General features: G+C 39.0%; 1 protein-coding gene across 4 annotated transcripts; it reads left to right on the forward strand.

The window, feature by feature from the left end:
- The first annotated feature begins 20746 nt into the window (after positions 1 to 20746).
- On the forward strand, positions 20747 to 89471 carry cdh10b (cadherin 10, type 2b (T2-cadherin)). Of its 4 annotated transcripts, none has more exons than XM_072667198.1 (13): positions 47343 to 47727; positions 48055 to 48107; positions 55178 to 55516; positions 68296 to 68590; positions 72534 to 72653; positions 74959 to 75126; positions 75830 to 76017; positions 76738 to 76991; positions 80034 to 80170; positions 82049 to 82167; positions 82354 to 82462; positions 83538 to 83789; positions 88297 to 89471. In XM_072667198.1, the coding sequence occupies exons 3-13, from the start codon at positions 55319 to 55321 to the stop codon at positions 88785 to 88787; spliced, it is 2331 nt and encodes a 776-aa protein (XP_072523299.1). In that variant the 5' UTR covers positions 47343 to 47727; positions 48055 to 48107; positions 55178 to 55318; the 3' UTR covers positions 88788 to 89471. The 4 variants fall into 4 exon arrangements, with proteins under 4 accessions (XP_072523302.1, XP_072523299.1, XP_072523301.1 ...); XM_072667199.1 differs by lacking the exon at positions 47343 to 47727 and adding an exon at positions 47871 to 47889; XM_072667200.1 differs by lacking the exon at positions 48055 to 48107.
- Positions 89472 to 144179: the final 54708 nt, after the last annotated feature.

Consider the following 144179-nt stretch of genomic DNA (forward strand, 5'->3'; position numbering starts at 1 on the left):
CAGAGAGACACTGACACTCTGAGAAGCTCTTTTTATACCCAATCATGTTGTCAATTGACCTAATTAGTGTTAATTGGTCTTCCAGCTGTTCGTTATATGCTCAGTTTCCTTTTTCCAGACACTTATTGCTACTTGTCCCAACTTTTTTGGGATTTGTTGATGCCATGAAATTTTGAATAAACATATTTCTCCTTTAAAATGTTACATTTACTCAGATTAAACTTTTGTTCTGTCATCTATGTTCTATTACGAATAAAATATTGACATTTGCCATCTCCACATCATTGCATTCAGTTTTTATTCACAATTTGTTTAGTGTCCCAACTTTTTTGGAATCCGGTTTGTAAAACAAAATGGTTTCCCTCTCTCCATAAAATATTTCCTTCCACACACAGACAAAAACGCTTGCATGAGCATGCTGAAATCTAAGCTATCTGCATGTACTGATTGTAGTTTTATGACTTGTGTAGTTCACTATAAAGGGAGTTAGAAGGTACTTGAGAATCAGACAGAAACATGCATGCGTTATGACGTCAGCATTTTCACACAGCTCCTTTTCCCCCCATTTTCTAAAATCTCCACCTTGGCCAGAAATTGCATTTTCATGTGGAAAGGGACAAAACTCAAAATATGTGGATATGTGTGGATGGGGCCTTAAACCTACAGTTTATTCCTCTGAGGTACCACCTGTATGTGTTGATTATGTGACTGCTTATAAAAGCAGGATGTGTTTCAAGTCTATAAAGCTACTCTATGTTATCTGCTCATTTTCAGCCATGCTTCACAACTCATTGGACAATGCTTCAAAGTGCAGATGGACCATGACCCAAAGAATACTGCAACCCTAGATTTTAAAGTCAACAAAGTAGAAAGGTCTGTACAGACCAGGTTGATCCCCCTGAGCTTAATTAAGCATGCATTCCTTACTGAAGGTAAAAAAAAAAACAATTTAATTTAATTCTGTAATGATTATATTAGTGTACCCATTAATTGTTTAGCCCCTAAAAATGTATATGGGCTTTGTACACAAACTAATAATTTCTACACTATTCATCTGATCTTGATGCAAGTACTTAACTATGTTGTCGTAGTTAGCTAAAAAAATAAAACTTTGTAGACACACAAATATTTATGAATATAAATATGTGGCTGTATGCTGTTGCTCCATTTCTGTCCCTTGCATTACAGTTAGTTGTCATTCTAAGTGTGTTTTTCCAGATCTCATTTGTATTTTAGAGTTGTTTTGTTGTTGTTTTGACTTTTCTGGCTTGGAATTATGGAATTGCTCTGATGGACCTGCCTACCAGTGTTCTGACCTTCGCTGCTCAAAATGACAATGATACTCAGATTAGCTCAAATAAACACACTCAGTGCTTGCATCCTGCTGCCTGTGCCTTCTGTTCATTACCACCACTACTGTTTACAGCGTTTAAAAATGGAAAATACAAAATAAATACACTAAATAATAATACAATAAATCCTGTCCAAAGATGACTGCTTATGGCACTGACTGTCACTAGAAGACATTTATTTTATTAATAATAGTCTCAAATATCCATGGGCTCTTTATTTAAATACTCTTGGGCTGCTTAAATTTCCATAATACCCCATGCTGTCAATGAATTCAGTAAGAACAGAGCACAAATACACACCTGTGACCACATGGAGAGAGTCACACACATGGGCCAGCATAAACTAGAAGAATTTTAGAAAATGGGAACATTGGCAAAAGCTAGACTGCTGGGCTTTCTTCAAAATGTTCCTGGAACTAGATGGTGTCTCTCTTTTCTGCTTTAAGACAGTGTATGTGTTCCTGAAGGCATGCCGTCTAAGTTATGTGAAGACTTTTGTTCAAGAATACTTTCAGAGGCCTTGCTAAAAAAATGGCTCATAAGTAACACTGACTGGGTTTTGCTTGATAAAGAAAAGCGAAATAAGTGGAAGGTAAAAATCTGAACTAAATGAAGGTCTATAGTATGAGTCGAATAATGTAACCTTGTATTAAAATGACTGATTTGCATTGCTGTATTTGCAAAGGATGAATTTATGTAGGAAAAGGTTATTAGATATTCTGACTGAATGCCCAGGCCTCAAGGAGAACTTCAGTGCTTGGGGAGTTTGGGTATTCAATGATTATTGATGTAGAAAAAATGTTCTCCTATGACAGTTTAAATTATTGGTGACAGAGGATGTAGATGGTTATAAGTCCTTCGAGTTCATTTAATTGAATTAGATACTGGGTTACACAATGAATTACATTTACATTTCATTTGCATACTTGTATAAAAGTCTCAATTTTTTACGTAGAGAAATGACACAAAATGATGAAATAAAACCAGAAACACATCAATAACATAAAATTCATATCAGAAAAGAGCATTTCCTTCATACAAATATGATACTGATTTAAATGTTTAGAAACCACACTTCCTACAGAAGCTCTCTGCTTGTTTGTTTCAACCTTTGTTTTACCTGCAGCATCAAAGTGACAACTTATATAAGAAAAGTGGTCAGCGCATTGGAGGTCAAAAACAAGCTGGACGTGTGTTCTGTAGTTCCTGTACTTAGGAGTAGGCTGGGATTCATTTCAGTTTTGGTGTTTTAGTTGTCAGTGGTTGCTATTGATGGAGTTAAATATCTTGTGGTCAATCAATGTGTAAGTGTAAGTGTGTGTGTATATATATATATATATATATATATATATATATATATATACACTTACACAATATAAACACACATATTTGTCTCTCTAGTGTATGTATTTGTCTAAGGAGCATACCTAATCTTGTAAAAAAAACAATGCTACACAGGTTTTTGAATTTTTAGCAGCATAATACAGTATCACTGTTTAGAAGGAACACTTTAGATAAGGGGTGGGCGATGTTCCTGCATTTTTTTTTTGCTTAACTTGCTTAAGAACATCCTCATTCAACTCATCTGTTGGTTGACAGGTTTTGTAACTAAACCATAACCAAAACCCCAAGCTTGAACCCAAACTCAATCCTAACCCACAGCCTGGTCCTAGCCTTTACTGTGGTCCACATTGTTGAGAATCAAGTCTGTGAACCATTTAATGTGCAGATAATGTATAAGAGGCTATAGCGTGCTATTCAAAAAAAGTGAGAAAAAAAAAACAGGCTGCTATCTGGTTGACAGTCAAGGCTGGCTCCACCACCCAGCATGCATCAATGAGTGAGGAATTTTGATTAAAAATACTGCTTGAGGGTGATGACAATGGACGAATGACAATGTTTTTCTTTTTTACATTTCAGAATGTCCTCACACTTGTTGCATTTGGCATGATTTGTCTTATTTCAGCAACATGATCTTAAAATCACACACACACACACACACACACACACACACACACACACACACACACACACATTTATATATTCATTGTGCATGGCTTCGTTTGGGATGATCCAGCACTCATGGTTAACACAATAGGCAGAGATGTGTTTGGTAGAGAACTGTTAGGTACATTGTTAAGAAGTAAGAAAACACCAGTGCAAGGAAATACATTTGTGTTTTTTTTTAATTAACAAGAAAACACAGAACAGGAGATATACAGGAGTTCCAGATGTTTTATTAGAAGAGAAAATGTACTAGTATGACCTTAGAGACTTCCCACTTGCATCTAATAAAAAAATAAAAAGCTCAGAAATATCAGGAACATTATAGCAGCAGTATTGTAGCAATAGTAATAGTAGCAGCAATATTAGCACATGTATTAATAGTAATAGTAGTAGCAGCAATAGTGGAAGCAATGGTGGTAGTAGCAGTAGCTGTAGTAGTAATATCAGTAGTAGGTGGAGTGGTAGTCATTTTTACTAAATTCTTAAAAATTAAAGTGCTTCAAAAGGTTTTTGAGTGAGGTCATGAACTCTCATGAGCTCTATTCATGTTTGTAAGTATTCATGTATTCATGTAGGTTCTTTAGACCTATAAAAGGTCCTTCACATTCACATACAGTGGGGAGAACAAGTATTTAATACACTGCTGGTTTTCCCACTTGCAAAGCATGTAGAAGACTGTAATTTTTATCATAGGTACTCTTCAACTGTGAGTGATGGAATCTAAAACAAAAATCCAGAAAAATACATTGTATGATTTTTAAATAATTAATTTCCATTTTATTGTGGGAAATAAGTATTTGATACACCAGAAAAAGAAACTTAATATTTGGTACAGAAACCTTTGTTTGCAATTACAGAGATGAGACGTTTCCTGTAGTTCTTGACAAGGTTTGCACACACTGCAGCAGGGATTTTGGCCCACTCCTCCATACAGATCTCCTCCAGAGCCTTCAGGTTTCGTGGCTGTCGCTGGGCCACACGGACTTTAAGCTCCCTCCAAAGATTTTCTATTGGATTCAGGTCTGGAGACTGGCTAGGCCACTCCAGGACCTTAAGATGTTTCCTACGGAGCCACTCTTTAGTTGCCCTGGCTGTGTGTTTTGGGTCGTTATCATGCTGGAAGACCCAGCCACGACCCATCTTCAGTGCTCTTACTGAGGGAAGGAGGTTGTTGGCCAAAATCTCACGATACATGGCCCCATCCATCCTTCCCACAATACGGTGCAGTCGTCCTGTCCCCTTTGCAGAAAAGCATCCCCAAAGAATGATGTTTCCACCGCCATGCTTCACGGTTGGGATGGTGTTCTTGGGGTTGTACTCATCATTCTTCTTCCTCCAAACATGACGAGTGGAGTTTAAACCAAAAAGTTCTATTTTTGTCTCATCAGACCACATGACCTTCTCCCATTCCTCCTCTGGATCATTCAGATGGTCATTTGCAAACTTCAGACGGGCTTTGACATGCGTTGGCTTGAGGAAGGGCACCTTGCGTGCACTGCAGGATTTTAATCCTTGACGGCGTAGAGTGTTACTGATTGTTTTCTTTGAGACTGTGGTCCCAGCTCTATTCAGGTCATTGACCAGGTCCTGCCGTGTAATTCTGGGCTCATTCCTCACCTTCCTCAAGATCATTGATGCTCCACGAGGTGAGATCTTGCATGGCGCCCCAGACCGAGGGAGATTATCCGTTATTTTGCATTTCTTCCATTTTTTAATAATTGCACCAACAGTTGTTGCCTTCTCACCAAGCTGCTTGCCTATTGTCCTGTAGCCCATCCCAGCCTACAATTTTATCCCTGATTTCCTTACAAAGCTCTCTGGTCTTGGGCATTGTGGAGATGCTGGAGTCTGACTGATTGAGTGTGTGGACAGGTGTCTTTTATACAGGTAACGAGTTCAAACAGGTGCAGTTAATACAGGTAATGAGTGGAGAACAGGAGGGCTTCTTAAAGAAGAAGTAACATGTCTGTGAGAGCCAAAATTCTTACTGGTTGATAGATGATCAAATACTTATTTCCCACAATAAAATGGAAATTAATTATTTAAAAATCATACAATGTATTTTTCTGGATTTTTGTTTTAGATTCCATCACTCACAGTTGAAGAGTACCTATGATAAAAATTACAGTCTTCTACATGCTTTGCAAGTGGGAAAACCTGAAAAATCAGCAGTGTATCAAATACTTGTTCTCCCCACTGTATCTGTATTACAAGCATGGTTCTTCAATCACATGTATTTTGTTAATCACTCTACATGGAAACCTTTCACACGTAATGCATTTTTTTTTTTACTCAATTTACGATCAATTCATTTTCACACAGTATGCAGTGTAGTATGATGCAACAGCAATATGTGTCTGTCCATAGGATTGTGAACTGTGCAGAGCATCTGTGCACACTTGAAATGCGGGAAATAAAAGAAGCAGTTGAACAGGGGCCTTCAAAAGAGAATGTGAAAGTTCAGTGGTGAAGAGACAGCATTGTTAATAAATTATTGGGCACATTTACTAACATTTTATGCTGTCGTAAATCTTATTTGGTGTTTAAAAATGACTGCAATTTAAAATGCAACAGCAATTCCGATGCCCATAATAAGATGACAGGGACAGCCTCTGCTCTTTTGTCTCATTGCTTATGCATTTCTCCGAATTTTCTCTCAAAACACTGTGTGGGGGGAATTATTATAATAACCCCATCTACTGAGCTTACTAGACTGATAGTAAATACTGAATGTACGCTGTTTAACTTCCATAAAAAGATTGTCTTATTTTTCAAGGCTATCACTACCGAGAGATGACGAAAAGAGAGAATTGCGAATTTAAAAGGAATGTAATAAACCCCAAAACTTAAAAATCAATATTTTTTTATATATTAGATTTAAACACATCAGGGAAAATTTTGTATCTAAGTGATGATTTGACATTCCTAAAGTTACTTGTTGCTACGTTACTTGGCAAAAACTTGCACCTTGAGTGGAAATAAACAAGGATTTTACAATATCACACAACTTCCAAATACACTGCAGACACACAACACTAACTCAAATTGCCAGTTTTGATTCTTTTAGGTGAAGGACTTGCATTCAGAAAGCATATGAGCCAAACAAAGCTTTCTGTTTACATCAGGAGTGGGGAACCTCCAGTCATGAAGGTCCAGATTCCTGCACAGTTTGGTGATTTTTCAGTCCACACCTGATTTGACTCATCGGCTAATTACCATGTTTAGCTAGTGTGCTAGAGCAGGAAAATCCCAAAACTGCACGAGACTCTGGCCCTCAATTCCCCACTCTGATTTACATGGACATTCTTAGTGAATAACGTAAAATTTGCAAGGCATCAGTAGAGGTTTGGTAATTAGTCCTGCTGTAACTGCGTTACAGTATCTAATCTCCCCACCAACATCCTCCAAGAGCTACTTCTACTCCAGCTTAAAAACACTTATTATGGAAAAAAAGAACACATGCATAGTTCCATAAAAAAAGCAATTGCTAGTTGCCCAACACTGGAAATTCGAACAGAATGTACAATAAAACCATTCACACATACTGATATCTCAGAGCATTATTACACAGGTCTCCCACGTTTTACATTTCTTAATGCATCTACACCATTAACTGTGTTGAGGACTCAGACCTAGACCGCCCACATATTAAATAAAAATTAAAGGGCTCTTTAATAATTATTTGATAAAACATTGGTTCTGTATAGAACCCAGAGAACTCTGAACCATGGTACTTTGCCAGGTTATAGACTCTTTGCATTAACATAAAAGCTACTGCAGATGAATGAACCCACTGTCAATACTATATAGAAGCCTTGTGCACATGAAATATATGTGGATGTCTCCATTCATTCAAGATTCATACAGATAAGTTTCATACAGGGTCTTAATTTCAAATGACACAGGTCTCACTCTGACAAGAGTCTAACTATGGATAATACATAATACATAAATACAATAAATAGACAGTACAGTGCTGGCACAACACTCTGCACTGAATATGTGTGGTGAGAACAAAGGAGCAGAGATAAGTCACATGCTGGCATATTAGATATTAGGCATTTCTCTTATAGCATATATGAACACCAGATATGGAGGTAGAAGAAAGCCTGTTCCACTTCATACAGAGACTCCTACCATCTTTATGAATATATATATATTTTTCATTTCTATCTCAGCCTCTATATTTTAGCCCTTTTAGAAAAAGGTCACCCCAATCATTGAATGCCTGAGAAGTGTGATTTTAGATGTCACTCACAAAGCCTAATCTGTCTCTGTGTAGCTGGACTTATCACATGAATTACCACTTGATATCTTGCCTTACCCTACTTGGCATATGAGTACTGAATAATGTCTCAATTGTGATTTTAAAAAGTCCTAAATAATAACATTATTTAAAGTTATGAAAGGTCAACAGTAAAGGTCAATACATTTAAGTCTAGATTATTCTGTTTTAAACTGCAGTAATTTTGTGTGTAATTGACAGATTCAGGGTGTTTCACCAAAGTAAAACAGCCAATGTCAAAAGAAAGTGAGAGCAATTTAAAATTACAAAATACTAATTAATTAATAATATTAACACATTGAGTGAAAGGGGCTGCATAATTTATTACATTTTATTAAGGGCAGTACTTAGAGACCACATAATAGGCAGGGGCCTGAAAACAGCACAGAGAAACCCAGTCTAGCACTCAAGCACAAACTCACTTCTCACCCACATACTGAAACTTATAGGCCTACAGTCATGAAAGAAAGTTAGGATACCCCATGTCTTTCCCTAATATATTTAAACATATTTATTTTTTAAAATTCATTCACACCCTATGCCCTAATAGCTGGTATTTCCCTCCTTGACTGAAACATCATCCGTTCTCCCTCTCCTCCATGCAGAATTCTTTCAGTTTTGTAATGTTTCAGTTTTAGTTTTTAGACAGATTGTCTTGACATATTTTTCCCAAGCCTACTTTCATACAATAAAGAATTCATAGTGGGCACCTATCATGAAAATCAAACATGTGTGATCTCCTTCTGATGGTAGATGCTGTAGTTTAACTTCAGCTGTGGCAAGAGTGATCTGTAGATCCCATAACTCTAGGATTGTTGGAGACTTTTTCATGCACTTTGTGGTCTGCTGTTGGACTGAACTTGTTAGGATGGCCTGACCTGATCATGTTGGCAGTTGCTGCACTTACATTATTTTGCAGACAGTGGAACAGTATGTCCTGAGATCTTTTTAAATCCCTTCCCAGACTCATGCATTTACCACTCACTTTACAGACCAAGAGCAAACCAACTGAAATGCCTGAGGTTTAAAAAAGAACAGGCTCCTCCCAAGTCCCCTAAATGATATTCTCCTAATAATGATCTCCCAATATTCCCCCATATATTGTGAGATAAGTGAAGATTAAATATATTAAAGAGAAAGGTTTTCATAACTTTTTCACATAAATACATTATTGTCCAGACAGGCTGTAGGTGTGTGTGGTTAGTATGGGTGGAGAACAGGACAGAACTAGGCTGAAAGAAACATGCCCTAATAAGAGACTCCAAGCAGAGTGGCCCCAGAGCAGAACACACTGATGTTAAGTCAAAATTACAGTATTTTAATAAACAAACAAAAAAATGTTGCAGCACCTCTTCCATATACTCCAATGTTGGAACACCCTTGTGATGATATATGTTTTATATATATATATATATATATATATATATATATATATATATATATATATATATATACATATAGCTAGCAATGATATTTGTTATATGTTTTATTGATTTAAGTAGATTAAGTAGCAATAAGTGAATAAATCAACAGCATGAAGCAAACATAAATATGGATAGCTACTGACTGTACTGCATTTTTTCTTTATTTGCTGAACTTGGCATATTTGCTGAATTTAGCAGGTTTGTTAACATTCGTTTCAGAGAGTCATTCATTAAATTCACAGGGCAATGCTAACCAGTGCAGCCGTCTGTTAGCTGCTGTAACAGAACTGACAGTTAGTGTTCTCCTCCGAGCACGTCTAGTAATGTTGCATTGGCAGCAGGTTCAAAAGAACTTGTCTGGCTTCATGTGACCTGGAAGAAGCATGTTAGCTATTATTCTGCCAAAGCAGATGGTATCATGTGATCAGGGGAGTCTTAGCTAGTGAGTGGGAATTAGATATGACTAAAAACTTGGGCTTTATGCAGTGCAAAATGTTTGCCTTTCCCACCCCATTCTGTCCATTTTAGGTTATGGGTTCGGGTTAGGTTAAGGTTTAGATTGAGTTTAGCCTACATTTAGGTTAGAATTAGGTTTAGGTGCAGTAGGTAAAGTTTAGATTTAGGTTTAGGTCTAGGTTCAGGTAACAAAATAACACTATGTGCTTTTTAACATTCTCTGTTTAGTTTGTTTGATTTCTGTGTGTCTGGGTTGCATCAGTAATTTGTAAATACGCACGACAGTCGAACAATATTTAATACACAATCCTAAAGCAGTCTTTTAGTCACTTAGGTATGATTTCCTCTTAACATCAGGCTGCCATGATTCTATTTATAACAGCAAATAAGGGGAAAACATCCAAGGGGGTCGATACTTTTCATCAGAACAGTATTTGTGCTTTCTTTAGAGGAAATGTACTTATTTGCACTTAGAAAATCCACAGTATGTCTAGATGACCATACATCAGAAAAGTACATAATCTTCAAAAATAAACCAATGGATAAAAGGCAATTTCAAAAAGGTGGAAAAAAACCTACATCACCTCACTTTCAGGTCATGATCTGAAATATTTCATCAAAAGTAGATCAAATTCATCTCCTATAGAAAGTTTCAAATCAATGCTGTGAGGTGTGTGTTCAGAGTTGATCTCCCCAGATATGCAGCAGTGATGGATGTGGGAATGAGTGAAAGACTGGCCTAAGGCTTCTTAAATTGGACTGGGAGAGATTTTCCACCAACACCTGCTCACAGCACACGGCACTATTAATGAAAGTCTTCTGCTCTAACTAGATTTTCTCTGACTCTATCAGCACAGTGTGACTGACCACAGACAGGACTGAACAGTAACTGGACAGTGATACATGTATCTTCAGTCATTCAAAATATCAGAACCAGCTGGATCCTTGCACATTGAATAAAATGTATTATACATTCAGTACGAATGCAGTGACGATTTTCAGTATTGCATGAGTGTATTGCGCCAGTGAACAGGACTTAACTGCCCCGTTTTGAGAAAAGAGGAGCACATTTCAAGTGTAAGCCAGTCCTTTTCATCTAGTGAATGAAATAACCACTGAGGCAAGACTGGGTGGGCTTAATGGCCTCCTACTGTTGTGTGTGGAGAACAGCACCAATCTGATTTTTAGCATTCGTTTCTACAGTCAATATATCATAAGACTGTTACTTTCATGAAATTTCTTTTGATTCTACAGTTTATAAGAGAACAGAGGGAGACCAAGGGATGCTTAAAATAAGGCAAAGCTTCTGCAATATCGCAGTGTGCCCCTACTCCATCAGACCTAATTAGACTCCTAATCAAATTCCACTTTAACACAGGAAGATGAGCTGACCAAGCCTTTGGCCTCAAACTGAAAGGCTTTCCTCAGTAATCTACACACATAACAATGAAGCAGGAGCTGGGAAGAAGGCTGACCCACAGCCTTGTGTATATAATTAAATCCACTAAACAAGCAGGAACTCCACTGCATCCTGAGCGCAGTACACAGTTTTAATGATGGAAGAGGAAGACACGGCACAGCCGAAAAAGAATGAAAGAATGAATACATTACAAAATCATTAGGAATTTCTGCCTTTGTAATTTGTCTCCTTTCAAAGCATCTACACACACAAAGCCGAAGGACCAGCAGGTGGCTAAGTCTTTGCGGTTTTCATGGAAATACTTCTATAATGAAGACCAATTAAAGTTTTGTAGGATAGGATTACAGCAGGGGTGGATGGGAGAGGCGTAGCGTTAGTCATGCATCATGGCACCTGCATAATTAGGTAACAGTCAGCTTAAGGGAAGACTAGATTGTGACTGAGGAATGAAGGGCTATCCTGACATTTTCAATGTGCTGAAACTCTTCAGGGACTCAGGTGTCAGACAGGTGGCTCCCTTAGGCACAGTCCCACAGGAGGAGAAATGCTACTTTCAGGTGCAAAACAATGGAGCAGTAGAGTCCTCTGCCACTGTCTCTCTTGTCATCGGGTAGATTAAACTCTTGTGCAGTAGGCAAGGCCTTAAGTGTCAAGGTGAATTGAGTTTAGCACCAGGTATTACCCTCAAAGTTAAATACTGCAGTTATTCTCACACTGCAGAAAAGTACTTTTATACAGTGTGTTCATAATCTATATGTAGAATAAACTTCTTGTTACTTGTTTCAAGAATTATTTTTTTTTACAAATAAGCAAATATATACAATATTATACAGCATATATACAGCAAATGCATACATATTCCAATGCATTAATAATTCCACTTGCCAGTATATAATTTTTAGTATGTGCTACTAAATGGGTTCTGGGTTCAAAGTTTAATTAATAAAGGCAATGGGTTAATATAGGGCCATTTCAATTCAAATAATTCTTTAAGCTACATTGTCTGGCATTCTTATCTTAAAGTAACAGTAGCACTTGTGAGAACTGTGCAATGCTGTGAGTCATATTTATATAAAATCCTGTAATATTTATCTACTGTCTAATGTACCATCTCATGCATGCTTCTTTCACATTCAGTGACGGTTCCATTTTGGTCAACAAAAAAGTGTCAAAGCGTGAATTACACTTTCTGACTGTAGGGGAAATTCTTGCATACTGCTGCTTTAAATGTTTGTTTTTTTCTTTACATTGGTGAAAACCTTCAATGCAGTAAATATGGTTGTACTGTATCTACAATTTTAAATCCAAACAGTCTGATTGACAGATAGCAGATTGACTGAATGATTCTTTTAACAGTAAAATGTCTCTTCATCTACTATCATGGCCTGCAAACAAGAAATAATGCTCTTTAGTAATTTGAAGAACAGGTTGGCTAGCCTAACTTCTCACAAGCTCATTAACAGTTGGTTTGAAAAATCTTTTGAATTTAGTGTTAACCAGGGGTTGAGCAATGCATGAGGAGGCTGAGAAAGACAAAATGCATGGCATTTGCCCTCATTCTGTTCTAAAAAAAAATGAATAACTATCAATGAACATCATTAATTGTAATTGTGCTTCTTTGGCTGGAACACATTCTCATATTTTAGAGATAATTAGCTGGTCATTGTATCACTATAATAAATCACAAACACTCGTTTCTTCTTCACAGCTGTTATCTGCAGTAAAAGCTTCATTAAAAACTGGCCTGAATCAATAAACTTTAAAGATGTCATATGATCTCATGGCACACTACAAAAACAAAGTGGTCTCTTTTGCATCATCTATTGATTTATCTTTCAGCCAGCTATGCAGAGATTATTTAGTCTGCATTCATTTCTTAAAAGGTTTAGATCATGAACAACTTTTTAGCACACTCTTTAAAACCTACTATTGCTCCGTCAATAGTGTTTTAATTCTTTAAATTTTTGTGAGGTCATGAAAATAAATGTACATATACTGTATCTACCAATCTGCCTACAGCAGTTTATAGCCCCGATCATTAATGTTGAAGATAAGTATTTTAGTCTAGAATAATGCATAATACAAGGCAGCCAATGAAAACATAGATTATGTTTATATGTAGGTCTTAAAGGCACAGTAATAAAAATGATCAATTCTGTTAGATCATTAGAGATCAAAAACCGCTATTATAAATGAATTGTGCCACAAATATCAAGCCATGAGGAGGGGGTAAATAAAAGCAAAGATAGAGAATTTACCCTTTTAAAATGTTACTCTGTACCATAACAAAATATCATCATAGAGTACTACAGGTAACCATAATGTGCAGATATGGCTGATAGAAATTGTGTGTGATTTGTACCTTGATTATTTATTAATAATGGGAGCTAGAAATGTAAGGTCAGTACAAAAACAAATGATTCTTTTTCTTCTCCTGACCTTGATTAATCAAGAAATATTAATCAAGATCATCTTTTTTTTTCTTTTTAAGGTGACCTTGATTGAGCAGTACTTAAAATGGCGATAGGGAGCCATACTGTGGTTGCACCCCTTGAACAACTTGAAGTCAAGAGCCTTGTTGAAGGCCACAGAGGCAGTATTCATTGCAAGAATGGTGACTTCAGAGCCAGCTACCCACTGCTCCTACCTCCTTTACCTTTATGCTGAATTAGCTCCATATTTTATCACAACACAAAAGAACCCAACGGTTTTAAATAGCTAATGCTTCTGTCTCCTACTGATAATACCTGTTTCCTATAGAGCTGAAAGGAACGAGAAGTGAATAAAAGGTCCATTGGTTACTGCTCCTAGCCAGTAAGAACCACCCAAAGGGATTCGCTGAATCTCACAAGATTTGACTTTTACAGAGATTTCAGTTAAAAAAACAAACCAACTAACTAACTAACAAAATCTGACAAGAACTAGAGGGTTAATGTGTGAAATAGAATTTTGAATGGAAGAAATAGAATTTTGAAAGAAGAATCGTTTTACAACATGATGAATTACTGGGTATAAAATAATCAAGAATGGTCATGTATTATGCTCTTTATATCATGGTTGTCATTCCAAAACCTTGTATCTCCATTTGACGTAAATGACCGTTGTCCTTTACATTGTTTCAAAGTTTCAGGATAAATGGATCAATAGAAATGCTCCAAAAAGTTTTTTGTTCTCCTTTTTACAGTAACTGTACGTTTTCTAATACTAAATAATAAAATAAATACTTTTTACAAGTCTTTTTAGAGTAACTTTGGAGATAAGAGATTTTCCCCAGTAAAATCCCCATTTTAGAGATAAGGTTTTGCTCCAGCAGAATATTATATTTAAGTTAGTAGTTAGGGATTAGCTTCATGAGGACAAAAGCTTGTTTGAATACGAGAATGTCAATTACATTTCAGGCACATTTACACCGATGTTATGTGATGTGAGAATAAATGTGATTTAATTTTATTTGATTTTGAGGTTTTTCCTTTGTTATAATAAAGTTATCCGATTATGGTACTTTCGTTGGATATAAAAATGTAACAGGTAATCAGTAATCTGTAAAGGAATAAATTTTAAAGTACCCTTGCCAGCCCTGATCATGTATTTGATTGCATCAGGCACATGTAGAAAACAGACTACTTTTTGGAAACTGGCAGAACAGCAATAATAGATAGTGAATTGGTCTGGCATTCTGAATCATCTGTATCAGATTCTACACTGAACACCCAATAAATCCAATAATGTGGCTTTTCATATGTGGCACAATGCAATGAATCATTATCAGCACAAGAACAGGTGCAAGGTTATGAAGCAATTTTTGATACAATTCAACAGCTTTGCCAGAGCGCAACTCTCAAGGCTCAAATGTGATCACTGTTTAGTAGAATTTAACAGATTTAGCATCCATTCAGTGGGTCTTTTTTGTCTTTGTACTTTCTTCTATTGCATTCGTACAAGCATAATCTATGTATCAATACATTTGGGGGAAGCTGAATCAAATCTTACCTACTTTCACTTTAAATCTTTCACTTAATCGCACACTCAGAGGACATCTGACGAGCTGCATTTTTACATTTCTACATAGCCTGTCCAGTACAGCTTCTGTTTGTGGTCATGACTCTTCATGTAACAATGCATAATTTTGTGTATGAGGTCCACATCTTATCACACTGAAAAACAAAACAATCTAAACCACATAATTTATTTGTGCAAAATAATGCAATCTCTTAAAAAAACTGAGATTCCTTTAAAAAAGCACTAAAACACATGAATAATTTTATAATAAGTTATACAAGTTTGGTGTTCATTGCTTTTGAGGCAGTTCTTCTCCATTACATGTAGAAAAATTAAAGATACCAGATAAATGGTTTACAGGCAATAAACCAATTGCTGGGCAATGAAATCTGATAACAGATGTAATCTGATATGTCACAGTATGCTGTTTGCACAACCCCTAATCAAGTAACTGTGAACATTATATCATGATCGTATTATTAGTGTGACTGTATGTAAACACATGCAGTGATTTAACATTTAAGCCAAAAGATTTCACATCTTTTGAGACAGGATTCAAGGTAACAACATGAGAGGCAAGTATGCATATGGTCATTATATTATCTTACAGCAGTATAAAACTCCAATCAGGGAGCGTGGCAGAAGCATCCATATTCTAAAATGAGTTTATACTCCTCACTAAAAGCCTCCATTGGTTGCTGACAGCTGCCATTAGAAATGTAGGATATAAAACTCTGATGCTGTCCCGATATATACATTAATAAATGCTGTTCTTGTACATTTTCATATTTATTTGGATCTGTTTGCATCTGAAGTCAACTATATCACTAGCAACATGAAAAAACAAACAAACCAAAAAACATGTCTTACATGTTTCATACTTACATCTTTAATAACGTAGGAGTTATTTGGTGTAGAGACCTGTGGTAAATTGTGTTTCCCTGCAGAGATTTGGGGTTCATCATAAAACAGAACTCACAACTCCACACTCATTGCTTTCAGAGTTTAGTAGTGAATCATTTGCCTATTATTTATCTCCTGTTCAATTTCCAAGATGCAAAAACCTTAATTGTGAACAGGAATGCGAAACCAAAAGCTTATACGGCTTGTAAATCAGTGCCTAGACCAATTACAAATCATGGTTATATTATATTTTCTAAATAGTCATATTTAGAAAATATAGTTCCAAAGAGTTCCTTAAAATGCTATATGTGCACACCATTTACATTTACAGAGTTGGGCCAATGCAGTGTTAGGAGTCTTGCCCAGGGACTCTTATTCATATTCAATACGGTCTCCATACGGTCACCCAGACTGGGAATCGAACCCTGGTCTCCCACATGGTGTAATAGCTCACTGGCAGCTAGTGGTTTTATCTGCTGCACCACACTAACCATACCATGCTAACCAATGCGAATGCATGCTATAATGATCTAAAAAACAATCTATATGACCAATAAAGATTATAGATGCTTAACTACACTCATCAATGTGCACGTGTGTGTAGGCATCTAAGGCATTGCGAAGGCCTCACTTTCTCACTGAGTCATCTTTAATACAGTCAACTAATATGCCTGAATCTACAATATTCATATAGATTTCTCTGTGCTGGAGCATACTGTATAAAACACAGCCTGTTCATAAAAGGTGTGATTACATTTACTGTTAGAAGTAACAACATTTGGCAGATATAGGCCAAGACCTGTTTTGTGGACTCCAACAAACTGTTTCAAATGTGTTACATGTGCACAAGTAAGCTAACTGTGACTCTAAAGAACTACTTTGTCATCTGAACGTGACTCAACATGCTTTAAAATCCAAATGATTTTCCTCTGGAAACTACATAAATTGTGCTGAGTTCAATTGGCACTTGGTTATTTGGTCCTTGTGCACATAAGGACCAAATGATGTCATCATAGCAAGTCAGTTCACAGGTTTACAGTAGCTATGGAAGAAAAGAAAATGTACGTTATATCCAGATATCCAGATGTGCACATTGCTACTTCCCATTTAATCAAATCCAAAGTGAACCAAAACTAATGCAGGAGAGCTGTTCTCTATCTTGATGCATTGCTCGGAGGCACTTCCTACATTATGGCAGCATCCAATCATAAGTGCTTTAGCTGGATGCAGGGTACTGCATTAATCCCTTTTAACATGATTAAGATCCCAGCAGAGTGAAGCACAAAAGCAAAAGTCAGATGTGATCAACTGCCAAATAACAATACAGAGCCAGAAATGTAAATAGTGGGTTGACTCTATATATTCTTCTTCTCAAGAAAACATCCAGAAATATTGACAGTTAAAAAAAAAAAGTAAGTTACATTTATTTGATTCTCGTTTGTCTGCCTGTCAGCCAAACATAGTGATTTATAATTTGACTCTTAGTGCTTTGTCTCTTTTCCACTGAGAATGGAGGCAGGCAGGCCAGGGAACATTTTTTTCATTACTTTAAAATCTGGATGAACACTCTTGACATCACCCCTCTCACAATAATAAATGCACTGCCACTTCTCCACCTCATAGAACTAGCAGAGATGCCACTTACACATGTTCCACTGCATGAAGCAGTTTTTCAATTTAAAACTGACAGAAAACAGGAGGTTTCATTTTCTCTGAAAAGCATCCATAATTGTAAGGATTGGTAGTGTTTCTTTAGTTCTAGAGTAATTGTATGACAATACTGACCAATAATATTGATCAACTGACAATACTGATCATAACTGTGGGGATTAGTAGTGTTTCTTTAGTTATGGAGTAATTGTATGACAATACTGACTGAACATGTTAAGTGACTATCCAGTGCTCTGCAAATGTTTGGCCATCCCGGTCCAATTATATTTTGATATTGTGAATAGTTAATTGAGTAGAACATGTAAAAACTCTAAAAAAAGCATTTTCAATATTTTTCTATTTTTTAATCAATATTATGAGTTTTGTTTGGTACAATTCTTGAGTTAAAACTAAAAAGGAACACCATGCAATAAAGTTTTACTTGGGGTCTGGGATCCCCAAGAGATTTGAATTCTACCAATAACTTTTACCAAGGTCTCAGACCTCAATTAAAGCTTTGGCTTTTTTACAATCATTGTTAAGATGGACCAAGTTACGCAAATTAAAGCTTTACCAATACTCTCCTCATATCCCAACAATGAGCAGCAAAGGGCTTCTCAAAGCAGCTGCTTAGCACTCTAACAATTATCATAACCCAAGCCCACCATGCAATCTGAATTCTTTTATTCTCAGGTTGCCGTTTCCTAAGTACGTAATGTAATTAAGAAATGGCAGTTAACACGAACAGTGGAGGTCACAAACCCTTGTTTGACAGCAAAAGATCCTCTGAAATATTTAGTAGAAACGGGAGTGGTGGTGCACTTTTCTACTGTGCAGCAACACCTGGACAAATATGTTAACAAACATCTACAAATCTACAAAATTTAAGACTTATGCGTTTTAGAAAGAAGTCATTTGCAGTTGAAGTTACAATAAAATAAAAATAAAATTGACCACAATGAGGTCACGTAAAGGTATGTTTGAAGATAAAAGGGTGCAGAATATCATGAAAAGAACACCTCTCCAACCCTGAAGCACAGCAAATTCTGAGAGCATCACACTGTCTGTAAAAAATAGCTGAAGGTAAAAAGAGGGTGGCTTCTACAGAAGAGAAACCCTTCTACAAGCACTTTAAATTCAGAATGGACTACCTTATGTGCAACCTGAATTTCTCTTAACATTTCCCATTCTAAACATCATCAAAAATCTGTGGCTAGCATATACAGAAAGGTAATCTTGCTTATTCAAGTCACCTTTATGCATTTTAGTAATACAGCTATCTTTTATTCTTTCTAACAGAAATTTTGCACAAATGTTTTATATACCACTGTTTCAGTCAACATATTATGGCCATAGGCTTTTATTTTGATACCTCACAGCACAGTGATATGACACATTTACACTGCACAATCATGGCTAAGAAAATCATCTTTCAGTGTGTATATTATACTGTACACACTGGATGAAAATGGCACAGATATGTGACTCTAGGCATATTTCTACATATTCTTTTGCCAGAGGAAAAAAAAAAAGCTCTTCAGACTTCCTTGATTTTAAAAACAGAGGATTACACAGCTGTGTCCACATAATCTCTACTTTGAAGCAGACACAATGGAGCCAATGCAAAAAAAATAAAATAAAAAATTGCCAGGCTGTGTGTTTATCGTTCACCGTGTCTCTGGTGTTCGTGTAAACCTTTCTCCATACTACACTAACCTGGCTTTTTCGCTTTGCAGAAGTTGCCATATCTTTAAAATGGACCATGAAAATAATGAGATTTCACCTTTTTTGCATTACAAGACCCAGGAAGGTAAATTACCACTTCCTCTTGTTAAAAAAAAAAGTGCAGTTAGGAAATCATAACTACAGGGAAATTGTTCATATTCTGTGTCTATTAGGCCTTGACTGCACTTGGGAAGTTATTAACAGAGAGCAGACCTTCATATTTGCCTAGAATGAAGAGGGGGGAAAAATGCATTTTCTATTCAAAGCTTTAATGTAAATCAGCCACATTCTCACAAATGATGAAGGAGAGTGCAAAGCTAAAATCTGCATCTCACTGCATGAAGAAAATGGCATTTGCAACTGGCTTTTCATAACTATATGTCAATGACATTAACAATCAGTGCAGTTTGTCTATTCTCAGTTTGTCTATTAGTCTGTTCTTTGTGTCTGAGTATTAGTAACAGTTTGACTGTAACTTCGCTAATGATCTTGTATAAAAGGAGTGATGAACGACGACCAGAAATGCCATTAGAGAATACGATACAATTATCAGTGTATGCATTTCACATCAGAATTTCTTGAATATTTCATCCACAAACATCATGTGGCATGTGGTAGCAGCACGTTTCACAGCAGTGTATGTAATTTGTATGAATCATTCCTCTCTCTAGTAAAGCTATACTTCTCTGATGTTTGCTGTTGTCTTGTCAGATTCTGAAGTGTGGGAAGGTTCACTGACATGGGAGTTGAGTAAAACTTCAATAATACACCATCCTACAATTGCTAAGAAGTTGTTAATTTATTTGTAAAATGTCCACAAACATTAAAAAAGATGAATCCTACTTTGGTTCCACAATATTTATCTAACACTTTCTTCAAGTTTAAAACCATTATTGGGACTCCCAGTAACTAGAATCAATTTTTGTTGCTTACACAAAACTCAATCACTGCATGTGCTTTCTAGTAATTTAGATGGGCACATGTGAATTTAAATAATGAAGCTGGAGAACCAAAGTAAATGCGTGTACATGATAATGATTCTGAGTATGATTCTGAGTATTATTAAGTTTGCTGTGAATGTGAGTTCTGTAGATGCTGTAGGAATTACATTTACAAGGTAGAAGATGCAATGCATGCTCACTTAGAGACACAGACCACTATCTTAGACCACTGCTGATTCTTATAGGTCAGTGATTCCCAGTCCTGGTTCAATAATTCCCAATGCCCTGTAAAATGAAATGTTCTCCTGCTCTAACGCCACTTAAACAGGCTTGTAAATGATACCTGATACTCTTAAAAATGGGTTTTTAGAGTTTGTTTTTTTAAATAAAAGTAATGGTGCAGTATTTAATTAGGTCCATAAGTATTTAAACAGTGACAGAGTTCTCTTGATTGTGCCGCTCTACATCACCTCAGTGGATTTGAAAAGAAGCAACCAAGATGTGACTGACGTGTGGACTAAAGTATTGCACTAACAGGCCCAAAAGTAATTAGACAAACTAAAAATCATTAATATGAGTCAGAAATCATGTCTGGAAGTCTGGAACCCCTGTGCATCTGAGCTTCCTCACTTGAGATGCTTTGCAATACCTTAACTACACCCGCCTTCAGCTGCTGTTTGTTTCTGTGTCTTTCTGCCTTCAGCTTTGTCTTCAGTAAATAAAAGCATGCTTAAAATGCTCATTCAATATTGTGGTGTTAAAAAGCTCTTGTATTCAACAAATTTCATTGATCTGTACATTCTTGCATATTGTTAGAAAACCCTCATGAGTGAACATTCAAACATCTAAATGTCTAAATATCACGTCAAATGTCTAAATGTCATGTTGTTAATAGACAAGAGTTAATTTTCTGCTGGGTCTGGAAGCCAAACAAGAGATGATGAATCACTGTGCAGATGGCCCAGGTCAGCAGGGCTCAGTCTCCTCAGGGCTAAGCAGCCCTCTCAGTGGCTTGGAAAACAGTGTCATTTGATCCCTCTCAGCTAACGACATGATGCCAAAGTAATTCAGTGAAGTTAATGTTGATGGCTTTGAACCATCCCAAAATGTGGGCAAGGGAGGAAGCATTTGGTGGTGTCCATGGGTTCCAGACATCAGACAGTCATTGACTCCTAAGGATCTGTATCCAAGCACTACATAAAAATAATCACTATTTTTATTATTATATTAGTTTGTCCAATTACCTTTGACCCTGTAAAAATGGAGGGACTTAGTAAATAATAGCTATTCGCGCATGTTTTTGTCAAAACCTCGTTGTGGGTTCCTCCTGACGAAAGATCTTGTAATTTGTGACCCCATGTCTCTGATCAGTTGTGTAGTGTGCAAACCATAAAAGATTCCCAATTACAAGACAACAGATTGTGAAATGTAAAGGGTACAGCGGTCTGACAACTCTAAAAGTCCTATAGCGTAAACCTGGCATAGCAGTTCTGAAGTGAACCTGAAATCTGCAGGAACTGTAGTTTTTATTTATTTATTTATTTATTTATCTATTTATTTTTGTGACGCTATAGGCGCAATTTGGAAACCACGACTGTCAAAGTTGGCTTTCCAGTCACAAAGATCACGCTTATCAACTGATGAATTGAATCCAGTGTGTTACATGAGAAGGAAGCTGAACTCTTTAGATGTAAGTACTGGCACCAAACATGCACCGAACACCAAGACCTCACACTTAAAGTGACTGGGCATATGATGCAAAGGTTTTGCATTGTGTGTCTGTCTCTTTGTGACAAATAAATTTATTGTATGACAAACGGTTATAAAATGATAAGCATAAAACCTTGTGTGCATTTTTCACTTTTTGACAATTTGGATCTGGCAGTCATTCTTTATAATGTGTTAAAATGTCATGATGTATGAACCAATAGAAATGTTCCAAACTTTTTTTCAAACTTTTTACATTGACTTTTATTAAAAAGTTAAGAAAAACTTTTTCCCCTTTCCTGTAAAGTTGCTCTAGTTGTACAAACATGTTTTTGTGTGACAGTAATTATATACGGCACTTAATTGTTTCTCTTAACATGCCAACAGTCGAGAAATGAGTCAGTTTGTGGATAAATTTCCCCTTTAGATGGTGATAATGTAGCCTTCTTACCTATCCAGACAGCTGTATACAACTGGATCCAGTGCTGTGCTACGTAATACTGCATTTCATGACAAATCATATAGCCAATGCTACGATTTTGTCTAGAGAATGCCCCTTTAGACTATAGACTCAGCAGCTACTACTGATCAACCACGACATTGAAAAAAGCCTACAGTAGACTGTTTGCAAAATGTTCCTTTTATTTAGACACGGATGAGTCACAGTAGTCTGTCATTTATTGTCCAAGTCAACAACTTAATACTGATGGGCACAAACAGATGCAAGAGCATCAGAAACAACAATCTCTCTCTCTCTCTCTCTCTCTCTCTCTCTCTCTCTCTCTCTCTCTCTCTCTGAATATCAAATATAGCAGAGGGAGAAATGGAGTCAAATTACTTGACCACACGACAACGCACACACACTATTGAATTTCCCATTTCCCCTATACCAGAAAACAGGGAATCAATCCTGGATAAATAATTCACCTCTAAACATGAGGTACCTAATTGTTTTCAGTCTGACTTTTGGTTTGGGTCCATGCATTGATGTTCCTCTGGTTTGATTCCGGCCTTAGTAGGACTACAGGCTCTGTAAACAAATGTGGTCTCTGGAGGTTTCCCACACTTTTACTGTCACCTGTCATTGCAGATGATTAAATTTCACCTAGAGCTATCAAAGAGCATCACTTATTGAATTTTACTAAATAATTCATCTTGTCATTTGAGAGCATATCGCAAAATGACTTTTATTACAGTGCCAGAGGTCATTTAAACCTCAAATAAATCACCAAGGCACGAACAATATGATTGTAATCAAATACGATAATAATGGGATTATTTGTCAATTAAGGCATCAGGAGTCATCCTTATTTTTGTCCTGTCAATCAGCCTAATAAATATCCACTATCACAGCTTCAGTTCTTCACTCAGCCTCGGCCTAGCTGTCAGTCATGTCAAGCAGAGGGCATTTGAAGGAGGACAGACTGCAAATGCCCCATAACATTTAGGGCTCTATATTAATCCCAAACTACTCATTCTATTCTGTAAATCCACAATACAACGATGGATAAAAAAGCATTTTATTATCTTGTCATTACGCTGTTTTTCAGGTAGTACTCCTGGACCATTGTGGACAAACACTAGTTGCAAATTGCAGGATATTTTCTTGGAAGGTGCTACACACATGACCAACATGTGCCCTTGCCAAGCAGATTTTCCCTAGTGAAAATGGCTAGGAGTGATGAAAGAGGGTGTAGCTTTGGTGAATTGGAAACAAATGAGCCTTCCTGGGGGGTAAGCATGGCTCTTGCGTGTCAGTCAGTGGCTCTAATCAAATCTAAGGCGCTGTTTAGAATGACTTTCACCCACGGTGGTGTGCAGTCAAATCAAATAAGCATGCTAGAGTGGATGTCAATTTTTTCTTTACACAAGCTACCGGCACAATTAGCACAACAGCGATTTCGCGAAACAAAGCTCTGCTCAAAGATTCTAAATATATACTCTTTAAAAAAGAGGGGCTGGGAGGAATCATGTGAAGATGGCTAGAAGATGGCTGCTTAGGTCAAATGTTTTTTCCTTTCAACTTTTTTCATCTGTGTCAGACATCATCCATGTACTTACAGGAAGAGGTGTGGGATTTTACACTGTTTTGTCAGAACACAAAGAAGCTGTGTCTCCATTAGCTGTTCACAGGGAACTTGCTAATTTGGCATTTAAAAAAGAGGGTATTAGAGGCACAGAGGCGTCGACTGTGGTTAGGATGTTGTGGCAGGGGGCTTCACGTAGGCCTAAATTGTAGGAACACAGCAATGTTTATGTGTAAGTGTGGGAGGGACTTCATTCATACATTGACATATATCCATTTACCAAGACATCTCCTTTCAGTTTTTATTTTCACAGCAATATAAAAAAAGACATAAGTCAGCTACCATAATGCATAATTTCACTACGATGCTTCATTCTACCTGGTCTATGTGACAGGCTATAACTTTGTGTGAATCTGATTATTCATTTGGCATTTCTGAATATATTTGATCCACTTGGTTTTTTGACTAAATTGCGAATTTTAACACTTTCTGAACACTGGTCTTTTTCCCCCCAAATTATTGCTGGGTGATTTCCCCCCCTTCTTTTCACTTTTTGTTATTCATATATTAATCCATTCATTATGAATCATAATGAATGGATTAATAAAAATGCCCAAACAAGGTTTTTGCATGACATTGATTTACTCCTTTTGTGTAATGTTAGTCTTTGTTTAACGTTATTTGTTTGTTTGTTTGTGCTGTGCGAGTCGACCTAAGGTAGATAGGTTCCTCGGACTGAGTCTTGGTTTCTCCCAAGGTTTCCTCCTCTTAGTATGAGGGAGTTTTTCCTTGCCACTGTCGCTACCAAAAGAGGTGTGGACCTGGATCTCTGTAAAGCGCTTTGTGACAACATTTGTTGTGAAAGGCGCTATATAAATACATTTTTAATTGAATTGAATTTTAGGCTGCAGTCAATTGTCATCTCCTGCTATCTTTTTCTTTCTTCTTTTCACTCTTAAGCAGTTTGACGAGTGCTGTGTAGATGCAGGTACATATAGACCAGTTATTGTGGAGAGATGAGGGATTTAAGGAGAAGGTTAAGATAGAGTATTTAAATCTGTTAACTTGTGTAAACATTTTTAGTATGCTGCTCCGGCTAACCTCAACACTCAAGAACCAGCTGAGCTCGATGGAAAAATGTTAAGAGCAGATGAAAATTGATGAGATAGAGAATTGAGGATGGGGAAAGAATGGCAAGATCATTGGTTTTCCCAATAAAGCAGAGGGCAAGTTTTAATGCTAAATGCTTAACTATAGCTTCAACTTAAGCAAACACACAGATCATATTGTTCTGTTTTGTCCATTATCCTGATGAAGAAGCAATTCTCTGGGCAGCATCAAAGAAATTTCCAGGACCTCTCTGCCGGGGTTGCCAGTAGATGGCAAAATTTCAGCAATAACAGTTCTAAATGCCTGCACCTGCTAAGGACTTAAAAGGATCAACAACAATTAGTAATCTGAAGAGATGGCAGGTTTTGCGATGTCTAAACCAGTCCTGTCTGTGAAGTAAACAAAGGTAGAACATCTTTCTCTCTGTTGGTAATACTACAGGTTACACTGACAATTTGCTCTGTTTCATATTCAGTTGTTTTATTCAGTTTTTTTTAAGATACCTGATGATGTTTCCTTCATAATTGAAGCAGTGTTTGTTTAGTTACGCTTACCTAAAAGTGTCTTTCACCAATAGGGATTTCTGATCTAGACTTGATTTAGTTTATCCTGACATTTGGGGACAGGGCTGGGGGTGGGCATGTTCATTCTTGTTAAAGTTACAAATGCTTGCACTTGAGGTTATGTGTCTGACCCTGTTGACAGGTTATATTATTGCAGCCATTTCATGTTTATGGGTTTTCAATGATGGATATAAACAATTCAGCTGGATTTATCACCTGGAAGATGAGGGGTTTAGGGCATGCTGTTACAAGGAAAATCATTTTAATCTTTCTTAAAGAAGACCGTTGCAAGCAACAAAGCATCCGTTGCTATGCTTCAGGACACTCACTTTTCAGAGGTGTAAAGCTTAAAAGTGACTGGGTAGTCCTTTGCACCTTGCAAATCTAATCTGAGAAAAAGTGGTTATTAATTAACCCCTTAACACCCCAAAGCTTTTTACACACTAAGGCACTAAGTACTAGTGTAATAGTGTAATTACTCAGTAACTACATGGACTAATGGACTAACTGGTCAGGCTATTCCTTGGTAATAGAAGTTTGTCATTTTTGTACTTTTGACCCATCAGGTACTGTGCGCAGATTGAGGTGTTTTTGCTCAACAACAGTGACGTTCCACTTTGAGAAATCTTTATCCTAAATGTACCTTCAGTGGGGTGCAAGAACTTACTTTGAACCATTAAATGATTTCTACAACAACAGTGAGATTACAATGACAAATTACAGGTATTTTCTTCATTTTTTTTAGACCTGTCATAAAATCCTTTAAAAAAAAAAAAAAAAAAAAAGAGCATATGTGTTTTATTAAAAATTCTTGATATACAGTTTATAATGTGCTGAATAGCCACATTGAGGCTGTATTTGCTTATTTTGCTTATCAAAGTTGCTGGTTTACATGCAAAATGCATGCTTTGGTTGACTCCTTGAATCCCTTCTTTAAAGCTATGGCTTTTCCAAATAGCCGCCTTACTCCCCTTGTTATTAATTAGTGTTATTCATTTTTATTTGAATTGTTTTGTGTTATTGATGTATATACACATAACCATGCCAACTCAAAGATCTATTTTAATGCTGAAGGGGTCTTTTTTCTTGTGATATGGTTCTTCTCCATGAGAACACAGACATTTTGGTACTGTACAGACACCTTTTTGCCAAGAGTTTAAAGCTAACTCATCTGAGCAGAAAAGAGAATAAATAGAAACATCTTGAATGCATATTTGATACCTATTTTAAAGACTGCACCCAGGGGCATCCTGTCAACACATTAGGTCACATGGGACAGGTACAGATTGGATGTCAACATCCCTTGGACGCCCTCCCATGCCTCCTTCCTGTCCCCCCGCTGTCCTGCAGTCTGGCTTTGTCAGAAGCAGATTGCACACTCTTTGGCATAAACAGGCACAGTGCTGAAAACCACTTTGTGCTCATAATGACTCCACAGGAAAGTATAACAAGGCATATTTCACAGGCTCAGTGCTTATGTGCAGGCCGTTATTTAGCTTAGTTAGGCTTGTCTGCATACAAAGAGACAAGGTAATGAGAAGCTGCAAATCTAGGGCCTAATTAATTACATGCCATAACTGTAAAATTTTGTGAGACAACAGACAGCCCAGCAATCAAAAAAGGTGTTGGATGAAAGATTTTTGTTGTATTATTTTATATCATCCTCTAGACAGAAAGGTTTGTAAATGGTTCTAGGCTTGGATACGTGGTTCTAGGTTTATTAATGTATGGATTTGGTTTTAGAACAGGGAACTCCAGATGGTTCAGATGGTTCATACAAAATACCGTTAAAAAGAGGTTTGTCAAGGCAGTTTTATATGAAACCATGACTCAAACTAACAGAACCATCACAATCTCTGAATGAGATTATCTATGATGGAAAGCATCTGATGGTTTCTTGAAAATGTCTTTTAAAAATGGTTCTACATAGCACCAAAAAGGGATTTCTCAGTATTATTTAGGAGCATTTTTGCTAAGGGTGTATGTCTCAGGAACCAAATGAACCAAAAGTGTTCATTGCAATTACACCAAAGACCCATTTTTGCCACATTGAGTTTTTAAACTGTAATCCATCTTTGCTTTCTTCCTTTTAAGTTCTAGGTAACTCCAAACTGTTGTAAGCTTCTCTTCTCTTGCATGACAGTAGATCAGTTCCAGCATGTTGATGAAGTCTGTGAAGTCTGTCCCCACGTCTTTTGAGCTACCAACCACACAGTATTGTCAAGTGTGTCAACTTGCATGCAAAAGAATATTAATACCTTCCATTCGCCTGACTGGTACTCAGCATTAGGAGAAGGTTATCGTTGCACACTCCTAGTACATCCAGTCATGGAGGGCAGAAGGTATAACTAGAGTTCAAGCCCCACATGAGCGGTGGATTTCACCTCTGCACTGGTAAGTCATGCTTTAATCACACGCAGCACTCAAAGGGAAGACAGTGCAAATGTTATATCTAACAGAAGAGCAGATACACATGTGCAACCTGTCAGTTATCTGCCAAAACCGTCATTTACTATTATAGACTGTTGTGATCATGTGATTGTGTCCTGTTTTCAGAGGCCTGAACACATGCTGGGACACGGAAGAAACAAAGAGAAATGATGTGTTGTTATACAGAGGTGAGGATGAAAAGAGAGTGTGGGGGGGAATAAAATGTAAATTTGACCTTTCTTTATTATTCTAATCCAATCTTAGGTCAGTGGTTTATCTCTTGTAACATTTATTTGCATTCAGTAATGACCTTACCCTCAAACACCAGGGGAATACTGATGGGGCTGAAACTTCAATAGCTGTCAGAGCCAATAAAATCTCTTACTTAAAATGGCAGTGTTCTACAGTAGGCTATGTGAGAGTTCTAATGAATACAAAATATCCATACTACAAATATATACAAAAAACCCTTAAATCACACATCTGATATGAAAGTGAAAAAAGACACTAAGAAATACACCCTCTGTGTTAATGCGTTCAGTTTTTCCAGAATTTGTCATAATGACAGTCATTAAGAACCTCATTTTTAAAAGCATCTGCTATGATTACCTATTACAGCATTATTATTGGACTCTATTGATTTACCGCCTCTATTATTCAGTCATATTTGTCTTCCACCTGGGTTCTGCATTGATGCAAAATGCTAATGTTTGTAATATCACTTTAAAAATTACATTTAGAAGCAATTAAGGACAGTGTTAAGGTTAGCAAGTGTTGGAAGCATTATGCATTGGACAGTGTGCGCGTCGTCCAAACTGAAATAAATTGGAAGTTAATTGAAGCATAGGGAAAGGCTGAATCTCATCTAATTTAGTCTCATTATCACCACTATCTAGGAGACCTTATCCACATTCTTTATGCAAATGGGACTTTAACTGTGATAAGTATTCATTAAGTGTCACCGATTTTTTTTTTTCTTTTTTTTGCGTAAACAACTGCAGGATGCCCTTTGGGACGGATTTTCATAGTCAATTCAAAAGTTGAACTAATCAGTGCAGTGGTCACTGTGGTCCTTTTGTTACTCCTCATCAATCATTTTTACTCACCCTCACCCAACTGTGCATTCCAAACTTGAGGTTTTCCACATCATGATGTTCGGTGTGACAGCCTCCATGAGTGAAGTGTCACCACATGACCATGTCACTTTTCTGGGTGGGTGGACTGTCACATTCCCACTCTGTCACATGAAAGCAATGGAGACTGACAGGCTCAATGAGGATAGATTTGTTTTTCTGTCCCCGCTGGATGATGATGAATGTCTGTCAATCTCCCACCCCCTGACTAGCATCACGTGGCTCTCCGGACTTCATCACTTGGGGTTGTGGAGGGGCGGACAGGGTTTCAGTGGGTTACACTAGGGGATGGGAGACCAGTGTAATAGCCTTTAGCCTTATAAATCAGTTTGCACCATAAATTCTGTTGTGAAAATGAGGTTTAGCAACTCAGGCCACAATGGGTGACTAAAAAGAAGCCAGGCACTGAGGAACATCTTCATAGGTTCTGCTTTCAATATATGCACACAAGCCATGCTAAAAATAGACAACATAATCACATAATATTCTTTTATGACCATTAAGACAGGCAGACATGCACATACACATGTCATGCGCGCACAAACACACACACACAGCAGAGTGGCAAGCTGATGATCAAGCTCATCCTGAATCCTCCACAGGTAAACATGGCAGTGATGTATGACCTCCATCTCAGACTCCATCCCACATCACGATAAATTACCTTTAACAGGTCCACATGGTTCAGTCCCCAGTGGTGATACAAGAACAGCCTGGACGTGCTTCAGGTGTAAAATACAAATTAAACACAGTTAATACAGTTTTGTGGTGAATGGATAAATTGGAATACAATCTTCCCCACTAAACAATACAAGCTCTTTTCTCCCAGTAGAGTTTACATCAATAGAGCGTGCTGATGTACTAATTAACAACATTGTAGCACTATTTATTATGAATTACTTGCTTTTTCCTCATTTTCTTTTCAATTTCTTCATCTCTGTAAGCTCCTACACTCTAAAAAGCAAGGTTCCTAAATGGATCGCGGTACGTTTCTAAGAAAAACTTTAACTAGTAAAGAAGGTCAATGCTGTGTGAAGGTTCTTTAACCCCTTAATGCTTCGTAACTTTTATTACACCCTGAGGATTACTAACGGAGTTGTTGCTAAGTCATAACAGAAGGGTGAGAAAAGCCAGAACCACTGGTAGTTTAAAGGAGTTTAAGAGGATGAAGTGGTAAATGGTTCCTCACGTGCAATTTTTTTTTTAATACGCATTAATATGCAGGCATTTAAAAAAGGTTCTTTAAGTAATGGAAAGTGATTCTCCATAAATATCACTGCGAATATTAAAGCAATAATATGTAGCATTTTTACCTTAAAATAATAAATACCAAATATCTATAATGCTGCTTTAAAACCAAGTACAATCACAGTGACAACAAAGAGATGTAAAACAATAAAGTCTGACACTGACACGCAGTATAAGCTACATTTTCATCACTTTCAACACTTTAAGTCTAATGATGTAGGCTATGGATACATTCCCCATTCCAAATTAGTGAATCAATGGTTTGTTAATACCAAAAATGCTGTGAAACTATTCTTTAAAAATAAATAAATAAATAAATAAATAACACCACATTTACATACAAACTTAGTGCTATTTGCCCGCATGTGCCTCTTACAAGTAAGACAAAGGCTGCATCCCAAACCCCCCACCAGCACACTAATAAAAATATAGTACACAGAATAATAAACACCATTAAAAGTGCATTTGTCAGTGTGGTATATAAAATACAGAGGTGTGTTGTTTAGGACTGAGCAAAGAGGTGTAGTTCGGCCATGAAAGAAAGTTGTAAAACACAACTTTTGTTCCTCTATAAACCACTTATGTGATCATAATCGTTTGCAGGAAAGAACATCATTATGGAGAAAATTAAATTTTTATGTTTTTTTTTTTTTTCTCATCTTAACCAATCTGGACTGCTTCTGTTATGCATTTTCATTATCACTTGCAATTTGTGCATAAAGTCTATGGAAACCTACATTGCGGGGAAAATAGAACGATAATGAGAAATGATTTACGTTGACCAAGCTCTGAAGTCAGCCCGGCCCAGCCTTTCCCTCTAGAAGCAGCATTCTCAAGCCTCAATGTTTGTACCTTCATCCATTTTACTTTTCTCAGGAGCTGCACTGATGACTGTTGTCCAATTTATTCCTAACCATTTCTCATTTATTTACCCCTTAACATGAATCAGGATGTCCCTCTTTCACTCTGTTCTGATTGGCTGCCTTGCATTGTGTTTTAGTCAAAAAGCCCCTGAGACTGAAACACTCCATCTAACTTTAACATGGGGTGTGACTAGACTGGTGTCGACCTATTATGCATATATGTATATGCAAATGAGTGTGTTATTTTTGTGATAACACAACAACAACATTCTACAGCTTGGCTGTTTTGATAGCTTAGTTTTCATGCTGTTTTGCTAGGGGTGTGAGCAGCACACTATGGGTGTTTTCACACTTATTTACCCGAATAATCAAGTCTGCATGCAGGACCGATTCTGGGCTTGTCTTGGGGGAGGGGCTCACTATCACTTTCATCAAAAAAGTACTTACAAATCGCGGATTGATTGTGCAATTTTGAACATCACTTATCTGCACACATTTCTGCAAAATGGTAAACCCTAGGCAAATCCGATTATCACTTTTCATTATTGTCCTTAAGCTGTGAAGAATACCACCATGCAGGAATGCCTGCAAACAAGGAGCCGTTCTCGTAGGAGAAGGTGCATGTTGAAACAGTCATGTGACAAAATAAACCAATCACTAGCCACTGGGAGTGGATAACTTCCACACATGCAGTAGACTGAACCAGAGTTCACTTTAAGCAAACCCCAGACCACTGATACCGGGATGATGAGAGAACAGTTCTCTGGGCCACTCCCGGGCTCAAAGACAGCTCTCTTACTTGACCAAATGTACCGAACTCTCAGAGCAAGAGCTTCTGAGTCTGGGGGAACAAAATGATAGTGTGAAAACAGCCTATGAAACTTTAACACATCACTTGCTATACATTGTCACTTTCTGTATGAAACTCTTTAATTTCAACATTATATTTTAACATGCATTTTTTATTGTCTGTTTTCCATGCATTTTAAACCCAACATCGGTTCTGATGTGATCGTTTTGATGTGGACGTTCGTGATTAAACTTTCAGGCTGGTGTGAGCCTCTGTATTTAGCTTTGTGCGAACGTGTTCTGGGAGTTGAAAGGAAAGCTGGGATGAAACAGGCCTCAGGGTGACAGAGTACGGGATGAGAGGGGAAAACAGTGCACTGCGGTGACACCACAGCATTCATTACTCCAACAGCACCATTTCAACACTTCTAGTCCTCTGGTGAAGCAGCCTGAGCAGCCATTACTCGGCATAATCTCCCCAAGAGTGCCGGCTTATCCATTACTAACAACCAGAAAGAGTGATTAAGCTGAACGTCTTTGGCCCTGTAAAAGGACTTGTCTCTATCCATCCAGCTCACAGCCCTCTCTCTCCCTCTCTTTCTCTCTGACCCACTTCAGCGCTTTGATGAATGTATGGATCTGTTCCCTTGAGAATGAAAGGCAGTGCTCGTTTAAATAGAAAGCCAGCGATTGGCCGACTCTTGCGTGTACAGTTGTTGTGACATTTGACGACTTGCGAGGTACAAGCATCTCTCAAGTGGGTGTGCAAAGTCTGTAACGGTCTGTCAGCCTAAGAATTAAGCGCTGATTTACAGTTCATGGTTCACACATTACCGCTGTGAAAGGATGTCACACCCCTATAAGCTCTTTTTATAGCAGCTACTTTCACCAGCTGTAATTACTCACACTGGAGACTTAATGCTAGGTAACACGTTTGGGGATGTCCTGCTTAATCTGTTGACTGCATGCATGCACCCACAAACAGTCTGAACCTCTCTCTATCCGTCCATCTTTCTCTAATTCTTTCATAATGTCTCTTTTTCTCTATCTGTCTTCTTTCTCGCTCTGTTTCTCAGTATGTCGATTCTCATTCTCTCTCCCACGGGCATCGCTGGAGATTTATGGATAGGGGGGCTGAGCCTTTACTTGGGAGGGGGTCTGGGCTATGCTTCCCCCAGGACAAAGAAAAAGCCCCCAAAATGGTGAAGATGGCACTAGATCTGTCTCTTAATATTTAGCATTAGACACATATGTAACATGACTCGTATTACAGAGGTGGGCCTATGTAATGTTAGGAGTCTTGCCCAAGGGCTCCTAACGACACTAACTCAGCATACACTAACTACACTATACTACACTAACTCAGCATAGTCACCCAGACCGGGAATCGAACCCCAGTCTCCATCATGGTGTGATAGCTCAGTGGCAGGTAGTGGTGTTATCTGTTGCACCACACCAACCAATCTTGTCTGTATTATCTGCATTATACTATGCAACTTTCATGGATATGAACTCACTAACAGTCTATGACACTATTCATGTGTTTAAAGAGAGACACAAAAGCAAAGAACACTGTCAATATCTAGTTTTATCTCTTCACACTCACTTCAGTTTATAAAATATACAATAAATAGTTAATACTCATCATATTAACCTGAAATTTACCAGCTACCCAGAAGATAAGTAAAAACATGATAACTAGCAACAAAAGAGGATTCTCACCAGCTTCCGTAAGATCAAACTTTTGTCTGCCACTACAACATTCCCCTCTGCACCCAAACACCTACATCATGTTCTTAAAAAGAAACATAAAAAAAAAAAGTTCTAGAAAAGTACAAAAATACATGTTGACAGTATTTGTCACAAAATTCAAGAAACACAACCTCCAGCAGTTTTTATCCTTTACATCCAGCTTTCATTCCTGGCCCCTGAACACTCAAGCATTTCTGATGTTCGCATTTGACCTTGATATGTGGTGCTGCCCACTACAACATTTAGCTTCATGATAGTAAATTATAAACCTATGAGCACTCAGAATTCAGCTCGTAACGATATCCAGCTGTAGCTGTAGAATAGCTGAGTGTATTCACTCTCTGATAGTTCTTTGTAATGAGCTCCCATGGGTTTATCAGCCACTGACTGTGTTAGCTGGGTAGCACTGTTAGTAGCAGCTAAGACCAATAGTACTGTTCATATATTTTCCTGAAGAAGCTTCACACAAAGCTTTACTTTACTGACCTTCTTTAAGTGAAAAAGATGTCCGTACTCGATTTGTCGGTCACTGAAACAGTTCAGCACATTCTATAGATTTAGAACATCGCTAATCCTGCATTTTTGGGCAGCACAGTATGTCATTTTTGCCCACAGTGATACAGGGAACTGACTGGCTTTTCCTATGTGTGGTAGCAAAACAGACATAAATGAGGGTGAGGTAATAGGGTGCTGAAGAGTGTGTCATACAGACTGGCCAGGGATCTGTGTAAATACAGACAAGGTCCAAACCAGGGTGCCTAATACACATGTGCTAACACCATTGCTAAAAAAAGAATTATTTTTTGATATGATCTGCATATTTCACAGTTTTGAATTACTAATGCTCTTTTAAATGTTGCCGCAGTTACTTTAACTTGTGCTGCACCATTGAAAGGTAAAGGTAAAAGGTAATGGTGCATGTCTCTGTCACTTTACTATGTACAGTGAAATGTGTCCTCCGCAATTTGATCAATCGGTGGTAACACACACCCAGAGCGGTGGGCAGCCAACTCCAGCGCCTGGGGAGCAGAGAGGGTGAAGGGTCTTGCTTAAGAACCCAACGGTGGCAGCTTTCTGAGCCTGGGTATCGAACTCACAACCCTGTCATCAATAGCCCGGAGATCTAACCGCTAAGGTACACCGTATGGACAAAAGTATTGGGACACCTGCTAAATCATTGCTTCTTTTTAAAAAAGGGCAATAAAAGGAGTTATCATTCTTTTGCTGGAGTCCCTCTACTGTCCATTAAAGGCTTTCTACTTGATTTTGGAGCACTGCTGTGAGGATTTGAAGTGTTTGGGTGTCCACAAACATTTGGAAATCTAGTGTAGAAAGAGGTGGTGAATAAGAAGTCAACTTCAGCCTAGTTTAAAATATAAACACAGTAGCACCCGACTGCTCTGGAATGAGGACTTTACTTTAGATTGAATAGTGGATACTGGATAGTAATAGCTTTGCAGTTCAGAAAACCAGAAGTCGCAACACTACTCACAGCAGCTGAAGCAGTGCTGGATTAGAGCAGAAACAGCAGCACTTCCCTCTGGTCCCATCACACTGCTTAACTACTTTGATTTTGGAGATATATGTTTTTTGCTGAGTAATGAGAAAATGTATTTAAAATTAAAAATAAAATCCCACTTAAAACTGGACCATCACCCCCATGTCCCCCCTTCTCATTATCCCCGTTTCTGACTCTCTCTTTATTTTTATCTCTCTTTATTTCTCTTTATTACATCTCTCTCCATCTTCATTATCTCCATCTCTCACTTACAGATTTTCACAGAGCTCTCTGTTGTTGACCCCGGCTGGTGTACAGCCTACAGTCTGACAAGCATCTGTTGATGGAGGCCTGAAAATCTCCCAGTAGCGGCAGCAGAAAGACGGAGCCGGGGCTTAAGGCTCTTCTGCCACACCAAACACCAAACACGCCTTTGCAGGATTTACTGAACACCTGAGCAGCTGTGTGATCACTCATACGTTGACTTGTGATGAGGTAAACAAATCCTATAATAGCGTACTGGTGTTGAGCTTGTAGCCCACTAAGTGTGTGTCACAGCTGATGTTCTATCAGATCTTGGAAGATTTATGACCCGTTTTGCAGAGCTGTGAAAGCTGTGTGATTGGTCTGCATCACAGCTGCAGCAGCTCGGAGGTGGTGAGGGTGGAAGTGGCTGGTAAACACAAGCAAATGCCACAGATTTGCTAAATGCAATAAATTAGCAACATATCAACAACACTTACTGGAAGAACTGCTAATAAACTGCTGGAAAATGATCAGTGTACACTGAGACCTTAGAAAGCATCAAAAGCGTGGGAAATTGCTACTTTTCTCACTAAAATGACACTGCAACTGCACATTTATTAACCATAACTTTTTTTGTTTAAACATTCAAATGTTTTTAAGCTCCATAAAACTGGATTACAAAACAGGAGGACAAAATTCTGGTATCAGATATACCTTATAATTAGATATATGTTATAATTAGAAGCTAAATATTAAAGCTAAAAAACATCACCACTGTCGGAACAAATGGAAATGGAATGTGAAAAGATTATATTAAAAGTTGGTGGGAAGGGTACGACTAGAGACAACCACATCCTTACACACATTATTAAACTGTTATAAAACCATATATTTTTTAACTTATTCCTTAATTATTTATTATTATTATTATTTATATTATATATGTGATCTTCAGTATGTACATACTTTCTCCTTTTATCTATCAGACAACAAGCTATCTGAGTAAAGTGCTCAGAATCTCGCCTCAGTATGGCCAGCATGCGCCTGTGCTATGCAGTGTAAAGCCGTATACAGGCCTGAAGACCTTTTTCCAATCACCATTTCTTCTCTTTCACCTTTTCAGAGACTTTAAGACACTCCTTTGATGCATGAGGGCTGGCCCAACTGCTCTGGAATGGGGACTTTACTTTAGATTGAATAGTGTATACCGGACAGTAATAGCTCTGCAGTTCAGAAAACCAGGAGTCGCAACACTACTCACAGCAGCTGAAGCAGTACTGGATCAGAGCAGAAACAGCAGCACTTCCACCATCTCTTCTCTTTCACCTTTTCAGAGACTTTGAGACACTTTTGGCCGTTGTGTTTGAGAGGATCATGGAGCTGAATAACAAGATGATGAGAACTCGTTATGTTTATCTTTAAGATGTTGGTATTGTCAGAGCAGAAATGCAGGTTAATTGGACATTGCTGATAGTCTTGTTGATAAATATCAACCAGTAGTTTTCTGTTTATTCATTAATAGACCAATTACAGAATTTAATATGCTGACTGAGAAGTCATATATTTGATCCTTTGGATTTATGTAATTTGTAACTGCTTTGACGAAGTGCGTGTTAGTTTAGGGGAGGGGGGCACCCAATAGCAATCTAATCCCCTCATCATAGCCTTCTGTTTTCTCCCTTTTGCTCTCTCTATGTGGGTTGTGAATGTGTTTGACCTGTTGATATCATTTTGCTCCATCTTATTGTATTACTTTACTTATGTTTCTTTTTATATACCTGTAATGCTAAAAATATTCATCAAGTAAATTCTAATATTGTCGGGTCCTCGTTACCATGCTCTCCCCTGGGGCAATCCCAGGACTCCGCCCACAGGGTTAAATAAGGACTTCCCCTCGTTTTCCATGATTTCATGCCATGCTTGTCAGTGTGTTATTGCCAGGTTAGCTTGTTCCTCGCCTCGTTTCTTGTTTGCCTTACTCCTTGTTTTCCTCCTTAGTCAGAGTGTTTTGGTTTGGTTTTGCCCTAGTTATTACTGAAGCGCTGCTTCAAGTTTTGTTTCTCTTTTCGGCCCTGTCCTGCTTTTACGCCCAAGAACGGCTTAAAGCTTTTGGTTCACATTTTCTCCCTGTCCTTCCCAAGCTCTGCTCAGTGGTTTTTGGTTTTCCCTGGCCCTCCTAAGCATTGCTCAATAGTGTTTGGTTTTCCCGCCCTGTTTATCCATGTTTGTTACCCTTTTACCAAGCTCTGTATCCTCCCAGTCCCTGGTTTGTTATTTTGCCCAGTCCTGCTTCATTTTTCACGTTAAGTTTTGTTAAGTTTTGTTCTGACTATTTTTTTTTCTTCAATTTTTAACTTTGAGTCATGATCATCTTTTTTTTTTACATTTTGAGATTTTAACCGTCATTTAGCAGGACTGTGAGTTTTCACATAGTTTCAAGGTTTATCTTTGTCCTGCTGTGGTAAATCAACCTAAGAACCAAAGGTTTTCTATGGCATCTATGGCAAGAACCATTTGAAGCACCTTTATTTTTAAGAAAATAGACTATTTCTATTGGTCTATCATAGAAAAGGGAGTCTGACAAAATGTTTAGGCATTTTCAAATTATGGGGAAAAAACTGAATTGAGATAGGAGCTTGTGTGCATGGTCTACATTGTGAAAATAAGCAATACATAAGCTCAGTGTAGCATGAGTAGAGTAAAGCTATGGACTCTTATCAAGAAAAAGCAGCTTAAATGTTAAAGTGAGAGTTTCTGTCATACGGAAAAAAGTCAAAAGTTCTACCAAAGACAAGAGTAGGGGGCATATCTGAAAGCCTGTATGTGAAGATGGAGAAAACAAATAAAGTCGGGAGGTGGAGGTGGAGGTGTGAAGCAACAGCACTGGTATGCAAGTGCAGAAGACACACTGAAAGAATTACAAACAGGTGCAAAAGAATTAGCTGTAAAGGCGAAGAAGACAGAACCTGCATTCTTAAAGGAGCATGAAAGTGTTAAAACGAGTGTGAACGCTAAGAATGCTATAGGCTGTAGTTCTCCTTTACAGCATTATACGATCGTGGGGAAGACAAATTTTGAGTCAGCTGACGTCTGTCTGATCCATGTACATAATTTATACTTAAAATGGGCTTCCTTAAGAGGATAAAAGTCAACCCTATTCTTTAACATCCACTGATCACATTTCTATCAGTGCTGTGATCAAAAGCTCATTACTGCACCTTACAATTTACTCACGAGGAGCTCAGACTTCAGCACATCAGACCCCCTTATTATCATCACCTTCATCTTCATCTCTGTGAACTGTGTAGATCACAGTCTTGTGCGAGTGACATTACGGTTCAAGTCAAATAGGCAGATGGTTCTGATTTCATTCTAGATATGATACTACCACTAGTCCACTACTATTACTGTAACTACTACCACTACTATTACAATCACCACCATTACATTTTCATTACATTTACATTTAGGCATTTAGCAGACGCTCTTATCCAGAGCAACTTACAAAAGTTTGTAAAGGCTAGGAGCCAAAAGATACCTCCAAGCTTAGCTATTATTAAATAAAGTCAATATGGAAACACTTGGAGCCGCACTTGAAGCTCGAAGGGCTCTTGGTACAGATCGGCTTTTGACCATTGCCATTAAGTACGAAGAGGCTGGTCCATTCTTTGGCTTTGTAGACCCGCCAGAGTCAGGGTTTTGAATCTGATGCAGGCAGCTGCAGGAAGCCAGTGAAGAGAATGCTGCTGAGGAGTTACATGGTTGAACTCATGAATGTTGAAGACAACCCGTGCCTCTGCATTCTGGATCAACTGCAGGGGCCTGATGGTTTGCATAGGAAGACCAGCATGAAACGAGTTGCAGTAATCAAGTCGTGAAATGACAAGAGACTGAACAAGCACCTGGGCGGCCTCTCAAGAGAGGAAAGGTCAGATTCTATGGATGTTGTAGTGGAGAAAATCTGCATGACCAAGTCACATTTGCAACATGAGTCGAGAATGATAACTGATCATCCATGACTACACCAAGACTTTGTGCTTCTGCAGATGGAGTGACCAGTGAGTTTATCACTACCATCACTGTTTATATTACCAAACCGACTACCACTAGTAATACTACTATTACCATTACTACTGCTTACCATTGTCACTACTACTGCAACTGCTTTGCTAGCCAACATCTGTATTGTTCAGAAATTAGTATATTTTGCTCTTGAGCTCCCCCTACAGAAGGGGAGTGCTGCAGTGAATTCAAGTCACACTTTAAGCTGTCACAGAATTTCACACAAAAATGACTTGGATTATGCAGCATTACAGAGTACGAGAGGTCTTGTGCAGTTCCACCAAAATTACACAGTGCAGTAGCAGCGTTCCAGGCCCAGAATGGCAATGACAGACATGCTGTGCTCTCTATTCCACATTTGAATAACGAGTGCTTCTATCAGCTACAGTTTTGCGCAGATTTCTGAAGACAGCATGGCATGCTTGTACCGCACTGTGCAGAACGAGAGCCTCTCTCATCATGTGCCATGCATACAGTGAAAAGACTCAAACATTTATTAGCTGTCTTTAAAGCAGTTTTGACAGCTCTCTGTCAGCTGAACATGGCTGTGGTTCGGAGACGCCGGGCGGAGCAGCCAGCATCCCGTTTAATGAGGGCTGAAATAATTCTTCTACTTCACCCTCTCTTCCCTCGCCCCGGGTGAGGACATCACCACAGCGGTTCTGATAACACACATACTCTACTACATCAATGCGTACAGTGTTGATTTAACACTAATAGTGTTGATTTGACACTTTGAATGCGGAGGGTCATCTTCCCAATAATTTGGAAAATGGCGGGGGAAATTCCTAGTTGTTTATTACTATAAATATTACCACCACCACCACCACTCACTAGTACAGTTATCATTACATACAATGCTCACTACTTAAATGAATTAGTACATTTGTATTAGGTGGTGTCTGTACCGCAAAGCTCCAGGGGCCTGAGGTTGTGGGTTTGATCCTTGCTCTGGTCTCTTGTCTGTGAGGGATTTGGTGGGTTTTCTTTAGGTTCTCTGGTTTTCTACCCCCTCCCAAAAATACACGGTAGGTGAATTGGGTGTCAGACTTGTGCACTGTCCAGGGGGTATTCTAGCCTTGTGATGAATGATTCCAGGTAATCTCTGACCGCCCCACAACCCTAGCCAGGCGGATGTAGATAAGAAGATAAGTAGTCGGATAGTAGCTACCATGTTAACACCTGCATTTCAATTTCCACAAACAACAAACACACATTTGAATGTATTTAGTTAAATTTATTAAGATCATAAAAAAACTCTATTTTATATTGATTAAAATGTTTAAATTCACACCCATGACAGAATTCCTCTGCTTGTTTTAACTGGATATGAGTAAGAATGAATGAATATGATATTTTTATGTCACATTTGTTATCACTGGCAACTCCTAGTCCTATGGTTTAACACATCACTTCTCAGCAGGTGAAATGTTGCACTGAGGTCATAAGCACTTTTGTCACAGAGAGATTAAAAGGTTAAGAAAGGTAAAACACTTTTTATTCCACTCTGGATTCACAGTCTAAAATCTGGGCTGGGTTTCAGGCTGGAGCCAAAAGAAGGATTTGAAGAGATGTACAGCTTGTGTTTGCCTCAGACAATTTTTGTGCTTGCATGAGGGTGTGTGTGTGTGTGTGTGTGTGTGTGTGTGTGTGTGTGTGTGTGTGTGTGTGTGTGTGTCTGTCTGTCTGGAGACTCTTTAACCCTCCGCATTACTCATCACATTTACAATCTGCTATCAGCAGCATGAAGATGAAATGCCATGAATAACCTTCTAGCATATGAAAGCTGTGTGAGTGTGTGTGTGTTTGTGTGAGTGTGTGCGTGTGCATTTTTGGGGTGAAGAGTGGGGAGGGGGTGATAAATCACATGAATGCCTCTCCAGTGATCTCTCTATGATATGTATTAATCTTGTGCCAGGACTCATGCATAACTTTGTTTGCCACACAGTACCTCCTGTTTCAATATATTTGTTTGTTGATGAATCCTTTTTAGTTGGTTATTTTTAGAACTGCATGCAGTCCAGCGAAACTGAAACTTCAGCTCAACATTGCCCCCCTTTGGTAATAATTAGCATGATGATGTTACTTATGTCTAACCTGTCTGACACACACACACACACACACACACACACACACACACACACACACATGCACACACACACACAAAGATGTTGATTTAGAGAGAGATATGAAGCACACTCAGATAAACCCTTTGTCACATGCCTTGAGTTACAATGTAAATCATGAAGCATTTGGATGCAACTGAAGAGCATAACCTCTCTTCCTGAACCTTCTTTCTTTGGAACAGAAGAAACAAACAGCTAAACTAACAGAATATCTACACTAAATTCCAGATCTGGCACTAGATTACTAACAGCTTTAAGGGACCCATGCACTTTAAGGCTATTATTTAAACACTCAAAATGTTCAGCTCAACCCTGATGTTAATAGCAGACTTTCAGGAGATATTTGACATTTTACAACTTTCAGCAAATTCAACAAAAATGAATTTATGTTCCAAATTCATGGGTGTCATTACCGAAAAAACTACTGAGGTAAAAATGACACCCTGGAAAACCACATAGACATTGTCACACAAACAGCTGAAGGGCTGCCAGATTTCAGTTGCCAGCCCAGGGACAGGGGCAAGGTCGATGGAAGAGATGTTCAGTAAGCATCCCAGGAAGTCTTTTTTTTTTAATTTTTTTGTTTAATTTAGTAGATTATGTATTTACATTTTGCTTGGGGCGAACAATGCTCAGATGCAGACTAACAAGCCGATTTACAACCCTGTTATTTTGGCTCTGAAAGAAACAGACACTAAACAGAACAACAAAAACAAAACATGACAAAAACAAAAAACATAAGCTCTGCTTTTATTGGCTGTTTACATCACCCTGACAACCCACAGCCACACAGGCTAGCCTAGCCTAACTTAGCTTAGCATCATTTTTAAGAACTTCCTGTAATTATCGTGCAATTATTATCTCCCAGTACAGGATAAGGTGCTGTCCTCTCTGAGTTCTCTTGGTGTTCACGATTAGCTAGCTGAAGAGATTGTACTAAGGTCTAGTAGGTTTAGCGTTTAGCCTAGCACCCACTTGCTTCATCAACTCTCTCTTTCCTTTTCAGTCATGCACAGCTCCCTCTTAGCAGCTCTCTCTCCATGGATGTTGCGTACAGCTCCCTCTCCCCGGCGCTTGCTCTGGTCGGCCATTCTCCAAATTGTGCTTCGCCCATTTGCTTTTAGCCTTTTTAGCCTTGCTTCCATATTCTCCCAAAGTAGCCGTTGTGTTTGGCCTCAAGAGGCTTTCACCAGTGGGCTGGGTGCATGTGAATTTTGGGGGAGTAAATATAATGAGCCAAAAAATATAAGTTTTGGAGTTCTGAAATTGGCCTTTTTTACAACCCTGTTTTAGTTAAGCTGGATTTTCTTTTCAGGGAGGACACAACAGTGATTAAGGTTCATGGTATGTCAGTTTTATGCACCATACTCTCTTTATTCAACTAAGGGCAATTATGTATGCCAATAAATATTCTAACCTTCTGAGAAAGAGATAAAAGCCTCAGATTCTTCTGTAGCTGGAGATACATATTTAACTGCTTTTTGAAAGTAGCTGTAATTGAGATATTACATGTATGGAGTTACATATGGAGTTTATGTAGTTTGAGAGTGCGAGAGGAATAAGAAGAATAAGTGGAATGTTAGACCCTAGACAGACTGGGTGACAGACCTAACAGGACATCTGAGCGAGCTTAAAAGCATACCAAAAACTGACATCTAGCAATCGTATATGAAGCCTATAAGAGTATTTTACTGTGTTCCTTAAACAAATCAATGACAGCTAGCACACACACACACACACACACACACTGAGAATGAGTTTACTGGCTAACTAAACAAACTCCTTCTATTTAATATTTTTAAAATTAAGGATAGATGGATGGAAATACTTAATTGATCCTGAGCAACAGTGTGATACACATAACCAGACATTAACAGATACATATTAGTCAAAATAAAAAAAGGGGGGGGGGGTAGTAAACAAACTGTTTTAATAAAATACACTGTAAAAAGTAGAGCAATTTGTTAGTTTGTATGCATTCAATGCATGTATATAGATATGTGCATAACATTTACACACAAGCAGTAGGTGGTATTACACTGAGGTAGTTTAATTTTCAGTGATTATTCCTAAAGTAGCAGCAATATTATCAGTCTACAGTATATAATAAAAGTGAGTGTCAGCACACTGTGAACGTGTGATAACAGTAGCAGGGTTCGAAATGTGTAATATGCCTAATGAATATCACCAAACATCAGGGAACATTAAATTAATAAAATCACAAAAGTTTGACTCTTGTGCACATTAGTGGGTGATTGCTGATTCTAGATCTGTGGCTTTCAAACAGTGGATACTGACCCACTGGAGTGAGAGCCTCTCAGTTTCTACACTGCATTGCTGACCCATGCTAGTGACCAGTGATTGTTATAATGAAAGAAACAGTAATCAAAGCACAGTGCTGGGTACCTTTAGGTGCAAACTTACAATATTTACTAGAAAAAAATTAAATATAATTTGTAATGGTGAAGTAAATTTTGATAAGATGTTAACACTCCAAAGCTTATTACACACCAGGGTGTATTATTCTGTAACTACAGGTACTTGGTGATAGAAGTGTGTAATGAAACCTTTGGACCGTTGGTGGACCATTGGACAATTAAGTGGTTAAATATGTTCAAACTGAAGGTAAGATCATGAAAGACCTGAACACATTTCATCAAAGAAGTTCAGTATTTTATTTTTATTCCAAAGTCTCAGTAAGCCAATGTCAAAGTCTAGGCCTGTGCATGTTTAATTATTTTATTATGGTATGTTATTGTGCTTAAAAACAGTAAAGGTAAACTGGAAGCTTAAGGACTTCATGTCTTTTTTAACAAGACATGAAGGACAAACACTACCTCTGCATGTGGGTCATAAAAATATTTGTGAGCCCCTGCTTCTCGCCCATTCATGTAATTCTATAGGTCTATCCCCTTTATTTACACTGGTTCATTTGGCTTGTATGGCCTTACACTAAACATTCTAAACCAACTGCTAAAACAAAAAATAGAATAAAGACTTTCAAGGGGAAAACAAGCGTCAGCTCAGAAGGTAGTAAAATTTCTCCTTTGAGGTCCATTCTCAACAGCTCTCAAGACACTCTGCACCAACTCTGACCACAACTGACCACAAAATTACTCCATTAGTTTTAGCTACAGTGTTTTTTGCTGGTTTTGGTCAAGTTGGCAGTTACTATCTAATGAGGTAATAAACAATTTAGTGTGAAAGCCAAGGCCAAGGCATTCCAACCTCACATTCTCATCCTCCAAACTGTTTTAAGCAAGACGGAGCATGTCTAGAACCACTGATTTTAATGTAAAAGGGCTGACCCCTAGTGGAACCAAGATATTGTGTCAGTCCCGTGTCACTGAGGTTGCTTTAAATGGGTGTTGCATAACTACCCTGAAGCTCCTAACCTTTTACTATGTCTCACTTGTTTTTTTAACTTCAGCTTTTCTCAATACATCTGTTACAGTGATAAATGATGGGATTGGTTCCTCTGATCTTAACAATACAAAGCAGCAGTCCTAAGCATAAGCCAAAGAGATTGTAACCAGTTAGCTTTTAGCCTTGCTAACTTTTTTCGAGTCTTGCTGCTATAAAATGAGCTGACATTTTGCCTTATGATGTTTATTTAGTTTCAATTTGATAGTCAGCTGAGTCAGTCCTGCTGAGTTTGCTTCAGAGGAAGTGGACAATGGAGAACAGAGATAGCTAGCATTAGCTTTAAGCCTAGCATTAATCCCTGTTTGCCTTTGTTACTTTTGCCAAGTTTACAAAGCCTGGATAATGTAGCCACCCATATTCCCATAACTAGCAGAGTATGGTGGTAAACTGCTGCTCTCCAGTATCACCAACACTATGATCACTTTAAACCGCCTATGCGTTATCATTCTGCTGGGCGTATGTAAATGTGGGGGATTGTAAAAATAAAGACTACGAAAAAATCTTGACAATTTGAAATTGCGTCATTTTCCAGTCCACTTTCATTATGCCATTTTAATAGATATTGTTTTGAAGGAGACGATACAATTTGAGGTTCACAATGTGTCACTTCTTTCAACTATACCCTATATGGAAAATATAGTTTGATTATTTAGAGCCATTTTAATGATGTTTGCACACACCTAACCCAACCCAAGCCCTAATTTCAATAACTCAAAGGGAATCTTCTGGCTCTTTTTCCTTTTGTCATTTCTGTACAAAGCTATGTTCATTGTAGGAACCAACCAAATATCCTGACAACATGAAAATGTTCCTGCTTACCATCATCCTGGGGCTATTTGGTCCCTGCAAAGAGTTAAACACACACACACAATGTAAACTGTGGAGGATAAAGATTTGCCAAAACAGAAAGCCACAGGCAAAGTTAATTAGACTTTGCATTGCTTTGCATTGAGGAACCTTCTCTCACTTGTTCATTCATTCTTATCTGCTAATTTGTTAATTTAGCAGGACAAATTTCAGTCGGGGCAGGCACAGTAAATCCATTCTCCCTGATACGCTTGGATAAAATGTTAGGGGCAACCAGTCACCACTGACTCGACTCTGCTGATAAAATATTCATAAAGACCCCCGTATCAGGCCTGTGGTACGTTTACACAAATCATCATATGAAGAATTCCTCCTCATTTTAGATCATGATCACATTACTTGCTCTCTGCCTCTCTCTCTCTCTGTTTCACAAACTTACTCATGTTCCTTTAATCTCATATTTATTTCTATATTTAAATTACACCGAAAGCATCAGATGGCTCTGTGCTTTGTTATGTTCCTGGACTCCGTCATTCCTCCAGGCTAAAATATGAAAGCTACACCACTTTCTTTCATGGCTGTGGGCTGTGTCTCTGTAAATGGAGGTAAGGGGAAATGGTAATGACCAGACTTTAACACAATGCCTGAACTCTGTCCTATTTGAAGAAAAAAAAAACTGCCCCAAAGAGCAGGCCAGAAGAAGCCCTTTGCACTTCTCAGATTCAGACTCATACTCTCTCTCTCTCTCTCTCTCCTGCTGCTGCTGCTGCTGATTTACATCTTATGGGCTCTTTCTCCTTCATCCTGCTGTCATTGAAGGTGGATTAGATTGGGCTTAGATTGCTTTAGACATCAAGCATCAACGGGTCCATCCATCATGGAATGCCTTTTAGCAATGGATCGTTACTGCCATCTATTGCTTGCGTGCTTTTCTTTGTCCCCTTCTCCTTCTCCTCTCCTTTATTCTCTGCCCCTTTCTCTCTCGCTCTATCTCTTTGCCTTTGCTGTTTCTATCCTAACATCCTAGTGCCGGTCTTTATGTATCCTTTCACCCCCACTGCGCTCTGTGGCAAAGCGAAGTCAAAACCGCAGCTCCAGGGGACTAAAGGCTCTTCTAACCCCTCCTCTTTCTTTCTCTCTCTCTCTCTCGTCTTTTACTGGGGACCTCTGAGTGGCAGCCAATCATGAGCTGAGTCCTTTCTCTCTCTCTCGCTGTCTCCCTGACAGCAACTGAGAGTGAGAGAGAGAGAGAGAGAGAGAGAGATGGAGAGAGACAGACAGGCAGAAAGAAAGTGCTTCAGCTACCAAAGGAAGCCTCCACAAAAGAGTACCAAAAAAGAGACAAAACAACTATGCAAAGAGAGAGAGAGAGAGAGAGAGAGAGAGAGAGAGAGAGAGAGAGCAAAAATGAAAGAAAACAACTGAAATGAAACAAAAGGCAAAAGAAAAGCAGAAAGGCAGCGATGAAGTCCTGAAAATGGCAGAGCAACAGAAAGCAATGATGAGACAGTGACACAAATGGACACATACTGGAAAGAGAACAAGAGTGTGTGTCTCTCTCTCTCTCTCTCTCTCTCTCTCTCTCTCTCTCACTGAGTCACATACAGACTCTCTCGCCCTCATGCACACATACACACGCTCACGCACACACTCACACAAAGCATACTCAGGCTGGGGATGTAAAGGTGACAGAGCAGAGAGTGCTTGGCTTTGCTAAAGAGGGACACAGCAGCATGCCTGCTAACGCATAGATCAGCAGCGGAGCATGAAAACTGAAGGTAAAACCTCTCTCGCCCTCCCTCCCTCCCTCTCTCTCTTTCCCTCTCCCTCCCTCTCTCTTTATCCATCTCTCCCTCCCTCCCTCACTCTTTCTCTCGCACGCGCTCTCACTCTCTCGCTCTCAGGCGGATGATAGGAGCTTCCTGAAAGAGTGCAGTCATGTACGTAATTCCTCCCGCGTCTGCTGAATCTAAAGGTTATCATTAAGACAGATGTGCCCTGTAGACCAGGACTTCCACTGTTGCTGTGGGGAGACGTACATCACTTTAAACCAGGGGGGAATATTTGATTAAAGTTTTTTTTTTTTCTCTTTTTTTGGCAAAAAGAAAAAAAAGGATCTGAAGCAATTGAGAACAACGGCACCGGACGAGACAAGAATGTGAGTGGATGATTAAATCTTTCTAATGCTTTGGAAAATAAATTTAGAGAAATTCTGAGCTGCGCTCAGGACACGAGCGAGTTCCGTTTAGAGCATGCTCTTGGTTTATGCCTGTAAAGTCTCTTTCTGATGCCTCGCATCCTTAACTGAGGTTTGGAAAGCCTGTGGGTTCAGTAAGCTCTGGCCGGGCTGATAGCCTGGCCGGCACAGGTGGTGTTGATCAATTTGTTTTAGGAACAGATGGAAACAGATACGGAGCAACTCCAAACTCAGAAGTGTTAGTCCAGAGCATGTCTGTGTTGTCTAACTTGCGTTTGGGCAGTCTGCAGGGAAAGGTGTTGCAATTGTTATTCTTAGCCCAGCGGGTGATGTCTTTACAGTTCCATACTGGACGAGGCTTCATTTGCATAATATTTGATTTATATTCATATGCAAATGGACATGTTGGTTTTTGCTCTTCGCACATTTTTAACTTTAGATTGATTTGACTTTAATGTCCTTGAAAACAGCCTTGAAATCAAGGGAGGAAATGCAAAGGAGGGCCCGCTTTGAAAGGTTTTGGATTTCCCTAAAAATCAGTCAAAGAACTTCAAACAGTTTGTCACACGCTGATAACAGAAATTTGGCTTGCTTCGGTGGCGTCCTCTAAGAATCATTCTGATAGGAATTCTCCAATTACACAAATGCTCTCGTGTGATTCCAGTAAGCCGATTATTACTGCGACCTGCGTGTCATCTGTCCACTCATTCGCTGCCTGGCCTGGGGTCAGATAATAAATGCTGTGTGTGAGAGAGAGAGAGTGAGAATGAGTGAATTACAGAGAAAGAGACAGATGAGGAAATGAGGGAGATAGACAGAGAGAGAGAGAGAGTTGTATTATGAATTTATGAAATATTAAAATTTTCCATATCTTTTTTGTTTTTCCTCAGTCTCCCTCTCTCTTCTCCCTCACTTTACTTACTCTCCCTCAGTCTCTCAGTCTTTCTCTCTCTCTCTCTCTCTATATATATATATATATATATATATATATATATATATATATATATATATATATATATATATATATATATATATATATATATATGGACAGAAGTATTGGGACACCTGCTCATTCATTGTTTCTTTTGAAATCAAGGGCATTCAAAGAGAGTTTGTCCTGCTTTTGTTGGAGTGTAACTGTCAGCCTGTTGGATAGTCACTACCCCACCTCATCCCGCAAAAGCATTGGATGGAGCCCCATCGTTCCAGAGAACACATTCCCACTGCTCCACAGCTTCAGGCTGGGGGGGTGATGGGGGTTATATCCCTCCAGCCCACGCCTGGCATTAGGCACAGTGCCAATAAGTTCATGCTTATCTGCTCCAAAAAGTCCTATTCTACTGGCAGTACTTCTCTACAGATGTATGTGTGTGCACGCTTTTGCACATCTTTGTCAGCAATGGGTGCAGCAAGTTTGCATACATTTTGATGTACAGATTGTGTTTGTGTGTGTGTGTGTGTGTATATATTTCACCTCACTGTTTTGGCTAATTACTGTGTGGCCAATATTCTCCCAGACAAATTACCCACAAATGTGTGAAACCCATCACTGTCAAGTGTAACAGCCTCATTTGGACGTTTCTATGAGCCATCACACCCCTTTCATTCTCACTAATGCAGACACACATGCAGACCCCCCCCCTCGCCCCCAATCAGAATACTTCTAGGACAACTGCCACTGACCTTCCAGCCTGGTAAACTGTTTTTGTGGATTGCTTTTCACAGACACTCGGTCAGTTAGCTAATATAAAAACTGGTGCTTAAAAATCTAAAGTTTGAGTCTGTTGGTTCAGAATAACTAGAACATTTGTAAAAGAGTAATTTTGTTATTTTGAAAGAATTTCAATGAAGGCATTGTCAGTGAAAAGTGAAAGAGGCAGAAATATCAAAAAGCCATTTGCGAGGCACAGTGCATCCTAATTAGTGTCCCTTCAATGCAATTATCATTTACATGTTACAATCAATATTTGGCTGGAAAAAGAAAACAGAAGCACTTAAAAAGATGCAGAGAATGCAGAGAGAGACACAGCAAGAGAGAGAAAGCGAGTGAGAGAGGGAAAGCGAGAGAGAGGAACACAGCCATAATTGTGGTGCTCTGTAGGTCCGTGTGAGAGATGGTGAGCTCCACCAAGTGGTCAGATTTTTCACTACTGCACACAGCCCTGCAGCTTTACCTATAAAACTCCTGCTCATTTTAGATCATGATCACATTACACACTTTCTTTTCTCTGTCTCTCTCTGTCTCTCTCTCTCTCTCTCTCTCTCTCTCTCTCTCTCTCTCTCTCTCTCTCTCTCTATCTATCTGTCTCTCTCTCTGCCACACACACACATACGTGTCTCAACAGGCTGGCAAGTATCTAGATAAATGTGGAGGTGTACTGGGTCAGTTGTAGTATATTTTGTACTCGATCAAACATTCCAACTCTCATAATCCGCTGGGCCTGACGCTCTGGGCATGGTGCAGGTGTGCTCTGAGATATCACGGAGCTTTATCTGGAAGACTTCAGGCACTGTTTCAATCTTTTATGCTGTATGCAGTCCATAGCTCATCCTATATACGTTTTGCTAGAATGCAGTCTTCCCTCTCCTCCATCCTCCCCTTCCATCTCCATTCCTCAATCCGCCTCACTACTCAATCCCGTCAGAGCTTCAAATCCATTTTCCATCCTCCGCGTTTGAGCTATGTCAAGGTCATAGGAAAGGTAGACAAAAAGAAAAAGGAGGAAAAAAAACTTCCTCCAAAGGCAACGTGTAAAATGAATGCACGGACACAGACAGAGTCAGCCCACATATGCCTACAACCATCAGTCAGCTGCGAGCCAGGCATGGACAGAACTAGCCCAGATCTCCTAAATGATCCATGTCTAGGGTAGTCTAAAGGGGGAATACGGAGAGAAAGGGAGAGAGAGAGAGAGAGAAAGTAGATGGGGTTGAGCAAACGAGGCTGTGCTGGACTATGGGAAATGTATTCCCAGTAGAGGCTGCTGCTCCAGACTGATTTTATAAGTCTCTAGAGAAATAGAGCAGTGCCTTGCAGACAGGACTACCGCAATTACAAAGACAGAGTCTTGCTAGCCAGGGCACAGCCGTTCAACTCCCTCAACTTACTACCTACAGTGTGTGTGTGTGTGTGTATGTGTGTGAGAAAGAGAGAGAGAGAGAGAGAGAGAGAGAGAGAGAGCCTGTTAGATGATAGATATAGGTACTCATATACATGTATAAAACATATGGGACATTTATTATATGTAATAATGATGTATTAGATATAGGTAGGTATGCATGTGTAATTATATATATTTACTAAATATAGATAGAATTATAATATTTAGAAATCCCATACATCAAACCTGTTTATGTTATAGAAAACACTGATTCCAAACTAGGGATGCACCGATCCGATATTAGGATCTGATATCGGTACCTGTATTAACAAAAATAGCTGGATCGGATATCGGATAACTAGGTCCATGGAATCGATCCTTTCACTTTAATTTGTTGGTGTGAGACAAATGGCAATTTAGTACATTTATATATATATGTGTTAATTGGTATCGAGTATCGACCGATATGAAAAGTTTATGTATCGGTATCAGAACTGAAAAAGCCGGATTGATGCATCCCTTTTCCAAACATGACTAGTGACTCTTAACCTTTGAATGGCAGTGTATATAAAACACATGAGACATACACACTTTTAAAAAGTTATTTAGTCTCCTGAGAAAAAGAAATATGAGCAATATGGGTAGATTTGCTAAACACTATAGACACTATAGACAAAATACAAATAATATTAATACACCAACCAGTGATTTTCCACATTTTCTTGTGGACTACCAGTATATTGTGTAGTTACCATCCAATACTTGGTGTTTTACTAGCATTTGATCAAATGTATGTGTTGACTGTGCAAATCAAGAAATAATGAGACCAGTAATCTGAAAACAGCAAAGTCCTGATTTAACTTCACTGATGTTAGTTTGAACCCATTCTAATGACATATGCTGTTTTTACAAGCATAAACACATGTATTGCTGAGATAAATGGGTTTAAACAGTTCGCTTAGGCACCTAAGACGTTTGCACAGTGCTGTGTGCAAGGCCTCAAGTCCTGATAAACAAACCTGTGTGTGTGTGTGTGCGCATGTTTTTCTTTCGATTAGATCCTTTGGCTTAGTCTATGTTTGGTTTGCCATTGCAGCAAATCTCTTCAAAACAGACTGAAACTCCCAGTGCAGCTGGTTTGGCCACAGAATCACTGAAATACAGTGCATTTCTCTAACATTCTCATTAAAGCATAATTACCAACCATTACTCTATCCAAGCATGCTTGCATACACACAAACCTACTGGACCACCACTTAAGCCTACATAATGGGACGAGGGAAGCTCCATTTCAGAATATTTGCGCTCTCTTATTTTTGAGATTTTTTTTTCCCCCAATACGAAGCTACAGTAAAATCCTCCCACACTGATGCCTTTCTTCATAAACAACTTTTTAATACTCTGTGGACTTTTAATACACCAATCAAGTTGAGATAATTAAGAGAAAGTCCCGAACATCTGGTGAGGAGAATTTTTTTTCCTGTTGCAGGCCCCTACAACCCCCCCACCCCACCCCCCTTCGTAGGGCAATAAGTGGAATTTTAAAGAGATACGCTGGTTTAATGCTTAATAGGCATGCTGCATCAAAGATTAATATCCAGAATGCTATTAAAACTCAAGGACAGCCTTGAATGATAATTAGAAAATGCAATCACAAGAATCACCATGCTTTAATTGCCGCAAACGTTTTCTGCGGTTTTTCCAGAATGTGCTTGTCATCGCTGTGGCAGAGCTCAACTCTGAGTGAGGCCAATAAGAAGGGGGTGGGTGGGGGGTGAGAAAAGGAAAAACTTTATCAGCTTATGGCTTATTGGCACCCTGTGAGCCAATCTTCACACAACCAATAATCTCCTATCTGGACCCTTCCACAAACCACATCCTCTAAACAGTCACATTACATGACAGCAATGTCAACACTTTCTCAGCAGAACTGGTTATGTGCGCAGCACTTTTTCTTAAGACGACTGCTCCACAGCCTCTCAGACAGCATGTGTGATGCACAGTGTGATATGTCCGTGTGACTGTGCTTAAGTAAGCAAAGCTTCATGTGTCAGTGATGGCTTACCATGACATGTTACATATTACAGGGTTTATTATTACACGTTTGATGTGCTTTGCTAATGTGGAAAAAAGTGTTGGCCATACATTAACATATGTCATAGGATCTTTATATTGCAGTGATTTACATAGGGAAAAAAATGCATCTCCAAATGGACAACTTCACAGAAGGACAAAACCTCCTTAAGGCTCATTTAGATGTCAGTGTAAAAGTGATTTTAAAGCATTTCTATTGGTCCAATTATCATGAAACTGAAAGGACAACAGTTAGATTCATTTCAAATTATGTCAAAAAGTGAAAAATGGCAATATGCAGCAATAATGTGATGTGCCCGGATTTGCTTTTGCAAGGTACAAAAGTACACACATTTCACAATGAGTGTACTGAAGTGCTGAATGATGGATTAGATTTACACCCATAAATGTCCTTGGGATATGATGGCGGGTGTAGTGCTTGTCGTGGAACCCATCAAATCCATCAGGCCTCAAGGGTGGTCACTTCATGTGATGGATGAATGTCCAGCCCAATATAATGCTGGCACTAAGGAAAGTGAGTCTATATTAAACCTGCTGTATATCTCCCAAGGTCAGAGAACAAGCTTAAACCGACCCTTATGAGGCAGCTTTACATTGCATTGCATTTCATTCCTGGAAATGATGTCATCAGTGTGACCTTATGAACAATAAACAGGGCATACACACTGTATGTAGACCAACATCTATATCTCATGCCAAGATATTGTACTGGCAATACCATATATGAAATCCTAACCATTATTGTATGGACATTCATGTTTTATTCATGAAGACTGCTACCGAGGTTTTGAATGTCAAAAGATTTCCCTGGCTCTCTAACCCTGAGATGCATGAACCGTATGTCTGAGCCCCACTGAGGCCTTCCCATGCTGGGCCTGTGTGAATTCATTATCTACATCAGCAAAGCCAGTGATTCCACAAATTACAGCAGTCGGCATACTCTCAAGCCGCTGCCTTGTGAATAATGCCCAGTTTCATCTGTATCTCATTAAGCAAATTATTTCACTCGTACTCATAAGATAATGTCCTTTTACATGCACTGCTTCAGTCACATCCAATGGAAGCATGGTGGTAATTTGTTCATAGACAAAAAAGATGAATCGCTTTGTTCTTCTAAATGCCTCCGATGACATTGCGCCTTTTTATTCTCCCCTCTTTCTCTTGTTGATTCAGATCGGTGAACAAGAACGACACAATATTATGAATCTGCTCCTCATTTTGCTTGCGATCCCCCTCGAGAAACATTGGGTAATAAATGCCTGTCAGGCTGATTTGGCACTTTGGCCTTCTGCATTTTCCTTGAAACTGGGCTCCCATGGAATGGGGGAAGGAAGATTTATTAGGATTAAGTGCCAAAAACCCATAAATTATGTATGCGCTGCTTAAATTACCTATCAGGAGTGGTCCTGGAGGACAGTGTGCTTCATTGAGCCATTGCAGGTTTAGCTAAGCTGTCTGCTCTGTCTGTTGTTTACCATAGAGGAGCACGTAATTAGAAGTTTGGGCAGCGAACTACAGTTTGCTGTAGACTTTTGCATCTACTGCTACTTAGGCTGAGCCTTTAGGGAAGGAGCAAATAAGGGTTTAAGTAAGCTTTGTGCTGAGTAAGTTCATCCAAGCACTGGTCACTCGTTGTTATTTATGGAAAGGGCAGTTAGGTTCAAAATGGCTTGCAATTTTGTTTACCTGTATCCAAACTGTTTCTCCTGACTGATCTACCGTGTCAGCTTAGGGTTATTCAATTACTGTTATCTTAGGCCCACTTCAAGAGGAGGTGTATGGTGCGGCATTATGCTCAACTTTGTGCCTCATCAATCTTTTCTTGTCTTCTCCCAGGTCTGAAGACGAGAGGAGAAAAGGAGACTGAGGATAAGATGTCCCATTCTGTCGCCATTTGCATTCAGCTGTTTCTCTCAGACAACACTCAATTCCTTAATTGATTCCTTATCAAGGACTCTCCAGGGGTGATTGGATACAATGATAACCAATCAGCTTGCTTTGCTCCTGCTGTTGTCCGTCCCGGAGTGGAGCTCCGCCCTGATCCGCCCTGTGCCTGGAATTAGCACGGCCGAACGGGACGGACAGACACTTCACCGCACCAAACGTGGCTGGATGTGGAATAGTTTCTTTCTCTTGGAGGAGTGGACTGGCAGTGGGAAGCAGTATGTAGGCAAGGTAAGGGCAAAGTTTTGAAAGCGATTAATGCAGTTTGGAGGCCATAAGGAGAAAGTTCCTAAGGGAAGACAAATAAAACATACATGAGGTTATTCAGTGTCAGTGCAAGAGAACTGGCGCGCAAAGCGTTGCCCATCCATCACCAGGGAAAGAGAGAGAGGGAAAAAAAAAAATATATGAAACCTGCAGTTAAGGGGCTGTGGAAGCTGGATACAAAAATAGCTGCAAAACAGAGCAGGCACAGGGATATTTTAGAGAACAAATATGACCTCCTTTGTTCTACAAGCAGACATGTGAGCAGGAGAAATAACTCACAGAGGGCTGTAATGCCATCATTACACCATATGAAAGCACTATTCACCATAAAACACATACTCTGAAAAGAGCTCTATTCCTTGTAGGTGCGAATAAAGCTGTGGAAATCGCAGACACAAGTGACGACTCCTGAATGCACTTTTTAACACAGCGCTGAAAGTCGGACCTGGCATGCCACTGTGCGAACTCCCCGCATTCTGTGCTCGCAGAAAAAGGTGTGCCTGGCAGCGAGCAGCACCACGATAAAAATCACAATAGCGGAAGTGTTCTTCACAGCCCGCGTGGCATCAGATCAGAGCGAGGCGCTTGTCAAGCCACCAGCGTTAGCGCCAAGCTCTGAGACAGCCGTAATTTAGAGAGCAGCAGTTACACTCCTGAGGGGGAGGGGGAAATCAGGGCGACTGTCGGCAGCCAATTTTCTGTTGAGGAAGCTTGCTTTCATCACTCCCTTCATCTCTCCCCAAGTAAACAAGTGTCATGAGTGGGGCTTTGGGGCGGAGATGGGGGCCTGAGACTGCGAGAGCAGCCTGATAGCATCGCTTCCTCTCACATCTGTAAAGTGCGAATGAGCAGATCACTGGGTAAAAAGGAAACACGCTTGAGAGCGCTGAGACCGAGAAGAAAGTGAACGGAAGTGCGAAAGAAAACAATAAATCAATCAAAAAGAAATCCCCCCCACCCCCCCCCAAAAAAGAAAGAAAAACAAGAATGAGTCGCTCTCATTCGTGGCATTGTGTTTATGTGATGAAGCAGCAAAGCAGTGCTGACTGGGACTAGTCCATCAGTAGAGGAAGTGTTACACTCAGCAGTGGCCTGGCCTTCTTCCCAGCGCTTTGATGCCTCTCTCTCTCTCTCTCACTCACTCTCTCACTCTCACTCTCACTCTCTCTCTCTCTCTCTCTCTCTCTCTCTGGCAAGTTTCTCTGGCATGACAGCAATCACATGCGTTTGGCCCCAGTCTCGCCCACTGTCCAATCTCATTCCCAATTAAAGTGCCAAAAAGACATGGGGCCGCAATAAATACTGGAGAAGGCAGAAGGGGAGAAAAAACACCCACATGCTGTTTCGAGGAGGATTCTGAGGAGCTGCTATATCGTTAATCCCATCAGTTTCTATCAGTGTGTGCGAATGAGTGTGTTTGTGTGTGTGTATGTGTGTGTGGGAGAGCCTGTGTACTGCCCAATGAATAGGCACTTAAAAGCCCAGCAAGAAGCCATCAAAGCCATTGATGGTCCTTCTCATAAAGATAATTCAGCAGTCGTTGCCGAGTCCTGCGGGAGGCCATATTTATTTCTGTCCAATCAAGGCCTCTGCTGCTGTCCTGTCAAACTAAAGTCCGCACAGCATATTTATTCCTATACCAGTAAAAGCACAGGAAAAATCCATAAATATACCAAGAAAAATGTACCAAATAAAACAACGCCCCCACTTTCATGCATCATGCATCAAGATTCTTTTAGATGCTTTTACCAAGCATCATGCCAACGAAGGAAACAGTCATAGATGAAAGAATAAACATGGAGTGTATGATTTAATATATTAATAAAAGGGTTATTCCGGAGGAATAAAGAAGAGAGCTTTATTAAAACACTGATAAACCATTCTAATGTCTTGCAGCTACACGAAAAAGGTTTTAGAAGACGTTCATTGATTTTACACCTACTTTGCCACAGTACATAGAACACATCCTAGACTCCTCTAGAGGTCATCAAGGATACAAAGGTCAACAAAAGGATATTGATACAGAGGGGATACATGCATTGCCATTCACTACACACAATAACAGCAAATCTGCAGCACCTTTTTGCTAAACACGCACTTGGCACTGGATTGCCATTAGTCAGGGAAAGTACATAAGCACCCTGGCCCTGGTGAGTAGCAAGACGCTCAGAAGTGCTAGTGCTCGGCATGCAATCTGCTGCCTTTTGTGGCTGCAGTTTGATGCGAGGGCAGTAGCTCACGCGCTGTTCCATCAGCACTATTGATGTGAACAAAATCCTATTAACCTTCCAGAACCCTGTGATTCAGTGGGTAAGTAAACAACCTCATGCTCTCCCGTCTTCCCCTTGCCCTCGTTCAACCCCTGCTTACAAGCCCATTCCTGATCCTATACACTTGACTTCACAGGAGCCCATTTGAGAAATAATAATAATAATAATAATAATATCCATCATCGTCATCATCACCAATTGCAATATACCATCTCCTAAACACTGTAAAACTGAATGATTGGTGAGGGCACTGGGTTGGCGTAGTGGTTCTGTATTCCCTGGGGGGGTGGGGGGGGGGGGGTGGAGTCCCACTGAATCCCTTTGGGATGAGACAGTGTGGAGAACTAATCATCCAAAACCACAACCTCATCAATACCACTGTGGCTGAATGCAATTAAATCCTCACAGCACACGTTCCAACATCTAGGGTAAAGAAGTCCCAGACTAGTAGACGCTGTTGTAACTGCAGCAAGGGCGGGCACGTCTTTGGAAGAAACATTGAAAATACTCGAATTGCCTTCCCCACCAATACTTAACTGGCTGCACCATCTTTTAGCAGCAACAACAGCAACCAAACCCTAAGTATAACTGGAGATTAATCTTTCGTATTACTGGGGGGATTTTGCGTATGTTGTGTATTTTGTTTTGCACAATTAGATTAATTCAGCCACAATTACATTATCATACACATTATATATACATTTCTTAGCATCAAACCTGGGTAGAGTACTCCAAAACTTTAATTTTGTTACTTTTGAACCATTAAAAGGTGACTTAGTCTTGTTGAAAAACCCAATTGCTCTTGAGCCTTATATCATAGATTGATGACCGGACATTCCCCTACAGAATTTTCTGGTAGAGAGCAAAATTCATAATTTCATCAATCATGGCAAGGCAAGAGCTTTATTCTAAAATGCTTGGGGCTTATTAAAGTGTTTCTTGGCAAATATGGGACAAGCTTTTATGTTCATCTTGGTTAGAAGTGTTTTTTGCAACTCTACTATGAATACATTTTAGCCAAAGGTCTTTCTAACAGAACACTGACCTTATCTCGGGTGAGCAAGGCCTGGAATTTCCCATTTGGGATCTTTTGTTACTTCCTGCATGAGATGCTGCTGAATTCTTGGAGGAATTTGGTAGGCTGGGTCACTTTACCACACTTATTGTTTTTTTCTATTTGGAAGTATTGACTTCCAATGTGTACTTTACTAGCTTTAAAATCAGGCTGATTTCCTTACTTCTAAAAGTTATTTGATACATCAGATTGCTGGAAAGGTTATATTTGTGTTATTTAGATTCCACAAGGCTGGCAGTAATCAAGCCTAGGTGTGTCTAGTTGAATAAACAAGATTGCCAAACTGTCAAAATGATTAAAAACTGTATTTTGTGTTTTGTCTTGTGTTTTTGTCTTATATTACTTGTTATTATTTATTAAGGGTTGAAAGAATCTGTCTGACAAATAGGCAAAGTTCAAAATCACAGTATACTTTTTTCACACTGTATAGTGTAGAGAAGAAAATGTCACTAGCTGCCCTACAACAAAGCACAGATTTAAAATACACTGACCGATAATGAAACGTGGATACAAAAACATGTCACTGTCCATGGTAATGTTAAATGGGACATTACTTAGCACAAATGTAAACAGAGTACAGAGAGAACATCCAAAAAGAGTACAAAAGTCCTAAATCACTAAATCAGTTCTAACACCTACACACTGTGGACGTGAACGATTGGCGGGGGCACTGGGCTGTGGAGCAGTGGAACTGGGGGATGAAGCACTACTAAAACCCTTTGGGATGAGCCAGAGTGGAGACTGTGAGCCAGAAGTAATCCTCCAAAACCTGGACCACACCAAGACCATTCTGGCTCAATACAATAAAATGCTCACAGCAAATGTTCCAACATCTAGTGTACTAGGTTTAGATGCAGCGAAAGGTGGGACAAAAGGTTGGATAACCAGGCATCTACAAACTTTTGGACATCCACTGTTGTCAAAAACATTTGCCCTTTTAATTTCCACTATTTATGCATATTTGTCATATACATGGTTTTAGAAAATGCACACCCAAGAAGTAGCAGATATGTCTAGAGTCTTGTTTGTGTGTGGACTGAGGCCTCTCCATCAGTGACTAATTCACATATTCAAACAGAGCTGTATTTGCAGTACATATAGACAATCTCTACTCATGCATTCTAAACACCTGGTACTAGTCATTAGCTAATTGTGTGGTTGATGATACATGATTTAGGTAAACAATTGTACACACACTAATGGAGTCACTTGAGCTTCAGTGCCTTGATTACAAAATGCCAAAAGTAATGCAATTACATACATCAGATGACAAGATCACCTGGAATGATGGTTCAATTACAGTCAAGGTTAAAATGTCTGTTCTACTTGTCCACATGTACTGTAACATACTGCACCATCTGCAAAAAGACATATACTGTCAGTCAAAACACACAGAGTGTGTGTACTGAAAGCAATCTTGCTGACATTTTTGCAGACACATCGTCAGACAATCTTGTGGGGTGTGAAAGCCATCTGAATTCTTTAGTGTTTGTCCTAACTACCCAATCAGTGTCCTTGGACAGGAGAAGAGATGAGAAGAGGTAGAGTGAAGGTAATTTTGGATGTTCAGGGGCTTTTCTACGCTTTTGAACAAGAAGTTCTGCACTGGGAACTACACTGTGTGAAATAGGAGAGAGTATATAGCTCTTCCAAAAAGGCCTGAATGAGCTGGATGGCTGAACCTGTGAATAGTGTAAACTACTAAGCAAATACCTGGAAGGCGAAAGAGCGAATGAAAAGTATTGTTGCAACTGGAACAAATCCAAAGCAGAACATTTTCTGGGGTAAATGTAACAATATGGCTCCAACTAACTTTGAAACACATCTACGAATTCATAGTTTTTTTTTTATTCTGACAGCATTTATATAATACAATCAAAGACACAGTGTACAACGAGCACACATGCCCGAAGTTAAGGGCCTCAAGGACCCAGCAGTGGCATCTTGGTAAACCCAGGTCTCAAACCCACAACTAAACAAATCCACAACCCTGTCATCAATAGCCCAGTGCTCCAACCACTGACCACCACTGCCCCAAGAGAACACACCGCATTCAATATTATAACATACTGTTAATATATAACTTGCATATCAGCAGAATTGAACAATACAATATGAACCAAATTAAGTAGAGTATGTACCATGGAGTAAAGTAAATTAAACAAGAAAGCTCACAATCCAGACCAATTATCAGTCAGCTGAAAATGATCAGTTTGTATATTAATGGAAAGTAATTGAAAGTTACTAACATAATGAGCATAGTATATAGTATAGGAAAAAAGCTTGTGGCTAACATATTAGCTCATGGGTTGCATTATTAGACAATATTGCACATTTATAATGTTTAATGCTAATAGGAAAGATAGCATTGAAAATGTTTGTTGTATTAAAAAAAACAACTTTCCATTATATGTATATACCTAATATACAAACACACAGTATTTACTATATAATAGAACTTTAAGTACTGGACAATTGGCTTAAACCTAAAAAAAAAGATAAGACAAACACCAACAGTAGTTCAGGGAGAATTCATTTAAATGGCCGCAGTTGTTTATGTAATTGTAGAGGACATTCACCCTGAACAAGGCCTGCAGATGATATTCTAGGTATGGATTGCTTTGCTTTTAGCTTGTATGCTGACAAGCATTAGATTACTTGCAGTGTCTAAAGCTTCATTTAATGCATTTATTTTAGTGATTTTAGAAGCAACAATACTAGAAAACATAAAACTACATATCAGTAAGCATATATACAGTAGAAGTAAGAAGAATGTGTCATATATATGGTTATGATTAAAAGACTACAGTAAGAAGAACACAGATTTGGTTGCTGTCTTCTCTGTGAACTCCCAACACTGTATGGCTCTGTTCAGTTTCACCAGCAGCTCACCTGATACACTTTATTGTAGGACTGATTAGTTAAACTAGGTGTTGGCACCTATATGGCAACTATAAATTCTGAGCTTTGGAGATGGCTTTGGATAAGTTTACACACATATAAAAATCACAAACTACTCTTTGTTCATATTCTCTGTAATGTTGCCACTCATAATGAATATTAAAGATAGAAAGAAAGAAAGAAAGAAAGAAAAATAAAGAAATACCTGGTGTGACTGTGACTTACTGTTTATTAGCACCTAAGACACACATGATGAGAGAAAAAAACACCATTAATTATTCTGTATCCGTTTGAGCTCATCACTTACTTTCCTATCTCCTCTGTGCAGCACTAAGCAAGTGTTCACCACCGACCTGACAAGAATTGTCAATGATTTCTCTCTTGCTCTGCTGACAATCCCTCTGTGTGTGTGCAAGGGATTTAATTCCACAAGCTGCTCTGCAGTCAAAGGCTAATTTTGTGCTACGCGAATTAGCAAAAGCAACTGAAAAGCTGAGGACGACATAAACCCTGGCTGCCATCTCTCTGAATCCAACTCGCATCTCATTATAATTAAGCAGATACTTCAAAAAATGCAGCTCCCATCCAGTCCAAAATGCAGGGGGTACTCTATATATTACACCACACTTTATCTTGAGGCACACAGTTGAGTTTTTTAGCACTTGCAGCACTCGTTCTGCCTTTGTCAAATAATTATTCCTGCTATAGAACAAAGGGTATCTGTTCACGTTTGCCAATGCCACAGAGAGTGCAGTGTCGGGCCAAGAAGGGCGCTATGTTGTGCCAAAAAGTGTTCACTGAGCAAATGAGTTCGCTATCAGTATTCCTTGCCATGCTGTGCTCTCCCTGTAGTGCCTCTGAAATGAGCACAGGGACTGCGGCTGGGGTAGAACGGGAATCCAAATGGCCAAAACACAACGATGATATTTTTCATGAGTCACTGTAAATGGCCACCACATGGCCAAGGGATATTTTATTGTAGAATGTCTTTTAATTTGTCCCTAAAGCCTTCGAGGAGCCTTTTTTTGGCGTGGTGGGGGTGGGGGGGGGCAGTAATTAGGACACCCTGTGTGCTCCACTGAGGCCGCAGAGAGCAACCGAATGGAAAACATTAGCTACATTGTGGAAAAGAAACATCTGGAGTATTGTGATTCAGAGGCATCGGAAATGAAAAATACAAAGGGGATTACAATCAATTAGGCCTGTTACTAATGCGCCTGTAACTGCAGTAATGGTACATGTTGAGGTTGACGTGCATGGGACTGAGTATACCCGAGAGCCATTTTAGTGCATTAGTCCATAAAAAAAGATAAATGACCAACAGTAGTTCAGGGAGAATTCAATTAAATGGCCGCTGTTGTTTATGCAATTGTAGAAGGCATTCACCCTGTACAAGGCCTGCAGACGATATTCTAGGTATAAAGGATTGTTTTGCTTTTAGCAAATGATGATGAGCATTAGAGGAATATCATGAGCATATCGTATGATGAAGAACATTAGAGGAAGTGTCTACAGCTTCATTTAGAAGCGCAGTCAAACCAATTTGTCTCTACATATTCAACATATGATATTATTTGAGTTTATTAAAAGTGTATATATACAGTGTATATATTCAGTATCTAAAGAACAACCAGTAGTCTAAAAAACACAACCAGTAACATTTACCCAATCATTCTGAATGACAAACAACAATAATACTGTACCACAGCATCATTTCCAAAATTTGATCAGGAACAAAAAAAAAAAAGACTACTTAAATACTAAATTACTTAAAGACTACTTACTACTAAAATATTCCATTACATAGGTCAGCAGATGCACATGGGCTTGTACTAATCAGTGCTAGTATATAGTATGTATAGTAACCAGAACTATAAAGTGAATATAGCATGCAGACTCAATAATGGTAACAGTAACTGAATCTTAATCATGTGTCTTGGTCATGTGTAATATCTTCATATATAAAGTGTTTTGCAAAGGTAAAATTAAAAAAAAAAGAGGGCTCAAAAGTTTGGGCGCCCAGGTTTCCACAGTTTAGGATTCTTGTTTAGTGGATTTTCTTCTTTGTAAAAGGCTTCTAATGCTGTGTAATTCTAGGGCCATCTTGCATCCACAGAGTGTCAATGATTTTAGGTAGAGTGACTGTGATTTAACTGAATCCATTCTTCCCTCTCCCAGTGAAATGTTCCTCCCATCACTGCCTGCAACACAAGCCCAAAGCATGATCGATCTTCTTTTTTGCTTAACAGATGGAAATGTGTTCTTTTCAAGATTTTCTTTTCCCCCCAAACATACTTGTTCTGACACAGTAGAGACGTGCACCACCACTCCAGAGTTTACTAAATCTACCTTAAGATTTGCAGTCAAACAGGGGTTTGGGTTTGCCTTTCTAGCAATTCTATAAGCAGTTCTCTTAGGTCTCTTAAGTCTTTTAGGCCTTAAATTGAACTCTTTTCCTGATAACTATTAACATCCTAACATTATAGCATTAATAACATCATGAGCAGCTACATGATTTTTTTCTTTTTCTTTTAGCCTTTCTGAAAGAAGGCATCCTTTATTTAAATGTTCAGAATGCTAGGTAGCTGCTAGAAGGGGTCCACAGCTGTTGATTGTTAAGACTTCGATTTGAACCGATTTAAGGAGTCATCTTCAAATCTTAGAACTTTGCATCAATTGGCCTTTCCTAACAACAGACCAGCCATAGCCCCTACAAGCTAATAAAGATCTGAGTCCATGGTAAACCTTTTTTTGAGAGCTTAAATCTTGAAAAGATTGCTTGCTTTTCTTGTTAACTCCAAAACTGTAATCAAAGCTAATCTTTCTTTAAAATGTAAAAAAAAATTGCTTGTGAATAGATAAGTGAATTGATATCTATTTCAGGGGTACCCAAACTTTGCATGCCACTGTCCACTGTATGTAACAGGTTAAACAAATTACACCTAGAACAGACAAAGGTAACAACTGCTTAAGTAGACTCGTTCAATTCCTGATTACACAACAAGCACTATGTGCAATGATGATGATGATGATGATGATCTTTCCTACTTCAGATCCCTCAGGATATGTATATGTGAACACAATACACCTCATATTAATGACCTACCAATGCAAGCTCTTGCTGTTTGAGTGTATGTTTACCCCAGCGATTAACACAATTATTTTATATAGATCCCATAAGCCAGTGTAGTCTGTTGTCTGTCAAATACCAATTAGCTTAGGGACGTTTGTGTGTGCGTTGGCTTTATGAAGTCATCTTCTTTCATTGTGTGTCTTTGTCTTGGATGTCTTCTTATGGATTTAAAGCTCACATCTGAGAGAGCCAGGATGAATTGGAGGATTTTTTCCATAATAAAGGACACAGAAAGTCTAATTATGGTTCTGTCAGGGGATTTTATACATGGCGGCGATGAAAATGGGATCTACATTATTATAGCGTCTCTTCCTGATCAAAAACAGCATCAGCGGCCCCTCTCTGATTCTCTTTTTTAGGATTTTTAGTGTAATATACTATTTGCTCTCAAAATGTATCCAAAACAGAAACCCTCCTGCACTTTGTCATTTTGGGCACCAAAATAATGATCAAAATAATGGTATAAGCTATACGTTACAGAAGATGTTCAGGCTCAGTTATCTGTATGAAAAACATATCATTTTCTGCTGCTGATCTGCTTTGTAAAAAAAACAAAAACAGTGAATATGGTGGGATGTGCGCTGACCAAACAATTTTAGGGGATCTCCAGGAACACAATGTGTTCTTATCAGAAGCTCCAAAAGATACAATGGCAAACAAACATACACATACTTCGCAATGAACCTGGAAAGACATAATCTGCAAAGAAACCACTTAATGCAGCTCCGGGTGTCATTTGAAGTCTCAAAAACTGGTTCGTCCCACATTACAGTTGTTGGTATGAGTCTCAAGTTGTCATCTGTAAATATGTGGAAAAATAATTAGATCTTATCTGAAGTTATTTATATCTGCTTTGGCTGGCATGCACGCTGTGGCCCTCTCTCTCCCTGTCACTCTAGAGAACATGGACCCGTGAGATAGAGCGCGCAAACATTTTATTAACCACATGCTAATGAGCTCCATGCTAATGTTTGCATACATTACTGCCTGTGCACTGAAACCTTAGACAGTGGAGCCAACCCCGTTTTCTCTCTTTGCTTGGCAATTTGTGTTATTGTTTGTTTAGACGTTTGAGTCATTCTTGTCAAAAGACGATTTATCTTTGGGTTTACTCGACAGGTCAGAGGAGGTTAATTAAAAGTCCTGCCCTTGAGAGATCACACCAAGCCTACTGGAAATACAGTATCGTAATATCGTATAGTGCATGCGTGATAGAGGGTGTTTATTTGTGTTACTACTCACAGTTACTCTAGAAAAGACTATGTTATTCTAAGTTATTACTAGACTTAGGTCATGTCATGTATCATGTCAGTCTAAGCACAAGCAGAATGGCTCTGCCCGTGCTGACACACGAGAGAATGTTTCTAGTCCATAAAGAAACACACAGGTGGTTTCGACTTGAACCAAAATACCGAAAATGACTCTGCCTGTACTTAAAAACACACTAAAATAAATGTGAGTCAGGCATAACCTCTACAAACCTGGCTCCATCTTCACCTGCTGTTGTGGTGCAGTATAAAACATCTTATGAAGCAACAGCTCTATTTCCTCATGGTGAATATGCAAACAATGCAGACAATAAATACAAGCAAGGAGTGGATCATCATTTAAAAAACAATTCAAATATGTAAATAAGACTCCAGTACCAAGTATTCACATTTCTGATGCAGAATCACAAAGTCAGAGTCAGAAAGTAGCACCATATTCAGAGTATGAAATTCCAACCTCTAGTAAGTAGAAGTCAAAATAAACAATATTAATGTATAGGCACATCACTGCAGAAGGATGGTACATTATACAAAGGTTCTGTATGCCCCTAACCCGTGGTCTAGCTTGCTGACAATATGCATCACCAGCCACCTACGAAAAAAGAAAAATGCAGATGAAAGACTTGAGTAATGCACTACTGTGTAGATTACACAATTGTCTATGTATAATGGACACCTAATGTAATTTGATGATAGGAAACGCTGATAGTGTGCGATGACGCAGTCTCTAAAATGAAGTATGAGCCACTCAAATTATCTGAATCTTGATAACCGAGTGGAGAACAAAAAAAAAGAAAAAAGAAAAATACAGCCAATTATAGCTTGCATTCAGCTGTAATTACTCTAATCATAAAATTGTGGTCTCCAATGTTTCCCAAACCACTAACATAATAAAAGCAATGTTCCTTTTGGTGCCTCTTATAGTCCAATGACTAATTTTGTTGCTTTATAATGATTTTAGTAAAATATTCATGGCAAAATGAATAACTGTTGTATAACGATCTCGGGACCAATCCGTTATTTCTGTCCAACGGGACGTGTGCAGTTCCGAAGACGGCCTCTTCAGGTAGCGTCTTCAATCAGGATAAGAAGCATTGCAATCAGTTTGAGAGGAAGCAAGTACACAACTACTCTTGTTGCTAAGAGACAGGTGCAAAAAAGAAAGTTTTCTTTGGGAGAGGTGGTTATTTGTGGTCAGGTCAAATGTTTCTGAGCTCATAAGCAGGCTCTCATGGGAGAAAATTAAACAACACACTTAAAATGAACAGAATTAATAACTAACTGTACAAAGCTATTCAGCATTCATTTACCATTTAGTAATGAAAGTAATGTATAAAAAAGTAAAAAAAAAAAAAAAAAAAAAAAAGATTTTTTATTATAATTAAATAATAAAGAATAATTAAAACAAATATTTCCACTTTGAAAATAAATCTATAGTACTTTCTACAGAAATGTATAAATGGGAAATTACCCTACTCCAAAGAATATACTTTTAATAGAATTTCTACTCTAAAGTAAATACCTTCATATACAAAGGAAATCTTTACACTAAGTCCTATTCTAGAGTAAATAACTAGTAGAATTAGTACTCTACTTATTAGGAATTCTAGTAAATAGTAGTAGCAAGTAGTAAATTACATCACCCGAATTTCTACTTGAAGAGAGAAAGAGCTTCAGTAAAACAGTAAATAATCAGTAGAATCCCTACACTAGAGAACATTTATGTAGAATAAATAATCTAGACTAAACAACTTCAGTAGAATTCTTGTAATTCACCAGTACACTTCCTACTCTGGAGTAAAAAACTTAATAAGTAGAATTCATACTATAGAGAAAATAAGTCTCTTATCACTTTGTAAGTTTTTGAGTTGCTGTGGTTTCCTAAACACTTCCACTTTCCAATAACACCACTCACAGCTGATGGTGGACGATCAATGAGGAAAGAAATAGTGAAAACTTTTTCACTATTGTTTGTAAAGGCAGACTGCATGGCTAGGAGCTGGATTTCATTCATTTTACAGAGCAAATTGAAACTGCATATATGGGCACACACTCAGTAATTTAAAACAACCATTTTTGGGCTTTCTTTTTTTCAGCTTCATTCTGATATGGACACAGAGGACGGCTCTGTGAAGTATGTTCTCACAGGAGATGGAGCCGGAACAGTTTTTGAGATTGATGAGAAGTCTGGCGACATCCACGCCACCAGAAGACTGGACAGAGAGGAGAAGGCTTCCTACACGCTGAGTGCTAAAGCAATCAACAAAACCTCTGGACAGGTCCTGGAGAGGGCCTCTGATTTCGTCATCAAAATCCATGACATCAACGACAACGAGCCAAAGTTCAGTAAGGACACGTATGTGGCCAGTGTGCCCGAGATGTCCAGTGTCGGTGAGTTTGCCCTCATGGTCAGATATTTATCTATTGTAATTTTCTGTGACTGATAGCAGCTGATGGGTTCTGACTGTTTGTAAATGGGTGCAGCACTGTGTTTTCTGTGATGCACTTAAACTGAAGTACATCTTATTCAACAAGAAAAAATGCATCAACAGCCCCATTGAATTTACACATCAGCTATCCGGTTATTGGATTTCACTCTTGAGGAAATGTGCCTCTATGAACAGACCTCATACCATGTAAAAGAAATGTGTCTACTAAGAAGAGTCCTGTAAATAAAACATCCTCATAATCCAGTTGGGAATAGACTTTTGACCTCATAAAAGATTACTTTCTTCACAGTACAACAGCATGTGTGCCCCTGGAGGAACAGGTAATGTCCTCACCACTAGCATATTCAGAGCAAAATATTGCTATAAAGCTGAGAATGCTGCAGTTTGTAGGTACAAACATATATCATTGCCATCACATAAAGGCCTTGTATATCCATTTTTGCTGTTTTTCACTTGACAAAATATGATAATATGATAATATCACATTGTTTTTTTTTTTGTTGTTTTTTTTTTGCATAACAGCGACAATATACACATTTTCAAGCCACCTAATTGCTGCCATTAAAACTATGACAAAAACTAAATTCCAGACCATTTGCTTTAAGGAACAGAAATTTAACTTCACCCTGTTTTAATTAATCTTGTTATCATCAATAAATTTTACACCTATCAAGACAAACAAACTTAATCAAAGCAGATGAATACAACAAAGCTCGGAAACCCATTCCTCGTTATTAAGCTCCAAATTAACCTGCAGCTTTATCTCAAATGAATCAGAACTCATTTGCAGATGAGATAAAGCATGGCGGGCTGTTTTGATCAGAGATTTTGGGCTATAATAACATAATCACTGTTCATCTTAATGATCATGACCAGCAAATGAATCAACAGCCAAGAAAAATTAATCAAAGTTAAATGAGAGAGTCATGCAAGCATGTGGCAAGTCATGTGTTTTCTATTTTCAACTCCCGAAACTCAGTCAGAGCTTTAAACCAAGGACTTAATCGGCTCTTGCACAAACTCTGTGCATTGCAGAATGGTATGATAAATAAAATCTTGTTAACATGAATTAAAATCCATTAAAAAATGGAATAGTGTGTAATTGTTTCATATAGTTGAGCCGCTTGCAGTCATGCTACTTAACTGATCTTCTTGAGTGTGAGGCAATGAGCACCATAGCTGTTTCATAGCAGCTACCTTTAAGAGTGCTCTACCCCATCCTTTCAAAAATCTGACTTTTAGTTGAGGTTGAGGTTTATTGAGGTTTATTTGCATGACAGGAAGTCACACATACATACATACATACATATATATATATACACACACACAGAGAGTAGGCTGAGGTAAAAGCAGCCGTCTTAATGGACCTCTCTCTGGCTCCCTAAGGCTGTGGCACTTGAAACCCTCCATGTCTCTGTCTCTCTCACCCTCAAGCCCCTGCTCTCCCTTTCATTCGTGTATTTCTCTGCGGGGTTCAGAGTTACATCATCCACAGCACTCTGACTCTAAATGGGACACTGCATTCATTTGCCACCTCGTTTCTTTCCCTCCCTCCTTCCCGTCCCGCTCCGTGTTGAGAGGATTCAAACACACAGCATGTGTCGAGTCGAGGGGGTCACGGGTGGCACTCGCGTTTAAGCTGAACAAACCGGCCATGTGTCGTGAACGTGCTCTCTGTTAATCAGGCCTGGCCATCCGTGAAGAGTGAGCCTCGGCTCGCTCCATGTTAGCCCAGCGCCATCAGACTGCGACAGATGTTTCTGCGTTCATTAGTATTCTCAAAGCCGGTCAGAAAGTGAACGCCACTCAACGGAGGTCTCCGGGATGCCAAGGACAGTGTGGATAGGTGGCACAGACAGCATGTGCGCAAGGCCCACCTTCAGAGGCGAGACGCGAGAGGGCTAGGTCACCTTTAAAGTCCATTCCCCGAGTAGGAGCAAAGTTATTAGCCATACAGAAATGGAGAGAGAAAACAGAGATACACTTGAGCGGATACAAGCAAGGCGTGACTGCGACAAATACCATTTTAATAGCCAAATGGAAATGAGTGGAGTTGGTCTTCACATCAGGGTCTTCAGAAATGCCTTCACAAGATATCAAATCTTTTCATTGTACCCCACCTCCCTCCTCCCTTTCTGGCCGTTATTGCATTCCTATTAATAATGATGGAATTTTCCCTCTAATTGTAATGTCTAGATACAGCAGTCGTCTAAAGCAATTGTTGAATAGAAAATGAAAGTCTAAAAATGTCATGCTACAATAATCGGAAATAGCCTACTTTTGGTTTAATTAGGCTAATTATAATGTTTCTTTGAGCAGATCAGACCCTGTTATTCGAGTTCGATGATCTCTAGCAGTAAAGAGTATCAGCAGAGCGTAAAAAGGATGGGTGACCCAGTAGCTGCAGAAAGAATATGGGGAAGAATGTGACTATCAAGGAAATGTCCATCTCACAGCAATGTTGAAGTAATTATGAGATTATGATTTAGATAAGAAACACCACGAGATAAGCTGAACCGGGATAAAAGAGCGAGTGATCTAGCAACGGCTCGCCTTCATCACTGCTCACACTGGGGGGTTCACACACATTTACATGTTTTAATTACAACTCAAAGGGTGTGCACATATGCTGGATTAACACTGTGAAGATATGTTTTCACCAGCGAGGTTGAGGATGTGGTGGGTTTGGGCTTTAATTACTGTTGTTGTTATATTGTGTCACTGTCATATCACATCCTCACACTTGTTTGTTATTTTCTTCTTTTTTTTTTCATTTCAGGATGAATGGACAAAAGAAATAGTCCAAAAAGACTAAAGACAGAAAAGCACTAAAATATTGTAATTTTTGTCATTAATAAACTCTTAACCGACTACTAGTAACATAAATGCATGTTATGTTACGTTGCATATTCAGATGCTTGCTATAGGTTGCTATCATTGAAATAGTTAAGCACCTGAATACACTGAAGTCAATTTCTTAATGATGTGCTGCTGCAAGTACATTACTTACATTAAGTACCCTGGCCCTAATCTTAACCTTAAACCTAATTCTAACTCCAACCTTAATTCAAAACCAAAACCCTAATCCTGGCCCTAATCCTAATACCAAAACATAATCTTAAAGGTTGTTGTACACCGGACGCGCCGCACAGCGAAGCACAGAAGTGAGAGCGCCTATAAACACTCTACATGTGAGCTCCTGATCAAGTTCAAACTGACTTTTAAAAGCTCACGTTCAAAATGGTTTGTGATTGTCTTTAAAAATCTGTGACTAGTGGAATAGTTCTGGGTATTTCCTCACTTTGTTCTCATCCATCACCCACCAGGGAGTTTCTGGGGAGGAAGACCTGATGTCAATAAGCTATAGAGAGCCAGTGTACTCCAAGTAAAAAGTTTCTTTCAAACATTGGAATTCTTGCATTAAAAACACTGGCCCTAATCCTAAACCTACCATTATGCTCACCCCAAATTCTATGGGTAAAAACATACTCTGCTCCTAATCCTGACTCAAACTTTAACCAAAACCTAATCCAGTTAATAGCCAGTTGTATCATTTTGTCAGAAGCCTGTCTATAACAGCTTGTTGAGGATGTTGAGATGGTGTGTATTACACCAGTTATATGTTCAGTGTCATCTCAGGGTTAATATCTACAGTTACGAACATAGACATTGTTTTTTTAATCTGAAAATGTCCACTTGAAACAATGCATCACAGCAAAGCATACATCATCATGTGCAATTAAATGAACTGTGCTTCAATTACTTTAACCCTTCTTGTTGTTTCTTCCTAATTCTGTCTCTTGCTCTCAGGTCTTTTGCTCTGTATGACAGAGAGAAGTTTTCATGACCCTTTTTTCTCTTTCTTTACTTCATCTCTCTGTTAGGTGCATTTGTGATGAGGGTAACAGCTACAGACGCTGATGACGAGTCTTATGGAAACAGTGCTAAGCTTGTGTACAGCATACTACAAGGACAGCCCTACTTCTCTGTGGAACCCGAAACAGGTAATGTACAAAAGAACATAATAAAGTGACTGATAGTGTACACTTTTCAGTCATTTTATTAGGAACACAATACTTATACCGGGCAGGGCTTCCCTTTGCAACCTTAATCTTCTTCATGGCGCGGATTCCACAAGATGTTGGAAACATTCCTTTGGGGTTCTGGGTTATGTTGACATGCTTGCATCATGCAATTCCTGCAAGTTTTCCAGGAGCAAGTTCATGCTGTGACTCTCCCATTATACCACATACCAAAGGTGTTCTGTTAGATTCAGATCAGGTGAGCTGGAAGGACAATGAAGAACAGTGAACTCTCATATATAGACTACTTTTGCTTTTGTGACATGGTGCGTTTTAATGCTGAAAATAGCTGTGGCCATGAGATACACATGATCAGTAACAATACGTAAATAAGCAGTGATGATTATTTGGCATTAACAGTGTGCCAAACATCTCCACCAGCCTGGACTGCTGACACGAGGAAGGTGAGATTACATAATTTTGACCCAACCATCTGTAAGAAATTGAGATTCATTAGTTGAGACTATGGTTTTCCAGTCTTCAACTGCCCGGTTGTGATGAGCCTGTGCCCACTGCAGCCTCAGCTTTCTGTTCTTGGCTGACGGAAGTGGAACACAACATGGTCTTCTGCTGTTGTAACCCATCTGCTTCAAGGCTAAACATGTTGTGCATTCTGAGATGCTTTTCTGCTTACCGCAATTATAGAAAGTGGTTATCTGAGCTACAGTACGCAGTCTGGCCATTCTTTGTTGACCTCTCTCATCAACAAAGTGTTTCCATTTGCAGAACTGCCGCTCACTGTATGCTTTTATGACATCGTTCTGAGCTAACTTTAAAGACTGTTGTGCTAAAGATTGCAGATAATCATCAGTTTTAGAAATGGTCAAATCTATTTTCTGGTCTAGAACCAATAATCATGCCACGCTTAAAATCTGAGATCGCATTCCCCCCCTTCTACTGGTTGATGTGAACATTACCTGAAGCTGCTGGCTTGTATCTGCATGACTGCACTGCTGCCACATGATTAACTGATTAGATAATTGCATGAATGAGTAGGTGTACAGATGTTCCAGATAAAAGTGCTCAGTAGGTGTATATACACATTCTTCTTGTTTTGTTCGTTTAATCCATACTCCCGTACACTATTTGCAGCTCTCCATTCCTCTGTACACTGACACATTTGGAAGCTTCCCTTGCACAGCATTTCACTTCATCCCCTGTCAGGTAGTCAGTGTGCTCAGAGCACTTTCTGCCTAAGTGAACAATTAGAGTCTTTCTGGGGCACTGTATTGAAAGCAGTAAGCTCCAGCTACAGGCCAACTCAAGTGTATCAGAAGTCCAGGCTGACTGGCCTTTAGATGCTCGAAAAGCTGAGTGTTACACTTTGAGTGTACAAGGTCAAGGTCCTCAGTCCATGTTTGAATATCTGATCCTTAGCTTCATTCCCTAAATATACTGCATACTGTATTCCACACTTGCACTTAACTCTGCCTGGACATGCAGATATTAAAAAGAATTTATTGGTACTGGTTGGGAACCTGAAGGACGTTAAGCCAAGTGAGCAAAATTCAGCTCAACAACTCTGACAGTCCAGTTACTTGAGTGATGTCAGTGCCCCTGATGAAGCTAAAGTATCTTACTGATGACCTGCTTTATTAAATCAGGTTTCTGTCTGAACATTTAAGCTTTTTGTCTAAATCAATGTGAAATCATTATGCCAGACTAAAATCGATGCACTGTAGCTAGGGTTTAGGGCAGCATTCACTTCTGGCTTGGTCGTGTGGATCTAAAAGAATGTTTCAACTGCTATGGAGCTTTTATAGTCCATGCACACTTAAAACTAAAGCTTATACAAAGGGTTCTCTGAGTGATGCAATAGAAGAACCATTTTCCGTTCCATGAAGAATAATTTTTTCATAAAAGAGATGTGTGTGTAAAAGGACTTTTCTAGGTTTAAAGAATTCAATGTAAAGGCTCTTCATCAATTTTTAAGGTTCTTCTTTATGGAACTAAAAAGGGTTATTCTATGGCATGGCGGCCTTCAAAACACCTTAATTTTCAAGAGTGTGTGAAGGTTCTTAAAAATATAAATGACAATAAAAGTTTCACAAAGTCTCATTTACAATAACAGTTCTTTAAAGAATCAACCGCTGAAAGGTTATTTAGGGAAGAACCCTTTCTGGCACACTATCCAGGCAACAATGTAAAAGTCCTTGCATGAAGGTCATTGTGCTAATATTGCATCTGGCACATAATCCGAAACCTATAAGTATTTGTTCAATCTCAGGTGTGATAAGGACAGCCCTGCCCAATATGATTCGCGAGAACAGGGAGCACTACCAGGTGGTGATCCAGGCTAAGGACATGGCAGGACAGATGGGGGGTCTCTCGGGGACCGCCACAGTCAATATCACGCTGCTGGATGTCAATAACAGCCCTCCACGCTTCCCTCATAGTAAGTGCTCCCATTTACATGCTGGACATGGAATGGTGGAATGGTGAAGGAAAATCAAACGCATTTCCATTTCAATGAAACCTCACAAAGCTGCATTGAGTGGTGTTACTCAATTATCCACGAGGTGATCTTTGTAATCCTAGTGATCTTTTTACTACTGACCTTTATGTAAACAACCCTGGGTGTCAGTGGCTAAAATGTATGGACACGGATGTATCCCAAACTGTACAAACAGTACTCAGGGCACATTTCCATGCTAACCCAGAAGACACATTATGAACAAAGAGGGGGTAACTTAAAACGAAGGAAGAAATGTACGGATATATGTGACTGTGCGAGACAGAGGGAGAGAGAGAGCACAGTTGGGCTTCTTTTAGTTTGATAATCCCTCTTTTCACTACACTTTCAAATCCAATACATGAAGCAACATCAGAAACACACACAAGCTTGAGAAATAGGGAGAAAAAAAAAAACACAGAAGAAAATATATGAAAAACTCTAGTGGTTCATTGGAGCTGAGATTCTATTAAACAATAACCACAGAAGCAGCTTTGCCTTTCCCCGGAGACGTGGGTAAACAAATAGACAAATATACTCTGAAGCACTGGAGTACAGAACAAAAGAGTTCATTCAAACACCTTGCTGTTTACTCAATTTATTCACTGCTTTCTCTCCATTCCCACCTCTCCTGCTCCTCCTCGAGGTGCCTACCACCTCACCACTCCTGAGTCGGCAGAAGTAGGATCTTCCATTGGGAGGATCAAGGCCAACGATGCGGATGCCGGGGTCAACGCAGAAATGTGGTACAGCATTCTGGACGGCGACGGGCAGGATGTGTTTAGCATGGTCACGGATGCAACCAGTCAGGAGGGAGTGATCACAGTCAAGAAGGTGAACGGCTCATGTTTCAAACATGCTGCAAATAGGAACCCATGAACTTATATACCCCCTATCCTCCACACACTAGTTTTGACAACACATGCATGTGCAGGCACACAGCTTTGTGGAGCTGAAAGTGCAGAGAAAGTAACCCTTTAGATTGATGCCATCTTGTCCTATTAGCTCTCCAAGGTGCTTAATTCTATTCATTGCCAAGGTCTCCCTTATTCCCTTTTGAATAGTATAGGGATCTATTTGCTTGGTGAAATCTGCCTATGGCTTCCCCTCACTCTCTCCCCGTAGGGTTAGGCTTTGAAGAAGCTCTAGCAATTATTCAAATCGTATTGCTAAAATAAGAATCAGAGATAGATACTGAAGTACAGAATAAAAAAAAAAAGAAAGAAAAAAAAACTTCAATCTCTAATCTGCACGTAATTAAAGGGATGTATTAAGACCAGTCATTTATGCCTTAACAAAAAAGATACTTAACATAGAAGAAAGGGAGCAGTGATAAGCACCATTCAACAAGAGTATCACATAGTGGCTCAGCTTTAGAATTAGAAAAGTTCAGGCCCAACAGCAGCTAAAGGATATCATTAATCCACAGTCAAATGCACTATTCTGGCCAAAGCTGAAAGACCTGAAGAAGTAAGCCTTCCTTTTAATCCAAAGGGGAAATAGGACCTATTCAAATATCTCATTATTTCTCTTTTAACTCTTTCTCTTCTTCAGCCGCTAGATTATGAAAGCAAGCGGACATACTCGCTGCGAGTGCAGGTGACGAATACGCATGTGGACCCCCAGTTTGGTCACTTAGGTCCATTCAGTGACACGGCCACAGTCAGGATTGCGGTCACAGATGTGGACGAGCCACCTGTTTTTGGCCGAAGCCATTACATCTTTGAAGTGGATGAGAATGCGCCGCCTGGCAGCTCTGTCGGCACGGTAACGGCACGAGACCCTGATGCCGCCAATCATTTGGTCAAGTGAGTGACATTTTCTAAATTTCAGTAAGTACATATAACTGAAACCATTAAACCATTACACCATTCAAACCATTCACGACAAATTGCACCACATCCCATTTAGCTTATGTGTGTGATGATGCCATCTGCAGGAGAGGATACTGTAGACTTCTATCATTTAATTCAGATAGAAATCATCACCGCTGAAAATCTATTGGAACTTAACGCATTAAAGGAATACAGAATTGTACTGCAATTCAACAACACTGTTAATGAGCAAACACAGAAGCTTTCCATACATTAAAAAGGGCCAAATGAACCCAAAAAGAGGTTCTCCGGTGCCATACATGACCAGATGTTTGGAACATTTTATAATGAGATACCTCAATTCCGGTCCTGGGCGGCTAGAGTCCAGCAAAGTTTTGTGACTGTTGTATTAGACCAGAAAAATCACCATATTATGCTAGACACCAGCCTTTCAGGACTAAAATTTAGGTACTCTGTTCTATACCATTTACCATTTATATACCACATTTACCATTTCGTCCAAGCCATGAACCATTTAGGAACATTTATACTGAATGTGCCAAAAGGGCCCATTAGATTAACTATTTTTGGTTCACTGAAGAACTTTTAAGTGTGTGGTTCTTTGTATAACAAATTTTGTAAAGGAGGAGTGTGTGTGAGAATGAAGAGGCCTTCAAACTTTAAAGATCCTCCACATAATGTATAGATTCTATAACCGTGTTTCTTACCCTGGTCCTGGTGGCACCTTGCCCAGCACATTTTAGGTGTCTCCCTGCTTTAACACACCTTCTGCAACTTTAAAAGGACTTGTTAATTAACTGATTGGTTAAACCAGGTGTGTTGGGAGAAGGGGAAGCAATATGTGTGCAGGGCAGTGTGCTTCCACGACCAGAGTTCAGAATCACTGTTCTATATCAGTAAGAGCAGAATTCTGACTACTCTTTATGCCACCCCTAAAGAAGGACATGCTTTACACATGTATTTCTGGACAACCTGAGAAATACAGAACCATTAGTGAAAGTAGAAGAATCATGTGGATTGAGGCAGTGGAGTAATATTTCAGGATTTTACACACATATGGGTTATGCAGTGTTATGCAGTTCTTGCAAGTGCTGTCCTGCCCACTTCACCAGAGTTAAATAGTGCAGTTAGTAGAAACTCCCTAGTACAAGTCAATGGAGCATCACAATGATTTTTAAGCTGCTATTTTAAGGTAAAAGTCTACATTATTGTGCATGAAATGTTTTCCAAGAACACAACATCCGAGCCAATTTAATCTGTAGGTGTTCAGCAAATATGCTGTTTACCATGCCCAAGATGATTTGGGATATAATTCATTCCAGTTAAATGTAGCTTTGCAGTCTCTGTTAGACTGAACTGCTGGTGAAAAGTTCAAGCATTGCTGAGGAACAGTTCAGAATACATGATAAACTGCTGTCGGTAATAACCAAAACTTATTATATTAACATTTCAAATATGTTAATTTAATGTATAGCGTATTCAAATTGGAAGCCAATAAACGTCCCAACACGCAAGCGTCCATCAAAACGGCATCTCTCCTCACCTTCTCCCTCTCGCTTTCCATCTTTGATCTGACACTTTCGGCTTGGTTAAATCAAATCTATCAACGTGTCCCCAAGTGAGTGAATGTGCGCGCATGTGTGTTTATGTGTGTGGCTATGTTGTTGTACTTGCGTGGTAAGAGGGAGGAAAAGCAAATTATTCATGGGGTCTCGGCTGGTGATTTCCCTGTGGAAGCAGAGCAGGATGAATACAGACAGTGTTTATCCCACCATCCCCCACCTTTTTGAATTCCTTCCAACTTCTATAAGTCAGAAACTTGACGTGAAAGAGCCTGCATTGTTTTCTGTTGCTTCCTAACCCCCCCCCCCCCCCCCCCCCCCCCACACACACACACACACACACACAAACGCACAATGAGCGATTATATGAAACGTGGAGAGCTGTCGCTCTGGTTCTGTAATGCGTGTCGTACGCTATTGCATATTTAAATGTCAGCAGAATATATAAGTTGACATTGATAAATGGGTCTAATATGAAGGATTTCCTTTGCTTCCTTCCTGACAACAAAAGGAATAGGATAGTCAGGAGTGATCAGCACTTGAGTGCTTTCAAAGGAGACATCTCAAAATGCCACGCTCATTGCAGCTGAATGGAATTGATTATTAAAACGCAGACGCTCCCAGGTGAAAAGATTCACATCTAATTATAGCTAAGCAGTACACACATGTAACTAAATAACCAGTAATAAATAATCAGGTATCACTTTACTTGGATGGCCCAACCTGACATTCAACTAACTGTCTCTTAAATGCAACTCAACTCCAGTTGAATGTAAATGACTGTATATTAAATTTAACCCTACACCTAACCCTGAATCAAACCTTAACCTTTTAGAGTTAGATTCTGGGTTAGATTAAAGGTTTAGGTTTAGGTTTGGGTTAGTGTTTAGGGTTAAGGTGTAGGGCTACATTTAATAGACAGTCATTTACATTCAGCTTAGAGTTCAGCTGCATTTATTACATTTTCAGTTGAATGTCAGATGAGCATCTATGAGGCATCTATAATGGACCATCCAAGTAAAGTGATACCACAAATCAAAAATGAATTTATGAAAATCCCCAAGTTTCTTTTTTTAAAGAATAGTAATTACCTTAGCTCCAAATACCCTTAGTCACTTTGCTATGCCTGAACTAAATATCAATACATTTGACCGCTAGCACATTAGCTCCCAATTAGCAAGTCAAACCATATGCACCCCAACATTTATGAATATTAAACTGGAGTCTAAGTGTTTATTTGGCTGCCTCCCAAATGCAGCCGCTGTTCCGGATCATTAATGATGACTGTATGATGAACTCTGTTTGCAGTGGAGACATGCACAAAAAAATAAATAAATAAAATAAAAAAAAAAATAATAATAAAAAAACTGAAACTGTGCACCCCTTCTCTTTTCGCCTGACGATACCCACTCTTCTTCTGCCTCACATTCATTATGGCCATTCTTCTGTGCAGATACACCATTGATCGGCACACAGACTTGGAGAGGCTGTTTAATATCAACTCCAACAATGGCACCATCAGCACTCTGCAAGCTCTGGACAGAGAGACGTCCAAATGGCACAACATCTCAGTCCTGGCCACAGAAATCAGTAAGCACAGTTTGTTTTGTTTCTGTTCCTTCAGCCGTGATGGTAGGAATGAATGTCACGCAATTAACATTAAAATGCTTTCATGTTGGCTTTAGAAGGGTAGAAAATGCTTTATTAAAATGTGAAACAAAAGGCAGCTCCACCGAATTTCAACTGTCAGCTGAAGCAGTATTTGTTTGAGAGGCACAGGCAGTTTTGCTTTGTCTTGTTTTCAATAAAGTTCACATTCACCCATGTAGAGAAATATTTCCCCTGGGCTCTGCATTCTACTTCAATTTTGTGTCGAGGATGAACAACCTGCTTGCAACAACCAAAAAAAACAAAAAAAACAAAAAAAAAAAAACACACCCATAAAACATCTAAGCAGTAGTAGCTCGAAAGCCTCTAATAATAGCTATTTTTTTCTATAACCACTCCAACCTAAATTGTAACTAGTAAATCTTTTGTTGCACATATAGATTCAGAGAAATCCATAAAACCTGAAGCCGAAAGCATGTTTGAAGATAAACATAAAGCGTATTCGGCGCCATCCGTAATTGTGTTCTCTGTAAAAGGATATTTGCTGGCACTATTGCAGGACTGAAAAACCGATGCAGTGCAGTCCATCAGTAATTGGACAGTGACTATTGTCATTGCTCATCTGTGCATTTCAAATCCACACTGAATTAAATTCAGCCAATGACTATTTTGTTGAAACACAGAATGTTGGCTTTAATTAAAGGCTTTTTACATCTATACTATATGGACGTATTGAGACACCTAGACATTACAGATACAGGGGCTTGTATGACATGCCTTTCTAAATCCATTGGATTTAATATGGAGTTTATCTCCCCTCTTCAGCTCCAACTGCAGGTTTGAAAGTCTGCAGTTATGGAGGCAGTACAGACTTTTATGCACTATAAGCCTCCACCATCTGCGAAAAATGGCTGCTTCCATTCAGTTTCCTGGCCACACCTTAAAATAAAAGTGTTACACATGGTTCTTTGAGCAATGCCACTGAAGAATCAGGATTGGTTCCATAAAGAGCCATGTTTGTAATAGAGATGTTTCCAAAGGTCTAAAGAACCTTCACTTGATGTAAAGGTTATTTACCAATTTGAATAACTCTTCACACTCACACATCTCTATTACAAAGATGGTTAAACATTACTGTATCTAAAATCAGTTGTCATTGTCAACTTGAGGACCACAGAAGCATCATTGTCAATAAAGCATGAATCACAGCTGAAAAACCAAAGCTTCAGACACAGTCAGGACTGTTTTTCAGTTTTTCAAGCAGCAAGCACACACTGGTGAGTAATAGAAAACAACCTTGTAGGTCATAGAGGTTTACAGTGGTGGATAACCTAAGGATATTTTCAGTAAAGAAGGAAAACAGGGCATGCTAGAATGACCTGGAATGCTAGAATGTGTCAAATATTACCATAAAATAATACACCAGAAACCTCAGACAGTATATCACAAGAACCAAACCACTGGTTTATCTCAAGAACAGAATGGTGAGGTTGCAATTTGTTAAAGTATTTAAAAAACCTGGACCAGTCTTCAGATTTGTCAGATCAGATGGTATAAAGAAAGTGTAGACAAAAAGTAACTGTTTAACATGCAACTGTAAAACATGCCAAAATAAACAAGTTTCGTTGTCATTTCTGCTGATAGCATCATCCGAATGGATTTTGAAGTGTACATTTGAATGCCCAGTTCCAAACAAATGTCTAAACCCACTTCATGGCATTTCATTTTGCAGCAGTCAATGACTTGATGCCAACTACCAAACAGCCACTATCCAATTCCATTAATTATGATATTGTAGGCATGTATAGAAGTCTCACCCCTGTATGCCTGCAGATGCTTATACATCTCTCTGGCATTCAGGTACTTCTCTGCAAACTAGAGTCCCTGTATTCATCAAAGTTCAGGACGTGAATGATAATGCTCCTGAATTCGCCATGTATTACGAGACCTTTGTCTGTGAAAATGCCAGAGCTGGTGAGGTACGGAATCTCATTCTTGGTTTGTGTCTTTTAAAGCAAAATAATTTACATTTTTTGCTTTTGATCAAATGTGATTCTTTAACTCAGTTAGTGTCCAAAATGAAGTGTGTGAAGTTACAAATATCTTCTTGATGAAATGATCAAAATAACCTGAATGCTGATAATACTCTCCTGCTGTCTTTTTAGCTCATTCAGACCATAAGTGCAGTGGATACAGATGAACCTGTTGTCGCACACAAGTTTGTCTTCAGTCTGAGTACAGTCAACCCTAACTTCACCATCTATGACAATGAAGGTAAAGGTCACAATGCCAAATCCAGTCCCTGCTGACTTTGACGATTTCATGAAGTCCCTTGAAATAGTCCACCACTAAGATGTGAAGAAGTGTCATTGGTCAACATTTGGGACTTTAGGCATTGATGGCTGTAGAGACGGCTACAGCAACTAGACATAAATCTGTTCACACATCACCACACAAAGTCACTAAGCAACAACTCCAACATAATGTTGAAATGGAGTGTAATACAGTCTTTATTAACTAAGGCTGCATATCTCTGTTTTCAGAGGAATGGAAAAAATGACTAATTATTAGGGCTGTGTATTGGCAAGAACCTGGCTATATCATATGTATCATGATGCAGGGGTTGCAATTTAGGGGTTGTGATAAATCAATTCTGTAAGGGGATATAATATATGTTTTACATAATACAATTTTTACTGTCATAGCATAGAAACAAACCACTGTATGCATAAAATCGGAGTAAAAGTGTTATCCAACAGAACCGAGGGCAGGGTACAACCCTAATATCTAGCTGATGTCTGCTACAAATCTTTGCATGTAAAGTATTCAATAAAAATCAATCCTGTGTTTTTGAAAATGAATCAATGCAGTTTTGATAAACATAATATCGCAATACTCAAGCGTATCAATGTTTTCTTGCACCCCTACCAATTATCCAGAAGTGTTGTACATTTTACTCTGATTTAACTGAAGGAATAGAGTTAATACACAATACAATGCAAAATAAGGTCACTTATAGTATGTCAAACTGGTGTTTTTGCTGTAGTAGAACAACAGGCTGTGATGGTGGGAGTCAAATTTGCATGAAACGACTGGGCGCCACTGTGCCCCTGCTGCTGTCTGTCCTAAAAGTCTCTAATAACTGACAATTGGGCTCACCAGTAATTCCATCAAGATGACATGCACTACTTTGTGTAAGCTGATCAAAAATAAGACATTACTGAAAAGTTCAGACGTGCTTACTAATAAATCCCTCTGGGATTACACCAGACAAAGATCAGGCAGTTGTTTCTTAGTCCTGATAACAAAGAAATGCTGCTTAATGGTGGTGATGATGTTTACTATCCAGATAACACAGCGCGGATACTGACACGCAGGGGAGGCTTCAGCCGGCATGAGATGAGCTCATACCTGCTGCCCGTTGTGATCTCCGACAACGACTACCCCATCCAGAGCAGCACCAGCACTTTGACCGTGCGGGTGTGTGCATGTGACCGGAGCAGGAACGTGCAGACCTGCAGTACTGAAGCCCTGCTGCTCTCCGCTGGACTAAGTACTGGAGCGCTGGTGGCCATTTTACTCTGCATCATCATACTGCTCAGTGAGTAATGCCAGTATTGCTGTTAATCATGCCTATTTTAGAATATTTCATTCTTCTTCGACATTACCCTAATATAATTTCTAGTTGAACGGAAGTTAATGGACATTCTTAAAAATGAAATCTTTTCAATGGCTCTTGAATATTGGAGGTACGGTTCTAAGAGAAAGAACCATCCATTGATAGATATAGACCCTAGAACTTTACTTTTGTGCTTCCAAAAACACTTCAGGGTACCTTTATGGCCCTTTCTACACTTATTTGTCATGCTGGGCCATAGTTGAGCAGTTATTCCACCTAAATCCAGCACTTCCACTCTATGGTGATACAAAATGATGATGTTTGGGCTCATGGGGATGCAGGATTCATATAAACACAATCAGAACTGTAACACCCTTCACTATAAGCATACATCCACTCACAACAGCCACAACAACATAAGGACAACATATCGGCAAAATCAAACAGTGGATTTAGTGCGAACACTTAGCATTCACACTGAAATATCAGATGCTCAACCAACAAATATAAACAATAGTATACCCCGCGTTCAGTGTGAAAACAGCTTTAGTAATGTTTGGATTTTGCATTCATATATATCCAACAGACCACACTGAGGTCCTTTTGGAAGTGGACAAAGACTGACGGTAATGGGGCCTCCGTCATCCAGGGTTAACATTACAGTGTTCTCACTTGTTCTTAACAAGTCACACTAACCGAGCAATCCCACCAGGGTTAGTTTTAAACTAACACACCATTTGAGAGCCCAAAAAAGCAAAAGTTAAAAGCACCTCCATTCAATGTTTTCTTGTTCTACATCAATTTGGACAAAGGACTATTAAACTAAACCAAGAACCATTTCTGAACCTTTATTGTTAAGAACATATAAATCTACCTGAAACTGATTGGGCCGTCTATTAAGTATGTCAGAGATATCTTAGTCTATGCTGTCCCACTGTGTTTTGACCTAAATCTACTCTATCCTTGATGAATGATGGAGTGTAAATCACTGGAAGAGGGTTCTGAAACTCACAGCCAGCTACTGGCCACAGCAATGCCCAGCACCACTTAATGACACGCCAAAGTACCCTAACCATGGTGTGGAATTTGTGTGGTTTTAAGTTTATATAATGAAATTAAACCTTGTATTCTTAGTAAGCACACATTTATCATCATTAGCAGACGACACTTCACAAGTCCTGCTAAACTGGTACAGAATATACACAAACATTGCTTACTGATTTATGTCCAAGCCTTCCTGACAACCACTTCCAGCAACTCTGGAGATATGGCACACTGTTTCTTCTGCAGTTATTTATTAATTTTTCGTTTACAACCCCCCCCCCCCCCCCCCCAAAAAAAAGGTATCAAAAAGTAGGGCAAAACTAGGGCACCCTATTAAGACATTACTTTAGGTGATGCTTATAGAAAGTCTCTCTCTCACCCCCTTCTCCCTCCCTCTCTCAGTCTCTAAAAGTGCAGCGGTGGGGGAAAAAAGCTTTCATTATTAAATGCTTGCAATTGACAGAAAGGTCTTTGTGTTCTTGCAAGCCCCTAAGTAGGTCGCATGCTCCTGCCTGACACCGTAAAACACCACGTTTACCCGTTTCTAAGTTAACACAGGATGAACAAAGCACCAAGCTCTGAATAACTTGAGTTCTCTCTGAGGAAAAGAGGCGAAGAGCTAAAATATGTTGTGTTTATGTTCAGAGGCACCTCAATAAGAAACCGTCAATACTCTCAGAATATGCTACTTGACCAAACCTGTCTCTTGGTTTAATTAAGGCAATATTATCTGATTCAGAACAGCTGCTTTTATCACTGGGGTTGTTTTAGAGATGCATTTTTATTGGTTTGCATCATCCAGGTTAACAGAGGATAACATCTACCTGCTGTTCTTTTCACTGCTCAGTTTAAAGCACAGGTAAACTCAAGTCCTGCAAGTCCTGTTTTTTTAATCTACAAACATAGTAACATATATAATCCTTGATGAAATTGTGACAAGAGCCATATTGTGGCAAACCTGGTTAGTGTTGAAAATTCAGTTCGACTGCATCTGTAACTCCGCCGGTGAGCCTGTTCACACCTGGCATTAACATACATTTTTATTGATCGGCTTACTTACAGATTTCACTTGTCCGCATTAACAAAAAACACCCCCAAATTGGATCCTTCAAGTCACATTCGGAGGTGGACGGGAACAGATTTCATCCACATTTCATACAAATGTGTTTTCTGTGATTGGATTCCTTCAGGCAACTGGTAATGCGTCTGTCGAAAAAACTTTAATACAAGTAATTAATTACTGTGGATCTCGGCTTTTCTCTTCCTCTTGTTCCATCTCCCTTGCTCGCACGCTCTCTCTCTCGTGTGTGCGCTCCCAATACTTACTCGTAGCTGAGAGCCGTATAAGACTTAGTCCGGTGCATTTTTTGATAGAGAACCATAAACTGTCCCATTACATTACAAAACCACCACCGGTACTCTAAACTATTCACAGTCTCCCAGAGCAGGACAATTTTGATGAGAAACAGTTGTTTGGATATGATGTATGCGTTTATGTGTTTTATGTGTAGGGAAAATAAAATCTGGTTGCACTGGAAATGCAGTTTAATAACAAGTGTAAATCTGGTCAATGTAGATCCAGACACTATCTGGAAGATGCATGTTAATGCCAGGTTTAAACAGGCCCTCAGTTGGCGATGAAACAGAGCAGGTTTTTTTTTACCTCTATAACGTAGTGGTGGACAGTGACTGTGTGGACCTGTGGCCACAGCGGCGTACACCAAAGAGGAGCCTATGACTGACTTCATGCTAGCCTTCCTGCTAGTCACTAAGACCAGCCGACCAGCCTCTACAAGCTGGAACGGTGCAGGAGAAGGAGTCTTGACAAATCCAATTTAATTTACTAGCTGTGTAGGCAAGCACATTAATTCCAATACAAATATACATGATATGCATGTGCATTTATGAATGCATTGCACATAATTAGCAACATTCTGCTGATATTTCTGACACCTTGTCAGTGTCAACTGATTATATTTAACAGGCTCTCACCGTATATTCCATCTGCCATCTCCAACTTCAATAACTGGCACATATTATAGCATTCCGCAAATCAAGCATGGTCAGGTCCGCCATCCTCTCTCTCTCTCTCCTTCTCTAAATAGCCCTTTCCACCAGGCCTTTATCCTGAGTAGACAGGTTATAGCAGCGAAGGTTGAACCTTAGCGTTTACGGCTCTTGAGCGCAATATCATGACATCTGCTTGTTACCCTCTTTCCCTCTCTCCATCGCTTCCTTGCTCCAGTCCGTCTTTCTGAAGAGCTGTCTAATTCACCTCCGCAACCCACCACGGTGAAGGGGAGCATTGGGCCGTGACAAGAGATTGCTACATCCACCTCTACCTTCCCCCTCCTCACCCCCCCCCTCCAGACCTCAGAACAAGCCCTCCCCACCCTGCAGCCCACCAGGTTGGGCCGAACACAGCGTGCAGCCCCCCTACAGGGCCTCCTTCATAATTAACACCTGAGTGGGAGGCAGGGGCAATCTCTCCGTTTACCTGCTGAGAGGAGAGAGCAGGCGCTGATCAGGAAAAACAAGCTGCAAACTGGAGCACCTGCTCTCTTTCCCAACATAGACTGCGCCCTCCCCACTCGGAAACAGGAACGGGTTTCATGGCCAAGCCACATTCTTATGGTTACAGAAGTTCAGACAAAACGCCTGACGAGATTTAAAGTGTGCAAACAGAAGCGGAAGATCCTTCGACACGCTGGGTCTGGTCCAGTCCATCACACGTGAGCAGGAACATTTTGTTCTATGACATGAGCACAGAAGTGAGCGGAGAAGAGAAGAAGGAAAACGCAGAATAAAGCTCTTTTTTTCTTTTTTCCACTGAATCTTTAATACTGTGAGGTGATCGCCCCAGGCAGTACTAAGTCTTTATCAGCAACAGAGTGTGGCTCGCTCCTCACTCTATTCATGAGGATCTTAAGCGCATGACACCTTTTGAAACACACTCCTCTGCATCTTCTGCTAAGCTCTCTGCAGTGTTATGCGGTGCTGGTTCCATTCTTATCTCCTCTCTCTCTACCTCAGTCAACCCAGTGCCTTGCATACCCTGGCTCTCTAGCTCCCCCTTTCTTTCCACTGCTTTAATTGACACTTCACACTCATACTGTAAATCGATAAACTCGAAATTTTTCATTATATGGTCTCATTTTTTTTTTTGGGAGGCCTTGCAATTTTATGTTTTCCCCTTGTATCGAACACTGTTTCTCTGGTCAACTTGCTCAATGAGTGTTCAGTCCCTGGTTTTCGATCCCAACGTTTTTTTTCTCTTGTTGCTATAGTGATCTTTGCCGAGCATCAGTCATTTTTCTCCACAGTCGCCGCTCTGGCTGTTGCCTCTCTTCCACGCACAGAACGCTTAGACACCACAGAGCATTGTTGATCTCGACTGTCTCCATAGTGATTGTAATGTTTTGTTTGTCTGCCCCCGTCTCCATAGTGATCGTGGTCCTGTTTGCGGCACTGAGGAGGCAGAAAAAAAAGGAGCCTCTGATCATTTCCAAAGAGGACGTGAGGGACAACGTGGTGAGCTACAACGACGAGGGAGGAGGAGAGGAGGACACGCAGGCCTTCGATATCGGAACCCTGAGGAATCCTGAAGTCATCGACACCAACAAAATGCGACGCGACATTATTCCAGAAATGCTGTTCCCTTTCCGGCGCATCTCTCCCATAAAAGACAACACGGACGTGAGGGACTTCATTAACGGCCGTCTTCAAGAGAACGATTCCGACCCCACAGCACCTCCTTATGACTCACTGGCCACCTACGCCTATGAAGGAAACGGCTCCCTGGCAGAATCTCTCAGTTCGCTCGAGTCTGCGGCAACTGAGGGCGACCAGGATTTTGATTATCTTAGCCACTGGGGGCCACCATTCAAAAAACTGGCAGACATGTATATAGGAAAAGAGACACCAAGAGAGACTTAAAGCCGAGTTGTAATACTGTACTGTGCATTCTGACTCGTGTCACTACATGAACTCACGCCCACGCGAAACCCACTCTTTTACGCAGCAGTATAATCCAGTTAGAATCAATGAAGACTTGAAAACCATGCTCAACTACTGGGAACATTTTACACAAAAGTTCTCTTTTCCTCCTTCTTCTAGTACTTCTTCTTCTTCCTCCTTCTTTCTCTCTCTCTCTCTCTCTCTCTCTCTTTTTTATTCAGTAAAGATGCCTTCGAAGTTTAGGAATATGTTGTGATCCATGGTGTGAAAAACGTGTTTTGTATCTATGAACAGTGATAGCAGCTTTCTATACTATTGATGTTTATTGCTAAATAAATGGATGAAAATAATCTGATTATTAGCTTAGCTTTTTCTCGCCAACCAAGTCTAAAAATAGGTACATGTATACAAGTTTTACAATTATGAACATAATGTAAAGTATTTGGTATCTTTGTTTAAGAGGAAGTGTCCCAGTGAAAGGTTTGTATGGGTTCTGTCAAACTGTGCATTCATCTCAGCACATTGAATTAGATCTGTAAAATGAAGTGTGCTCTTGTAGGATACTGAACATACACTCTTCATGTTGTCTGAATGCTGTCATTGTTTTATACTGTATTTATATTTTTATACTTATTTTGATAATAAAGTTTTGAAAATCTCTAATGTGTGAGCGTTCATTCTTAAACCACACTAAGGTTCTGTTGGTGTTTCATTTCTTTATTTGTTTTTCTTTCGAATACGAAAGGTCCATTGGACCCACTTTACCACTTGACCTATTCTGAAGACGATGTGTGAAATTGGTGACCTTGAGCTTCTTTCAAGGGACATGAGAAATACCAAGCTGCTGAGAAGATTACAGCAGAAATGATCCCACTCTGTGTCTGTCCATGAAAATAATGTCCCTCAGGTAATGCAGAGTTTTGTGCGATAATAGGAAAATTGTTGTAGACCCTCATTGCTATTGTTCATTTTATTTGCTTCGCAAGTGATTCCATAAATCAGCAATTTCCTTATTAAATAAACTAGAAAAACTCATGTAACACCACAGATGAACATGAAAATTGTAATTTTGCAAAGACAATAAGAATCGTAAACCGCTGAGAAAAGCAAAAGAAGAAATGAAGGCATTTATGCTTATACCTGCACAGTGTAACCTATTCATTCCTTTGGTAGAACTTGTTTCATCACCACCTAATACACTGCTCAATGCTGTATGTCCCTAGATGATTAACAACTAGTGCAGCTTCAATTTGCACTTCAGATAAATGGAAATATGCTGTGGCAGGCAGAAAAGTTGGTTTTCGAAGAGAGGTTGCGGAGGAGAAAAGTAGCATTTTCCCAATTGCATTTTTTTTTTTCCAGAAACTTTAGGCAAGAATTTTGTTACGAAAAACTTAATACTGTTGACCGAATGAAATCAGAGATTCAAAATGAACAAGAGATCTCTTGTTTGTGATTGTAACTCTGAGCATAAAGCATATATTTGTGTGTATATATGTGTATATGTATATAAAATACAGTCTGTTATATTTCATCACCATTTAAAATTTGTACATGTATCAGGAAATCAGCTGGCATTTTTAAATGATGTTAAAAAGGAAAAGCAAGATAAAATATAAACACCACATTGATACGTTCAAGGCCAATTCCTTTGCACAAGACATTCCTTTTACAAGAGCACATATTGTCCTATGAAGTACGATAAATAACCTAAATATTGGTTAATACATTGGATTTGTGCCCGAAGAGCATGCTGTTTTTTCGGTTGTTTATATGATTACCCATTTGCTATTTTTAGACAGCTTAATGCATTTTTGAAAATATCCATGATCATAGAGGAACAAAGTGTATAGGAATACATTTTCTTAGGTGGCTTACTGTAAATCTCATATACAACAAGGAAATAAAAGAAGATAAACTACAACCAGCATTAGATTTATGACCTGATCCTCATATGCAATGTAAATCTGCTATTCTGCTTCCTGGAACCATGCATCAACAGTGCAGGTTTTGCCAAGCTAGATCTAGTTTTCATTTGATCAAGAGCTCTTCATTGCCTACTACACAGGCATATAGCGTCTTCTCTTCACATGCATTGCACAGTTTCTCAAATGTAACCATCACACATTTTCCTCTGCTTACAAAAGGAATCATCTTACCAACACTCATAATGTAGCACTGTTAATGGTTGTATAGGGATATGCATAATTCAAACCATCAGAGAATCAGAGAAAGAGAGAAGCAGAGATCAGAAGCAGAGTTATCCATTACGACAATGCAATGAATCATGTCATTATTAATTCATGTACCCACACTGTCATAATAATACAGAGCAATGGTTAAGGTACATGTATTAAACTTTGCAGTATTGTGAATATAGCAGTAAAACACAGCCATCAATGTAGCATCATTGATCATGATCACCTACAGGCTGCATCTTCATTTTTCAACATTTACAGAAATTATTATGATAAATGTCATACATATAAATGCATGGTACACAAAAGGCAGGGTAGTGTGTTTGGTGCAAAACCTAGTGTAACTTCTGTGCTTGATGCACTTGCTCCAGCGCCCACTACACACACACACACTACCATGCCACAACCATGTGAGTGTCACTGCTGTGCTCAGAATGGTTCAGCACTTAAATAATACCTGGTTAGTGGTGGTCCTGTGGTGGTCTCTTTCCACTCATAGGTGTTTGTGTCCAAACTCTTTATTTATTTACTCTTTTCAGAGAATGTACAGTAAAATTAGAAGCTATTCTCGTACATGTAACTTCGGTTGCTACTCCAATTTCTTTGTCAGTTCCCTAAGTGTTTGTAGAGTTACACACAATTAGCGAAACATCAAGACGTCAACAATGCATGTATAAATAATATATTACTTCACTTAGATGGTCCATTATAGACGCTTCGTAATTGCTCACTTGACATTTAACGAACATTTATATTACATATGTATTACATGCAAATAAACTATAAGTTTAATGTAAATGACTATCTAATGAATGTAACTCCACACCTTACCCTAAACCTACACTTTAAATCAAACTCTAAACCTTTCTTTAAAAGGGGAAGGTGTAGAGTTAAACCAAATAGAATTCATCTGCATTTAATAGTTATTCACTTAAATGTTAGTTGAATGTGAGGTGAGCATCTACGAGGCATCTACAATAGACCAACCAAGTAAAGTGAGTATAGCTAAGGATGCACCAATATCACCTTTCGACAGAATACCCCATGTTCAAGTATCTGCTGATACTAAGTAATGATAACAGCTACTTGATAGATAATAAAATTACCACAGGCCAAAAAAAGTTAATAGTGCCTATAAGCTTGTGTCACTTTGTCATAACCACAATTCTCAACACATGTAGAGACACATGCTTTTATTTCAGTTCGGGGTAAAGTTCCAATAAGATCTCAAATTTGTACATATCCCACTAAGCCAAGAAATTCGTAACATTTGCACAAGCATATTTGTACATATTTTGTGATTCACAAGGAGCTCCCGTCCACTGGTGGCGCAGTTTTGCCAAATACACACAACCTATGCAGTCATGAACTTGAAGAAGAACTAAATAAGCAGCATAGCAACAGCATTCGGCTTTACTCCATTATACTAAGTAAAAGAAAGCAGGGAAACCCCTGCTGAAATGGTAAGAACTTCACATTCTGCTATGGTTGTGTTTAGGGTTTCATATTAAGGGTTAAGTGTAGGTTATGGTTAGGGTAAAGTTCAGGTTAGCCAATGTTTTGGTAATAATTATGTTTAGGTGTAGTTGGTTAGGTTTACGTTGAGGTGTGGGTTCAGGTTACAAAGTTACATTGGCTGCTTTGTACCATTCTTCGATGGAATAGTGTGATCTCACACTGTGAACATAAATATTTGTGAATTACTAACTAAACTTAAATCATATTATTGCTGAAACATCCAAAGTTTTCTTTGCGCAACTTAAAAAGTGCTTCATATTTACCGGAGTACCTGATCGATATGCACGCTCAGAGACTAAACACAAAGCACAGCGGTGACCAGAAATGCAAAGCGGTGACCAGAAATGCAAAGCAACATCTTCCTGGAAACACATGAAGACATGTATCTGAATGGGACCACCACTGAGTTTAGTTAAAGTCAGTAGGTAATTCAGCCTGTAATTTTCTTCCTCGTCCTCTGAGAAAATTACAGGCTGAATTACCTACTGTTTTGCACTGAACAGATCCTTGCAGTCCTGTACCGACACACATCTCTGTGTTTTTCCTAAGATTGCAGGTTAACTCCTCAAATGGTGCTAGAACACGGAGTGCTTTCTCAAGTAGCCTTCATTGATTAGTAGTTCATGCGGCTGGCAGATCACGGTCTATGTAAGCACAGAATAGTCATTTCTAATCACATAAACCTTCAATCATGTAAAATGTGCTGTTACATTAGGTCTTTAACAGGTATTTTCAGGTCAGTCTAATATCCAACAGGCTGGAATGTACTAGTGGTGAAACTAAGTAGTCCTAAATCCTTCATGGCCATCACAATGGTATTTGTTTCTCAGCACTATGGATGCAGTCCTTTAAAGTATTACATTTCTTGTGTAAATATGTGATATAGCTGGTGGTACCTAAGTAGCTTGCTTCTGTGTACTTACTTGAACAAAGTCGCTGTGTTTTTTGGCATGGTTTAGTTTCTAATATAAGTAATTTGAAATCCTTGCTGGTCATGGCATCTCTCCAAATACCGGCGTTACAGATTTTAGATACTGCTCATCTCAACTATGAGCTTCAATTAAGCTTGATCTAGTGGCTTAATCAGTCAGTTGCATGCATGCATATCAGAAACTGCTACATGGTATTGGGGCTCTGTACTGATGATACCAATATTGTGTGTATATGCCATTCTGTGTATGTAACAGCATCTGTGCTGATATTGATTTTTGCCTTAAATTCACAAGACTCAGTCAGGCTTCCATAAGGCTGGCTTTATTAGAAGACAGGAAGTGAAAGATTCTTCTGTGTCTACAGATTATATCAGACATTGCTTATAATTACTGAATTCAGGCAGGTGCACTCATTGCTCAAAGTCACAAAAAAAAAGAAAAAAAAAAAGAACTGCCAACCCTGGGAGTCAAGAGTTTGACTTTGTTATAAAGCCCCCTCCGCACTGGGCTGTGGAGTAGTGGAACTGGTTCTCTGGAGTGGAGCAACATCTTGGGATGAGTTTGAGTGGCTTTTGTGATTCTACGTGTGACTTGACCTCACTAATGCTCTTCTGAATAAATTAAATCAAATCCACATAGCAGTGTTTGGGGAGTAAATTTGTTATTTATATCTCTATTTTCAGAAGAAACATTAAATAAATGTCTACATTGTACAATGTACGTTTATATATAATATAATGTAGGTAAAACAAAACAACAACATTACAGCATCACCAGGTATAATGAGTGCTCTTACCACTGAGATTAGATTTTAGTATGTCTGAAGCTATTATTCAGAGCTGTTTTTCAGCTCTAAGTTGACATTAAAACTGCACACATTACCCTTACATAACCTGTGAATATGACCAACGAGTCAATGAAGGACCATCGTAGCTAAAGGGAGTTATACTCCAAAGCTAAAACTATGACCAGGCAAGGCCACAGCATGACCTGCTGAAGCTGAATGTGTAAAAAGAAACCTGAGGTCTGAAATAAGCTCAAGGTGACCATAAACCACACACCCTGTCACTATATATTAATGGGACATAAGTATTTAAGACAAGACGTAACTTCTGGGCAACACTGTAACAGATATTTGCCATTTGGATCTGAAATAACCAAGTAAGAATCTCTCAAGCCATTATTTCTTAGAGGTAAAGGTAATCTGAGGAGAACACTGCATTCCTGGGGCCAGTAATTTGAGCAGTCACACATTTGCTGTATTACTTTTATGGAACCTTGGCGCTCCAGCAGACCACTGCGTGAAAAAGAACATTCTAATAATGACAAGAGTGAAACTTCTTCCATCATAAATTTCATGTCTAATTGGGATCGTTTGTCTTTGATAATGTTTCAAATGAGCCTTAATGACACCGAGCAGCAGACAGTGTCACATTAAAAGCCCTTAAAACGCATGTGGTGCTCTCATTTATTTCTCAATCAGAAGAGGAAATTGTGACACGCAATGCCACCATTAGTCTGCCATAGCATAAAAGTGGCTGTCAAAGTCATGACTTTTTGATTTCTCGGGATATTCACCACCAACAGGGCAAGACTGACGCAAAGCATGGCTTCCTGTAGAGGTGGAAACAGTTTAATCACAGCTTTTAGAGTGGGTAGGGGACCAGGCATCACACAGCGAGCTATTTGGAGAGAGCAATGACCCATGCACTGCAACGAACTGTGGGAAATGTCTTGCGTCCTGAGGGACACTGCAGGGTTGCCGCGGTAACGTGATGGGAAAAGATCCTCGCACACATCAATCACACAGATCGTAGGGGATGATCATAGGGATCAGGGTGGCAAGAAGCTCTCTGGCTTGCATAACACTCTCTCTCAAGAGGCGTCATAAACGATCTGTGTGCCACATAGAATAATACATGAAAGACTTCTCGTTAATGCTACGTTGGCAGTTCACAAGTTGACTGCTGGCAGAAGGTCGAACGGCCAATCTTCAATAAGCTGTCAATTACAGCGTGCTTCACAGGCCCTGGATGCTGATTGGAGCTCAGCTTTCATATCAAGCGTTTGCTTTTACCGTTCTACAGTGCAGTAAAGGACTGTCAAGTCAGCAAGGACTGTAATGTGTGAAGTACATACCTTTCTTGTATTCACTTCAGCAGTGTCAGCGCTCATTAAGCATAGAACAGTCCATGTGTATGATATTCTAGATGAGGCTATGACCGATAATGCCCAATAGTGACTAACTTGTGTGTACAGTGCTCCTGTGTTATTTCTCATGTTTTAAAAGCGCACGCTCAGCATTTAATATCTATAGGGGATATTTCTCCAGGCACAGGACTCAGATATGATGGCAAAGTTTTGTCTCTTCTCTTCCATAGACCTATTCTTTGTTCTTCACAGCATGAGCAAAGACTGCTCTGCTGAGAATGAATAATTCACAGTAACTAGTTAAGTTTGCCTTCACTTTAGACTGTTTGGAGCACATTCCTTCCCAGAGTGTCACCGACTGTTGAACTGGCAACATGACATCATGTTTAATGTATGCTGTTCTGACATTATTTGACACATAAACTTCCTGCAGCAAGTGACTTTAGGAGGCAGACTGCAGGTTAGCAATCAATAATGGAAGTGCTATGTGATGTGACAGGACAGGTCAGCCACCTGACTTAACCAGAGCAACCGCAAAAAAAACTGTCACAGGAGAGATGAGAGGTGAGTTGGAGAAAGTCAAATAGAGGGGGAGGACAGCATCCTGTCCTGGCCTCTACCTTGCTCTTAAAAAAGTCATTTCATGATATATATATATATATATATATATATATATATATATATATATATATATATATATAAATTCTATATACACACACACACACACACACACACCATATGGAGAAGGATTCATATGTAAGTCTATAAACCTTGCACAGTCATGGCACAGACAGTAAACAGGCTCTTCAGTGCTAACTCAAGGGTGCATGATGAGAGAAACCAGTCAGATGATTAATCATATGAGTCATACCGTCCCACAGTCCCAAAGGATGTGCTCATTGCTTTAAAAACTTAAAAAGCAGCCCAGGTCTCTGGGGAAGCAGAGGGTAATAGTGGGGCAGAGGCTCTAGAGGAGCTTGGCTATGAGGATAGCAGCCTAACAAGCTGTGGAGGGCACCTCTGGGATACATTGCGTTTATGTTGTGGTACAGGGGGATTCTGAACCAATTTGGGATAACAGTTTGATATATTGTCAAGCACTCTGAAAGGTCTAGCATTTGTGTATAATATATATATATATATATATATATATATATATATATATATATATATATATATATATATATATATATATATATATACACACACACACACGTATATTTGTGTGTCTTCCTGCTTGGCCACTTAGCGGTTATGTTGTGTGTCAGGTCTTAAGTAACTCATTTGAAAGTCATTGTACAACTAAATGCAATTGGGACAATACAACATCTTAAAGTTACAGTGTCAAGGGAGTAACACACCATTAAGACATGATATTATGAGCATTATTGATTATAACTCACAAATGCTCTTCACTCCATAAAAGCTTTTCCTAGAGTACATCTAATCTAATTTACTGAGAACTTGGCAATTACTCCCTGAGAGCAGACACTTACACAGTAGAGGGGAAAAATGCTCAGCATCTCCATTAAAGCTTCTGCAGGGGTGTTTTTAGATGGATATGCTGAAACCTTGCCAGATTATCTACTGCAGTGTGCACTATCTTGGATTTAGGTTTAAAGTAAACCTAGATGTCTCAATGTCAGTTATGCTCATTTCATTGTCAATATTTAACACGCGATCCCCCTTTAAGGAATCAGAAAAGAAGAACAGAAAGCACACTGCCAAATCTAAGACCTAGGCTTTCAACTGTCTCCTCCCTCTCTTTGTTAAGCACACCATGTGTGATACTATTGCAAGCTTCATTACACAAACACTGGCAAAAAGGGAGGCCTATAACCATGAAACACCATTTTAAGTGACAGCGATGACCTCATTCAGTGACGCACGTCAGTACAAATGACTTCTAAGCACATAAAATAAAGGCTTAAACCCGCTATATTGTAATCACAGTCTTAAACAAAACAGAGCTGCTTTAATGACCACACAAATTGTTGCATATTTTGCTTCCATCTGGGCGATTTTCTTGGGGGAAAACTGTAATTGCTGTTTTTGAATTCGGGTAGCCTGCCTTTCTACCGCTGCAGTAATATGCATTCATCACATCTCAGATGATTATGGAGGCAGTGGATGCCAATCATGTCATTTCCAGCTTAATGCTGATGCCATGGTCCTCTGACAGAGAGGATGTGCAATTTAGGGAGTTTAGGGAGAAAGCAAGGAGAAGACAGCCATGAGAGAATTGTAAGGGGGGTGATTTAGATAATTATAGTTTCAGCTGCCAAACTGAAGGCACACGTTAGAGTTTTGCGTAAACACCAGGGTATTGAAACAGCAGAAGGTAAAAGAGTACTGAGATGATTCTGGCTGGTGTAATACAACACATCTTCTTGGGCTCAATTGAGTCACAGGTCCTTCTCTTAGGCTATATGAGTTAAACTAAGGTAAATTAAAAACATGAATTCAAGCGCATGAGCATACTCAATGCTGTCACACTGCTTCCCATCACACATTCCCTAAAGGGGCAGATCCATCTGGATACTAGAACAAACTACAGTATTTGAATGCAAATGCTACATTTTATATGATACTTAGGAATTCTTAAATTGATTATTTGATGGAGATTTGTATTCCTGCATATCGTCGCTGTCACACAAAATTGTATATCTCCATTTTTGCAGAATTTTACTTTTTGACATAATTTGAATTTGGCAGTTGTTCCTTACACTGTGTCAAAATGGGCCAATAGTTTTGCTTCAAAATAATTTGAAATAAAATCATTTTACACTGACTTCCATTGAAAGTTAGGGTTTATTCAGTCTCCTGTTGTTGAAAGTTGGATTTTAGAGAATTTAACATGGAAAGGTTAGCAAGGTTTTAGCATGGCATCGACAATACATATCCTGAGCTACTTGAGTTACAAAAACATATTTAAATAACTGAAAATGTATGCTTACCTGCTTGAATTGCATAAAAAAAAAATTTCTGGGCCCTTGCATTATTTATGACATTTCAGAAAATGTACATTCCACCAATGTGCCAACTACAAGAAATCTAGATGTTAAAGGGTTTTCTGCTGAAAAAACACTTAAAACTTGAATAAAAGTTGGGTTTGAAACGCGTTATTCAAACCTCCCTCTTCCGGTATTTATTTACACTGCTCACAAGTATTTACTACTCATGAGCCAACTTAGGCCTCATATGAAGCTCCAGATCAGTCCAAGATACTGATTAATGTTGGCATAATAAAGGGATTGCACTTACCTTTATCTACAGATGAAAACAGGCAGACAGACGTATAAACAAAACTAATATAAAGGCATATTTCATTAGATCTATGCCTAGTACATAGAAGAACTTCATTTTTGGTATCATTCAAGTATGATTCATTTTGCATGCATCTACATGTCTAAGTTTCCATTTGCACAAGATGTCCCTCCTATTATATCCTAGTATGTAGCACCACCTACTGTTAAATGTGATTAATTACTGCTATATTAGTATTCATGCCATAATTACCTATGTGAAAGGTTATGCAACAAAAAAAATAAATATAATTATAATATAATATATATATTATAATTATATAATATATATATAATATAATATATAATATATAATATAATATAATATAATATATAATATAATATAATATAAATAAATGAGTGCAGCAAAAAAAAAAAAAAAAAACAACAAAAAAAAACATACATTTGTTCATTTAGCCGTCTGTAGTATCTACCTTCTCATGATTTAGGATGTTTAGACTAGCGTTTATATGGTATTAATAATTGCTGCTTTTTACTTATGATTGTTTCCTTCAGCTAGTGAAATGGTAAAAAGGCACAAATGTAGAGAAATCAAATCACAAAACTAAGCATGTGGCACCACCTTGTGGACATGAGTTACAGTGAGCTACATGCAAAATATTACCTTTTTATTAGCCTTTTTCATCATAAGATACAAGAGCCAGGTAAAATGGCTTGAGATTTTATCATGCATCACATTTAGTACAAACACAGTTCATTTGAACACGTAGTTGTAGCTGTAGCTGTGCACTACTTGAATGGCTGCATTAAATTATGATTAACTGAGAAAGCCCTTAATGGAGACTGAAGTAATCATTAAAAATCTTATATATCAGTGTTCCCCTGCAGCACTTTCAAGAAATACTGAGTGTTCAAACGTCTCATTAAAAGGTGAGGTCAGTGACACTAAGTCAGAACATTTTTGTATTATTTGATGAAGTCTCCAACTTTTTACAGCAGCTACAAATTAATGTTCAGAAGCAAAAATCCAGCCTCTATGGCTGCCAGAAGCTATGTAGACAGGAGTCAATGAGAACTGACGTAGGCCACCAGCATTCAAACATTTAGGACAAAGAGGCATTTCTACTTGCCCATTAATCAGGAAATGCATGCATGGTACACAATAGAAAGATGCAAGATGCACTGCGCATAGCGGGAAGCCCTGCACACAGTGGGAAGCCCTGGACATATTTGAAAGCACTGCACACAGGACAAAGCATGGCAATTTTTTGCAAGCACTGAATACAGCAGTTGACATTGCAATTAGCAGGAAGCACTGCACACAGTGGGAAGCCCTGGACATTTTAGAAAGCACTGCACACAGTGGGATGCACTGCAAATCCCAGAAAGTACTGCACACAGAAAGAAGAACTGCACACAGTGCACAAAGCAGGAAGCCCTGGATATAGGGGCAAGCACTGCACACAGCAATAAGCACTGCTCACATCGAGAAGAACTGCACACTGTGAGAAGCATAGCAAATATTTGGAAGTACTGCACATGAGGCCAAGCACTGCACACAGCACTAAGCACTGCACATGGAATAAACCACAATGCATATTATGATGTATTACACAGTGAAAAGCACTGCACATATCAGGAAGTACAGAACACAGTAAAAGAGCAAAAGCACTGCACACAGTAGGAAGCCCTGGACATAGGGGCAAGCACTACACACAGCAATAAGCACTGGAACACAGTGGGAAGCATAGCAAATATTGGAAAGCACTGCACACAACAAGAAGCCTTGGAAATTGGGGCAAGCACTGCACACAGCAAGATGCACTGTACACAGCAAGATGCACTGCACACATTGGGAAGCATAGCAAAGACTGGGAAACACTACACCCAACTGGAAGCGCTACTGCACACAATAGTGGCAAGCACTGTACACGGGACGAACCACAGCACATAAAGAAGCATTGCACACAGCAGGAAGCACTGCACATAGCAGGGCACCCTGGACATAGGGGCAATCACTGTACACAGCAGGAAGCACAGCACATTTAAGGCCACACCACATCATTAAGATCAACCTGTAACATCACAATTTCTAACACTACGGCTGAAATGTATGTAACTCTACATTTTAGATTCCCCCATGAAAGTTAACTAACATAGTCCCAATGTGAACAACTAACAAGTGAGACAGCATGCTGTTCTTGTGTTTTGCAGCCCTTAAATATAACAATTTGAGCCCTCATTTCACATCTGCCACTACAACATGTGTATCGATGGATGGCACATAGGAAAAATCTACGAATTTTGTGTGTTGATCACAAACTGTGTCTGTGTTCATGCGTTGACTGTTGAGACACATTTTGTCCGGATGTGTTGATAGATTTTATATATTTTGTTTGTGTGATTTTCAGATGGACAATTTGTGTGTGTCGAGCAGTCAGAGAGTGTGCTGGTAACTCAAATTTCTGTGTATCAAAAGTCATAAACGTCTTACCTGTTTGTTTCTTGCAACCAAGAGGACAAAGAAGTGTGAGATCAGGAAAATCCAGAGTCCTTTCTGATGCTTGTGGCGTCCCCTCCACTGTGTTTGCTCCTCTATAGTTCCTGAAAAAAACAAGACAACGTAACCCTTACAGAAAAACCTTGTGAATAAGAAACATGGTTTCTTAGAAGAAACAAGGAAAAAAAACATGACCACATGTGTGAAATACGTATGCCAACTCTCACATATTAATCGTGTTGAACTGCTCTGATCATAATCATAATATAATAATCATGGTGTAGTATAACTTAATATAGTCTTGGCAGTAATGGTCAGAGTAATGATAGTTAATAGTGGCAATATCAACAGTGGTAGACAGCCAAGAGTCCACCCAGGTTTCAACATGGTCATCAGACAGGTAGCAATGGTAGGAGGGTGTGCCGCTGGTCTATCATGGGTGGTGGTGGGGTCTGGCATGGGTGGATAGTTTATATAAATAAATACTACATGCATTTTTGTAGTATTTATTGGTATTGTAGTATTTATCCTTGTTCCTGTCCTATTTTAATTATCAGTCTGTGCTCTTGTGTTCCTGTAGTACTTGCATCCCAAGTACTGTTCCACTCAAAAAAATCGCATCTAGCCAAGTACTGTCCGAATGCGCAGATGTGACTGTGTGGACTTGGCACAGCCAAATATCCCACAATACATTCCTCCCATCCTCAGGACTTTGGACTAGCAAGTTGAACTTGCCAAGTACACCAGTCTAAACTTAGCACTTTGTATTAGGAATCCCTTTAGATTACTTACATATACACTACTCACAAAAACTTTGGGTGAAATTTCAGGATGAACCTAAGGTGACCATCTCCAAACTTTTTACCGCACATGTCCAACACAGTGAATCACCATTGAGAGGCTTCAACAGGATGTTCACTGAGCTTAGAGTGTCACAGAGTGTCATCAGCAGGTTGCAAAAGAGATACAGAGAGACTGGAAGAGTCACAGAAAGGCATAGAAGTGGACATCCTTTGGCCACATCCCACACTGATGACCGCTTCATTGTGAACAGTGCCTTGCGGAACCGGATGATGAATGCCACACAACTCCAGGCACAAGGGAGGTGAGAGGCATATCAGACTACAGACCACACTACCAGGCACAGGGCATGGACCAGGGAGTAGTATTTATGCTGGACGAGGGCCTCAATGCTGCTCACTAATGAAATTCGATTCATGCTGAGCAGAAACGATGGCTGTCAACAATGTTGAAGACGTCAAGGAGAGCGCTATGCATCAGCCACTGTTGTCACCAGACGAGCCTTTGGTGGTGATGACGTTACAGTGTGGGCAGGTGTGCCTAGTCTATACAGAACTGCCATACACTTTGTATATGAGACTGTGACAAGCCCTTACTACTGGAATAGCATTATTAATCCAGTCATTGAGCCTCTGCATGAACAACACAGGCCTACTTTCATCTTAATGGACAACAATGCTCCAGCTCATCGAGGTTGCATCATTAGGGAACGGCTGCTGGAGACGGCAGTACCTCACATGAAGTGGCCTGCACTTTTTTTCAAACCTGAATCCCATAGAAAACCTATGGGATCAGCTGGGTCGCCGTTGCCAGGCTTGTAACTCTGTAACCCAGAACCCCGATGACCTGAGGGCCGCCCTGCAAGAAGAGTGGGATGCCTCAGCAGACAATTAGTCGACTTCGTCGTTGTCAAGCTGTAATTGATGCTCAAGGTCACAGAACATGTTACTGAGACATTGACATTTTTTGTTGGGGTATACCCACCACTGTTGTTGGCTTTTGTTTTAATACATTGTTTGGGATGAGGAAATCCCCATTGCATGCTTCTATTTAAATGCCCTAATTTCATGATATAATATTAATATTGATATTATAATATTTGAGAATTTCTCCATTGTTTTGAGAATTTCGCCACTGTGGGACTAATAAAGGATTATCTTATCTTATCACCAAATATGCCTTTTTTGGGGGGGGGGGGGGAGTAGTGTAGTTGTCGCAGTTAAAGGACACGGGGGTCTGGAGCTGTTTGATATAGCACGTGACTTAGGAACTAGTTGACTGTGAGTCTCGCGTCCGAAATCAGTGCGTAATAATGCGCGAGAGTGGTGAGGCACCAGCACAGGTGAGCTGCGAAGTGCCAAAACCTACAACTTAGCACAAACTCTTGTGTATTAATGCGATTTCACCACAATTCTGAAAGTTAATACATTTCAAGACTGATATTTCCACACAAAAACACAGGAAAACTGATTAACAAGAAAGCTTAGCCTGAGAAAAATATCTGAAGTGATCTGAAGTGAGCACTGCCACATTGAAATGCACGGGGTCATACTGTTCACCTGATCGATTAGCTCCTCGCATTCCAGTGGTGGCTGGTTTAATCGTTTGTTGATGAACCACAGTTGCTGTTAAGGTGCAACATCAGCGCGACGCGGTAATAACGGAAAGGAAAAGCGACGTTAATCGATAACAGCGCTGTGCTCTGGAGGAAAGTCCGGGCAGCTTCACTAACTGTCTATTAAACCCCACTGTCACGGTTCCCTGTATTTGTTGCTAGGTTACGCGCGTGCCAGGTGCACTAATACAGTTGTGATTACTGTTGTCGTAATAACTCAGAGAATGCCTGTTCAGCCAATCACAGTGCGAGGTCGGACCTACGTGTAATTATGGTTAATGAAGCTTTATTAAGGAATACGATTATTATTACCACACAGACTGGAGACAGAGCTAATTCTGATGAGTGATATGAAAATCTTGAGGGGTTGACTAATCGGGCTGAATCCCGAAAGTCTCCTTGTTGCCTAAGTAGTGAACCACTGAAGTGATGCAGTTATGGATTATGTATCGAAATAGTGCTTTAGCTACATGCTTTTATAGAAAATCATATGTATTCTGCTATAGCTCACACCACTGCCTATTCAACATGCAAAATGTGCAAAATACTGTATAGTTATAAAAGCCACAGGTTCACAATGTATGTAGTGCACTATGTAGGGAGTGTAGGACATTTGTGGTTAGCAGAGTGGGCGTCAAATGAAACCAATTGGGCTAGTGGTTAATTCACTGAACGCGTTCTCATTGGCTTATTATGGCACACCCAATTCTACACCCTACACCCAATTCTACACCCTAATTCCACTGCAAGATTACTTGAAATTATATGGATTATTCCTCAAGAGCTGAAAATATTAATGATAAAAATGCATCTAGATGTTTCTTGTTAGCCATCACAGGACAGATTAATGATGTCAACTAATTATTTTTAAATTATTATTCAAATGTCTGCTATTATTTACATTATACATGTTACCACTGGGCTCAGTTATAAGCAGACATGGCGTTAATTTCCATTTCTATGCAGATGACACACAGCTCTATATATCAGCCAAACCTGACGATAAATTTAGATTACAGAAAATGCAGGACTGTGTAAAGGATATAAAACTCTGGATGTCACATAACTTCCTTCTCCTCAACAGTGACAAAACCGAAGTTCTCCTTTCAGGTCCAAAAGACTCTAGAAATAAACTATCAGACTTAATGACTTGGCTGATTCTTCCATCATTCCTGGTTTAGCAGCTAAAAATCTTGGCGTCACATTCGACTCAGATTTATCATTTGAGCAACATATAGCTAATATTAGTAGAACAGCCTTTATGCAGCTTAGGAACATCTCCAAACTAAGAAACTCCTTATCACTACAAGACGCAGAAAAGCTAGTACACGCTTTTATTACCTCAAGGCTAGATTATTGTAACGCACTACTGTCAGGTTGTTCCAGCAGGAACCTCAATAAACTTCAGCTGGTGCAAAATGCTGCAGCCAGGGTCCTTACTAAAACTAGAAAATTTGACCATATCAGTCCAGTTCTATCAGCACTTCATTGGCTCCCAGTTAAATTCCGTATCGAATACAAAATTCGTCTATTAACATATAAGGCCCTACATAGCCTCGCTCCTGAGTACCTGCAGGATCTTATAGTATATTACGAACCATCAAGACTACTTAGATCTCAGGGTGCTGGCCTCTTACTCGTTCCCAAAATTCAGAAAACCTCAGCAGGGGGAAGAGCCTTTTCTTATAAAGCCCCCCAGCTCTGGAATAACCTTCCAGATAATGTTCGGGACTCAGACACAGTCTCAATCTTCAAATCTAAGCTGAAAACTTATATGTTTAGTTTAGCTTTTGGTAATTAATGTTTCTTAGATAAGGGCTGCAGGTCCAGGGGTTCGCGGACCCAGGGAATTGTAGTACACTGAGATGCTGGAGCTGTCGTCTCGCTGCTTACACGCGATCACTCAGGTTTGTTGACGGTGGAGCAGATAGATGCTGGTGTTCTCAGGGTGCGCCCGTGTCCGTGTTACCTTCTGGCTCTCTCCTTTTAATTATGCTGTGATAATCAGACCTGCCAGAGTCGTCAGACATACCCAGATGCTGATTCTCAACATTCTCTGCATAAAATTCCTCTTAGAACTAACTTCTCTCTCTTTACCTTCCCCGAGTAAATGGCCACCCAGCCCGACCTGCTGGAAGATTGCCCGCTGAGGTCCCCTCTACCTGCGTCTAACCAGCTGCCACCTACCAGTCCGGCCAGCGGGTCCCCCCCAACCCGCCACCACCCATGGCTCACCCGCCTGCCGCTGCTGCCTGTTTGGTGGCCGTGCTGAAACCTAGATGGACTCGTGTCTGTCTGACACTATTAATATCACCACTATCAACTTTCTGTTGTATCTGCTTTGGTAATTTTTATCATTAATGTTTAAATAGTCTGGCCAGAGGAGGATGGGTCCCCCTTGTGAGTCTTGGTTCCTCCCAAGGTTTCTTCCTCCAGCTCTGAGGGAGTTTTTCCTTGCCACTGTCGCCGTTGGCTTGCTCACGGGGGTCTTTGACCCTTCATGTTATTTCTTCTTTCTTCTCTGTCTCTGTCCTTTATTAAGTACTAATTATGTAAAGCTGCTTTGTGACGACAACAGTTGTAAAAAGCGCTATACAAATAAATTTGACTTGACTTGACTTGACTTGTTAGTTGCATGTGAATATGTTTAATTTCTATATTAGCAACACCTTTATAAAGTTAATTGACAATAATGTTAACAACTTTGGTGGAACAGGTTTGTGGATGTGATTTAGAATTATTATTATATTATTATTTTAAATCAAGCAAAGATAGTAACCTAGTTTAGTTAATGTTTATAACGTCAAGATGGTTAAATTTGTGGCTCAGATTAATTTAGTTTGTTAATTAGCATATCTCAATGATTAGATGTTGGTTTGTTGGCTAAATCAGGCTGGTTAGTTATGGCCCTTTCATGTAGCCTGTTAAAAAATCTGGTAGACGGTTGTTTTGGACTACATAAAACACCAATGCAGCCTTAAAAAATAAGATTGATGAAAAAGTTGTGTTGTGCACAACTGTTTAAATGCCTTTCTGAGCATTTTAACATAATCACTGCAGCTCATATAATTAATCAATATTATATGTATCCAGTCTGTGACGCTTCTGCTCTTTCATATAGAATATTTTCTCACTGCTTTGTCACACACGTGACAGACACACCTGAGTTTCAGGTAATGGCACTACAAAACTCCAGAGTGTATTTTCCTGACTGGGCACTGAAAAGTCAAAGTAGTTTCAGTGAAGTAGTAATTAGAATTTGCTGGGATAATGGAGAGTTGTATGTTAACTCAACCTGAAGACGCTAGGTTTCCAGCAGCCAATATTCATGCCGAATTATTCTGCCAGTGTTACCTTAGCTAGCACCCTATGCTGGAGCAGTGGACTTAACTAAAGTTCTGAGCCTGTTCTGAGCCTGGTTCAGCTGGGTTGTGAAGTTGGTCTGTTTGACTAGTTGACTAGTGTTTGACTGGTTGGTGTGGCGCAGCAGATAACACCATTACCTACCACATCTTGTGGGAGACTAGGGTTCGATTCCCAGTCTGGGTGACTATGCTGCGCAACACCAGTAAGAGTCCCTGGGCAAGACTCCTAACACTGCATTGGTCCACCTCTGTAATCGCCATAAATTCGCCATAAGTAAGTAAGTCGCCATAAATTCCATAAATGTAAATGTAAAGCACATGCAGTCAGGTGTGTGTTTGTGACCCCATTTTAAAAAAGCACGATTTGATTGTCCAGGATGTATTTACGTTTTTATGGAGCTTGTTTGCTGGGCTCATTTGTGCCTCTGGGAAAATCTTGTCTGTAATGTTCAATATTAAACAATGCACCACACTCCCGTTTCTCCTCCCGGCTCCGTAAACACACAAGACTCCAACTCCCAGAATTCAGAGATAACCCACGTGACTACCACATGCTCTCTACCAACCAATCACAAACTTACATTTTCCTGCATCACCGGAGAATTAACCTCCATTACCTGTTTCAGAGGTCCATCAGTGTAAATACCTGTCCATTGCGAAATATTGTCCTTGCTGGTTTGTGAGTTTTGCGTGTGACGCTTATTTTTCTACCATTCTCTCGCACCTAGTGCTGTATCTTATGCACTGCTCTTTCAGTTTTGACCTGGTCTGGTTTTTACCATATGTTTTTGGATTGTCCTCTGTCCTGGAGTTAGTCCTGGTTTGCCATTCCAGGATAAAAAAACAGCCCTCAGTTTCTGGGGTGGGACCAGTAGATCATCTTAAACATACCCCCAGACGGCCTGGCAGTGGAGGCTACATCCTTATGTGCATGTGTTTTTGTCTAACTTACAAACTTTTTTCTTTTCTGTGGGCTAATAGGAGTTCGTTTTGTGCTCTGACTTATTCTCTTGTTACTCATTTTTATAGGACCTGTGCCTGGAGAGCTGTAACTAGGTGCAGTAGGGGGCGCTCTAACTATTTAAAGGGCCAACTAGACAAAAAAAAAGCCTATTTTGTGTATGCTTAAGAAAATGTATTACTTCTGTAAGTAGGTGAGTGTATATACTGTATACAGTATGTATTTATTCTGGTTTGTGAACAGGGAGACAGGATTGTGTTGCGTGGGTTGGGATGTTTGGGCATTTATTTGTCTTACTGAAGTCATAGTTCCTTCAGTGATACTCATCAATGCACTTGGGACAGTTGAATGCTATGCTCATTGGCTTTCTCTTTATGTACTAGGTCTTACAGAGCTCACTGAAGAGATAATTGAAATGTGGATGGGGCTGTGTGGGGTGTGGTGTTGTGTTTTTGTTGTTGTTATTGTTTTGGTTTTTGTTAAAATATTCAGCCTTATTTTACCCCAGACAGCTTCAGGCAGTAATGGTTGTTTTGCTGACAGGTGTCAGTTGCTAGACAATTGCTACTTTGCCAGTTGTCTTATTTTAAGAGTGACTATATAATGAATAATATCATGAATTTATTGTTGGATTAGGGTTAAATTCAAGTCAACTTTTTTAATGACTTGGAAAAAGAGAGCTTTCCAACCAAATTTCACTGTTGATGTCTGGCAGAGTTGTCTTTTTGTTTTTGTTGGGTGAAATGTAATTTGTTTCCTTTGTGTTTTATGGTATAGCTAGTTTATGTAGAGAGTAGAGAGTAGAGAGGCCGCCCAGGTGCTTGTTCAGTCTCTTGTCACTTCAAGACTTGACTACTGCAACTCTCTTCTGGCTCCCTCTGCGCACCATCAGGCCCCTGCAACCTATCCAGAACGCGGCAGCACGGGTTGTCTTCAATGTCCCTAAATTCAGCCATGTTACTCCACTGCTGCGTTCTCTTCACTGGCTTCCTGTAGCTGCTGCCTGCATCAGATTCAGAACTCTGACGCTGGCCTACAAAGCCAAGAACGGCCCAGCCCCTCCATTCTTGATGGCAATGGTCAAAAGCTGATCTTCACCAAGAGCCCTTGGAGCTTCAAGTTCGGCTTGGCTGGACCCGCCATCCCTCAAAATCCATGGAAGACAAGCGTCCAGGCTTTTTTCTCTTCTGGCACCAAAGTGGTGGAACGAGCTGCCCCTGGGTGTCCGAACGGCTGAGTCACTCGCTGTCTTCAAACGCAGACTGAAGACCCACCTCTTCCGAGAATACTTGGGCGAATAGCAGAGTGGTCACCTTATTGACTTGTGTTTAGTAATGTCTAAACTTAGAGGTATCTTTAAATTTTAGCCTATTCAAAGTAGCTGAGGTTATCCTTAAGTAAATAGCAATTAGCACTTTTGTAAGTCGCTCTGGATAAGAGGTCTGCTAAATGCCATAAATGTAAATGTAAATGTATATGTACAATCAGCTAACTAGTGTCTGTGCTGGGCTTAGACCAGCTGCAGCACATGTATTGTAAAACCATGGATATACTTCAAGGCCACCAAACAGCTCAATCATGCTGAAAGGTTCTTGAAAGAGGAGAATAGCCTCCTAAGACAGGACAATGTCTTTACAGACCAGCTTAGAAACACATATAATTCTTTCTAGTCTACACTGCCTTTTTTTAACAGGGTGCTGAATGAGACCCTGTTATCTTGTACAGCACACAGGGTAAGATACACTAGGGCCTGTATTATGGAACATGAACATTTAATTGCATTTTTTAAAATAAGTAATATGTAAAAGTCTTAATGCATGGTTTTAACAATGTATTTTGGCCATTTTGTATCTTAAAACTACATACATAAGTGAATGTCAAGCACATGTTTAAAATACAAGACAAATATGGACACTTTATTGATTATTGCAAGCTTCAAATCAATCACGGAATGTCTTTCAAAAGCACAGCAAGTGTGTAATGAAATACAATGCATTACTGTACTCTACTGGACTTTCATAGGAAGGTTTGAAGAAATTAGTGTTATCAAACTGTTTTTGTTTGTTTGTTTGTTTGTTTTGACCTTTGTGGCCTGACACAAGTCTGTCACTAATTATATCCCCCACACAAACAATAATATAATTATCTTAATATTAGCCATCAAGTGTTGTAGTGTCTGTACTGTTGAATGGTCTCACCATTATTAAAATTATCATTATTACCTGGAATACAGTTTCTATTATTTCCCCATCCTCTCCTACAATACAAATATCCACAATTATGAAGGAATACTTTGTGATCATCTATTTATAACAAGGACCTTGTTTGTTTTCACAAAGCATTTTTGCAGCATTTACTGCTGGGAATTCCTGTTCTCAATTAAAAAAGTTACTCCAATAGTTCAGATCCCACCCAGTCCAGCTCCACTCAGCTAACTGCATCCAAATGGGACTACTAAATGATCAGTTAGCCAGCACGGACACAGATTCATGCTCATACAATGTCACCCAGCATTCCAGGGCCCAATTTGGGCTCCATAAAGGGCTGCAAAAGAAGAGAGCTGATCCATTGTTAGATGTGCAGACATATCCCATGCCATTGACACTTCATATAATGATGTACACTAATAATTATTACCACCAGCAACACATAGATACACCCAGTAGAAACAATGTTAGACTAAAACACACACATTCTATGTAATAGTATGTTTACATTCAGGTCCTGCATTTGAGAAGACAACTGAGTGAGAAAGATGGAGAAGACCGGGTCAGCTGTACAGCCAGCAACTGGCATTGGCCAGTGGCATAGGCTGTGGTCACCATGGTAATGTGCCAAAGACTTGAGACCATGCCAGTCAAATGGCTCTGCTGGAGAGTATCCATTACTGTGTGTGTGTGTGTGTGTGTGTGAGAGAGAGAGAGAGAGAGGCACAGAGAATGTGCCCCAAACTGTGATCCGTTTAGACCCTATTAGAAGTGAGTCAAAGTGTGTCACAGTTAAATGGTCCAGGTATGATAAAGTGTCAGAACAGCAAGATCCTCTTTCAAAAGCAATGGGAGGCGTTTTATAGGTATTGTTAAGGTCCTCACAACATCCACTTACAGATCTATATAGAGCACATCTTTTATAATTTGTGCTATTCACTTCAAGTGGACAATATTTACTTGGAGTTCCTGCCTCTGTTACCTTTATATATTATTATTATTATTATTATTATTATTTTCTTTCTTCATTTCATATTGCTCTCTAGGACACTGGACAGTGTGACCAGTGCTGGGGGGGTAAAAGCTAGCATGTACTTTCTCACACAGGGACCCCACTGACCACATCTTTTCAACCAGCTGTCTAACACAATGTTAAAAAACAAAACAAAAACAAAAACGATGCAACAGGGTCCAAGCAGGAATTCCAAATAAGATAGAAATGGCTCAGATTTCAGGTATGAAATGTGATATTCACTGCGAACCGAAGCCTCGACTGCAGCCTATGCTTTGGTATGCAGCTATTGCTACTAGGTAGGACACTAGTAGGTAGTTTTTTTTTTTTTTCCCTGGGGCTAATTACCTTTAATAGTGTCCGGTGCACCTCCAAATCTGATCAACTTGAAGGCTGGGCTTAAAGGGGCTTGGCAAGGAGATCAGTGACCGGGGTTCGAGACCCTGGGGCAGAAGCAGGCACTGCAAGGGCAAAACGGGAGGAGTCATAAGGCAACAGAACTGAGGACAGGATAGTAAGAGTGTATATCAGAATCAATGTATTTGAGTATATCAGCGGGATCCTTAGCTAAACTGAACTAGATTAAACCACACTGTAATTTCAGTGTCACCTCTGTACTACTGAAGACAGAAAAAGAACCGTTTGTAAAATCCAACACAATTCAACTGTGCTTCTGTTCATCTGATTCAATATGTCACAAAAAAAGACTTTTTTATTACTGGAACAGATGTATTAAAGGACTGTTATTATTATTATTATTATTATTATTATTATCATTATTATCATTATTAACAATACACATTTTTAAATATAAAATATGAAAAACACTAGACACCAGTGGTCAAGTTCTAAGGTTTAAGTTGAGTGCTTCTAACTGCAATGTCTTATTTCAGCACTTGATGGCAGCATACAACTGGCAGTTAGTTTGTCCTCAGAGTCCTCAGAGTTTTTTATTTAACAGCAGTGTTTGATACGTTTTATCTTTAAACGCGTTGGACTGATGAACAGCACACTCGGACATTGTATGTTGATAAAACAACAGGACTGTCACAATTTTACTCTCCCCCCAAACCCAATTAGCCATACTGTAAATATTTACTACTTTTGCAAGTTTTGCATTTAAATGTCAAGTAAATCACACAAACATGATTATTTATTTCATTGTTTATTTTTTTGTGTTGATATCCCAGAGCAGTTTAACCTTTTTTCAAAGACTTTTTGTCTTCCTGACTTGTCAAACTCCCATATGTTCGTTAGTCACCTTCCTATGCCTCATACCAGTGTGTAAATTGTCTTTGACTAATAATAGCTTCTGAGAGAGTCTGCTTGTCTACATCTCCACAAAAGGTAAGGCCACAAGGGATTCTATTTGACATTAAATGGAAGTGAAAAACGAGCAGATGTGGAGAATTCTAAATATTGTTACAAGACTTTGGTAAAGTTACTGTGTTGGATTAAAATAAATATAGATAATATAAATACACTTTATATTACAGACTGTAAGTACCTAGTTTTTAACAGGTGAAAATGGAGTACTTACAAGTCATTTCTGGTGTGTAAGTGGTAACTACCAGCAGTACTGGTGTGTCATTTGTACTAATACACTTTGCAGTCCTCTTTCTACCATATTACAGACAACATAATACTACATATATACCGTATAGTATATGAGGGAATGTTTTGCATAGGGTGAGTATAAAATAATCAATAAAAGTGAAGTACTACAGCAACTACACCATTGAATATTGTATTTTACTTATAAAAAGTGCTTACTGTGGCATGTACTCAATATTATATATATGTGGCTTTATCACATGTGCTTTTCAAAGCATTACTTTTAAGTAATTATTGCATGCATAAAAATAAGTCTGTACTCACGTTGTACAAGACATGGCTACACAATGACCTCCACAGACTTTCCTAACATGATAACTATAAAAGCTCCACATAAGAGAAAAGAAGGTGAATGCAACAAGCCCTTCATTTTATTATGGTTTTTAATATGCCCATGTCAACTTCTGCCCTCTTGATTTCCTCTTAGGAAAATCCCCTTCACAATTATAACCTTCACCATTACTTTAAATGCTTGCTCAGGAATCCCACAATGTCTTTTTTCAAATCAATAAAAGAGAAAATACATCTCTTACTGGTTTGCAGTAGCACGTTAAATAGGAAGATATTTTGATGTTGCCATTTGTTTGTAAAAAACTGCCAAACAGCTGAAAATGATATGTTTCAAAAAGAGGTTTAAGGAAACCTAAACCTTTTAGAACCAGGTCTTTCTCTCTCTGTAAGAAACCACAACTCAAATCTACTTTGTATGTGTATACATTAGTTTTAGTAGTATACATAAGAACAACCTTTCTTAAATGGTATGTTACTCAACTGTAAAAGTACACTCTTAATAATAAAAGTGCTACATAGGGTTCTTTGAGCAATGCCATAGCGGTGTAAAGGAGCTGTGATTGTGAAGAATATTAACATTGACTTCCTTAAATCTAAAGGTTCTTCACACAGGAGTGACAAATAATTGTTGGAAACCCTGGACTACAGGCCTGGAGGGCCCAGAGACTTCATAAGGCACATTTTAACCACTCTTTTTTTTTTGGTTTTGAGTTACCGAATGATTCCATACAGACAACACAGACAACATTTTAGAGCTCTCAGAATCCCCACCATTGGCTATTAACATTTTCTTGGTGGGCTTTTTCTCATTTGTCTATTTGCTTGCCTTCATTCTTTCCTAAGATACTCTTTTCCTTGTGTGTGTGAACATACTTGGCCAATAAACCTGATTCTGATTCTTTACCTGCTCCTCGTTGTTAACGCTCAATGCTGGTAGTTGTTTTCCTTGGCCCTGCTTTTGAAATGGCCGTAGAGCCATTGTCTAACCTGGAGACAATCTAAGGTTCGTTGTGTTTTTCTCCGGGTGCCCAGTCACATTAAATTGGCAGCAGCTTAAAAAGAGGTGGTTGCTGGTTGCGCATGTGTTGGAGGAGGCATGTGTCGGTCCTCAACTTACCATTGAGTGGGTTGAGTAATTGGCTAAATTGTGAATACAATTGGGTAAAAATAAAAAAAAAATAAAAAAATGAAAACAAAATATGTAAAAACTAAAGGGCCAAATACCTGTGAATTGGAAGCTGAGTTTAAGGCAGAATGGTCTTTCATCGATGTCTTGGCAGAATGAATTCATCCATGCGTCATACATCATAAATAGCATAATCCCATTTTCTGTGCTGAGAATGTTCACATGTATATGTGAACTGTGGTTATCCAGCAAAACCTTCTCTGGACTGACCTTTGCGTATTTTACAAAGGATCAAAGAATAAGAGGATGTCTTCCTCTTGTATCCATCCTGATGTGTGAGTGCTTCCGGCACTGCCTGTGGGCTCTCTCTAAATAAAGTATTCCTTGTAAAATGTACGGAAGAATTCAAGGACTAGAAGGAAACTGCCTTTCCCAGCACTTGACCAGTGCCTGCAACTGACACATGCAGACCTCTCTTACCCAATGTCATTGAACCCACCTGCTTGACTCCACATAGTGCATCATTGTGTCTGGTGACTGGACTGTTGCTACACCAGTTTCATCTACATTCCATTTATCACTCCCACTGAAGTAGTATTTCTCAATGACCTGTCCAAGGCTGTTGAAGAAACGTTCCACATGTGTGCAATTAGAAGTTGTGGCCCGTGTAAGACTGGTTGCCTCTGGACTCCTCATTGACAGCGTAGGGTTCTGCTTCATGAAGAATGTTGAGATCTGCTTTTTCTCCTATTTGGGGGTGTTTGATGTTACCAACTGGCCACTTTATTAAAACCACCTCCTAGTTTCTACACTTACTGTCCATTTGATCTGGTTCATTTACCGTATAGGAGCACTTTGGAGTTCTGTAATTACAGACTGTAGTCCATTTGTTTCTCTGCATACTTTGTTAGTCTCTTTTTACCCTGTTCGTCAATGGTCAGCACTCCACAGGACCACCACAGAGCAGGTATTATTTGGTTGGAGGATTATTTTTAGCACTGCAGTGACACCAATGTCACCAAACACCAAAGTGTGTAAGTACATATACACTCAACTGATATGCAAACCGACCTAAAAAAAAAGTGGAATAAAAAGCTTGAGGACATGCTTTAAACAAATAATAGCAGGCACACCTTGGCATACTGTAAAATTAATAAAAGAATGTGTTTTTTGGAATTAGCATAGTGGTTTATAATTAGTGAAAAAAGTATTATTGTAGTGGTATTCTTTTTTTATGAGGGTTCATGGAGAAAGCTGTTTATACTGAAACCCTATTCTTGATTGGTGGAACTGGTGGTGTTACAGCTCTCCCTTATGTTAAACCTATACCTGGTCTCCTCCTACTCAAAGTATTAGAAACAAGCTGATTAATATTGAAAACACCTGAAAGTGAAGGCAATAGTGAAAACATTACTTGGACAACTTAAAAAAAAAAGTTCTGTGGGCAAGGTGCCCCCAAAACTTTTGACGGACAGTGTACATGACAGCTTATGTAACCTGATTACTTTATTCTGTTACTTACTAAGCTTATATTTGTCAGGCTCAGGCAGTGTTTCTTTTCAGTTTATATGTAATGCGAGATCAAAGGAAGTTCAGCATGCCTATCACCATGAAAATCACTGTGCTTGCTGCCAAGAGCCAGATCCACTCTCCACTGCACTCTCCACCCCTGAGCTGGAAGTGGCCATTGGTGTGACACAGATGATGAGTCATGAGGGAGGATGAGGTAAAACTCTATACTCAAGCAACATCATTTACATAAATAAACAAATGAATAAATAAATAAATAAATGGAGTACCTACAGACAAGACAGGACCTATTCTGTGGATGCGCAAAGACCGTTCTATGCCTGTTAAGAACTTTGTGACTTCATTTCATAGTCTTTCATAGTCTCACATTACACAATGGTTGGAGATTTGGCACAATAAAATAGGACCTTCATGTATATAAAAGGGGCACATATTCAGGTTGTGAATTCACTCGTGAAAATTAAATTTAAGTAACCTATTGCAATCTGACCCCACCAGGGTTTAGGCACAAATGTAATAGACATGTGCAGCTGTTGGTGGGATGTAATATAATATGGAACTGCTTTGTATCAGGTTGTATTGCCATCTTGATGTGGATTTGATGTTCTGAGGCCTATTTGACATTGACTTTATAGCCAATTGTCCCTATAGCCCAAAGGAGGGCTTTAAGCTCTCTGAAACATTTTGGAGGATTGATTTGTTTCGTATTTTCTTGGTAGTCTGTGTTAAAGAGTTTGTTTCTCTTCTTCTGATACCTGCACTGGCTGATTCACTGACTTTTTTTTTAACTTATGTCAATGTCTTACGTTGTCATATTATACCCTTAGAATAGAACCCAGTGTAAAATCTAAGATATATCTTTTACTATTATGCCATTATTAATTGCCCCTCAGTCAGTTCTGTAATTATGTATTCTTGTTTCCATTCCCATGATATGATATGAGACTGTTGTTAGGTTAATTATTTGAAATGCCCTCCTATTTTTAGTTCACATCTCCCAACCACACATAGATGTACATGTACTTAAAGCAGCGAAAACTGCACATGCCTTTTGACCCCCCCTTCTTAATTACCTTTAATTGTATAGCAGTGACTGTCCAAAGGATGTTGGTCTACTTTACAGACTGAAAAAAATACAGGGGAGCCATGTAGGCTAGCTTGTATCAATACAAAATACAGACATTATAAATATAACTTACACCTGTGACTCCATAGTAGACTCTTTTCCTGAATTATTTATAGCTAGCCCTTCATTAAATGTGCATTGTATCAATGTATCAGTAGCTGTACAATGTTCTCAATAAAGCATTAAGACGCTTGTTTCACGTCAGCTGGAGACATTCTTCAAAAATAGGCAAATAATACAAGTTTCAGGTCAATAAGAAGTGAATGTAAATGTGTAGGTATCACATATTCCAGTCATATTCACAGGTGTCCAATAGGGCTGCAGCTTTATTGAACACATGGTACACAACTCGATTGCTGATATTGTTGGGGATCATGTTTAGCATTAAAAAAGCATGCATATTTCATGAATATGCTGCAGAGGAATTGAGCCTTTATATCGAAGGAGTGCTATTCATATCTAGCCTATCAGACAGCGCAAAGATCTTAAGTGCAGCAATATGACCTTAATATGTCAGTAGGGATGACACAGGCTGACTCACACTGCCAATATTATGTCAGAATCAGCACTTCAGAAGTGAAGGTATAGCTGGGATATATAGATCAGCTCAAGAGCAAATAGCAACCCTGAAGGTTACAGGATGCTTGCTGCTAGATGTCACCAACTCAGGCTTTCTGAAGGAATCCTTCAGCCAATACTGCTGGCATGGCTAACTGTGAGGGATTCCATGTAGTTACCGGGCTGTAATCTCATTCGAGAAATGCTAGGTCTACTTAGCTTTAATGTTCTAAAGTTGCATAGCCTACTGATTAAAATGGATGTCTGCATCCTTTTGGATGTATAGTGTGTTTTACAACATTATTTCCACACTCAATGCAGATAAATGTAATATGTCTAGCTCTAGTAGTAATTATAGGCCAGTTATGGAAACCAGAATGATCGCTGAGGCATTGTCCAAGATAAGGAAAGAATCCCTGCAAAAGAAGGAAAGAAAGAGACAGAGCTGTAGAGAATTAAATTGTCTGGACACATTAAAAATATTAAAATGTCTATATCTTTATGTGTAGCCCATGAGCAATTGGCAATTGTAGGATAAATAGGAAAGCACTTCAATTATAATCTATTATTCTAAGACTGAAACTGTAATAATTACTAGGTCTAACTTTAGGGTGACCATACCCCCCCCCCCCCCCCCCCCCAAAAAAAAAAAAAAGAGGACACCGGGGGCACAAGTTTCCACTGTGGTTAGAATGTTGTGGCTGGGGGGCTTAAAGTAGGCTTAATGTGTTAGACCTTGGCAGTGTGTGAATGAGAGTAGGAGTTAAAAATCTAAAATGTTTTTTAATTTTTTAATTTTAAATTTTAAAATTTAATTTAAAACATTACTACATACATTACTACATACATACATTACTACTGTAAGTTTATATATATATATATATATATATATAAATGAATAAAATAACTAAAATTAAAATAGACATTTGATCTTCACTTGAACAATATTTGGAGATGGAGGTAATATAACTAAAGACATTAACCTGAAGAAATGTCTATTATTGTCATGCTGGGTCAGGTGTGGCAGTGAAACACAGGGAAACACTTGTAGGGTTGGACGATGCAAGAATTAAATAACACACAGAACACGGGGAAACAATGTAACAAGAACAGCCAAATCAGAGATACAGCAATCTAGACAGAACTTGGCAACTCAGTCTGGGCAACGTAAAACACCTGGGACTGGGAGGGCTCTGAACGATATATCAGGGAATACATAAACTAAGCAAACACGGCCTAAGGGGCAGTGACGAGGGTCCAACAGAAAACAAAACTCCTTATTTGGGCTTGGGGGCGGAGTCTGGGGATCACCCCGGGGGAGCACCAAACAACGCATGTCTGTCAATTATAATAATTTGTTAAATGTAATTAATAAAAATACTATTTTCCTGTGAGGAGAAAGTTGGGACACCCCCACATTTAGTACAACTTCAAATTCCTAAAATTAGAGTCAGGTGCAGTACATCAGCTGCGGATGATTAAAACATTAGAGGGGATTTTGGAGGAGCCTGTTTTATTAAAACCTCAGACATTTAGTTTGGTTTGCTCTTGATTCGTCATGTGATTGTTATCACTATGGGGAGATCCAAAGGCCTCCAGAGGCCCTCAGATTCTGAGACATTATCCGCAAGAACAGGGTTGGGAATCTATTATATATATATTATATATTATAATGGCAATATAGTCAATTCTGTATTTTATTACTTATACAAGAAATCAGTGCAGGTTAATGTGAGACGTTAATGTTACAGTTTGATGGTTGAGTATTTATGAATCATGGTAGAACTCCTATTGTTGTTGCACATGTGAGAAAACCTATATCCCATTAACAGTCATAAAGCTGTGGAATTTATTTTGCTTTTATGCACTAGTATTTCATTTCATGTACTGATGTCCATGTGTATTATCATACTGACTGAAAAAATAATTATGAATTTAATATACACTATTATTCCCTAATACAACCTGGCACCCTAACAGCTGAGGTCTAACTCCACTGTTTATATTTGATCCCCCAGTAGACATACAACTGGATGGGTCACCATGAATTGAAAGAGACATAAATATAGATGATTCCAAACCAGGGTGTCAGAAGTGTGTTGCCACCTGCCTGCGTGTTTGTTAGCTCTGTGGGAGACATAAGGCTGCTAGCTCACTCGCACAATCTTGTCAGTCTTGGCTATGCATGGGTGAGATATTTCAGTGGAACTGAGTAGGAGGCTGCTGCCATAGCTTTAGAGTTGGAAAGCCATCAGAAACATAGAAGCCACGAGTGTGACTCATGAAATGAGCTGTAGGCTAGTGGAAAAACATATGATATTGTTAAATTAGGGCATTGTTAAAAAATTGAAAGGAGGTCATTATTGCTTGTTGGACCCTTTCGGAATTCATTGAGAATCCCTACTGAAATGCCTGAAACAGCATTTTTACGCTTTTAAGAATATTACTTTTGCATATAAATAAGACACGCTCAGAAACTTGCCCTTTCGCGATTATGCTTCATTTAAGTGTAATTGTTATTGTATCGAACATCAATGTAGTATGACACCAGGAACCCCTGGTTTATGGGTCTCAAGCCCAGAATGTTTTGTCAAAAGCCTCAAATCTTTTGCAGATAATAAAAGGTCACATCACTATCTCTGACTAGACTGGCAAAATCATTGCCTCAAAAGTTCTGGGGAAATATTGCCATCTATGAATCTGTTAGGGAGATGTTTTGACAATTAGCATTTAACTCAGAACTTTGTACATCTCATCCAGGCATCCTCTCTCAGTTCCTATGCTGTCTAACTTGTCAAACTGAGTACACAGATCTTCAGGTGTTTCTGTGCAGTGAACTGTATTAAATGTGTTGAAGAAGATTTACTGTCCACAAAGGGCCAAAGCAATTAGAGCTGCTTATTTACATCAGTGTTTATAGATGTGAACTGACTTTAAGTGAAGGTACTGAAATTAAACAATGTCTTTATAAGGGGTGTAAGAAAATATCAATGTATTAATGTATTGTGATGTTATGTTTTACACTACTGTATGGACTTTCAAAATCAGTATTAATAGTTTACATGCAAGGATAGGTGGCAGACCTATCTGATGGTGTGTTTTTGTACCAAGATACTAAGACAGATTGTAACATCCTATAAAAAAAAACCCCACAATATATTGACTAATAACCCCTGTGTCATATTCGCCATGGTTCTTGCCTAAACACTGCTCCAGTCTTTATGTAGGCCATATCTCATTCAACATCCATCAAGTGAGCTGAATCTAGATCAAAGAATATGAAGCTCAGTACAAATAAAAAAAAATAGTATTTCTAAAAAAGGAATTTATCATACAATACTGTATAATGCACCTCAAAACAGTGAGTCTAACCTTCACATGTTTCATTCCAACGTTAACTACTCTTTCTGATGCAATGATGTTTTAACTGAACAGAATTGGTCTATATCATTATTGTCATCATACAGGGAAATGAGCAAACACAATCAGTTACATTATGCTAAGAAAGATTCGGTGAGCCACCCATATTTGTAATGAACACATCCCTAGGTGCTTAGGTAAATGACGCAACCCACTCTTGTAGGCCCATTATGTAAAGTAACTGAAGGGCAATGGCTTTGATTTTCCTGCCGATGAGCACACAACATCTGCTACACGCATGCTCGTGTAAATAACAGATGTTGTAGATTCAAAGCAACGCTTAAAGGAAATTACACTTTGTCGAAGGCAGAGGATGAACACACCTTCACATAGGGAAATGGTCCATTAGCTTCAAACCAAAGAGAATCTTCTCAAAGGCAAATAAGTGGAGCTTATGAGTTGAAACAAAACTCTGATATGACAAGCCCAGTGTGAGTGAGTGAAATTGAGTGAGCCTTTCATTCAAAATACCAACACCTTTTCTCAGTTTTTATTTCAAGGGCAGATTTCAACAGCCGTCCATTTGACATACTTGTATTTGCAGGTCATTAATATAAAGAGGCGTGGTTGACTGTGTGGATGACAGGTCTAAAACATACACGCAGGAGTTTCGATGTACATCACAGCATGCCATCACCATGCACCATGCAATCACAGGGTCACATTGTTCTTTGGTCTGATCTAGAGCGATATATTATGGGCAACCATGGCTAAACCTTTTATTCTTTTAGCCCTCCCTTGACAGCCACCTGCTGTCGACCCTCATTTTATTCTCTCTATGCCTATTTCTGCCATATTGGCCAGTGATTTTCTTGGGAGAGACACACACCATAATAAGTTCTCCTTTCTGCTGATGGGGTTGTCTGGATGCTGGAAAATGGTATTAATATCAGGTACAGACACAGCAATGTGGATGATCATGCTTTTCCATGGCATTAGGAGAATCGGCTAATGATTGAAATATGTAATTAGCTACAAAACCTGATTTCCATATCAGGACAAAGCAGATATGGATTAATAAATCACGAGCCCCTGGGCAAAAGCTTTTACAATGACAATGCACCACTTTTGCTTTGCACTACCATAACAACAGCAGTGGTAAGAGGAAGAAAAAAAAACTAAAGCTAGACTGGTTTGATACATTAAATACCGCTATAAAATAAAATGTGTGAGTGGGACATATTCATAATTATGTAGTTCAATTAGTTAGCAATTTTAATTTTGGATTAATGATTCAATGTAGCAGTGTTCAAGTCAAGTGTTACTAGTAGTTGTTTCTGTTATGTTACTATTACTTCTATTACTTCTATTACTAAATTCAGATATTCCAATAGAATTCCCAGATGTCTAATCTAGCAAAAATCTGGTGACATGGTGGTATAAATCTGTGCTGGTGGTCGAGCACTAGATGAGCCCAGGAGGCCTGGTTGGTAATCCATCCCTGGGACTAAATACGCTATGTACACTGCACATGTTGTGATACCATCACTGTACTACTTCTGGCTTCTGCTTCGATGCACATTGATTTGAGTCATGCTACTAACAATATTCACATAAATGGAAAAAAAGTTTTTTTTTGTCATATTTTAGCTGAAATTGAATATATGCTTGACCTGTAGCAGCTTAAAGACCTCCAAACAGCAGAGCAATTTAAATAATCTCTCTGTACAGTAACAGTAAGCTTCATTGTGCAGTATCCTCTTGTTTCAGGAGCATTACTGACAGGCTGCTGTTAGATGAGAGCACCTGCACTGAAATTAGACTTTCAGCTAGGCGTGCTATTTGACTGCATTAAGAGCAGGGATGAAAGCGAAGGACACTGGGGTGTTAACACTAGCATAATGGAGACACCAGGCTGTATATTCCCTCGGTTTTTAACGGGTGGAATGGCAAGTCACTTAATTATTGGCCTGATTAATTACTCCATCTCGTCCAGAGGAAGAGTCTTCACACGCAATATAACATCCTCTCATCAGCCCCTTCCTACTTAGTCTATTTAGCACATGGACATTGAATTCACAGGCCAGGGTATGAGACTCAGGTTAATATGGCTATTCACAGCTAAATGGATCAGTGAAGCCTCCATTTACCTCTATCATGTGTAGGACAAACTCAGCCACTGGAAAGATGGAGAATGAGAACAGTCTTTTTGTCCTCCAGCGTAAAGAAAGAATAAAGTGATAACAATGCATTTCAACACTGAATAGTTATTGTAAATTTAATAATATTTCAAATTAAACAGAACTGGGGCCTTATCCTCACCTAAACCTTATTTACCTAAAAAAATAATGCTACATTTTTATACACACCCCTTAATTCCCCCTATAAATCATTTACATTTTCTTGAGGCAATGTTGTTAATGAGCATCATAAGACGACTTCACAGTTAACCCCGTGTTTAATGCTCATGATTTGCATGGTCCTCTACCCACTCCCCGCAGGCACTGGATGTTCAATTCAACATCTTTGACGTCAGATTTAGTTGAAAATGAAAAATCAGGTGTTAACATGTTACAGACATTGAATTTGTGTTGGATATTAAAGTCAGTTATCCATCAAAAAACAGCATTGGGTTGACACGGAGCTCCAATATTATTAATATACACATGTTGAATTTTAAATACAAAACAAAATGTCAACGTTTAACAGGAATTTCACGTTGTGTGGATGGTAATACTATGAAGTCTAGCAGACACTGGGTTTCCGTTACCACTTTAAATTAATATGACGTTGTGACACATTTTGGTCACCTGATGTCATCATTTACAGTCAACCAGATAATCTATCGATGTTGATGGCCAGCGGCGCTAACACACAATTTCTAACTTGGTCAACTATTCAACAGTAGTCTTTGTTCTAATTTGCAAAGTACAACAGCCGATGGAGTGCATTATGTACGTCTGTAAACAGTGTAACATAGTGTAAACATCCCAAATTCCTTTCAGATGTCTAGAACTCTTCAGCTTTTTAGAAATATTTTTCATGCAATATTTCATGCTTTAATAGCTATATACTATCATTTTAAATATATGAGTTCATTAATCTTGTTGGTGGAGAGGGTGAGGAACCCTTCACTGTAGTTTGTGTACAGGAAGATCTGGCACTGGGAACAAATGAAGTTTTATTGTGTTTTCAGCTCAGCAATTCAATAACATTAAAATAGATAATTGTTTTAATTGGTGGATATGATGGTGGTGAAGAAACAGAAGAGAACAAACACAGTTAAGAACTAAACAAATGTTTTTTCCCAGTGTTTACAAAGATTAAGCATGACATAAACACAAGCACATCAAACTCTACTCAAAATTTTTAATACTGAATACACAGACACAGTTTGACTGTATCTAGTACATTGTCACATAGTCTTATCTTTGTTCAAACAGGCCACTGCAGATGTGACGAGAGTTTAGTGTTGCTCTCTTTTGTACTGCAACGGGAACATTATCATGCAGTGCATTCACAAACAGAGAATGACTTCAGACTCAGTTAGCCAAACACATTTGCCACATCAAGGCAAGCGTCATCCACAGTAAAGAAAATGCTTATGCAAAGGGGACGCTGATGGACAGACGCAGCAATTACAATAATGAAAGATGGGAGAAATCTGCAGTGCTGCAGTGCATCAGTGAATTGCCTTTGACCAACTCCCCACAAAATCAACCTGCACACACTGAGACCTAGCTCTGTTTGCCATACATACATACTTCCAAATAAACATTATGATCTTGATTTAATTCAAAAAAAGACATAGATATAAGATATCTGACAAGGGTCATGTTTGATGGAATATGAAATGCCAGATGTTTGTGAACTTTTATGCACTTTATTGCAATTGGAAAATGCACTCACAATACATATTCAAATAAACTTAATGTTCAGCTTGCTAAGCCTTTATCTCAAATTCTACATAGGGCTACCTACTAATAGTGCCTGGTTGCAAAAGGGAGGGGATGGAGTAGAATAGTGGCGCTGTCAGTAAGCTCAAGACAAAAGAGAAAATGCATGTTTGATGATTAAGATATTTTCTACCATTCCTGTCTGCTGCCACACAGTTAAGTGTTTTTACTGTGAACCAAGACCAATGCAGAAAGTACAGCACAATTAGCAAAGGTAATGTCAGTCCAGAACCAGTATCAAAATTGAGCCAATATCAGTTGGACATCAATGTCCATATCAGTTGGACATCATCAAGAATGTCTCCGATGAAATACTTTAACAAATGCAGCCATTCTGCTTTTCTCCTTTATGGAGCTTATATAGGAATGAATAGAAACTCCTACTATGGTTAAGTTTAGGGTAAGGGTAAGGGTAACATTCTCAGTTTAAATCATTTGATTTCTGCATGCATGGGTTGCATCATTAATTCGTACATATTGTGCACAACAGTCAACCTATGTTTAGTACACATATGTTCAATTTCCTCTTTGCAGTCTTGTGACTGCTAAATCACTGTCAGTTATGAGAAAGTATAGTGTCAAACTAAGCCTGGTGATGAGGTTGATTTCTTATGCAATTTTTTTTAGTCCACCTTAAATGGTAGAGTAGTGACATTATGGCACTATTACGGGTCCAGAATAGGCGCTAGAATGCCACTTTATTTAAGGTGAAGCAGAACATTTGAATAAGAAATATAAAAGCCAATTGTAGTCTTGTTAATGAAGGGCTGTTTTTCACTCATGTGTGCATGTTGACTGTCGACCCAGCCCATTTTGTCATTTTTTAACAACTGCTAGCATTTTATTCTTTAATCTGTTCAGAAAGCAAGCAGTGCGTCGTTTCCAGTTTGACTGGAATGTCGGCAAAGTTGAGGATCAGGGAGGGGAGAACAGTCAGGAAAGTCAAAGAGGTGAGGAGAGATTAAACAGAAACAACAATTAAAGTATTTTCCTTTCCCCAGGCAGTAAATATCAGCATGCCACTAAGAGAGACATATTATGACACGGGTGAAAAAAGGTTTATGTACTGTGCTCTTGTAAATGCAGTTATTTATTATTTATGATTCTGCCTTTTGAAATGTTGAACTACGATAAAGTATCTGTAAGAATATACTGTACATAATGCAATCTCACTCAAAAACACCCCAACTAATGCCAAATTTATCCAAAGAAATGCTCCAAATGCTCACATGGGCATCAGGCAGTATGGAGGTACCAGTATATGAACTGTAAATGTGGTAACATACCATCTCCAAAGACAGAGATACAACCACAATCGCTGTTTGTTTTGGACACCTTGGATGTCTTTAACCCAGCTGTGTACACACAGTGGAGATTTAGCAAACCCAGCTATTGAACCTACATCAGCAGTGGTGGCTCAGCATTAGGCATTAGGTTATTGAGGACTCAGAAAACATTATAATGTAATTATTAGTTACTGTAAGTGCTATGGATTACTAAGGAGGGCAACATTGCAAACTTTATCATACATAATCTATTAGTAGATCACTCAAACATGAACTGATTCACTTTATTGTTAAACAAATAATAAAACTAATATAATACAAACGTGCATTTGTCCATCATGATATAATTCACTGTAAGCAATACATGGGTTGTTACTTGACTTTTGGTCAAGAACATGGACACAGAGTATTTAAAGCTGAGACAGATCTGCAAGATAACAGCAGAATAGGTGTTTGGAACATGTCTATCTCCTACAATTTTTCAGCTAAAAAAAGTACCAAGTCCGTTCAAAAAGGGAAGAAGAACGTGATTAGCCACATTCCATGCTGGGCAGGGTAATCTTGCTGACTAAGCAAGTCTGCCCAAACTGCCCCTCACAGGCCCACATCTTGCCTGTTTCCATGGCAACTGTCATCATATCCCACAAAGACATCTTCACAGCCAGATGACACGTCAGCGTTAGCTACACCCAGTGACCTGGGCTCCTGGCATGGGGCATTCAATTATTTTTAGCGTTAATAAATTATAATAGTCATAATAAATGACTATAGGTTAACAGACAAACAAACAAACAAATATATATATATATATATATATATATATATACATACATACATATGAAGACATCCCTTTGATTACTAATATAGAATCAACTATTGTGTTTAATTCTTTGTTAATCTCTAAAGAAAGGCTTTAGCAATATCATGGGACACTCTGCATTGAGCAGGTAATTCCATATACTGCGGTTATTAAAAATGTTGATGGTATCTCAAAATTAAGATGGTATTTTTTTAAGTTACAAAGGGTCTGATGTGTCAGGAATATGTTCTGTCTCTATCTAGTACATGGCCAAAATCTTATTTTCTAAATAGTTACTGATGTCATGCTCTAAAAACAGATGGGAAAAAACAAGCCCACCATAGTTGCAGGTTTAACGACTGAACCTGGAACCAGTTTACTAAAGCCGGGCTAGTTAAGCAAAGGCTAGCTTGATGAATGGGCTACAGATCCATGGGGAAAACAGCAGTCCCTTAATCATTAGTCATCAGTCACTTGAGTCTTTATTGTCTAAATGTAAAAGTATAAGTGGGCTTTCAGTCAGCCAGACTTGAATTTGTTATTGAGACTTAAGACTGTTATGCTACTAACTAAGCTAAGGCTAATCAGCTTCTCTCTCCTGAATCAGAGCAAATTAACATTTGTAATTGTCAGACTGACAGTTTAACATTTATTGAATGATTGACCTCTGTTATTCAGTGTTCACTTTGTCACCCTATGCCCAATGCCAAGCATGGGTTTAAAAGCCCCCACCCACCACTGGGCTCTGGGGAAATGGAACTCTCTGGAGTGATGAGCTGGAGAGGGGGTTCTTATCCAAAACTCAATGTACTCCTCCCAGCAATATCCTAACACATAGTGTAAAGCTTTCCTATAAGTATACGTAGAGATAAATTCCTGTTTAATACCATTGATTTCAGTTGAAACATAAAAAGTAAGAAAGAAAATAAGTAAATAATCCGCAAAAGAGAGGGGGGAAATGAAACAGTCAAGGCAACATTTTCCAATACCTATTTAATCATGCAACATTTTCCATATTGATGGCTCCTATGTTGAAGTGTTCAAAAAGTTAGCGCCTCTTTAGTTGACAAACAAGCCAATTTTAGCCATCCTTTGGGGCAACCAAGGCTGTTTATAGCACTAGAAATACAGATCAGTCAGTAAGATAACAGCCAGATCACAATTACCCTTGAGACAGCTATAGTTTTAAAGCTGTGTGAGCAATATTCAGCCTCTGCCTGGGTTACAATTTCATGCGTCGGTACACTATCTCGCTGCACATTTTCCAAGAGCAAATAAGCTGGCAGCTACAAATCATTTTCAATGGGAGAGTGAAGGTGTGATGTAAAGCAACATCGGGTTTGACATCACTAAAAGCAGAAGCCCAGGGCAACATGACCTCTGATTTGGGTAATAGACCAAGTTGTGAAACAACTTTAGACTGACTCTGGATGTGGTCAAACACTGGAAGCATTAATTATTGAAACAATTATTTAAAGCTTAGTAGTTTACTAAAGCTTCAAACTACTACCCAAGATCTTGCAACTTTAACTAAGATCGGTATACTGAAGGTCCAATCAAACTACAAATTGTGGCTCCTGAGGTTGTGTGGGTCTTGTCATTGTATTGATGTGCTCAGAAAAGTCCAAAGCCAAGGGACTCCAGACTAATTAAGAAGACCAGTAGTATTGTAGTGCCAGTATTGTAGTCCAGGCACACTTACATTTACATTTATGGCATTTAGCTGACGCTCTTATCCAGAGCGACTTACAAGGTAACTCATATTACAGAGGTGGGTCAGTGTAGTGTCAGGAGTCTTGCCCAAGGACTCTTATTGGTGTAGCGCAGCATAGTCACCCAGCCTGGGAATCGAACCCCAGTCTCCCACATGGTGTGGTAGCTCCATGGCAGGTAGTGGTGTTATCTGTTGCGCCACACCAACCACCTTCACTTCCATTGTCTCTTGTTCCTTCATCTGACATGTTTACATGTTCAACTGCAGATGAAAACAGCATATAGGAACATTGCCTTACCTGTAGCATTTTAATAACTTATGTGCAGTAAATGGTTTAGTTTGCTATTAGATTGCATGCATTTAGTTGCACATGCCTTCGATAGATAGCACAAGTGTTGAACACTATAGAATTTCTTTCTTTTCCTGGTTTCCGCTTCATTTATTTATCATCTTTTCTGCTTCTTCCTGGTCAGGGTCGTGGCATGTCCAGAGCCAACCTGGAATCATTGGGCGTAAGGCAGGAATACCCTTTGAAAAGGGTGCCAGTCCATCAAATTTGCCTTTGATGAAGAGAAAGTTGTCCTCTACAGACAGGACCTGGTAGTCATTTTTGAACGATGATCCCAGAGCCAATACTTTGACTTCAATTCAATTCCTGAAACATTTTTTTGATACCTTTTACCTTCTTTAAACTTTTAAATTCAAAAAATGAAAGTGGACTTGCTTAAACCAGAAATGAGTGCGAGAAGCTGGAAAGTGAAAGTATTGACCACAATGAACTGCATAATAATCAAGAAGCACTGAGGTTAATAGCATGCATAGAGAATGTAATTTAGACAGACAATTGGCAGCCTAGATTTTGGAGAAGTAAGCTTTGTGAGCATTTACATTTAATACTGAACGACTATTTGTTTTTTTTCTGTAGTGCTGAAGTATTTTAGATCAAAAAATTAAAGTATTGAATTCAATGTACATGGCTATATATCCACATGAATAACTGGCACTCAATGCATTTTGTCTTTCACCAAATTGTATTATTATTATTATTATTATTATTAGATCCAGGGTTGTAAGAGGAAGGCATGCCAAATATTACCAGCTGGACAAACACAGAACCATAATAAATATGCATGCCTGTGCTATTTAGTTAATTCTAAATTAAGAGACCTGGCACTGTAAACACATCCATCTAGTTTCTAAATTAGATCTTTCAGTGGACTGAGCTCATAGCCTTCAGTAAATCGAGGAATGTTCTAGATTAATCACTAGGAATGTAAGTGCTTTTTGGCTCACAACTGCATTATTATGAGGGTCTCTGCTAAGTTTGATTCAAATTAATTACTTAAAGTCAAGTCAGGATAAATCAGGATGTCTCAATAAAAGTAGGACAATCAGGACTGAACAACCCCTTTGATTAAAGTGAAAGGTTTTTGTTAGTGCATCAAAAGTCTCCTTCTACAGCACAGCTTTATTGCACCTTTATTTCATTATTTACAGTATAGAGAGTTTATCAGCTCAGACATAAGAGTTTAGGCATGGTCTTCTCCCCATGCTGCCCCTAGTTATTGCTTAATTAAAAAGGTAATTGCACTACACTAAAGCTTATCCGGACCATAGTGTGTTTTATGGCACATTAAAGAAGACTAACCCTAAATGTGAACTCCTTTTCAACCTGTCTCTCAACTTTTCAAAACCTTTTACCAAAGTCAAAAGCCCTCAAAGCAGTCACTCCAGGCAGCCTGACTCATCAATCTAGCAACGCTACCCAAACACTGCTCTTCAAGTAAGAGAACCTTCTTTTTTTCTTCTAAGGATGAATTGCTGCTGTCTTCCCTATTTCTCTATTTGAGGGCCATAGTTTGATCCACACAGTTTGTCACTGTTGAAGGTATACAGGGAGAAAGCACCGGTGCACATCGACTAAGTTTCACTTTCCCCTTTCATTTATCACTAAAACTGCTAACAAATCAGTTTGTTTTTTTTATACGCTTTGGTCTCAGGGATAGCTTGTCAATCTGTGTTTCCACACCCAAATGCATCTCAGTTGTCTGAGTTGAAAAGCCAAAGCAAAACTGTCCCTTTCAAACCCTTCAAAACATGTCTCTCGACACAGACTGTCTCACACTAATCTGCATAAACAAGACAACAAAATAGACATGTATGGAAAGCATTCAAGCCTTAAAGGATTAGAAAAAAGCTGTGACTACAGAGTTCTACACTCTTCCTTGACTCCAAGGATTAAGGATTTTTTAAAAGCATGAGTTCACTTGTCAGTGTATGTCTGTTTTTGTTTAGATCTGATATTTAATAAGATTTTTAGATATATAAATATTTCAGACCCTGCCTATGATGCCCACGATGTGAAATTGCTGGGTGAGTCCTACAGCTTTCTTTGACATAACAGTTGTTTTATTCAAAATCAAGTGTGTAAACTAAAATATATTAAAAAGGTAAAATGAAGTTCAGCAAAAAATTAAGTTATAATAATGAGCATATACAGTTTTAAGCTGGCTAAATTGATTTAATTAAGATGTAAAATGTTCCCTTAGAGATTCATCCAGTTGGTGGCACTACCATTTGTTTCAATGTAAAAAGTTCCTTCGTGATTTAGACAATAAAAATAAATGTGAAGACCAAAAATCACAGAACAGGAGGAAGGTAGAAAAAAAAGTAAATGTGAAAAAAGAACCATACACCCTAAGAAAAAAAAAAATGGTGGTACTTTGGGCATATAATACCTTGCTACTGTTCTATATTTCTGAGCAGTTGTATCATTGCATTGCCTGCATACATTCGGCCTTGATTCTGCTTTTTATTTTAATTCTCTATTTAAAAAAGTACAAATATGCACCCTTGCCCCCGGGGAAAAATAATGCAGTGTACCTAACAGTGTACACAAAAGGATCATGTCATACTTCTGAAAGTACAATTACATCGTTTGTACCTTCTGAGAGTGTAGTTCTTAATATTGCAAAGGCAAAAAAGTCTTCAGATGAATGTTTCTTTGAGTTGTCATAGAAAGAAAACCTTTAAAAAGGCTCCTCTGTAAGGCCTCTTCTTTATAGAACAATTACAACTCTAAGGACCATTTAAATGTAAATTTAAGTGTTTCTTTGGCACAGTGAAGTGGTTCTTCACACACTCTTGCAGATGGTTCTTTGTATGGTTTATGTTATATTAATGGTTTACAACAGAAAGGGTCTTTGACAGTATAGGTACAACCTGACATTTGCAAGCTATGTGTCTAAGTTAGTAGTCTTCTTTCATTTTTAACACTTTTGTTGGACTTAGAGAAGGTATAAGTGGAGGTTTGGTGCAACTACTGTATGTACAGTATCTAAGTCATGTGTGTCATTAGAGGTATGATGAACATTGAACATGAAAAGGTGTCTCCTTCAACAACCCCATGAATCTGTAGACCTTAAAAGACCTTAAAAGACCATTTTCTCAGAACTACACGTTGGCCAGAACCACCTTTATAAATTGAATATCTGGAGAACAAGCATGATGTCTTCTCCTCTTCCGATGATATATGGCAGCCAAGTGCCCTATAGACAATCTGTCCAATGAAATAACATCGGAGTAAAAGATAATGCTTTCACAGCAATAAGAATGCACACAGTCTGGTAAAGGCAGCTCATCCTTGAATCAAGGTGCTACCAACCCTTGTAGATGCATGCACTGACAATCTTAAAATACGAGCTAATGATTTGTGACATGTTACGTAATGGTGAGCACATGTTTGTGGGGGAGTAAATGCATCAGGCATACAAAAATAGGTTGTTTTCTAGCCTGAGGTCTTGTCTCAGAATCTCACAAGCGCACAAAGACATTTAGAAGGATTAAAAAAAATTGAGTGACTTTTATAATCCTTATTAATTATTGAACATGCGACTTTTTGTAAGTAGCTTCCTGCACTGTTAAAAATGAAAGTTCCAAAGAACTTCCTCATGTGGAAACAAGCAATTTAACAGGCTTTATTTAACTCAGGTAAATACTTTAAATGAAAAAATACAAAGCAGGATTTTAGTGCTCCTAAAACTGTTCTACTGTTTAGAGTGTCAGCTGGCAGATTTGTGAACCGTAAACCATGTAAAAAAATATAAATAAAATAAAAAAATAATAATGTTTTAAGAAAAAAAAAAAAAAACATTCCTGTACTGTTAACACATAAATACCACAGTTGTTTGTCTGGTGGTTGTTGTTGTTATTTCAACCTAAACCTAAAACAATTACTTTACAAGCCAGCAAGCAAATAAACTGGTTAGGTTCAATAAAAACAACAACAACAACAACAACAACAAAAATAAAAAAACACTTTAAATGAATCAATATAAATCAAAAGATAATTGGTTAGATTAACAAAATCAACTGTTTACATCAATTAAAACCTCAAAAACAAACTATTCTTTGTTTGACTTTTTAAAGTCCATAATCTGTATTTCTTCTCATTCTTCTGAATATGAAATGAGTCATGGCTCAGTGCCAGAACTAAAAGAGAATAGCATCTGGAAGCCATGAGCGCATATCTACTCTTAGAAATGCATGTTGAGTGTTATTATCTATATTATTAGCCTTTGTATTTGCTAATTCACTGCTTCACTTATCTCAAAAAGCTGAATATGACATGCAACATTTGCAAACCCCCTCAACAAAGCATCCTTCCACTCACCCCTGAAGTCCTTCTCAAATTCTTATTAAACCAAATGTGGCTTTTTTTTTGTTGTGACTTAGTCATTCTTCTGTCCGTCAGAACACTTTTCAGTGTTAAGATAGAGATCTCCCCCACATTGCTTTCAATGTTTCAAAATGCTCTAAAATGAGAACACCCTCAAAATGACCACAAATGACTTCACAAGTCTTACGACTGACCACTCATCACTGAACTCTGTGTTTGACTCTTTCTACCTTAAGAACTGCACCTTTTATGCCATTGAATATTCTCCGGAGCGCTGACTTACCTTTATTACTTTGGCCTCCCCTCAACTAGGTAAAAGCCTCAAGATTTTGGATGAAGTGTATTTCTCTCAAGTGTGTGTGTGTGTGTGTGTGTGTGTGCGTGTGTGTGTGTGCTGGGGGGGGGGGGGGGGGGATTTAAATATTAACAGTTGCTCTTCACAATCATATCCAGCACCTTTACCTATCAACAGTTGTGATTCATACAATCATACAAGTGTATTTCAATAGCTGTTACAAGAAAACCAGCAGTGTAAACACCATTACCCTCATCTTAATACAGATGTAGAACCACACAGGAGACATTGTGCTGTTACAGCTGTAATTTATGCGTAAACAGTGAATACATCATCACCAGTAGTTACACTGTTGTTGGTTGGATTATTATTGTGTAACTAAACAGTTATTAGAGACGCTTAATATTAAATGGAACCAAATGCAAATGTTAGTGCTTACAGTCTGATTCACTTTGCCGGTTCTGTAATGTTTGTAATACTAAAGCCTTAAGGAGTGAATGCTTTCAACCGCTCCCTCTACATTTTAAGGGCTAACTCTGTATTGACTTTTTGATTTTACACCATCAGTGATCTAAGTAATATGTACTTTAACATGTACTTAGAGAGCACTGTCAAGGAGATCACATCAGACATCCATGTGCCTTCACACAGTGTAATCAAACTGTAGCCCAAAGGATACTGAACAGAAATGGATTTGTAATGTCCATGTCATAACCATCAAGACCAGTTATTCACATAAAAAGTGTGTGTTGCGCATGAAGAATCAGCCAGGAAAAAAGTGTCTGTGTGTGTGTGTGTGTGTGTGTACGTGCATGCGTGGATCTGTACACCAAGAGCCGTCAAAGAAGATGTAATTAAGAAGCTAGTTGTTGCCATCAGTCCGCTGCCTGGCGCTTGACCTCATGCACTTGATGAATGTTTCAAGATTCTACCATGACACTGGAGCAGTGAGCCATCAGTGTTAGGCAGTGTGCTCTGGATGAGGTAATTAATCATAACACACAGGCCTGTTCTCTTCAATAATTAACTCTGCAGCCAAATGAACTAATTCCTTTTTAGGCAACAGTTTGAGGGCAATAGGGTACGAGTTTTAGGCACCATGCATTAAAGGCAATTTCAATACAATATCAACAAAGTAGTCCAGAATGGGGTTTTGCATCACACCCTTTGGTCTCATTCACACTATCAGAAAAAAAAAAGTGTGCAAAAATGTTCAAATGATGTTAATTCCCCAAAGTACAAACAATGTATCCTAAAAGGTGCAAAACAGCCCTTAAAAACACTCTACATGAAAAGGTTGCAACACCATGATTTATGTATAAATCATATATATAAATAATGTATAAACATTATTTATATATTAGTAAACTGTTCATTAAGCATTTTTACTTATAACTGATTAAGGACCTACCCACCATTGAGTGTGTTGTTATCTGATAGCTTAGTTTCTCATTAGTTTACAGTACATTTGCTCATAAAGTGCTGATTAATACAAATAAACCATGAGGTCTGTTAATTTAAGTAACATGAGGATTTACTAGTTGCCTGCTTACATGCAAGTCCCATTAATCCACCTGTTAACAAAAAACTACTGCTTTTTTTTTAGATCAGTAACTAGTCCTGTATTGCTCATGAGTAGCATCAGCTACTCCATTGCAGCAGCAGGGGTATTTTTTACTCATATGCTCCCCAATAGCTGGAAATTGGAATTCACTCTAGTGAAGCAAGTAGTGCTTTTGTGGCACACATGCATCTCTAAACAAGCGGAGAGACTGAGAAGACTGAGCCTATGAGGGCTGAGGCAGTAGGGTAATATTACAGGATTTAACACAGTCACGCAATTCTCACAGCATTGTTCTTCCTGCTTCTCCAAAGTAACATAGTGCAGTTACCAGTATGCTGAGCCCAGAGTCACAAAGACAAGGTTTTTTCTCCTATTACAAGTCAGGTAAGAATCAAGATCTATAACATCTGTAATAAACAAACTAATTACAAACAAAACTAAAGCCCATTTCAGATATGCTCAGTAAGCCAGAACATTTCCCAGAGGGGCTGTATGTGTCTGGATCAGTTGTTCCTGACATTATCCTTATCCTGCCAGCTTCCCAGTACAGAGTCTGGGTAATGTCTGTGTGAATCAAGCAGGTAATTTTCTGGAAAATTCACAGTGAGTCATGTTGTGCTTGTGTGGTGCATACAAGAGACATCGCTCCTTCACTTAAACCTTACATAACATTTCCTATAGTGAGACACAGAAAATCTCTGTCTGTACACTACATTACAATAGGGCAACTCCAGTAGTGTCTAGACCTGATTCGCCAGACATTTTCCAAGTGTTGTGTGAAAATGGCTTTAAAATGAAACATACTTATGAACGACCAAGTGAACAGTTAACTTAAAATTAATAATGGTAATCAATTACAAATTTACTCATTTTTATAAATATATATAAATAGTTTTTATAAATATATATAGATATTTAAAAAGATATTTGGCAAAGCCAAACTGATTTGTGTTTATTCACTTTTTTGTTCAGGTATTTTTCAGGCTGTGGTCAATCGGCTGTGGTGAGAAGCAGTTTGACCAATGGTTGATGTAGATGCAGGTACATGTAGACCTACAGTGGTGGTAAGAAAGTGGAACTTAAGCAGTTTGAACAAGCAGTTATTATAGATGCAGGTACACACCAATAGTGATGGTGAAAAGGCAAGAACATTTTCAACAAAATCCTGGACATTTTACCCTTTTTGAAATATCAGTTAGATGCTTTTTTCACATCCCTAAAAGAGGACATATGGTCACCCTGTAGTCACCCCATTACTATTGAATGGTGTTGAAAATGTAAAATTGGGGGAACCACACTAGTGTTCATATCAAAAAATGCATTTGCCATATTTGATACCTAATATAAGAACCACAACTGGAGACATGCTGTATAAAGTCCAAATCTACTACCTACTGTTGGTTTATTAAATATATTTATATGCATTTATTAAACATATATTTATTACATCCTCAAAAAAAACCCCCACATTTTTAATTATCATTTACACTGTTTGCTACACACAAGCCTAGACTTTAACAATCCATTGATAAATATCCAATAAGCTTTATTATGCATGCATTAAATCTGATGCACTGGGCCACATATACAGTGGGGGAAAAAGTATTTAGTCAGTCACCAATTGTGCAAGTTCTCCCACTTAAAAAATGAGAGAGGCCTGTAATTGACATCATAGGTAGACCTCAACTATGAGAGACAAAATGAGAAAAAAAAATCTGAAAATCACATTGTCTGATTTTTAAAGAATTTATTTGCAAATAATGGTGGAAAATAAGTATTTGGTCACCTTCAAACAAGCAGGATTTCTGGCTGTCAAAGACCTGTAACTTCTTCTTTAAGAGGCTTCTCTGTCCTCCACTCATTACCTGTATTAATGGCACCTGTTTGAACTCGTTAACAGTATAAAAGACACCTGCCCACAACCTCAAACAGTCACACTCCAAACTCCACTATGGTGAAGACCAAAGAGCTGTCGAAGGACACCAGAAACAAAATTGTAGACCTGCACCAGGCTGGGAAGACTGAATCTGCAATAGGCAAGCAGCTTGGTGTGAAGAAATCTACTGTGGGGGCAATAATCAGAAAATGGGAGACCTACAAGACCACTGCTAATCTCCCTCGATCAGGGGCTCCACACAAGATCTCAGCCCGTGGGGTCAAAATGATCACAAGAACGGTGAGCAAAAATCCCAGAACCACACGGGGGGCCTAGTGAATGACCTGCAGAGAGCTGGGACCAATGTTACAAAGGCTACCGTCAGTAACACACTACGCCACCAGGGACTCAGATCTTGCAGTGGAAGACGTGTTCCCCTGCTTAAGCCAGTACATATCCGGGCGCGTCTGAAGTTTGCTAGAGAGCATTTGGATGTTCCGGAAGAGTTTTGGGAGAATGTCTTATGGTCAGATGAAACCAAAATAGAACTGTTTGGTACAAACACAACTCGTTGTGTTTGGAGGAGATTGAATGCTGAGTTGCATCCAAAGAACACCATACCAACTGTGAAGCATGGGGGTGGCAACATCATGCTTTGGGGCTGTTTCTCTGCAAAGGGACTAGGACGACTGGTCCGTGTACATGAAAGAATGAATGGAGGCATGTATCGTGAGATTTTGAGTGCAAACCTCCTTCCGTCAGCAAGGGCATTGAAGATGAAACGTGGCTGGGTCTTTCAGCATGACAATGATCCCAAGCACACTGCCAGGGCAACAAAGGAGTGGCTTCGTAAGAAGCATTTCAAGGTCCTGGAGTGGCCTAGCCAGTCTCCAGATCTCAACCCCATAGAAAACCTTAGAGTTGAAAGTCTGTGTTGCTCTCCGACAGCCCCAAAACATCACTGCTCTAGAGGAGATCTGCATGGAGGAATGGGCCAACATACCAGCAACGGTGTGTGCCAAGCCAACCTTGTGAAGACTTACAGAAAACGTTTGACCTGTCATTGCCAACAAAGGATATATAACAAAGATGAGATTGAGATGAACTTTTGTTATTGACCAAATACTTGTTTTCCACCATTATTTGCAAATAAATTCTTTAAAAATCAGACAATGTGATTTTAAAATTTTCTTTTCTCATTTTGTCTCTCATAGTTGAGGTCTACCTATGATGCCAATTACAGGCCTCTCTCATCTTTTTAAGTGGGAGAACTTGCACAATTAATGACTGACTAAATACTTTTGTATGAAAAACACGGACAACATAAATTATTATTAATATATGTGCATTGGGACATCTAACAATTTTAATAAATTTTTAATAAAAGTGGATGCCGTCTTGTTGGTGTATCCATTGATATTTATAAAGCCTCAATTGAGGAGCTAACATTCTACATATTGTGTGAACAATAAACAGAGGGAGGAAAAAATCCTACAATATTTTGAGTTATTATCGATGGATAAATTATGAGGTTGAGAGAGTGTTACCCTCTAATGCCTAGGGGCACCAGAGGATCTACATCTGGCCTTGATTGATATGTCCCTACCATATGTTGCCTGGAATGTCATTTGAGTATCACTACATTCTCCTTACTCAACAACAGACTGTATACTGGAATTACAGAAGATGTTCCATCTCCTAAGTGGATCATTGAAAGCAAGCTATTGTGTGTCTTTCATTTGATTATGCTCCAATCAGCTTCAAACTGGAGAGTCTAAATGGATATCTAATTGGCTAGCATGCAGTTTGAAGTCTGCAAATGCTACAACCAATAGCATTCATTAACAGTGAACAAAGCCCAGTAGCATTGGTATTTGTCCACCATAGCTCAAAAGGTATATTGCATCTCTGCACCCAACAGAAGCTTCCTAAAGAGAATTGTGTGTGCTGTTTAATTCATTGATTTATGGCTATTTTGTTCCAGTTACTGGCTCCACTTTCACAGAGCAATCTGTCTCGTAAGGTCAAGCCATCACGTCTGTATAATCACTCATGCAGCCCTATTCCGGTTCGAAACTCCAGATTCCTGGAAGTGCAGGAAGACGGTAGGAGGATCTGGGCAGAAGGAGGTTTGGGTTACAGCGCCTAGTGTAACCTCACTGCCCGCAAGCCGCCTCGACAAGACCAGACAGGGCGGAGGTGTCAAGACCAGACATAGGATCATCAATGACACCTGTCTTGCCTCGCTTTCTCTTTTCCCTCTCTCCACTCTCAGCTCTCTTTCTCTCTCTCTTTTTCTCGGCATCTGGAAGAACAGAAGGCTGCGATATGAAGAGGGAGTGAGTTCCTCTCGCACTGCCGAGCCCCAAACCTGCGCCAAATTATTTACAATCAATGCCGTGAATCATGCCTGCTTAACATTCGGAGGGTACGAGTTATGGTCTGCAATGGAGCTGAATTTCAATAGGGAATGAGGCTGATTCAGGGTAGCACTAAAAAAACCATCTGACCAAGTTAAAAATAACTAATGAAGTTCCAAAAAGGAGAGTACAAGTGTAAGGCTAGCATACAATGCTGAAATTTTTATGCAGCTGCACACTCAAACTCTGTTTTAAAGGAGAGGCTTGCACCTATACATTGCGTCTAGAGAGTGGTGCTACCCCATGCATTTTTTAATTATTGACAAGAGAAGTTTAGGATTTACCCTTTGCCTACTTTATGGCTCTAGTTAAGTACATCTTCACTGAGTAGGGATGCCAGGTTTTGTGTTCTGTTATTTTCTTTGGTGTCCACAATTTGCTTGTGGGATACTAGCTAACAGTAGTTTGTGTAGTGTTTAAAAGAATGTTCCTTGGGTTCTTGTATTATTTCACACACCTCCCATTATTTCATTGCTTTAAATGTTTAAAAACTGAGGGAACTGACAAACACGTGATCATTATTTTGACTCTAAACCACTGTTTTAATGCGGTACTGCTTTGAAAACACAAGGCATGCTTCTACACAGTGTTGAGCGACCCATCCCTTGTAATTATTAATGCAAGTGAGAATTTCCCCACTGCGGGACTAATAAAGGACTATCTTATCTTATCTTATCTTATCTTAAATCTCACATATTTTATGTTCAACATAAGGCATCTTATACAATTTGAGCTGCAATTAATGAAGCAATAACAAATAGCTGCAGACACTGAGGAACATGAATCTCACAGTAGAATATATACATCAATACATAGCCATATGATGAATAGAGACACAGTGTATGAAATGGTGCATGATGCTATGGCATCATAACTCACTGGTGTAATGAGTTAAAACTGATGTACACCCTGGCATCTCATGCAGGTTCATACACCCCCTGTAATCACCCAGTATGAACATATACATTTTTAGGAATTTATTTGGAAACTTATATTGTTAAAGTGATGTTTACACCATGAAAATACACAATGGGATGTTTTCATATTTTATAGTCTGAGTCTAAAACAGGATGCATCGTGTCTAAAGAGGTGCTAAGGTAATTGCTGAGGCTTCTTGAAAGTTATTTAGTTTAGGTATACTATTCAGATCTGGGAAATGCATAAAATGCAGTTCTTTTTCCACTTGTTTTAATTTCAAATCATTACATATCATAAAATACAGGTATTTCCATTGCACTTACAAACACAAGTAAGAAACAAGTTTGGAAGCCAGTCTAATTTCTGAGATTTCTAACAAGCTAAACACAATAAAAAGTAATAAAAAGAATTAGTGTGTCATGCTTTTGTTATTGCCATTGATAGCATAGAGATACCTAAAAATAACAGCTTCAAAATCATGTGATACTCCACTGACCTGTAATAGTGAGTATAGGGTCTGTATCATTGCCACTCTGGGCTCAGTATGCTGCTAACTGCACCATGCTACTCTGGTGCATAACATGGCATAACTCGAGTCATATAATAAAATTCTGAAACATTACTCTACCACCTCATTCCATGTGCTTCTTCCACGTTCATTGATAGTTCTGTCTCTGTAAAAAGTCCAGAAATGCAGGTGTCTCCTTCTTGATGGGTGACGGGAGCCTGGGAGCAATAAATACCAACTCTTGCATAATGCTGCTATAAGATAACATTTTTTACATGACACTGTGCATCCAAAATCTATTATATGTAGATTCCCTTTGCATATTCTCTATTTGTAGCTACTTGTATAGATTTTGAGAACATGCCCTTTGATTATTGAACAGGGATATGTTTTGGACAGTTTTGGACTTGGAGTATTCATGACACCAATTTCCAGCCAGCGCTCTGACAGAAGTGCAACTTGGGTCTAGGATAGAATGAATAACATATCTTATATCGTTTGCTCATCATTCTTCACAATAATGTCAAATCCGGGGTCAGTTGGGCTGAACGAGAGACAAGAAGACTAAGTGAAATGAAAACAGAGACAGAGGGAGAGAGAGAGAGAGAGAGAAAGAGAAACCAACTGACCTCAGGGCAAAGATGGACTGCTACAGCTGGCAATGGCTGAGTAAAAAGAATATGAAAGAGCGGAAAGAGGAAGTTAGTCAGACACCATGGCAACCAAAGCAGTTAGCAATGGCTTCATCAGCATGCCCGCAGCACTTGTACTCTCAGCGGGCACGGTGTGGCCCACATTCAGGATCAAAACTGATCAAAACATCACTCGTTCTTTATTTCTGACTCATGTATGGAATATTAGGATAATACACAACACTGTATAAAACCTGAAACTTTAATGACTTCATCACTCTCTTTTTCTGTTATTGACCTAATGCAGTCACTGGACAGCACGTAATTCAACACACACTGTTTACGGATTAGCACAGAGTATTGCAGCCTTCTGACAAAGCCTGCAATGGCTCTGCTTCGAGTTGTCTAATCATATATATAACCACTCTCATATTTCACTTTTGCTTGTCTACAATGAAACACAATTAAAAAAAACTGCACGTATGATTATTATGTATGTTTGTCTATGCTAAGGCCTCATGTCTTCCTTATTCTGTTTGAGCCATTTTGCATAAACAGCTACTTTTGGGTTTAAGGGTACAGAGACGCCCTGAAATTTCGTAAACCTAGAATTCATTGGTTCCTCAGTGATTTTAAAGCCATCTAGCCTTTGAGAGAGCAAAGCAGTTGGTGGACATAATACTTTGTGTATTCATGAAAATGTTTATTTAGCCACAAAACACTGGTCTGGTGGAATGCTCTAGTGGAAAGCCCAGGCTGTCCTTGTGGGTGTTTTTTATAAGGTAACGTGGCTTTTTTTGTGGTTGGTGTCCATGAAGCCACTCTTGTTCTGAGTTTTTCTCATGATACACTCAAACTTATCAACTGCATAGAGGCCAGCAAAGCAGATCTTTAGCTGTCACATTGAGACAGGGTTTGTCCATTTGAAGATTCCGCAGCAGCTCCGTCACTGACCTTTGAAGGACATTTACACCTATGGAAAAGCAGTGCTATTTTTCTTACAATTCCAAATGGCCTACATAAGATCTTATCAAATTCATCAATATACCACCCTAAGTGCACCCCAAGAAATTTGTAACATTTGCAGGAACATATTCATCCATAGTTTATGATTTACAACAAGCTCATACATACAACACAGCCTGTCATGACAGCGGCTCCACTGCATTCTGCCTATCCAATGATCTAGTACACAATAAATTTAGTACACATTGTACAAATCTTTGTACTAAAATGTTCTTGTGATCAAATATGTAAAAAATTCACACAGAATACCTGACCCTATTTATCTTCAATGCTTTTTGCAAGATTATTTTGTTTATCAAATATTGCCATGTTCTCGAAGAAGAAAACAGCGGAGCAACAGCATTCTACTTTTCTCCATTGTGGAGTTTATTACACAAGGATTAATGGATGGCAGCTTCTGCACAAATGGTAAGAATTTCACATTCTAATATGGTTAGGGTTCGGGTAAGGTTAATTTTAGGTTATGGTTGGGGTAAGGTTTAGGTTAGGTTTACATTATGGTTAGGTTAGAATTATATTTAGGTGTAATAGGGGAAGATATATGCAAATATTTGTTATGAACTTTTTATGAATTTTCTTTTAACATATTTGCTGGCTTTTGTATAGTAGTTTAGCTCAAAAGTTCATACCAGGGACAGTCATTTTAAAGGTAGGCATCCATCCAGCTTACACACACACTGCTAGAACATCAAACAAATCTCACCTCTATATCTCCTCTGATCCTTCTGCTTATCCTTTTCCCTCCTCCCTTCCTGTTGTCATGGAGATTTTCAGCATTGTCTGAAGATTTCTGTCAAAGCCATTTCCTTTATCCCACTGAAGAACTTTAGTTCATGCTCATATTTGAGTTTGTTTTTATTTCTTTACACATTGTTGAAGGAAATCTCACAAACCTGCCAACTCAATGTGGAACCACAGAACCACTAGTGGTCATACATGATGTTGTGTGTAGAAAGTAGGTAACAGATGAATGGTGAATGGTGCCTCTGCCAATCGCTAGTCATACAACACTAACCTCTGCAATAAGAAAGAACTTCTGAACTTCTGAACTTCAGTATATTGATGTTTTTTATGGTTCATGGTGGGGTGAAAGAGGCAGTTGAGGGTATAGAAGTTCTCTTACTCACACTCTGTAGTGTAGAGCAAATATTTGAGATATATAGTGCAGGGTATGCAGATATACTAATGCACACTAGGCAGCAGGCACAGAATGACAGAGTCCCAGGGGGTGACACATGGTCTCCACCAAAGGCCCTGACTAACCCAAAGTCCAACACAAAGTTGCTAAAACCTTGGGGCAGACAGTGCTGGTGTTGTGGGCACTAGTTCAAGGCAATGTTCCAAATGGCAGCCGCTGGGCTGGCAGCTGGGTTAAGGCCCATGTCATTCATGCCCCCAGTTGGCTCACTGGTGGTAGGGGGCCAGTAATCAACCATTTGCTGAATACTGCATGTGACACCTGATGCTGTACCCTGTGTGGTTTTTACATATGGGGGGGGCAGGTTTTTGTTTTAGGTTGAGCAAGAGATCCACATCCGCTGTGATCATCAGCCCTGACCAATGCAGTT

This window comes from Salminus brasiliensis, chromosome 22 (assembly GCF_030463535.1).
Source record: "Salminus brasiliensis chromosome 22, fSalBra1.hap2, whole genome shotgun sequence".
Classification (NCBI taxonomy): Eukaryota; Metazoa; Chordata; class Actinopteri; order Characiformes; family Bryconidae; genus Salminus; species Salminus brasiliensis.

Coding starts and splice junctions, on each gene's coding strand:
- cdh10b (XM_072667198.1), top strand. CDS start 55,319: ATGATAACCAATCAGCTTGCTTTGCTCCTGCTGTTGTCCGTCCCGGAG. Junction 76,992..80,033: donor GCCGCCAATCATTTGGTCAA/GTGAGTGACATT, acceptor TCTTCTGTGCAG/ATACACCATTGATCGGCACA. Junction 82,168..82,353: donor AAAATGCCAGAGCTGGTGAG/GTACGGAATCTC, acceptor CTGTCTTTTTAG/CTCATTCAGACCATAAGTGC.